General features: G+C 47.7%; 3 protein-coding genes across 3 annotated transcripts; 1 reads left to right on the top strand and 2 right to left on the bottom strand.

Annotated features, from left to right (window-relative positions):
- The first annotated feature begins 7,545 nt into the window (after positions 1-7,545).
- Positions 7,546-24,049, top strand: eno4 (enolase 4). The gene is made up of 13 exons (XM_034552385.1): positions 7,546-7,713; positions 8,445-8,573; positions 10,127-10,311; positions 11,638-11,780; positions 12,766-12,935; positions 13,024-13,152; positions 13,323-13,391; positions 13,777-13,941; positions 15,263-15,388; positions 18,658-18,832; positions 20,760-20,821; positions 23,565-23,682; positions 24,015-24,049. Exons 1-13 carry the CDS (start codon positions 7,546-7,548, stop codon positions 24,047-24,049), a joined length of 1,674 nt encoding a protein of 557 aa, XP_034408276.1.
- Positions 24,050-48,535: 24,486 nt separating this feature from the next.
- Positions 48,536-64,863, bottom strand: LOC117744347 (shootin-1-like). Its single transcript, XM_034552549.1, has 6 exons — positions 64,710-64,863; positions 64,416-64,536; positions 52,584-52,666; positions 51,042-51,139; positions 48,993-49,043; positions 48,536-48,697 (listed from the first exon to the last, which is right to left on the bottom strand). Exons 1-6 carry the CDS (start codon positions 64,861-64,863, stop codon positions 48,536-48,538), a joined length of 669 nt encoding a protein of 222 aa, XP_034408440.1.
- A 15,022-nt stretch (positions 64,864-79,885) lies between these two features.
- Positions 79,886-133,134, bottom strand: shtn1 (shootin 1). The gene is made up of 16 exons (XM_034552548.1): positions 133,065-133,134; positions 127,756-127,808; positions 126,974-127,034; positions 118,948-119,042; positions 110,675-110,858; positions 110,062-110,123; positions 108,162-108,243; positions 107,950-108,044; positions 107,708-107,854; positions 101,789-101,942; positions 101,495-101,615; positions 85,669-85,751; positions 84,123-84,220; positions 81,495-81,545; positions 81,072-81,199; positions 79,886-79,913 (listed from the first exon to the last, which is right to left on the bottom strand). Exons 1-16 carry the CDS (start codon positions 133,117-133,119, stop codon positions 79,886-79,888), a joined length of 1,497 nt encoding a protein of 498 aa, XP_034408439.1. The 5' UTR covers positions 133,120-133,134.
- Positions 133,135-144,179: the final 11,045 nt, after the last annotated feature.

The raw sequence follows: 144,179 nt of genomic DNA, 5'->3' as shown, positions 1-144,179 counted from the left end.
CCACCTGAAACCACCGCAAACCACTGGAAACGACCTGAAACCACCGCAAACCACATGAAACCACCTGAAACCACATGAAACCACCTGAAACCACCGCAAACCACTGGAAACGACCTGAAACCACCTGAAACCACATGAAACCACCTGAAACCACATGAAACCACCTGAAACCACATGAAACCACCGCAAACCACCTGAAACCACCTGCAACCACCTGAAACCACATGAAACCACCTGAAACCACCTGAAACCACCCGAAACCACCTGAAACCACATGAAACCACCGCAAACCACTGGAAACCACCTGAAACCACATGAAACCACATGAAACCACCTGAAACCACCTGAAACCACATGAAACCACATGAAACCACCTGAAACCACTGCAAACCACTGGAAACGACCTGAAACGACCTGAAACCACATGAAACCACCTGAAACCACCTGAAACCACCTGAAACCACATGAAACCACATGAAACCACATGAAACCACCGCAAACCACTGGAAACGACCTGAAACCACCTGAAACCACATGAAACCACCTGAAACCACCTGAAACCACCTGAAACCACCTGAAACCACATGAAACCACCTGAAACCACCTGAAACCACCTGAAACCACATGAAACCACCTGAAACCACATGAAACCACCTGAAACCACATGAAACCACCTGAAACCACCTGAAACCACATGAAACCACCTGAAACCACCTGAAACCACATGAAACCACCTGAAACCACCTGAAACCACATGAAACCACCTGAAACCACCTGAAACCACCTGAAACCACCTGAAACCACTGGAAACGACCTGAAACCACCTGAAACCACATGAAACCACCTGAAACCACCTGAAACCACCTGAAACCACCTGAAACCACCTGAAACCACCTGAAACCACCTGAAACCACATGAAACCACCTGAAACCACCTGAAACCACATGAAACCACCTGAAACCACATGAAACCACCTGAAACCACCTGAAACCACCTGAAACCACCTGAAACCACATGAAACCACATGAAACCACCTGAAACCACCTGAAACCACAAGAAACCACCGGAACCCCCCCTGACCGTAAACTGTTGCACAATAGTAGAAACTTGTGGGAGGAGCAGAGGCCCACTGGATGATTTTCTTGGTCCTTTCTTTACGCCACCTAGTGGTCATTAAATAGATGCATGTGCTGTCAGTGGAGTGACTTGATGGATACCAATTGTTTGATTGTGTAGTTGTAGTGAGTATGAGCATGTGTCTTGAATTCTTTTAATTTCACGTATAGAGAAAAGAACAAGGACCTTCTGATTATAACTCTGTAACGAGTTGAACTGACATCTTAATATTCTCATTTGAAGTTAAAGTTGGTGTTGATTCAGATGTTTGATATTCATCCAAAGTCCAAGGTCTAATAACCACGATGACGGTGCGATGTCATCAACACACCTGACAGACGTGGTGTGTACAAGGCAGCTTGAGGGAGTCATGGAAACATTGCACGTGGTTGCATTGAGGCTGAAGTGCATCCAGGGCTTCAGGGCTCCACCCACAGGGACTCATATTAAGGATAATAACCCTTTTAGGTGTTCATTAAAGATCATAATGAGAGCTCAAATCGTGGATGTGACACACGTGCAGCCTGAGGATGCTCAGCGTTCTCTCTGTGATGGAAATGAAGCTGCAGTTCTGCGTGCGCTCACTAGAGGGAAGCACACGAGTAGAAACTGGAGGCAGACTGCAGGCCGCAGGCTGCAGCTGCAGGCATCAGATCACGGCTGCACAAAGAGACCAAGACAGGTTGTTTAATAATCACACAGAAATACTAACAAATATTAATATACACACACGTGCAATCTGCATCTTCATGTTCAGTCCGGAGTTTTTTTTTAGCTTCTTTAAAGTTCTTGAGAATTGCATTTCTATGTTTCATGTTTTTTATATTGTGGGGACTTGATAATCGGAGATGTAATTAAACATAATAATATTAAATACCACAAAATAAGTGTTTTTTTTAAAAAGCAGATGAATTCTGTAACATTTAATATTAATAAAAAGCATTTAAACATTAAACGTAAGCCATTTTCTGCTGGAGGTCAGGTCTCAACAAATAAAACAAAAAGTTATGCGTGTGCATTCACATCTTAGCAGAATAATATAAATCACAGATTCTCTTTCTTCGGCTAATTGGGTTGCAATGAAATACAAATGCAATAGAATATGTGTGGTTTATGTTAACGCTCTTTGTTTGAGTTTCACCCAGAAACAACAGAATGTCTTTTATAAAAGCCACCAAACAATATTTCCAAATGAAATCATTACAGGCCGTTTTGATTATTTCATCAGACACAAACAGACGTCAGAAATATAAATTTAAACCAATACAGAAGTGTGTTTAGTGTTGCACGGCCTGCTCATATCGGGACACTCGTTGCTCTTGGCGCATCTCTAATAACATCTCTAATAACATCTTTAATAACATCTTTAATAACATCTTTAATAACATCTCTAATAACATCTCTAATAACATCTTTAATAACATCTTTAATAACATCTTTAATAACATCTCTAATAACATCTCTAATAACATCTCTAATAACATATTTAATAACATCTTTAATAACATCTCTAATAACATCTTTAAGAACAGGACTTCACAGATTGGGACCGTCTTGATGAAGTCATCCCCCGGAGGATGCTGGGAAAAGGCTCCCGACAGCTTCACTTCTCAGGCTGAAACAAAGAGCCGTCTCTGACTCAGAGAGCCGCGGCCCTCAGCTCGTTCAGCTCCAGCTGGCCTCCGCCACCATGCAGACGTCCAAAACGAGGAGAATATCATCACTCAGCATATGAATGCACGTCATCCTCATCTCGCTGAGCAGCGAGTTATAGATCGAGACTGGCGACTACATTTAGAGAATGTCCTCAGTGGGTTTATGACCTATGAGCATACTATGTTTAAAAGTGACATATTAGGTGATAATAATAATAAACAAGGGCTTTTGAGAGACACAAAATGAATGGCTTTAGAGGTTCATCCCAAAGCTAACGGCAAAGCTGATTTTCTTAGCTCACAGAAAGACATGATATGGTCCATAAGATCAAAGTACCCCAATAACTCACTCTTACTCTCCTTTTACTCACTAGTACATGGTGACGGATTCAGAGCTACATCTTTTGTTATAACTGATTGTGTCTAAACAACAACAAAGCCAGACCCCCCACACACACACACACACACACACACACACAGCAGTAACACCAGAGGTTTCTAACAACCCCTCAGCTCGGTGTCTCCTCCACAGTCTGAAGCCAGACTTTTAAAATCCAACCAACGCTCCCATTCAAACCACACCTGGTCAAGTTTGAAAACACGACTGGAGGATTTTAATTAGATGCAATTAGAGGTGGCGGCCAAGCGGAGAGAGCTGGATGCAGCCCCGGCTTTTTAGACTGGAGGAGAAAAAAGATGCGCTAATTAGGCCCGCGGGCTACTTTCATTCATGCGGCCCGTGGAAGCCCAGCGCGAGCTGCGCTACGTCACCGCTCAGGACATTCAGACTGGAACCCATTTGAATGGGATGTGCGTGTTGACGTAAACAGACCGCGTTTCATTCAGTGTGGACGAGTCGTCTGTGAGCCGTGAACGTGTGAATGGAGACGCAGCAACAGGTGACCGGCAGAGGAGGCCGTGGAGAGTCCTTCAAGAGAGGCGCATGAGGCCCGTGAGCCAGGTTGGTGTGACAGAATGTCTCTGTTCAATATGTCCATGTCAGTGTTTAAAAGGGTTGCTTTTATTTTATTATACACGTTGTGGCTTATAGGTTCTGTCTTTCTTGGACGCCTCAGGGCAAAACTTCCATTCTCTTCCTTCTTTTTTTTCCGGGGGGACCCAACGAAGCCCCCTTTGAGGACCTCCAGAACACCCTCAAGGACTCCTATTGGACCCCCATGGGCACCAGCGCTTTAAAAAAAGGCATTCAGAGTTCTTCGTCCTGTGACAAATTAGCTATCAACACTTTTCATACAGCCCAATTTCATATGCCATTTATGTCACTTAGACCAAGCTGGCCCATCACACATGAATCCTTTTCTTGGCAGCTGCTGCAGTTTAAAAAAAAGAAAGAAAGGAGGGGAAAAGCCTGTAGGCACCCTGCTGTTGTAGCCTACCATCCTCTGGAGGAAGAAAACAACAAAAAGAATGGAATGATGGCTCTATTATTGCCTCACATGTGAGAGGAGAGTGTCCAGGAGGAGGCCGCGGCTCATTGGCTGGAAGCTGCACCTTCTACGATTTGTCCCTCTCTGACAGGTCTGAGTGGATTTCATCTTCTTTTAAAATGTGGCTCAAAGTGTTGCTCCGGGCCCGCTGGTCCTGCTCCGGTAGGTAGGGCCTTAAAGGATTCGTGGGGATACGGTCTAATTGTTGCATTTTTTCTGTGTGAAACCTGTTTGTGAGTTTCTGAAGGTGGAGGTGCGCTGGATTTATCCACCAAACAGAGAGCAGGGGGACGTCTCCTGTGCATCCAGGCGGTGGTGACCTGACCTGACCTGACCTGTAATGGTAATGCACATGTAAACACAAGATGACAAGCTTTAAATCATAGAATGCATATAATCAAATAAAAAAAAAAAGCATTTACTGTCATTATTTATCATTGTGTGTTTTTTGTTGTTTTTGTTGTCCTAATTATTTATTTATTTTGACCAGCAAAATGAAGCTTGCTTATCAAGGTTATGTGTTATCATGTACCTCACTGGCCCCACATGGAAGCATTTTGCATAACGTTTTGAGAGCATCATTTGTATTTATCTGAACTCTACATTTTAAGGTGGTATTGTGTTGATACGGAAGCTATAGTTGCAGCCTGCGTACTTACATGTGTGATCATGTTGATATGAGTTTGATTTGAACTGCGTTTTTAAAGGAATGGATTTCAAACGTGACATCTGAGAACCAGGAGCGTAAAGACTCACCTCCTCCCGGCGTGGCGAGTGTCATGCGGGCTTCTCTGATCCACGAGGCTGCCGGTCGACGCTGTTGACCCGGACCCGGGATCCATGAGCACAGCCAGAACATGACTCATAAAAACACTCTTATATTATTAGGCTGTAATATTATACTGACGACATAATAAAAACGCTCAATGCTTTGCTTTGTGCGCATGACGCTTTTTAATTTACATATTTCACCCAGTATTTAAAAAAAAAATCATTTTCCATTTTCAATTAAATGTCAGATGACTGTTCTGAATGAGCTGCGCCGTGTCACTGAATATAGAAACATAACGTTTCATTATAATTGATGAATACAAATATTTAGTGACGCGTTGGGTGAGGCACATGCGCCTTAAGCGTTAGTTAATGTAGCTATTACAAATATAAAGGCTGGACATAATCATTTCAAATCTTCTGGAAATCATATCTTTTTTAATTTAAATGTTCATATATTTTTTTTAACAACTTATTTCAGTGAGCACACTTTTTAAAATTCATTTTCTATTAATTCTAGGTTGATTATTGGGATATTAAATGAACCGATCCGTTTGAAGGATGAACGCAGAGGATTGAGGAGCCACAAGCGGACACGAGGATGCGGCCGTCCGGCTCCTGGAAGAGGCGACCGGCCGTAAAGATGAAGGAGCCCTTGACTCTCTGCTCCTCGGTTATTCAGGGGAGCTCCGCGCGGCTCGGCGCGTCGCATGCGGCGGCACGAGCGCATCCACACGGACCGGTGCATGCGGCTGAAGGTTATGGATGGACAAGGTGTAAATATCATAAATAACCTTCAGGGAAACAAATTAAATCAAAAACAAAAGCCTGGACATATTTTCATTCACATCGGGAAAGAAACATGGTTGATTTCCAACAAACAGGATTTTCTGCAGCCACGAGTCGATGGTCATTTTTCCCGTTAAAAAGATAAACAACAATAATTAATGAGTGAATAAATAAATAAATGAATAAACGACTCGTAATGGCATTCCTTTTATTCGGATTGAATTGTGCGTGGGCCCATGGACTCGGCCTGGAACAATAACTGCCCTTTTTGTGAGCCATGCTCTCGTTCCTGGTGTTTGGGACTCCGAGGTGCACGAGCGCGTGAGAGAGAAGCGTCCATTATCTCCGCGTTGGGATCTGAAAGTCAAGAGTTCATTGTGGGTGTGGACCGGTCTCCCGTGGGGGACCAAGGTCACGGACAGTTCACCGGTTCAGCTCGATTGTGTTGAACTGTCCTGTAAACCTTCAGTCGGGCCCAAATCATAATAATAATAATTGTATTGGTGTTAATATTATTATGATTCAATTATTGTTATATTCATGGTATTAATATTGTTATTATTATTATTATTATTATTATTATTATCATCCTGGTGCCCTGACACACTCAGGGAACATAACTTTCTCGTGTCTTTGTGTGTTCTCTCATTTTTTTTCTGGCCTATTTTTTATTAACTAAATACTTATAAATGAAGTTTTGAATTCAGGCGGCCCCGTTTGGCGTTGTGGGCATCAGAGTGCTTGTTTGTGAGTCCACAGAATGAACTTGACACAACGTAATGAAACGCGTCTGGGTTAAGGCCTTCCAAATAGTGCGTGTGCGGGTGCACGGTGAGTGCGTGATCGTGCGTGTGTGGTGGCTTGTTTGTGGACGATCAATCGGCGTTGATCGCCATTTACTATGAACATTTCCCTGGAGGTGCTCCAGTCGACGGACAGTGTTAAATTGACCATTTCCATTATTGAGCAGAGAGGCCATAGATACCGTTGAGCTGCTGTACGTGAACGCACCACCACCAGAGCGTGAAGATGTCCAATGAAAAGAGTTCAGTTTAACAACCACTTAGGCAGTGGTCACTTATATGAAAGAATACTTCATTAAAACAGACAAATCAATAATAACTAATATAATATATAAAACTGTACCATGTGCTTTATACACATGGTGTTTACTGCTGCAGAGGGAGACCTCCATCACATGAATGACTGGTCAATAAATACTAATTAATACTCCAGACCTCAGAGATTCACAGTTTAAGTCTTACATTTACACTTACTTGCTTAATTCATTTATTTTCCATGTATGTTTTGAAAATGTATATTATTGTAATACATTCTTTGTTGTTGTTGTATTGCATATTTAAACAAAAAAAACAAAATAAAAAAGGACAGGTAAAAACACAATATATATATATATATATTTTGTTATATATATATATATATATATATATATATATATATATATATATATATATATATATATAAATATATACATGTATATGTGTATATGTGTATAAATATATACGTGGACATTATGTATACATCCCAGATATTCACTTTTTATGTATGAAAATGATAAATAAATAAATAAATAAAAAGGCGCAAGCAGCGCGGCGAAGGTGCCTCTGATTTCCCGTGCTCTGGCTGTCACCTGAATGGGCCTGTTTCCATGGTAACGTACACACACACACACACACACACACACACACACACACACACACACACACACACACACACACACACACAGAGGGACAGCGGGGGACACGATGTCTCACCGAGGGTTTCCGAGCCGAGTCCCCGAAGAGCAGCGGGACCTGGACCACATAAGGAGCGCCGCCGCAGAGTTCTACCGGGCGACCGGAGTCCCGCAGGTGATCGAGAGAGCCCTGAACGAGCTCTTCTTCCGCGAGCCCGAAGACGTCCACGGATACCTGGTATGCTAGTGCTAACGTCACTCACAGGGCTAACCGTTACCTAGTTACCTGACCGGGTAGTTAAGCTAGTTAGCTGCTCTCTACTGAGGCACCAGTGCTGCGTTCAGGTGCTTCAAGCGAGTCTTCATCTCTATAGAAATGCATTAACCACCTAAAAATACCTCCTGCGTATTGTTCTCTGTACTTATCAGCATGGCCCCCTCATGTCATGTGCATTGAAGCAGCTAGTTCACCCCACAATGAATGTCCACGATGGCTCAGGACAATGAAGTGTCCTTGAAACCGGTGAACCCAAACGCATCACGACCACTAGTAGTGGTCCTGCTCTTATCTATAGCCAGGATATGTCAACACACCACACCTGAGAGTTCTTCTTCCTCACTGAGCACATACAACACTCAACCTGGAGGCCCATATATATATATATATATATATATATATATATATATATATATATATATATATATATATATATATATATATATATAATGTAGGAACTGTAATAATGGCTTCTAATCGTCTCAACATTTCTTGTTAAATAATTGTACCTTCAACAGTTTTACATCCCCATGATGGATGTAAATTACTCTCCAAATTGCTATTGTTGGTGCTTGCTCATCAAGGGCACGAGTTCTGGAATCAGACACTTAAACGGCTGAAAGAATCACACAACCTTCATCACGTTCAGGAGAAATGTACCTAATTTATTTACCCGTCAACTGTCACTTTAGGCAAATTATTTTACAAACCTATGTGCACCGCCGAGGATCAGCAGGCTGAAAGGAAGGGAGGTTTACGATGCAAGAGGACAGCTATCCATCGAGGCAGAGGTCTTCTGCATCGTCTGCAACCAGGAAAAGGTAAAACCCGTGAGACAGACACAACCTTTCCTCATAAACAATCAGCGCTAGTCCGATATAATCAGACCAACTGATGTCTTTCTGCTCGATCTGTGGAAGACGCTGGCTATCCAGTTCAGTGGAGGCTTTAAGCGTAAAGATGGAACAAATCAAGGTTTAACAACGGAGATGCGATTCATTAGTGGCGTGCTGATGGTTTGAAATGACAGTAATGGGCCTCTTCAAACATGAGGAGGCAGCTGGAGGCAAGAAGCAAGCAAAGACGGTATCAATCAGAAAACAGGCCTTGACCTTTTGACCCCTGACCCTTGCCATTTCTGTTTTTACAGTATCACAAAAGCCAGAAAGATGAGATGTGACACTGAGGTCACACTGAGTTCACCGAGGGCACACAACTAGGCTAAGCTAGCCAGTAGGCGTGTACCAACAGTTATAATGAACAGCTTAGTGCTATTATATATACAAGGAGGTTATGATGAAGGAGGATATGATGGAGGATACAAGGAGGATATGATGATACTCATAAAAACAAGTCCATTGTATTTATACAGCCCAATATCATCAATCACAGAATTGCCTCAAGGGGCTTTACAACCTGTGCTGAATACAACACATTAACCCTCCTATAGCATATTAACATATAAATCAATAAGATTTGTAACTGCATTAAAGCCCGGAATAAAAAGATTTAAGAGAAGCTGTTCTAAAAAAGGAATGTGTTTTTCACTGAAGTTTATTTACATAAGGATAAGGCTTCGATCTGGGAACTACTAACAAAGGCCTCCCACCAGGCTGGAGCACATCCTGTACCTTAAAGGGGATCATCAAAACGGTCTCACTCAAACCGGCCACCAATGAGGATACGTTGTATTCAATTGGGGTTAAATGCATTATTGCTCCAAAGGTCTGAACCACTTGAAGCTTGGATGGGTTGTTTTTGACCGGAATATCGAGAGCTGCAAAAACGTGATGTCATAAAATCATGGATCACAGTTTTACTTTGTAAAATAAAAAAGATTAAAACACTTTGAAAAGAAGATGAAGGCAGCAGGAGTGGACTACAGAAATCCCATGAAGACGTGATTCAGCTTGTCATCGAAGAGGAGCTCCGTGAGAGTCGTGACGACACATAACCGGGAGGTCTTTACAACCTGGACACATCATCCCTGTCCCAGGACCTCACATCGGATCAGGAAAAACTGAACCAAGAAAGCCCTTTCACAGGGGAAAAAGGGAAGAAGCCTTCAGGAGGGGGGGTGTTGTGAGGATGTTGTGGGTGAGGAGGGGCGAGGCGGAGATAGCAGGTATTCACTCGTGTCCTCCCCCTCCAGCTGGCTGCAGGTCAGGAGTGCAGAGTGATTCAGCGTATATATCAAAGTCTGAGCCAGGTTTATTTTGGCAGTACAAACATGCACTTAGTTAAATAAAATGTTAGTGCGGTATTTGCATGCATGTTGGGAGGATGTTTGAGAATTCACGCAAACTGTAACAATTTTGTCGCGAATAGCTCGTTTGGATCCTCTTGAAGAAGCGTTCTCTTTCCTGGTGTTCAGAGCATGTCTTCAGCCGCCGTCTCCGGCCACGTTGGGCCGAAGGAGGCGTCACCGGACTGGAAAGAAAAGGGTCGAGAGAGGGCGGAGCATGTGATGACCGCGGCCCAGTGGATCAATGGACCTCTGAACAACATGCTGCAGGGCCACACCCCCTGTGACCAATCGGATGTCGACCATTTGCTCAGGTAATGTTCAAATGTATTGAATCTGCAATCATCCACAGATGATAATAATAATAATGTCCACTTTATCGATCCCTCAGTGGGTAAATTCTTCTCTGCGTTTGACCCAAACTTAGTTATTAAGGAGCAGTGAAGCGTTGTAAAATATTCTTTCCTTACATTTCATTGTGATGGAAAGCCTTAAACAATTCAGTTTAGGTGGCACGTGTTGGTGTATTTTATAATAAATGCCACTGGAGAAGCTTTTATTATTGTCACCAGAATAAATTCAGGGCAACACAACATTTTGGTAATTTTTAATTTTCATAAAAAACGACACATTTTATGATTTGTTTGTAGAGCTGCTTAATAATTCAGCGCTGCCATACATGAAACAGGCATGCAGCACTTCTAGGATGAAAGTTTGAGACTACATGTCCGACTCCCATTTAAAATACTTGTTTTATAAGCACTAGAAATGTTGGAATTCCAAAATTCACAAACCTTTTCACAACACTGATAGTTTTTCACGTTAATTTGGGAGTTAACCATCTTAATCATAAACCACAAGATAATGAAGAATACATGAACAAATGAGTGGTGCCATGTTTGCGCATTAGGATCCAATGGGGTCACTGACCCTCCTAGAATGGGGTCATGCCGAGGTTAATGCTTTGCACTTGTTTGCCTGGTGTCACAGCCTCCTTTTATGGAACCAGCTTCCACTTTCAGTCCTGGAGGCAGACACAGTCACCTCATTTAAGAATAGACTTAAGACTTTCCTCTTTAATAGTGCTTATAGTTAGGGCTGAATCAGGTTTGCCCTGGTCCAGCCCCTTGATATGCTGCTATAGGCTTATAGGCTGCTGGGGGATGTTTTAGGATACACTGAGCACCTATCTCCTCTTCTCTCCTTTACGTCTCTCCATTGCACCTTACTAACTCTGCTTCTTCCCCGGAGTCTTTGTGCCTTCTCGCCTCACAGGGTATATTGGACCTGGCTTTGTCTGGAGCCAGTCCTGGGTCCTGGGTTCAGGGCCCTGCCTCCTGCCTCCTTGCCCCTGCTTCCTGCATCCAGCCTCTGGCCTGGGCCTGGCCTCCTTCCCAATGGCCCGGCCTCCTTCTCTGTGCCTCCTTCCTCAAGGGCCTGGCCTCATTGGTCCGACCTCTTTCGCGATGCCTCCTGCCTAATGGGCCGTGTTTTTTCTAGTTCACATGTATTAGGTGCCACACATATCTTCGTTTGATTTAATTTCGCCCCACGAAGAAGCTTCATTACAGATCAGACATCTTTAGACTTTTGTTGTTTTTGTGATCCAAAATATCCCTTTTTGTTTTGTATTTGTGCAGCGACTTCTTCACGGCCCGCTTCCTGGAGGACAAAGACCTTCGGAACAAGGAGAAGGAGGAGAGTGGACCGCCCAGCGAGCCGGAGGTGCTGCCGTCTTCTCCGGTGTCGGCACCCACTAAAAACAAGAAGAGTGTCGATAAAGGTGCAACAGCACTGCTTAATGTTTGCTATCAATAATACAATTTCTATTACTTTACAATAACACCAGCAGCCAAATACTGAATCTAAACACGCCTGTGTGTTTGGCAAACAAATAATATTAACCGTTTTCCCATTATAATTTCTGCTTGATTAACTGTAATAACTGTTTTGTACTTTGCCATATTACAGTTTATTCTCCTCTGCGCCCTCAGTGTCATATTCATGATGTTAATGATTTTGCTTATGGATGATAATGCCTCTTTCGTGTCATTATGTCAGGGGCTAGATGCCACTAAAACCTGCACTCTGCTCTTTTAAGCCAAGACTCCAAAGATCGTAGTAAAGTTTGAGCATGAATTGTGCCATTATAGATAATGAACCTGTATTTTGTGATGAATAGATCCACAGTAAATGCGTTCTGATCCTGAGGGATAGAAGAAATAGATTCTGTTTGGACCAGTTCCACACGGCTCTGCTCGTGATTTAGTCTGGGTTTGATTTTTCAGCAACAATATGTTCTTGTGAGGTACACAAACATATTGACCAAACAAGACCAGTACTTATTGTCCACATTGTAAAATCAATCAAAACATCAATCCGTGCGTCAAAGCAGAAAAAAAGCGTTGAGTTGAGGTGTTGAGTGTCCGTCTCAATAAGTGCGCTTTTTGTGTAATTTCAGTGTGTTGGAAATTGAAAGATTGGCTGCCACGTTCCTTCACTTTGATACAACTGGACAGTGTAGTTCCTTATAGCTACTCAAAGTAACCCTGAGTCAGCCACGGTGACCTGTCCAGGGTGTAACCCACCAGCTCCAGCCCTCCCCATGAGTGGTCCTATCTAATGGGCGGATGGATATCTGTTCTTAACCCTTCTTTTGCTGCTGTGACACACTTGATTCATCTCGCTCCATCTAGCATCACCTGGAAGCCCAACATGTGCATTCTGACTCCTTTTGTCACATGAATGTTTGTGCTTCTACATCACAGGTAAAAAGAGCAACACCGCGGAGAAGTCCTTCCCTCCAGCAGAGCCACCAGAACCGGTGTTTCCTGGGAGCTCGGCCATTGGCTCAGTGTCTCTGGCTGTGGCCAAAACCGCTGCCAAGATACAGGGTACCCCTCTCTACAAATACATAGCAGCTCTGAAGAACAGAACGGTTAGAACACACACGCACAAACACATGCGATCGCACAAACACTACACCGGGAGCAACTTGTGATGTTGTAACGAAACGTCTCATTCAGGCTCCGGCTCAGTTCCACATCCCGGTGCCTTTGGTCACTTTGCTGAGCTGTGGGAAGACTTGTCCTGGGAAACTGAGTCTGCTGGAGGAAGTCATCCTGATCCCCAAAGCTGGACAACGAGTCAAACAAGTACTCAGACATCTTTGTGTAGTAGTTACATCTTCTAGACGTTTAAGCTGAAACTCTTTGTGCGAGTTCCTTTGTTTCCTACGTTGTTCCTACGATGTGCTGTTTTATTGCTCTTCCATATTCAGATTCCGCTCTTATTAACCGCGCTGCACGGTGAACTTGTTCAACAGATTATCACAACGACCCTTGAGTTGCAGAAGGAGATGATGAGAATAATGAACGCTTCAACAAAGGTCGGGGTAAGGGAATTTGCAATTTCTTCACTTTAAGAATAGAACCTGAGTCCACTGAGACTTTATGAGAGCACATAATGAAGAGACGGAGGCAGGATTCAAGGCCCTTTCTGTTCCCGAGCTCACCTAAAGGTTGTATACAAAGGTATGCAGGAGGTATGTGGAAATGCTTATTAAAGCTTTCAATCCTTCCACTGTTTACCTTTTCCTTCATGTGTGTTGTATACACCGAGTTATTTCCTGCATTGTTCAATGACCTGTTGGCCGAGCATTCATACCTGGAACAGTGAGAGTGTCTTCAATCAAAGCCTATGAATATGTACTCATGTATTGTCGTTCACATGCAGCTTCAGCATGTTGTTAACCAGGTGAACTCTGTCTTTGCTCCGAGGCGACGCAGGCAATGCTGTGTGACAGCGGGGCGCTGGCGGTGGCCTACGAGAGACCCGAGCAGCCTCTAGACCTGATCACTGAAGCCTGCACTAACTCTGGACTGGCACTGGGCACCGAGATCCACTTAGCACTAAACTGTGCCGCCCCTGAGCTAATGGACTGTGTGAGTAGCTTCTGGCCTTATGTGAGACGAGCTGCTAGGAGTCCAAGTGTAGGAATGAAATCTATTTGGTAGAACTTCCTACGACGCTTCTGTAATGCATCGGGATGAGGGTCCTGCACCAGGGTCACGTGGGTCCTGCACCAGGACATGTGGGTCCAGCACCAGGGTCACGTGGATCCAGCACCAGGACATGTGGGTCCTGCACCAGGGTCACGTGGGTCCTGCACCAGGACATGTGGGTCCAGCACCAGGGTCACGTGGGTCCAGCACCAGGACATGTGGGTCCTGCACCAGGGTCACGTGGGTCCAGCTCCAGGACACGTTGGTCTAGCTCCAGGACACGTGGGTCCTGCACCAGGACACGTGGGTCCAGCTCCAGGACACGTGGGTCCAGCTCCAGGACACGTGGGTCTAATTCCAGGACACGTGGGTCCAGCTCCAGGACACGTGGGTCCAGCTCCAGGACACGTGGGTCCAGCTCCAGGACACGTGGGTCCAGCACCAGGACACGTGGGTCCAGCTCCAGGACACGTGGGTCCTGCACCAGGACACGTGGGTCCTGCACCAGGACACGTGCGTCCAGCTCCAGGACACGTGGGTCCAGCTCCAGGACACGTGGGTCCAGCTCCAGGACACGTGCGTCCAGCTCCAGGACACGTGCGTCCAGCTCCAGGACACGTGCGTCCAGCTCCAGGACACGTGGGTCCAGCTCCAGGACACGTGGGTCCAGCTCCAGGACACGTGCGTCCAGCTCCAGGACACGTGGGTCCAGCACCAGGACACGTGGGTCCTGCACCAGGGACACGTGGGTCCAGCTCCAGGACACGTGGGTCCTGCACCAGGGACACGTGGGTCCAGCTCCAGGACACGTGGGTCCTGCACCAGGGACACGTGGGTCCAGCTCCAGGACACGTGGGTCCAGCACCACGACACGTGGGTCCAGCTCGGGCCAAGCTGAACACTAATGTGAATGAAACACATGAAACAAGCAGAAGACACAAAACCCCCAACTGAGCCTCTAACTAATGTTATAAAGGATTATATAATGATATAACTATGAGAATTATAATACAATATGATCCTTTCAAAAACAGGAACAGAAATTATAAAGTATTATGATACTTGACTTTGTTATAATATGTTATAACAAATAGAAATATTGCTATAAAATAGTATACATATGTATGTATATTTATGATGTATGCTTATACAATGCTATATTCGGATTATAATGCATTTGAATTAATATACTTGAAGTTATAAGTATACTTGTAATGCAGCCCAGAGAATGTCATTATGTTGCTTCTTTTCTTCCTCTCAGTCTAAAGGAAAGTATGAAGTTGCAACCGGAGTTTTGAAGTCTCCAGATGAATTAGTTGATATGTACCAAACCCTCATCAGCAAATATCCAGCAGTGGTGGCCTTGATCGACCCGTTCAGGAGAGAGGTGAGTCCAAACATGATCCTCCTGTTGTGTGTGGACCAGCTTTATGGATATTAACAATATTGTTTATATTCAATATGTTTATACATTGTTTATTGCACATGTTGTTTCTGCTTCTGACAGTGTTAAACAGAATAGTAGAAACATCCAAAATGGTTTTCTTTATTGAATAATACATAATACAATGTTAATATTTAAGCAATGTTTCCCTTCCATTTCTTTAACAATTAGTTCCATATAATACAAATAAATAAATACATAAAGAAAGGAGAAGGTCTTGTAAATATATATATATATATATATATATATATATATATATGGAGATTCAAGTCTTTGAGTCGTGCTTTGACATTTCTTATACAAAGACCCAGAAGAATTGTATCTTCTCCAGTTTAAGAATTGTCCTCATCGGGTGTAGAAGTCCAAGATGGCATCATATTAAATCATTGCAGAAGTTCACCATAACAAAACGTATAGAAATGTAGGATATGTTCAACTATCAAATTTCAATTTTCAAATGATATCCAGGGTATCTGATTATGCAGGTAAACTGATTGTCGCAATCATTTTGGAAGCAATCAGTCTGATTTCTGTAACATAGCTCACATATTGTGGTATCAGAATGCTGGAGGCACCGGCACTGTTAGAGGACGGAACACCTCGCACACAAGCACCTCCACTTCTGTGGGAAACAACAACAACAACAACAACAACATTTCTTGGTCTTCCTTTTGTGATTCACTGTGAAGAACCATTGATCATAAGGCTCTTTTTTATGCATAAACATTCACAGGGTGCATATACCATTTATGGTTGAATGTGGGCGTGTAGAGGGGGAATATGATGTGCATGTGGAAAAAATGGCAATTGGGCTTGAAATAAGTGTCTTACTTGAAAATACCAAACAAAGGTCAGCCTCTGAAAGCTTGAACAAAACAAACAAACATTGTAATCTTTAATATACTTGAGTCCCTTTCCATTCCATAAAAGGAAAGCACCGTCACAGAGGGATGACTGCGGTAGAATATTTGAATATAATCATGTACTTTCAGTACTATGGGGTTTTCTTGGCCCCATACAATATATGAAAAAATCAGAATGCATGAAACAGTTGTGAGTGTAACAATTTTAATTGCAAACTGAAACTGAAAAAAAGAAAAGAACAACTTTTTTCTATAAACGGACTGCAGGTCTGTTGTTATAGAAAATTGTCTGAGTGTACATCGATGTTGTTTGTGATATTTCCGCCCCAGCAAAACTCACCTCAATCCAGCGGTTAACCCTGGATCCGATCCCTTTTCACTTGACAGTCTGCAGTGGAACCGTGTCCTTCATTGGTGATTGTTATTGCATTCATAAAGTTAGGCAGTGCCCTCGGGCAAACGCCTCTTTGCTGTTTCATTGTTGCCACTCACAGCTTCGAATATGATGACAGTAATCACACTCTCTGTATTCTAGTCTTGGACCGGCAATAACAGACATGTTCAAGCAAAAGGGGGATTCACAATACCATATCCCAAAGATTGATAATCGCCCGATCTGGGACCGTATGTCTTGGACACTCGTGTGAAGACAGAAGCAACTGATGGACCTCGCACCGTGTGGTGATTTGGATCAAAAGGCAGGGGGAGATCATCCCGGTAGACCTCAAAGTGTAGTGGGGTTAGTCGTTGGATTGTCTGGCTGAAGCCACCGCGCGGTCTTTAACGGAGTTTGAAGACTCTGGGTTGAGAAGCTCCTCAGTGGCAAGGCGACAGCTGTGAACGAGATTTGCTATGAGATGCTGAACGAACAGGCCATTGTCGGGTCTTGCCTGATACACCTCTTCAATGTCACATGGAGGTCGGGGACAGTGGCTGTGGAATTGTAAATGGTAAATGGACTTGTGCTTGTAGAGCGCTTTTCTAGCTTTCCGACCACTCACCCATTCATCCACTGATGGCAGCGTACCATGCAAGGTGCCACCTGCCCATCAGGACTACCTAACATTCATACGCCGAAGTCACAGCATTTGGGAACAATTTGGGGTTGAGTGTATTGCCCAAGGACACCACGACATGGACGAGTGAAGACAGGGTTTAAACCGACACACATCTGATTGAAGGACAACCCACTCTACACTGAGCCACAGTCACCACTGTTGTAAACAGAGCTGATGGTTCCCATCTTTAAAGTGGGGCCAGATAGTGTGCTTCAAATATTTGGTGCATCACACATTGTCGGGGGGGGGTTGTATTGACTTCATCAGAGGTCTCGGTACGCACTGGGGAGGTTTGCAATCGAGTGTGAAGTGCCTGTGATGAGTCAGTGCCTCTAAGTCTGAGGCCATAGTTCTCTACCACACAAAGGTGGATTGCTCCCTTCAGGTTGGAAGTGAGTTTCTTCTCCAAGTGAAGGAGTTCAATACCGTTTGGTCTCAAGAGGGTGGCATGGAGGGTGATATTATCAGGCGGATTGGTGCAGTCAGCAGTAATGCAGGTGTTGTACAAGACAGGTGTGGTGACGATGGAGCTGAGTGGGAAGGTAACGCTCATCACGCTCATGGTTAAAGAAAGGGTAAGTAGCTCAGACAGCCACAGGGAGCTCAGAGTAGAGCTGCTGCTCCTGCAAAAGGAGCCAGCTGAGGTGGGCCAGGCCTTTGATTGGGGGGCCAGGCCTTTGATCGGGGGGCCAGGCCTTTGATTGGGGGGCCAGGCCTTTGATCGGGGGGCCAGGCCTTTGATTGGGGGGCCAGGCCTTTGATCGGGGGGCCAGGCCTTTGATTGGGGGGCCAGGCCTTTGATCGGGGGGCCAGGCCTTTGATTGGGGGGCCAGGCCTTTGATCGGGGGGCCAGGCCTTTGATCGGGGGGCCAGGCCTTTGATCGGGGACCTTCTCGACGACTTCCATTGGGGATCTTCCCGCCACGTTCAACTGGAAAGAGGCCCCAGAGTAGATTTGCTGGAGAGATTATCTACATAATAATCTGGCATGGGAATGCCTTGAGATCACCCAGAAGGAGCTGGTAAATGTTGCTGCAGAGAGGGACTACCTTGGACTACCTTGGACTACCTTAGACTGAGTCACCGTGACCCAGCTCAAGATGACTGGAATTTATATTCAAAAGCGCATCTGACCGCTTAGTGAGTTAGTGACAACAACAGATGTTCTACGAGACCATTTACATCAAACCTTTATGTGTACTCTTGTTTATGTGTGTGTATGCATATGTATGAGCATTGAACAGCATGCTCATCCTCAAATGTGTCTCCTTGTGTGTGTTCGTGCTGTCAGGACATCGACCAATGGGAGAAGCTGAGCAACGGGATCGGAGACTCGTGTTCTCTGCTCTCGGACCTCACCTTCAAGTCAAAGGCCCCGCCCCTTCCGGGAGTCAGAGGTCACATCTTGAAACACATTCACGAGACAACGGTCAGTGATTTGATCTGCATCACATCAGATCACCAAGGTAACAGAGGTGGTAAACACAAACAAACAATTCTGCACATCTGAAATCAGCTGTTAGTTGGAAAAATACAGTGTTGCTTCCACAGGAAGAATAGAAACAATGATTTATTTAGAAACTATAAGAAGAGTAGTCAGTTTGACTCGAGGTGTCAGGAAACAACAGATAGTAAATAATAGGTGTGAGTTGATGACAGCAGCTGTCTGATGATGTCTCAGGCCGAAACGCCCAGGGCTAATAGTTTATGGACAAGCAGAACAGTTACTAGAATAAATAAGATAGATTACAGAATATACAGTGACAGATGGAGCCTTGGCATGGAAGTCCTTTCGAACTCCTGTTCCATGACCAACCAGGCGGTCATGGATGTTCTGCCACTGCTTCCCAGTAATTTAACCCCCTCCACCTCCTACATTCACGATAAAACTCATGTGCATTCAGCCACAATTACAACTCACTAAGCATTCATATATGGATGTGTTGCACATGGTCTGGCAGGGTGAGTACAATGTATATATGCAGCTTAGCAGAGCACCGATCCAGTCAAACTTCATGCATCTTGCGGACCGAGCTAACAAAGCATGAATTCAAACTTTTACAAAATTGACATCCTGTTTATCGGTTTATTGCAATAATAATAATAATAATAATAATAATAATAGAGGTTATTTTGGTCAAGGTTGATGAAACGTGGTTATCCACATGGAGGGAAGCTCTCTGGAACGAGTGAATAAACACAAATGATGGTGTGTGTGTGTGTGTGTGTGTGTGCGTGTGCACACACCAACACACTCGACTGGATTCGTTCTGGGAGCAGAAACTCAAATGGTTGCAATAGATGTAAAACCTTGATGTGCGGCGCCCTGACTGACAGCGTTTGAAGCCTTAGAAACCTCCGTCACCACATTCAAATAGTAACAAAGTAGACTTGGATAACGTTATCTTGAACGTCTTCGTTTCCTAGTGAACAAATAAACACAGAAAGAAGTCCTCCGCTGTTCAGCATATTCCAAACACTTATATTTACACCTGAACATTGTTAAATAGGGTTAGTTGTTAGTCATTGTTTAATAGTTTCTATCCCACTACTCAAACCCCCCAGCAGGGCGTGGGCTGTGCTGTTGTTGTTCAGTGTTTGTCTTCTCCTCTACGCAGGTCAGAGACACTTAAGGACTAGAACATTTATAGCAAATGGTTGTACAGTTAGATTTAACAACAAAGAAACCCTCTGCTGCTGAATCTGATAAACATGCATGAACACATATGTATGTTTATTCATTAAATCAGAAATACCAAAAAGGAGGAGGTTGGGGTGGAGGAGTGAGTTGTAGCTGCAAACAGTGTTGAAGGTGGCAGCAGTGACACTTTGAGAGGTGCCATGTTACAATAGTTGAGCTCCACCATCAACTTACACTAAATGCATTCTGGGAAACCACCAGGGCCTGAAGGGCTGCCAATCAAATAAATAATAAATAATTCTCAAATAGCCTTCACTCCCTGCAATGTGCAATGAAGCATGCATCATCTACAGGTCGCTTACCACAGGCTTCCATCTGTTTGACACCATTGTGCTAAAGACCTGAGCTAACCCATCTCTTATCATCCTATTTCATTACTGCGTGTTGATTGCAAACGTCTTGCAACATGTCTATGGAACGGCCCTCCCGTCCCTTATTTCACCCAACAACTGGACTCGGCATCAAGGAATACATATTACCCTTCAAGCGTCGCTCTATGCAGACGACCTTCTCCTCTCCTACGGTCCTAGACTCTCCAGACCCCGTGGTCCAGCTGGCTCGGGTCAGCTGATGCATGCTGAAGCGAGACTTCATTGTCTTGAACTATATTCTTTTTCACCCATGAAATATTGCTTCTATTATAGATTGCCACCAATGCTCACGTTGTGTGCATGTCTCTGTTGATGTGCCAGGTTCAGTGTTGATGGGAACCACATGCAGTGAGCCCTGCAGTGAGGACTCGTGGGCCGATATAGTAAGTCTTCTTATGGCCTCTTTCATTTCCCCCAATCTGAAAGTTCCCAAATTGTTGTTTTTGGCCGCAGCGACAAGCAGCAAACGGACTAACAGCTGAGCATTTAGCAGGTAAATATAGCATAGAGACCAAAAGCAGATTGAAACGCATGACGGAAGAACTAGACGTCCCCCGCTCATCCTTCTGGGTGACTTTAACATCCAGGTAGAGAAGTCATCGGACCTGCTACTCTTACTGTCTTCCTTTGCTCTCTCTCTCAGTCCTTCCCCTCCTACTCACAAAGCTGGACACCACCTTGACTATATGTTCACCAGAAACTGCTCTACAGCTAACCTCACTGTAACTCCACTTTATGTCTCTGACCACTTCTTCATCTCTTACTCTCTCCCACTCTTTGGAACTGACAACCCTCCCACAACGGACTCTGCACCTGTCCGTCGCAACATCCGCTCCCTCTCTCCCTCTCCCTCTCACCCTCTCACCCTCTCTCCCTCTCTCCCTCTCTCCCTCTCACCCTCTCACCCTCTCTCCCTCTCACCCTCTCACCCTCTCTCCCTCTCTCCCTCTCTCCCTCTCACCCTCTCACCCTCTCTCCCTCTCTCCCTCTCTCCCTCTCACCCTCTCACCCTCTCTCCCTCTCACCCTCTCACCCTCCTCTCTGGCCTCATCTGTTCTGTCAGCCCTCCCTTCAACTGACTCCTTCTCACTCATGCATCCTAACTCTGCCACTGACACTCTTCTCTCTACGCTGTCTTCCTCTCTTGATTCTCTCTGTCCTCTTATGACACAAAAGGTCCTCAAGTCCTCTCCGGCTCCGTGGTTGTCTGACTCGCGCCAAGAGAGCCACTATGCGAACATCGGAAAGGAAATGGCGAAAATCCAAACACGCCGACGACCTGCTCGCCTATCAATCTCTTCTCTCCTCCTTCTCTGCCTCTATCTCTGCAGCCAAAAGTCTGTTCTACCAATCCACCTACCACAGCTACGCTGACGACACCCAATTGATCCTCTCGTTTCCCCAATCTGAAACACAGGCACGAATCTCTGCCTGTCTGACTGACATCTCTCAGTGGATGTCTGCACACCACCTGAAAATTAACCCTGACAAGACTGAACTTCTCCTCCTTCCAGGAAAAGTCTCTCCCACCCACGACCTAACTATTAACTTCAACAACTCAGTGCTGGCTCCGACTCCGACTGCCAGGAACCTCGGAGTGACGCTCGACAGTCAACTCTCCCTGACATTACCACAACAACACACTCCTGTAGGTACATGCTGTACAACATCAGGAGAATACGACCTCTTCTCACTCAGAAGGCGGCACAGGTTCTGGTCCAGGTTCTGGTCCAGGTTCTGGTCATCTCATGGCTAGACTACTGTAACTGCCTCCTTCAGGTCTACCTGCTAATGCCATTCAACCTCTACAGCTCATACAGAATACAGCTGCTCGGCTGGTCTTCAACCGACCGAAATTTACCCACAATCCTCCGTTCCTCCACGACCTTCACTGGTTACCAGTGGCCGCCCGCATCCGCTTCAAAACATTGGTACTTGCGTACCGTGCTGCGAACAGATCGGGTCCGGTCTACATCCAGGACATGGTCAAACCTCACATCCAGGACATGGTCTAACCTCACATCCAGGACATGGTCTAACCTCACACCCAGGACATGGTCTAACCTCACATCCAGGACATGGTCTAACCTCACATCCAGGACATGGTCTAACCTCACACCCAGGACATGGTCTAACCTCACATCCAGGACATGGTCTAACCTCACACCCAGGACATGGTCTAACCTCACACCAGGACATGGTCTAACCTCACACCCAGGACATGGTCTAACCTCACACCCAGGACATGGTCTAACCTCACACCCCAGCCCGTTAACTTCGCTCGGCTTCTGCCAATCGGCTTGTAGCTCCTTCACTTCGAGCTAAACACTCAACAAAGTCACGACTGTTTGCTGTGCTGGCTCCTCATTGGTGGAACGAGCTCCCCATTGACATCAGGACAGCAGAAAGTCTCTACATCTTCCGTCGCAAACTAAAAACACATCTTTTTCAACTATACCTTGAATAGGGAAGGTAGAGCCGTAGCAGCACTTTAGTAGAACTTAAATGTCTCTTACCGATAGCACTTTGTTGTTTAGCACTTTAGTAGCACTTAAATGGCACGTACGGATAGTACTCTGTAGTTTAACGTTATTGAATAAATTGTACTTGCTCGATTCTTGTTGTTCTGAGTTTGGACTCATGGTTTAATGGACTTATTGTAAGTCGCTTTGGATAAAAGCGTCAGCTAAATGACATGTAATGTAATGACAGGTGGATACAAACACTTCAAATGAATATTGCTCCATAAGCGCTAGATGTGTAAATAATGCTAACAAGTTCAGCACATTAACTTAAAGGTAACGATATGTTTCTGCTGCTGTATGTATGTATATATGTGTGTGTGCCTATTTACTTGTATTGCTTATTCAATTCAATTCAGTTTATTTTGTATAGCCCAATATCCCAAATTACAAATTTGCTTAGAGGGCTTTACAATCTGTACACATACGACATCCCTGACCTTTGACCTCACATCGGATCAGGAACAACTCCCAAATAACAGAAAAAACCCTTTCAGGAGGAAAAAAGTGAAGAAACCTTCAGGAGAGCAACAGAGGAGGATCCCTCTCCATTCATTTGTATTTTCATGCGTCCTGGTTTCTGTGTTGCCCCCCTCCTCCTCAGGCTGTCGGTCTGGGTCTGGACTACGTCAAACTGGGAGGTCTGAGCGGCGCTGAGAGGATGGCGAAGTACAACCGGATGATTTCTATAGAGGAAGAACTGGACCAACAGGGAATACTGGGTAGGTTCTTCTTTTTGATGGTCCAGGGAGACAGAGAACACATCTCTCTCTCTCTGTGTGTGTGTGTTGGATGTGAAAGGAAACTGTGTGTGAGGAATCATACAAATGTGTATTTGTGTGTGTGAGAGTGGAAGAATGCCCCCCCCCTCCTTTGAATTTGTTAATTGGCCACCGATTTACACACACAGGAACAAATACTTGCATCCATCATTTCCAAAGCAGGCATTGGAGGGTTAATGAGAGGTGACACGTGTCTGTGTAGCCACCTCCCATCACATGTGTGTTGGATGCTTGTGGAGCTCACTACCTTCATTCCTCTGTCTGGTCCCCAGCCTCCGAGGAGAAGCACCCCCCTCCACTGTTCTGAGGAACCTCAGGAGCCGCAGAGTGCGGCCTGACGCGCTATACGCAGCTTCTGTTTGTATAGTAATAATAATATGACGGTCGTCTCTCACTCGTAGAACCTGCTGAGTGGATTATGAACAAAGTGCATTCATCTAGTGTTGTCATTCTGGTTTATTTAAAAACGCTGGTAAAAAAAATCAATATGAAGCTAAGTGAGTGAGCATAACCTTCAATAAAAACTGTTTTCACAACCCACAGACGTCTCGCTGCTTCTTCAGGTACACACGAGTAGTAGGAGATGTCCCTCAGGTCACAATCCATCACATCCAAACATTAGAGCACTCATGAGCCTTCAGTGTTCAGCACAATGGAACCAGAGGAGCTCCAGTGGGGAAGGTTTGTCATGTGACCACTACAGCTATGCAAAGCTTTTTATTAACAATGTTTCTATCATATTGTTTTCATTTGTATCGCTAAGAAGACAAATATTCAGTTTCAAATGTATATTTGTTACTACTCGTATGAATAATTTGTCATGTTCATTCTGGTCACATGACATCTGTTGTCCATCCTGATAGAAGATGCTCTGCCTGTGGTTGATGGGATGGGTGGAGAGGGCAATACCAATACCAAGAGAGGGCAATACCAAGAGAGGGCAATACCAAGAGAGGGCAATACCAATATCAAGAGAGGGCAATACCAAGAGAGGGCAATACCAATACCAAGAGAGGGCAATACCAAGAGAGGGCAATACCAATATCAAGAGAGGGCAATACCAAGAGAGGGCAATACCAATACCAAGAGAGGGCAATACCAAGAGAGGGCAATACCAATATCAAGAGAGGGCAATACCAAGAGAGGGCAATACCAATACCAAGAGAGGGCAATACCAAGAGAGGGCAATACCAATATCAAGAGAGGGCAATACCAAGAGAGGGCAAAACCAATATCAAGAGAGGGCATTACCAATATCAAGAGAGGGCAATACCAAGAGAGGGCAATACCAATATCAAGAGAGGGCAATAACAAGAGAGGGCAATACCAAGAGAGGGCAATACCAAGAGAGGGCAATACCAAGAGAGGGCAAAACCAATACCAAGAGAGGGCAATACCAATATCAAGAGAGGGCAATACCAAGAGAGGGCAATACCAATATCAAGAGAGGGCAAAACCAATATCAAGAGAGGGCAATACCAATACCAAGAGAGGGCAATACCGAACATGTTCACCCTCTAGACCACTGTGACACAAGCAAACACATGCATAAAGTCCTCTAACCTCCTCTCACTGTTGGATGACTCTGGCTTCACATCATATATTTATTGAGGAAAATACTTTAATAGCAAACTGATTCATGAGGGGCGGAGTCTCAATGCATTGTGGTCCTTTGGCCGCTTTAACAGAACTGGATAAGGAAGACACACACACACATGCACACGCACGCACGCATACACACGCACGTACACGCACGCATACACACACGCACGCACACGGCACGCACGCATACACACACACGCACACACACACACACACACACACACACACACAAGAGGCCTGGAGGAGGAGGAGGAGGGGGAGGAGGAGGAGAGGGCAGAGGCCAGGAGGAGGAGGAGGAGAGGCCAGGAGGAGGAGGGGAGAGAGGTCTGGAGGAGGAGGGGAGAGAGGCCTGGAGAAGGAGGGGGGAGGTCTGGAGGAGGAGGGGAGAGAGGCCTGGAGGAGGAGGGGGAGGTCTGGAGGAGGAGGGGAGAGAGGCCTGGAGGAGGAGGGGAGGTCTGGAGGAGGAGGGGGAGAGGTCTGGAAGAGGAGAGGAGGTCTGGAGGAGGGGGGGGGGAGAGGCCTGGAGGAGGAGGAGGAGGAGAAGGAGGGGGAGAGGCCACGAGGAGGAGAGGGCCGAGGCCAGGAGGAGGAGGAGGAGGAGAGGCCAGGAGGAGGAGGGGAGAGAGGTCTGGAGGAGGAGAGGGAGAGGAGGAGGAGAGGCCAGGAGGAGGAGGGGAGAGAGGTCTGGAGGAGGAGGGGAGAGGTCTGGAGAAGGAGAGGGCAGAGGCCAGGAGGAGGAGGAGGAGGAGAGGCCAGGAGGACGAGGGGAGAGAGGTCTGGAGGAGGAGAGGGAGAGGAGAGGAGGAGGAGGGGAGGGCAGAGGCCAGGAGGAGGAGGAGGAGGAAGAGGAGGGGGAGATGCCTGGAGGAGGAGGAGAGGCCAGGAGGAGGAGGAGGGGAGAGGCCAGGAAGAGGAGGAGGAAGAGGAGGAAGAGGAGGGGAGAGGCCAGGAGGAGGAGGAGGAAGAGGAGGAGGAGGAGAGGCCAGGAGGAGGAGGAGGAGGAAGAGGAGGGGAGAGGCCAGGAGAAGGAGGAGGAAGAGGAGGAGGAGAGGCCAGGAGGAGGAGGAGGAAGAGGAGGGGGAGAGGCCAGGAGGAGGAGGAGGAGGAGGAGGAGAGGCCAGGAGGAGCATCCGGCCTGCAGAAAGAGAGGCTGCTTGTAGACAGGGTGGGGAATGGAGGAGCTTCCCCAGTGCTTTGTTTACAGCCACATGCAGCTGCATCAATGGGCCGGTCAAGTGTTCCTGCTCCTCTTTGAGTCCTGCTGGCTGGAAACCAGTGCAGACCTTGGTTTGGTGGGCCGTACGTTTCCCTGAAGCCATCGTGGTTCACACTATTCCACAACATTCTTTCTAGGTGATGCAATCTGCATCGTTTCATGAAATGTGGTGCAGATGAACAGAATCACAAATGTCGTCCGGCAGATTCGTCCTTTGTGGTTTTCTTGGTTTGCATGCAGCGTAACTGACAACCTCTAATCAGCGACACGTGCACGCCGAGGCCGGACGCACGGCCGCCTCAACGAGGCGCACCGGCAGGCAATTACAATGTTTGGGGAAATAAATGAAATGACTAACAAAATAGGTCAAATTAAGTGTTTCCCTGACACACTAAGGACCTCCCTAATTGCTGGTCCCTTAAGGGACAAGAATACAAAAACAACAAAAACGTATGTATTGTATCGGCCGATGACGGGCAGGGGGGGAGGGGAGGGGGGTTGGCAGGGGGGGTAGGAGATGGAGAGCCGAGGACGGGCAGCGGGAGAAGAAAGGGAAACAGCATGGTTGGTATAATTACATGTTTGGCCTCAATCGGCGGTGTGTACACCGTCCGTCAATCAACATCAGCGAGTTCCACGGCCGGAGCAGATGGCGAGGAAGGAATCGACCGAGGGAAGGAAGGCGGTGTCGCACGAGAAGAACCGTGTCGGATACCCAGGAGGTGGGAGGCCGTCAATACAACAACAACTTCATCTTCTCCGTTTACGCCCATTCAAGCAGGTCGACGGCGCTCCGTCCTCCAACACGTCCTCACGCTACTTGTGTCATGAGGAAACACAATATGCTCTCTGCGCCAGGGATTACTTCCTGTTTCCACCGTTGTGACTAATATGTGTCGTTGAATCAAATTAGAGGGCGACTTCCTGGAGTGAGGGATGAATGAACGTGAGGAAGACGGAGTCTTTGAAGCCCGCTGCTGATGAATCTGGTTAGAGAAGAGCCACAATGACGCTTCCTGTGAGGGGTGAGGGGGCCATTGGGAGCTGGAAATTGCACCTCGGCTTTAAGCTTTAAATAGCAGCTTTAATTAGTGACGGCCATCGCCCACAAGCCACGGCTCTCAGGTTTCAAATGGGACGTTCGGCAGGTGTGGAGGGCCAATCAGCACGGAGCGGTCCGCCATTGTGGTTGAACCCCAACCAGTTGATCCTCCGGCCGTACCTGACTAACACCACCTAACACCACCTGACTAACACCACCTGACTAACACCACCTGACTAACACCACCTGACTAACACCACCTGACTGACACCACCTTACTAACACCACCTAACTAACACCACCCGACTAACACCACCTGAATGACACAACCCGACTGACACCACCTCACTAACACCACCTTACTAACTCCACCCGACTAACACCACCTGAATGACACAACCCGACTGACACCACCTCACTAACACCACCTTACTAACACCACCCGACTAACACCACCTGAATGACACAACCCGACTGACACCACCTCACTAACACCACCTTACTAACTCCACCTGACTGACACCACCTGACTAACTCCACCTGACTGACACCACCTGACTGACACCACCTGACTGACACCACCTGACTAACTCCACCTGACTGACACCACCTGACTGACACCACCTCACTAACACCACCTTACTAACTCCACCTGACTGACACCACCTGACTAACTCCACCTGACTAACTCCACCTGACTGACACCACCTGACTAACTCCACCTGACTGACACCACCTGACTGACACCACCTGACTAACACCACCTGACTGACACCACCTGACTGACACCACCTTACTAACACCACCTGACTGACACCAACTGACTAACTCCACCTGACTGACACCACCTGACTGACACCACCTGACTAACACCACCTAACACCACCTGACTAACACCACCTGAATGACACAACCTGACTAACACCACCTAACTAACACCACCCGACTGACACCACCTAACACCACCTGACTGACACCACCTGACTAACACCACCTAACACCACCTGACTAACACCACCTTACTGACACCACCTGACTGACACCACCCGACTAACACCACATAACACCACCTGACTAACACCACCTAACACCACATGACTGACACCACCTGACTAACACCACCTGACTGACACCACCTACTAACACCACCTGACTAAAACCACCTAACACTACCTGACTGACACCACCTGACTGACACCACCTAACACCACCTGACTAACACCACCTGACTAACACCACCTGACTGAGACCACCTAACACCACCTGACTAACACCACCTGACTGAGACCACCTAACACTACCTGACTAACACCACCTGACTAACACCACCTGACTGAGACCACCTAACACCACCTGACTAACACCACCTGACTGACACCACCCGACTGACACCACTTGACTGACACCACCTGACTAGCACCACCTGACTAACACCACCTGACTAACACCACCTGACTAAAACCACCTGACTAACACCACCTGACTGACACCACCCGACTGACACCACCTGACTGACACCACCTGACTAACACCACCTAACACCACCTGACTGACACCACCCGACTGACACCACCTGACTGACACCACCTGACCTAACACCACCTTACTAACACCACCCGACTAACACCACATGAATAACACCACCTGACTGACACCACCTAACACCACCTGACTGACACCACCTGACTGACACCACCTCACCTAACACCACCTGACTGACACCACATAACACCAACTCACCTAACACCACCTGACTAACACCACCTGACTGACACCACCTGAATAACACCACCTGACTAACACCACTTGACAGACACCACCTGACTAACACCACCTGAATGACACAACCTGACTAACACCACCTAACTAACACCACCCGACTAACACCACCTAACACCACCTGACTAACACCACCTGCCTGACACCACCTTACTAACTCCACCTGACTAACACCACCTGACTAACACCACCTGACTGACACCACCTTACTAACTCCACCTGACTAACACCACCTGACTGACACCACTTGACTAACTCCACCTGACTAACACCACCTTACTGACACCACCTGACTGACACCACCCGACTAACACCACATAACACCACCTGACTAACACCACATGACTGACACCACCTGACTAACACCACCTGACTGACACCACCTACTAACACCACCTGACTAAAACCACTTAACACTACCTGACTGACACCACCTGACTGACACCACCTAACACCACCTGACTAACACCACCTGACTGAGACCACCTAACACCACCTGACTAAAACCACCTAACACCACCTGACTAACACCACCTGACTGAGACCACCTAACACCACCTGACTGACACCACCTGACTAACTCCACCTGACTAACACCACCTGAATGACACAACCTGACTAACACCACCTAACTAACACCACCCGACTAACACCACCTGACTAACACCACCTGACTGACACCACCTTACTAACACCACCTAACTAACACCACCCGACTAACACCACCTGAATTACACAACCTGACTAACACCACCTGAATGACACAACCCGACTGACACCACATCACTAACACCACCTTACTAACACCACCTTACTAACACCACCTGACTAACACCACCTGACTAACACCACCTGACTGACACCACCTGGCTAACACCACCTAACACCACCTGACTAACACCACCTGACTAACACCACCTGACTAACACCACCTGACTGACACCACCTGACTAACACCACCTAACACCACCTGACTAACACCACCTGACTGACACCACATGACTAACACCACCTGACTGACACCACATGACTGACACCACCTGACTAACTCCACCTGACTGACACCACATGACTAACACCACCTGACTGACACCACATGACTGACACCACCTGACTAACTCCACCTGACTAACACCACCTGACTAACACCATCTGACACCACCTGAATGACACCACCTGACTGACACCACCTGACTAACTCCACCTGACTAACACCACCTGACTGACACCACCTGACACCACCTGAATGACACCACCTGACTAACACCACCTGACTAACACCACCTGACACCACCTGAATGACACCACCTGACTAACACCACCTGACTGACAACACCTGACTAACACCACCTGACTGACACCACCTGACTAACTCCACCCTGAGACTCTGTAACTCGGTTACCAAACAGCGTTGCATTTCTGGATTCATTGAACTACGTCTAGTTATTTACTGATGTGACTTTGCTCATCATATCGTTATGACTTTTATTATTTTATACAGCCCGATATAAATAATACATTACGAATTTGCCTCAGAGGGCTTTACGTTACAAGTCCCGATCGAAGACAACAGAGATTCTTTACATGGTGTTGGATGCCAGGGCAAACAGATCATTGATCTCTGAGGTGTTCAGTAAAATAACTTCAGTTTAACATCAGGAAGTTGCATGTCATCCATGTTTTTATGTCTTTATAAAAGAATCTAGATTCTGATGACTGATGAGCCTCAGCAGACCAGAAGGCTTTGAAATATGTTTGTAAAGAATCATTCAATCATATTACATTTGTTATGTATTAGTGTTCATGTCTTTCTTGTTTTCTACATTTATAGTAGTTTCACTCATGGGGACGCATGGGCCATACTCACACACAGGATACTCACACACACACACACACACACACACACACACACACACACACACACACATACATTATTATTATTTTTTCCTTTCCTTTCTTTCTTATTCTTTTGTCGTCTGCATATTTCATTTGATGTTTGTTAATTTTGTAAAATGTTCACATTAAAATTGATCTGTTATATGTGTATTTTAAATGTTATTGATTGAATTTTGAAAAATAAATAAAATAAATCACAATGTCCATCCATCCATCCATTATCAGCTCTTATCCGGGGTCGGGTCGCGGTGGCAGCAGGTTCAGCAGGCCGACCCAGGCTTCCCTCTCACCAGCAACACTTTCCAGCTCATTCTGGGGGATCCCGAGGCGTTCCAAGGCCAGCCGGGAGATATAATCCCTCCAGCGTGTCCTCGGTCTTCCCCGGGGCCTCCTACCAGTTGGACGTGCCCAGAAAACCTCTAATGGGAGGCGTCCAGGAGGCATCCTGAATCACAATGTCTGTAATTCCTAATCATAATAATGGAGTTTCCATTCTATACCCAGAGAGCTGTAGATAAGAGTCAAGACTTTGGGTCCAAACTAACTGATTCCAACCATGTCTTCGAGAAAATATAAAAAAAACATTAATTAAGAGGGAAATGATTTGAAGTAATTGAAATATGTTGCCAAATAAATTTGAAGGGAAACCAGCTGCCTGGATTCACAACGTTGTTCATGTGGGGATCCACACACAGTCTAATGGTGGATCCACAGAGTCCAGGACTGGGGCTCGGGTCCAGAAGCCGGACAGACACGCACACATTCACACCTCCGGGCCATTTGGACTCAAGCTAGAGGACCCGGAGGTCAAGAACATGGGGACACACGGAGAACATGCTAACTAAGACTGTGTTGATGAATTTCAGAGAAAGAAATGTCCCAAAATATATTTCCCCAAAACTTCTAACTGCAGGCGGTGCCCTCCATCAGATGGGAGTCTAAGAAGGAGAGGGGGGGGGGGCTGGAATTGCTCACAAGGCACTACAAGGTTAACGCGGTTCTAGACGGAACAATCCAGAAACATGCTTTGCTCTGGCAGATGCTCAAGGCTGTTCCCACAATGCAACGGGCTTCACCTTCAGCGTGAGCAAAGGAGCTGAATGAACCTGAACAGGTGGTGTGGGCCGTCTTTCATTTCACTGAACCGGCCTCGACGTAAACCACGGACACGCTGCTGCTCTCAGCTCGTTACCACCGGACTTTATTTCTGCTGTCCACCGCGCAGCCTGGAATCATTACTATTAAACACATGGTGCACACAGGGAAATGAAATGCTACACGAGGGTTTGAGCAGCGTGATCTTCATGAATCCGGTCTACAGCTTTCGGGCGGATCCTCCTGTTGGCCCGGTGGCCCCCCTTCACACAGCAGGGGGGAGTGGGGGGGGGGGACCTGCAGGGAGAAACCAACACTCGTCTCAAACACTTCTCTATATATAAAACATGTACAACTAATAACTTTATTTCATCAATCTGCCATATCGTGGTCATACTGATTCATTGTTTGCCGTTTCATTTCTCTGAAAAGTCACATTGTATATTAATTTACTTCTTCGTTGTCAAATATTTGATTTATTTCATTCTATAGCATTTGATCTTATTCCTGTTTGTTGGCTGCTTCCTGGAGCTGGGCACTGTGTATGACTCATCCACATGATTAGATTTGAGGTGTGTTAGTACACATTATATTATATTATATTATATTATATTATCACGAGCGCAGTACAGCTGGGCTTCAATGTGAGCTCCATGTTCACAAAACCACTTTCGGCTATTCACAAAATACAATTTTTTATTGTTCAGAGCTTTTCATTTTCAGTACTGATGCTGTTCTTTGTGCCCCCCAACAGGACTCCCCCCACCCCCCCGTAAGACTGAACAGACCAGATGACGGGTCCAGGGTGAGGATAGAGCTCAGATGCATTGTGGGCCGCAGGCGAGGAACTCACCGGCGTGGCGTTGGGGCTCCAGCGCGTCCCGTCGCCTCAGCAGGATCCTCTGCAGCTGCTCGTCGCGGGTCGGCGACGGGGGGGGCGTCGCCTTCGGTTGGGGGGGGGGGGGTCCGACCGAACTTGTCCTTTGACAGAAAAAAAGCAAGTTCACGACCCACCGAGCTGCAGCTCGAGAGGAGAGGATGCATCATCAACACGAGCAAAAGAGTGCATTCCATTCTTCATATTCCAGTCAATACTGACGTCAGTATTGACTGCAGCTCTTTAAATGTTGAAGGAGCGCTTTTTTTCCTCCGCTCTCTTTTATGAAATAATAGATTGTGGTGTAAACACATCGGCGCCACTGGAAACACACAGTGGAAGTTGAACCAGTCAAAACGTGGCTTGTGAGGACATTGGATTGTTTTAAAGTTCCATTACCATGATGCCTTTGAGTTCCTGAATGGCAGAATTAGAGGGCAGCCTCTCCATCTGGTAAAAACAGGGAGGAAAAAAAGACGGGTTTGGTAAATAAACAGCCGCCTGACACATTATACTTATGTTTCCTCATTCGGCACTTAGAGGCTAAGCTGCACCTCTTACCACGGAGACGAGAGCCCGGAGGATGTATGCTTCCTACAAGAAGCCAGTGTGGTAAACACAATCATTTTGAGTCACCTCAATTTTCCCATCCTCATTATTTATAATTACCTCATAGAGCAGGTCCTAATGCTATCTAATTTGGCAGCATTGTTGTGCTGGAGGAACACGCGGACTGAAAGATGTCTTGGCCGTACGTCACGTTTGATCAAAAGAAGAAGCTCTCAGATAATCCCTCACGCTGATGGCTTTAAGAGCTTCTGAACAATATCTGGTTCGGTTTGCTGCTCTCGACACAGATAACGACGCGTCTTCTGGAGCAGATGCACACACAGTTCCTTTAATGGCTCTCCCGTTCCGTGTTTTCATGTCGTCAATATTTGAGCCCCTGTGAGAACGTCTCTGCATTGTAAAGATGGTTCTGCCTCCGATACGCTTGAAACACGAGTAGACGTCAGCGTGGCGTTGCTCGGGGATGCAGGCGTGTCGCTCAGGACCCAAACGGAGCGTGAACTTGATGAGCAGTTCTGGAAACAGCTGAGGCCGAGCAACAGGCTCCTAAAGCTGGTAAAAAAGGGGTCCGGTAGGGCGGGCTCCAGTTAGCGGGTGTCTGAAAGTTCTTTCCAGGGAGCTCGGGACGGAGGCTCGGGACGGGGGCTCGGGACGGAGGCTCGGGACGGGGGCTCTGGATGGAGGCTCGGGACGGAGGCTCGGGAACGGGGGCTCGGGACGGAGGCTCGGGACGGGGGCTCGGGACGGAGGCTCGGGACGGAGGCTCGGGAACGGGGGCTCGGGACGGAGGCTCGGGTAGGAGGCTCGGGACGGGGGCTCGGGACGGGGGCTCGGGACGGAGGCTCGGGACGGGGGCTCGGGACGGAGGCTCGGGAACGGGGGCTCGGGACGGAGGCTCAGGTAGGAGGCTCGGGACGGGGGCTCGGGACGGAGCCTCGGGACGGAGCCTCGGGACGGAGGCTCGGGAACGGGGGCTCGGGAACGGGGGCTCGGGACGGAGGCTCGGGTAGGAGGCTCGGGACGGAGGCTCGGGACGGAGGCTCGGGTAGGAGGCTCGGGTAGGAGGCTCGGGACGGGGGCTCGGGACGGGGGCTCGGGACGGAGGCTCGGGACGGGGGCTCGGGACGGAGGCTCGGGACGGGGGCTCGGGACGGAGCCTCGGGACGGGGGCTCGGGACGGAGGCTCGGGACGGGGGCTCGGGACGGTGGCTCGGGACGGAGGCTCTGGTCGGAGGCTCGGGACTGAGGCTCGGGACGGGGGCTCGGGTAGGAGGCTCGGGTAGGAGGCTCGGGTAGGAGGCTCGGGACGGGGGCTCGGGACGGAGGCTCAGGTAGGAGGCTCGGGACTGAGGCTCGGGACGGGGGCTCGGGACGGCGCCTCGGGACGGAGGCTCGGGACGGAGGCTCGGGTAGGAGGCTCGGGACGGGGGCTCGGGACGGGGGCTCGGGACGGAGGCTCGGGACGGAGGCTCGGGTAGGAGGCTCGGGACGGGGGCTCGGGACGGGGGCTCGGGACGGGGGCTCGGGACGGAGCCTCGGGACGGGGGCTCGGGACGGAGGCTCGGGTAGGAGGCTCGGGACGGAGGCTCGGGACGGGGGCTCGGGACGGAGCCTCGGGACGGGGGCTCGGGACGGAGGCTCGGGACGGGGGCTCGGGACGGTGGCTCGGGACGGAGGCTCAGGTAGGAGGCTCGGGACTGAGGCTCGGGACGGGGGCTCGGGTAGGAGGCTCGGGTAGGAGGCTCCGACCGATCGTCAACCTCAAGAGGCGGTTCATCCAAACGGGATGCTTTTCACCGTTATTCCATCATTAGTGTTATTATATTATATTGTATTGAATTACTGAACGTTCACTGAGCTTCAATGAACTCAAGACCATCGTCATGGTGACACACCGTCAACGAGGAGTACTGAAGGTACCTGTCTCCTGGTTCTACTCGGGGACTGGCCGACAGGTCGAAGTTGAACTCCTTTCTTGATCCGATGCATCATCTCGTCCACTGCCTGCTGCCTGACGTCTGACACACACACACACGCACACACACACACACACACACACACACACACGCACACACACACACACGCACACACACACACATTAGTCGTAGTCTTTTTACCAGTCGTATTTCACTAATACTAAGCAGGAGGCTCCGCGGGATCTGGTGCCAAGAACTAAAGTGAGTTTAAATGATTTTGAGTGTAATTCAGCGGCGTCATTAGCGCTGCACTTGAAATAAAGCTCATTTGGATCTAAAAGCTTGGAAATGACACGAGCCCCCGGGACCAGTCAATGAAGTTTCTGTACTCCAGCATTTCCCTTTTTAATTATGGCATAAACATTGACTGAACTAGATGAAAGTGAATCCTGTTTTAGGGTGGATTTAGCCGTAGTCGTGGAACAATTAATAATCATTGCTGAGGACGCGTATCGTGTAGTATTCAGAGAAATTACTCTGAAATGTATTTCTGCACAGAAACACTATTCAGAACGGATAAAAAGGTTTGATCCAGTTCACAAAAGATGGGAACAAAAATGTAATTCTGCAATAATGCAGCCCCTTTGGCAAAATATTATTTTTTATATTAATGTTCTCTAACAGAGAACATTCAACGACACACACAAGGGAACTATTGTCAGAAGGTATCTTTAAAAATGTCACACAAAACAGTATTTTGTGTTCAAGTAATGGTGAAATATTTCCCTCTGAAGTGCTCAGAAAGAGACTATTATTCAGATGTTGGAGCAGAAGATCCTTGGGTGGCACATATTCAGCCTTATGGCATTCCAACAAATACCAAGCGGGATGCATTCATTTAAGGAAATGAGTATAAATAAATATATATATATAAACAACTGGCGGCCTGTCCAGGGTGTCCCCTGCCTTCGCCCTATGTCAGCTGGGATAGGCTCCAGCGCCCCGCGACCCTAATGAGGATAAGCGGTATTGAAAATGGATGGATGGATGGATATATATAAACATATATATATTTATATTTATTCATACATGAACCTTTATCACATCACTTATATTTATAAATATATATATAAATGATGTGATAAAGGTTCACGTACAATGAGCTCTGCAGCATTGTGTTGGCCGTGGCTGGTAAGGATTTCTGATAAGTAGCATTGGGTAGCTGCCAGTCGTCCGCCCCGGTTCCTTACCAGTGCTTTAATTGTTCCTCAAATGAAAGGTACGGCTCACCTCCACCCGGCACCAGGAGGGATCAGTGATCCCACTCAGCTTTAATTGTTTCCATTGTTGCCAGAGGAGGTGTGAGGAAGCTGGAGGCTGCACTGCCACTGCTTTTAATTATCAATCTGGCAGGTCATGACCCCTAGGGTTTTACTGTCATAGCCTGTGATAATTCACCAGCCGTTTCCCCCCGGATGTAATTAACCGGCTCTATAATTCTTATTTTGATGCATATCAGAGGCACTGCAGGTGTAAAGCACAGGAAGGAGTCATATGCTTTTGTTCCTCATGAGTAAAGCACGCATGAATATGCGTACAGGTGATGTTGGTCGACTGTGTTGTGGAGTACAACCCAACAATTAATGAGCAAACGGAGTCCGGTGAAGTAAAGTTAGTTCTCAATATTTATTCAGTAATAAAAGCAGAGTTAATGCTCCCGTACAGTTAAACGTGCACGGTCCTAAATTGAACATCCAACAGGGTTGAGTGTCCAAGAAAAAGGCGCTTAAACAGAGTGCGCGGAAGCTTCATATAAGATTCCTCTTGTGAGGTCCTATTGGGTTAAAAGTCAAAAATGATGCAGACGGGGCATGGTTTATTCCAAGCCGTCCGGTAGGAGCACTGGGTATCTTCCACCCACACTGGCTCACATCCCGGCTCCTTCTTATCAGTGTTTGTGCATGTTGTCGGGGTGCAAGGGTGGGGGCATGGTCGGAGCTGGCATAATCCAGTTTACAGGATGGGGTGCCCTTGACTAACGGCTGGGATGCCACCGTGTATCTTCCTCTCCTTTGCCCTAGTTCAATGATAAGGGCAGTGTGTGTGCTGGGACCGGGCGCTCCCTTCTGAGTTCGGCCTTGGGCTCTTGTAACTCGGCGCAAACTTACCCGACCTTAACGCTAGGGTCAATGCTGTGTGTTGTTTAGGCTGAAGCAAGCTAATGTGCAGATTTACCTTAATGCTGTTATAAAATGCTCTATAAATCCCCCTTTCCACACCTGATAGGTGTGGAACATATTCTATGTATAGTTGGTTCCCCTTCTTATACCTGAGGGACGTCATACGTGCAGTCTTCGTCGGTGCTTTCTACGGTCAACAGGGGGTACTTTCCAGCCTCATAGGGAGGTGGAGGGGGCTTTTCTTTGGTCAAACCTAGTTCCTTAAAGGAGGGGCGTCTGTAAGCCTGTGGCTGGGCCGGAGCCCCTAACAGTCGTCTCGCTACCTTCTCCATTGTCCACATCGGCCACGTCCCTCCTTACTTCAGCAAGGGAGCGTGTTGGTGGAGATGCTGGGGAACAATGTGTCAAGTGATGCCAGGGCGCTCCTGATTTGCCTCTGACCTGGACCGAGTGTGAGGTAACCTCCTTCACTTCGTACGGTCCAGTCCACCTGGGGTCATCCCACTTTCTCTTGTGAACCTTGACCCTTACCCAGTCACCTATTTTCACGGTCTGGTCCTCTCCTTCCGTTGGCTCTTTCTCGAGAGTTTTCGCCACCTGGGTAGAGAGGGCTGAGACCAAAGATGTCAATTCGCGCATATAGTCAGACTTCTCTATCTGACTGACATCCAAGGATGGCATATGACCTCCATCCCTGGGTGGTCCTGGCATAACCCTTCCGGTTAAGAGTTTGTGCGGTGAGAGGTGTGTGCCTCCCCCTTTTGATGATCTTATGGCCATGAGTCCCAAGGGGAGTGCCTCTACCCACGTCATCCTGTTCCCTGAACATGCCTTAGCTATCTTAGCTTTCAATGTTTGATTAGCTCGCTCCACCAGTCCCTGAGACTGTGGATGGTACACGGTCCCATAGCTGTGAATGATGCCCAGACTTGTGTCCACCTCCTGTAGCAACTTGTTGCTGAAATGTGTTCCGTTGTCAGGACCTTATTCTAGCTGGTACCCCGTAGCGGGGTAGCAGCTCTGTTTGTAACCATTTTACCACTGTTTTGCTGTCTTCCCTTCGGGCAGGTATTGCTTCTACCCATCTTGAGAATCTGTCTACCATTACTAATAGATATCTCTTTCCCTGTACTACATTTTCTGCCCCCATATCAGTATAATCTATACTTATGTCTTGGAAACAGGCTGATGGTACAGGATAGGATCCCATTGGTGTTTTGTATGGTTTTCTAGAGTTGTGCGCGCCACACACTTTGCACTCTTCGCAGTACAATTCAACCATACTGTCTAGGTGGGAGTGTTGTTGTTGTTGGTGGGGAGAGCCGTGCTGTGGAGGGTGGTCGTTGGGACGGGGGACGGGGGACGGGGGGGCGGGGGGGCTTCTGCAGTCCCTTGAGTAGTGGCCTGGTTTGCCACAGTTGTAGCAGTAGAACGTCCCTCCAGGGGCTCCTCCTCCTCCTCTACCTCTTCCTCCTCCTCCACCCCCTCGTGGCTGCCATGGTTGTTGGTACTGCTGCTGTTGTGGGCCTTGGTTGCCTTGTAGCAGTTGGGTGGCTAGGGCAGTTAGCAACAGTGTGTCTGTGCTTGGGGCGGCAGGTGCTGCAGGCTCTGGGGCTGGTGCCGCTGAGGCAGTCATTTGTGTTGCTGTTCTGGCACCTTCTTTCTTTTCCATTTCTTTTTGTTGCTTGCAATCTCTTTCGTGCGTCGAGTACTATGGCATTGAGTTGGGCTCGACTCGGGGGTCTAAACTGTGGCAACAGACCTGCTTCCTCCCATCTAGTTATCAACTTTTACGCTATCTTTCCTTTTCCTGCCTTTTTCCCTTCTTGCTTCATCCTGCTTCTCAACTGCTCTCCGTATGACGCCATTTCGTCTTATCTCCTTGCCTCGTTCCTTTGTATCACTTCCTCAATCCCTCTTCTGCCTTTAACTGTGTGGTGGTGTGTGTGTGTGTGTGTGTGTGTGTGTGTGTGTGTGTGTGCGCTATGTGCACTGGGGTGGATGCGGAGGTGTGCGCGGGCACACGCTGAGAGAGGAGCTGTGCTTTCCCTACTCTATGCTCGGTGTTTTCTCAGTCCTGCGTAGAGAAATACTGCTAGTATAGAAACGTACAGTACCGCTGCCAGTACGCACCTGATTATTCCCTGATTTCTCTGTCTCCTAATTATCCAGGTGTTCTGCGCTAACAAGTGGGCTAGCGTAACGTGTCCAGTTTGCGTGTCACTATCGGTCTACTCTGGTTGCACTTGGAGGGAAACGCAAGTCTGTTCAACGTCGCTAACTACCCAGCTGTCTTCGCTATTCATTTCTTTTATCGTCCTTTCATCTCTGTCTGCCAGCAAACACTGCCGTACCATTCCGTAACTGAAATCAAAACTAGTAACCCGTAACGGTCTCCGTAGTGAATTGCTGCAGTTTTTCATTCTGCTAACAAACACTGCCATACCGTTCCGTAACTAAAATCAAATCTAGTAACCCGTATCGGTCTCCGTAGAGAATTGCTGCAGTTCTCGTGTACTATTTGCAATTGGTCAAATACGTACTATCATGCTTTGGTTAGTGGTCTAATCCGCGGCCTGTTTTCGTGCCTTGAGAGTACTGACTTCCTCGCATAACTCAATAGGCTGTGAACGATCGCAACCAGAACAACCCGTAAAAGCCTCGTAGGTAAGTGTGCAGTCTCAATTTACTTCCACAGTCCTTGAATTCTGATAGACCCATTCATTCCTGTGTACACACTATGACATGAAATTTTAACGGAACCACCAACTCTGCTGGTTATTTATTCGGTTTTTATTTTTAACATAAAACAATTTATTCTACGTATTCATACTTACACTCGGTACTTTCTGATCACACAATTTAGATTTTTCTATAATACAATATGCAGAGTTTAGTTAAATAGGTACTGCTTACCTTTTGTTTCAGTTGTGAGCTAGCTCTGTGATCAGATTCCCGAGGTCCGTATGAAGACAAAAAGCCGCTTGGTTCACTCGGTCCGATCACTCCGATGTCCTGCGGTCAGGGAGAAAATAGTTTAGGAACTCTCTCCCATGAATTACGATCTTTTTTCAAACCATCCTCTGCTACCAATTTTGTTGTGGAGTACAACCCAACAATTAATGAGCAAACGGAGTCTGGTGAAGTAAAGTTAGTTCTCAATATTTATTCAGTAATAAAAGCAGAGTTAATGCTCCCGTACAGTTAAACGTGCACGGTCCTAAATTGAACATCCAACAGAGTTGAGTGTCCAAGAAAAAGGCGCTTAAACAGAGTGCGCGGAAGCTTCATATAAGATTCCTCTTGTGAGGTCCTATTGGGTTAAACGTCAAAAATGATGCAGACGGGGCATGGTTTATTCCAAGCCGTCCGGTAGGAGCACTGGGTATCTTCCACCCACACTGGCTCACGTCCCGGCTCCTTCTTATCAGTGTTTGTGCATGTTGTCGGGGTGCAAGGGTGGGGGCATGGTCGGAGCTGGCATAATCCAGTTTACAGGATGGGGTGCCCTTGACTAACGGCTGGGACGCCACCGTGTATCTTCCTCTCCTTTGCCCTAGTTCAATGATAAGGGCAGTGTGTGTGCTGGGACCGGGCGCTCCCTTCTGAGTTCGGCCTTGGGCTCTCGTAACTCGGCGCGAACTGAAAATAATTTTTTCAGAGACCTATTGTGGAGGAACACCAAGGTGATAATAATGCTGCACATTAGGTGATAATAATGCTGCGCATTAGGTGATAATAATGCTGCACATGATAATAATGCTGCGCATCAGGTGATAATAATGCTGCGCATCAGGTGATAATAATGCTGCGCATGATAATAATGCTGCGCATGATAATAATGCTGCGCATCAGGTGATAATAATGCTGCGCATTAGGTGATATTAATGTTGCGCATTAGGTGATAATAACGTTGCGCATGATAATAATGCTGCGCATCAGGTGATAATAATGCTGCGCATCAGGTGATAATAATGCTGCGCATCAGGTGATAATAATACTGCGCATCAGGTGATATTAATGCTGCGCATTAGGTGATATTAATGCTGTGCATCAGGTGATAATAATGCTGCGCATCAGGTGATATTAATGCTGCGCATTAGGTGATAATAATACTGCGCATCAGATGATAATAATGCTGCGCATCAGATGATAATAATGCTGCGCATCAGATGATATTAATTCTGCGCATTAGGTGATAATAACGCTGCACATGATAATAACGCTGCGCATGATATTAATGCTGCGCATTAGGTGATAATAATGCTGCGCATGATAATAATGCTGCGCATCAGGTAATAATAATGGTGCGCATCAGGTGACAATGATGCTGCGCATGATAATAATAATGCTGCGCATCAGGTGACAATGATGCTGCGCATGATAATAATAATGCTGCGCATCAGGTGACAATGATGCTGCGCATGATAATAATGCTGCGCATCAGGTGATAATAATGCTGCGCATTAGGTGATAATAATGCTGCGAATCAGGTGATAATAATGCTGCGCATTAGGTGATAATAATGCTGCGCATTAGGTGATAATGCTGCGCATCAGGTGAAAGATTGTACAGCGACACACACGTTTCTACGTGTGACTTGGTGTAAGTGTGACTTGGTGTAAGTGTGACTTGGTGTAAGTGGGGACTTGGTGTAAGTGGGACTTGGTGTAAGTGGGACTTGGTGTAAGTGGGGACTTGGTGTAAGTGTGACTTGGTGTAAGTGTGACTTGGTGTAAGTGTGACTTGGTGTAAGTGGGGACTTGGTGTAAGTGTGACTTGGTGTAAGTGGGACTTGGTGTAAGTGTGACTTGGTGTAAGTGGGACTTGGTGTAAGTGTGACTTGGTGTAAGTGGGGACTTGGTGTAAGTGTGACTTGGTGTAAGTGGGACTTGGTGTAAGTGTGACTTGGTGTAAGTGGGGACTTGGTGTAAGTGTGACTTGGTGTAAGTGGGACTTGGTGTAAGTGTGACTTGGTGTAAGTGGGACTTGGTGTAAGTGTGACTTGGTGTAAGTGGGACTTGGTGTAAGTGGGGACTTGGTGTAAGTGTGACTTGGTGTAAGTGTGACTTGGTGTAAGTGTGACTTGGTGTAAGTGGGGACTTGGTGTAAGTGTGACTTGGTGTAAGTGTGACTTGGTGTAAGTGGGACTTGGTGTAAGTGTGACTTGGTGTAAGTGTGACTTGGTGTAAGTGTGACTTGGTGTAAGTGTGACTTGGTGTAAGTGTGACTTGGTGTAAGTGGGGACTTGGTGTAAGTGGGACTTGGTGTAAGTGTGACTTGGTGTAAGTGGGGACTTGGTGTAAGTGGGACTTGGTGTAAGTGGGGACTTGGTGTAAGTGGGACTTGGTGTAAGTGGGGACTTGGTGTAAGTGTGACTTGGTGTAAGTGTGACTTGGTGTAAGTGTGACTTGGTGTAAGTGGGGACTTGGTGTAAGTGTGACTTGGTGTAAGTGGGGACTTGGTGTAAGTGTGACTTGGTGTAAGTGTGACTTGGTGTAAGTGGGACTTGGTGTAAGTGGGGACTTGGTGTAAGTGTGACTTGGTGTAAGTGGGACTTGGTGTAAGTGGGACTTGGTGTAAGTGGGACTTGGTGTAAGTGGGACTTGGTGTAAGTGTGACTTGGTGTAAGTGGGACTTGGTGTAAGTGGGACTTGGTGTAAGTGGGACTTGGTGTAAGTGTGACTTGGTGTAAGTGGGACTTGGTGTAAGTGGGGACTTGGTGTAAGTGTGACTTGGTGTAAGTGTGACTTGGTGTAAGTGTGACTTGGTGTAAGTGGGGACTTGGTGTAAGTGGGGACTTGGTGTAAGTGTGACTTGGTGTAAGTGGGACTTGGTGTACGTGGGGACTTGGTGTAAGTGTGACTTGGTGTAAGTGTGACTTGGTGTAAGTGTGACTTGGTGTAAGTGGGGACTTGGTGTAAGTGTGACTTGGTGTAAGTGTGACTTGGTGTAAGTGTGACTTGGTGTAAGTGTGACTTGGTGTAAGTGTGACTTGGTGTAAGTGTGACTTGGTGTAAGTGGGGACTTGGTGTAAGTGGGACTTGGTGTAAGTGTGACTTGGTGTAAGTGGGGACTTGGTGTAAGTGGGACTTGGTGTAAGTGGGGACTTGGTGTAAGTGGGACTTGGTGTAAGTGGGGACTTGGTGTAAGTGTGACTTGGTGTAAGTGTGACTTGGTGTAAGTGGGGACTTGGTGTAAGTGGGGACTTGGTGTAAGTGTGACTTGGTGTAAGTGGGGACTTGGTGTAAGTGTGACTTGGTGTAAGTGTGACTTGGTGTAAGTGGGACTTGGTGTAAGTGGGGACTTGGTGTAAGTGTGACTTGGTGTAAGTGGGACTTGGTGTAAGTGGGACTTGGTGTAAGTGGGACTTGGTGTAAGTGGGACTTGGTGTAAGTGTGCCAGGCGTGTTTAGTCGAGTTGATTGCCTCGTCTTGCTTCTGTTAATCTTGCAGGCCGATATTATAAAGCGAGTCTTAGGACTCCAGCATGCGACCCTGAAGCACTGGAGGTAGATAGCGAAACAGGTATTTTACACACTGACTGTATATATGTAATGTAAAGTATTTCATTCAATCATATTTCTGTCTTTACAAGAGATGGACAGCTCTCATGTTATATACCTCCTTCTAAACTCAGCCGGCAATAATTATGCAGAGAGGGACGTACAAACTTATCAAAGATTTGAATGGAAAATCATTTCAAAGATAATTTGCTCAACAACACGGCATTGGCGATAAGACTGGGAGTGAAGATCGTTTCACTGAAGAGGGGATGATACACTCACACGATTGCATTGTGCAGCCACATGAACACACAATGCTCGGCACATATTACCTAAAAGATGACATGAATGCAACAAAAAACTTAAATGACGTACTCCAATACATATGCCTGACATGGCATCAGGCCGGCATCTTCATCGTAGCGTTGATGACATATCAACACAAACAAACAGTCAGCATCAGAACTCTGATTATTATTTTATTTCTTTTTTATTCTAAATGCTGAGGGGTGAATTATCAGAGTGGTTCATTATGTACAAAGAAAAGAAGGTAAAGTCACTTATGTGCAACCTTATTCTATTCACAGCACTTGGATTTACTGAAGTAAGGGAATAGTTGCTGAATGGGTATATTCTCGGATGTGGCTAATTGAGGACTATCAGTCGGCCTTTTCTGTATTCATTTATATTGAAAACATGTTTTACTCCCATTGCTGGGAACAGTGTTACTTAGTTTTAGTCTTTGTCTCTTACTGAACATTGCAGTTGGCTTAAAGTCTAATTTAGTCTTTTTGTTTTGTATTTGTTTTAGTCAAGATGAAGTCAGTGGAGCTTATTCATGCTGCAATGACGCGCTATGGAATCAACAAACATGTCAGACATCATTTAAGTTAGAATGCAGCTTGAGGTGTTCATATTCATATTGGATACATATGTGTTATTCAACTGCACCAATGGGCAATATTATAATTCAAATAGCAGTCAGACATTATGAAGTGTGATTTATATTTGATTGATTATGATCCATTAGTGAATAATTAGTTCTGGAAATCAGCAGACTGTTTATGGTGGTTCTTGAGGCTCATTGTATTTAAATTAATTTGAATCTGTTCAAAGTGGAGCTTTTCATTCTAAGATAATCCTGAATGGTTTAATGAATAATATTGCGTCATATTTGTTATGTAATTGTTGAATTGTCATATTTGAGTCCAATCTGAAGATGACACCAGAGGAAGAGGAAGAGCAGTGAGGAGTGTGAAGATGACACCAGAGGAAGAGGAGTGTGAAGATGACACCAGAGGACGAGGAAGAGGAGTGTGAAGATGACACCAGAGGAAGAGGAAGAGGAGTGTGAAGATGACACCAGAGGAAGAGGAAGAGGAGTGTGAAGATGACACCAGAGGAAGAGGAGTGAGGAGTGTGAAGATGACACCAGAGGAAGAGGAGTGAGGAGTGTGAAGATGACATCAGAGGAAGAGCAGTGAGGAGTGTGAAGATGACACCAGAGGAAGAGCAGTGAGGAGTGTGAAGATGACACCAGAGGAAGAGGAAGAGCAGTGAGGAGTGTGAAGATGACACCAGAGGACGAGGAAGAGGAGTGTGAAGTCCACCTGACTAACACCACCTGACTGACACCACCTGACTAACACCACCTGACTGACACCACCTGACTGACACCACCTGACTAACTCCACCCTGAGACTCTGTAACTCGGTTACCAAACAGCGTTGCATTTCTGGATTCATTGAACTACGTCTAGTTATTTACTGATGTGACTTTGCTCATCATATCGTTATGACTTTTATTATCTTATACAGCCCGATATAAATAATACATTACGAATTTGCCTCAGAGGGCTTTACGTTACAAGTCCCGATCGAAGACAACAGAGATTCTTTACATGGTGTTGGATGCCAGGGCAAACAGATCATTGATCTCTGAGGTGTTCAGTAAAATAACTTCAGTTTAACATCAGGAAGTTGCATGTCATCCATGTTTTTATGTCTTTATAAAAGAATCTAGATTCTGATGACTGATGAGCCTCAGCAGACCAGAAGGCTTTGAAATATGTTTGTAAAGAATCATTCAATCATATTACATTTGTTATGTATTAGTGTTCATGTCTTTCTTGTTTTCTACATTTATAGTAGTTTCACTCATGGGGACGCATGGGCCATACTCACACACAGGATACTCACACACACACACACACACACACACACACACACACACATACATTATTATTATTTTTTCCTTTCCTTTCTTTCTTATTCTTTTGTCGTCTGCATATTTCATTTGATGTTTGTTAATTTTGTAAAATGTTCACATTAAAATTGATCTGTTATATGTGTATTTTAAATGTTATTGATTGAATTTTGAAAAATAAATAAAATAAATCACAATGTCCATCCATCCATCCATTATCAGCTCTTATCCGGGGTCGGGTCGCGGTGGCAGCAGGTTCAGCAGGCCGACCCAGGCCTCCCTCTCACCCGCAGCACTTTCCAGCTCATTCTGGGGGATCCCGAGGCGTTCCAAGGCCAGCCGGGAGATATAATCCCTCCAGCGTGTCCTCGGTCTTCCCCGGGGCCTCCTACCAGTTGGACGTGCCCAGAAAACCTCTAATGGGAGGCGTCCAGGAGGCATCCTGAATCACAATGTCTGTAATTCCTAATCATAATAATGGAGTTTCCATTCTATACCCAGAGAGCTGTAGATAAGAGTCAAGACTTTGGGTCCAAACTAACTGATTCCAACCATGTCTTCGAGAAAATATAAAAAAAACATTAATTAAGAGGGAAATGATTTGAAGTAATTGAAATATGTTGCCAAATAAATTTGAAGGGAAACCAGCTGCCTGGATTCACAACGTTGTTCATGTGGGGATCCACACACAGTCTAATGGTGGATCCACAGAGTCCAGGACTGGGGCTCGGGTCCAGAAGCCGGACAGACACGCACACATTCACACCTCCGGGCCATTTGGACTCAAGCTAGAGGACCCGGAGGTCAAGAACATGGGGACACACGGAGAACATGCTAACTAAGACTGTGTTGATGAATTTCAGAGAAAGAAATGTCCCAAAATATATTTCCCCAAAACTTCTAACTGCAGGCGGTGCCCTCCATCAGATGGGAGTCTAAGAAGGAGAGGGGGGGGGGGCTGGAATTGCTCACAAGGCACTACAAGGTTAACGCGGTTCTAGACGGAACAATCCAGAAACATGCTTTGCTCTGGCAGATGCTCAAGGCTGTTCCCACAATGCAACGGGCTTCACCTTCAGCGTGAGCAAAGGAGCTGAATGAACCTGAACAGGTGGTGTGGGCCGTCTTTCATTTCACTGAACCGGCCTCGACGTAAACCACGGACACGCTGCTGCTCTCAGCTCGTTACCACCGGACTTTATTTCTGCTGTCCACCGCGCAGCCTGGAATCATTACTATTAAACACATGGTGCACACAGGGAAATGAAATGCTACACGAGGGTTTGAGCAGCGTGATCTTCATGAATCCGGTCTACAGCTTTCGGGCGGATCCTCCTGTTGGCCCGGTGGCCCCCCTTCACACAGCAGGGGGGAGTGGGGGGGGGGGACCTGCAGGGAGAAACCAACACTCGTCTCAAACACTTCTCTATATATAAAACATGTACAACTAATAACTTTATTTCATCAATCTGCCATATCGTGGTCATACTGATTCATTGTTTGCCGTTTCATTTCTCTGAAAAGTCACATTGTATATTAATTTACTTCTTCGTTGTCAAATATTTGATTTATTTCATTCTATAGCATTTGATCTTATTCCTGTTTGTTGGCTGCTTCCTGGAGCTGGGCACTGTGTATGACTCATCCACATGATTAGATTTGAGGTGTGTTAGTACACATTATATTATATTATATTATATTATATTATCACGAGCGCAGTACAGCTGGGCTTCAATGTGAGCTCCATGTTCACAAAACCACTTTCGGCTATTCACAAAATACAATTTTTTATTGTTCAGAGCTTTTCATTTTCAGTACTGATGCTGTTCTTTGTGCCCCCCAACAGGACTCCCCCCACCCCCCCGTAAGACTGAACAGACCAGATGACGGGTCCAGGGTGAGGATAGAGCTCAGATGCATTGTGGGCCGCAGGCGAGGAACTCACCGGCGTGGCGTTGGGGCTCCAGCGCGTCCCGTCGCCTCAGCAGGATCCTCTGCAGCTGCTCGTCGCGGGTCGGCGACGGGGGGGGCGTCGCCTTCGGTTGGGGGGGGGGGGTCCGACCGAACTTGTCCTTTGACAGAAAAAAAGCAAGTTCACGACCCACCGAGCTGCAGCTCGAGAGGAGAGGATGCATCATCAACACGAGCAAAAGAGTGCATTCCATTCTTCATATTCCAGTCAATACTGACGTCAGTATTGACTGCAGCTCTTTAAATGTTGAAGGAGCGCTTTTTTTCCTCCGCTCTCTTTTATGAAATAATAGATTGTGGTGTAAACACATCGGCGCCACTGGAAACACACAGTGGAAGTTGAACCAGTCAAAACGTGGCTTGTGAGGACATTGGATTGTTTTAAAGTTCCATTACCATGATGCCTTTGAGTTCCTGAATGGCAGAATTAGAGGGCAGCCTCTCCATCTGGTAAAAACAGGGAGGAAAAAAAGACGGGTTTGGTAAATAAACAGCCGCCTGACACATTATACTTATGTTTCCTCATTCGGCACTTAGAGGCTAAGCTGCACCTCTTACCACGGAGACGAGAGCCCGGAGGATGTATGCTTCCTACAAGAAGCCAGTGTGGTAAACACAATCATTTTGAGTCACCTCAATTTTCCCATCCTCATTATTTATAATTACCTCATAGAGCAGGTCCTAATGCTATCTAATTTGGCAGCATTGTTGTGCTGGAGGAACACGCGGACTGAAAGATGTCTTGGCCGTACGTCACGTTTGATCAAAAGAAGAAGCTCTCAGATAATCCCTCACGCTGATGGCTTTAAGAGCTTCTGAACAATATCTGGTTCGGTTTGCTGCTCTCGACACAGATAACGACGCGTCTTCTGGAGCAGATGCACACACAGTTCCTTTAATGGCTCTCCCGTTCCGTGTTTTCATGTCGTCAATATTTGAGCCCCTGTGAGAACGTCTCTGCATTGTAAAGATGGTTCTGCCTCCGATACGCTTGAAACACGAGTAGACGTCAGCGTGGCGTTGCTCGGGGATGCAGGCGTGTCGCTCAGGACCCAAACGGAGCGTGAACTTGATGAGCAGTTCTGGAAACAGCTGAGGCCGAGCAACAGGCTCCTAAAGCTGGTAAAAAAGGGGTCCGGTAGGGCGGGCTCCAGTTAGCGGGTGTCTGAAAGTTCTTTCCAGGGAGCTCGGGACGGAGGCTCGGGACGGGGGCTCGGGACGGAGGCTCGGGACGGGGGCTCTGGACGGAGGCTCGGGACGGGGGCTCGGGACGGAGGCTCGGGACGGGGGCTCGGGACGGAGGCTCAGGTAGGAGGCTCGGGACGGGGGCTCGGGACGGAGCCTCGGGACGGAGCCTCGGGACGGAGGCTCGGGAACGGGGGCTCGGGAACGGGGGCTCGGGACGGAGGCTCGGGTAGGAGGCTCGGGACGGAGGCTCGGGACGGAGGCTCGGGTAGGAGGCTCGGGACGGGGGCTCGGGACGGGGGCTCGGGACGGAGGCTCGGGACGGGGGCTCGGGACGGAGGCTCGGGACGGGGGCTCGGGACGGAGCCTCGGGACGGGGGCTCGGGACGGAGGCTCGGGACGGGGGCTCGGGACGGTGGCTCGGGACGGAGGCTCAGGTAGGAGGCTCGGGACTGAGGCTCGGGTCGGGGGCTCGGGTAGGAGGCTCGGGTAGGAGGCTCGGGTAGGAGGCTCGGGACGGGGGCTCGGGACGGAGGCTCAGGTAGGAGGCTCGGGACTGAGGCTCGGGACGGGGGCTCGGGACGGAGCCTCGGGACGGAGGCTCGGGACGGAGGCTCAGGTAGGAGGCTCGGGACGGGGGCTCGGGACGGGGGCTCGGGACGGAGGCTCGGGACGGAGGCTCGGGTAGGAGGCTCGGGACGGGGGCTCGGGACGGGGGCTCGGGACGGGGGCTCGGGACGGAGCCTCGGGACGGGGGCTCGGGACGGAGGCTCGGGTAGGAGGCTCGGGACGGGGGCTCGGGACGGAGCCTCGGGACGGGGGCTCGGGACGGAGGCTCGGGACGGGGGCTCGGGACGGAGCCTCGGGACGGGGGCTCGGGACGGAGGCTCGGGACGGGGGCTCGGGACGGTGGCTCGGGACGGAGGCTCAGGTAGGAGGCTCGGGACTGAGGCTCGGGACGGGGGCTCGGGTAGGAGGCTCGGGACGGGGGCTCGGGACGGTGGCTCGGGACGGAGGCTCAGGTAGGAGGCTCGGGACTGAGGCTCGGGACGGGGGCTCGGGTAGGAGGCTCGGGTAGGAGGCTCCGACCGATCGTCAACCTCAAGAGGCGGTTCATCCAAACGGGATGCTTTTCACCGTTATTCCATCATTAGTGTTATTATATTATATTGTATTGAATTACTGAACGTTCACTGAGCTTCAATGAACTCAAGACCATCGTCATGGTGACACACCGTCAACGAGGAGTACTGAAGGTACCTGTCTCCTGGTTCTACTCGGGGACTGGCCGACAGGTCGAAGTTGAACTCCTTTCTTGATCCGATGCATCATCTCGTCCACTGCCTGCTGCCTGACGTCTGACACACACACACACGCACACACACACACACACACACACACACACACGCACACACACACACACGCACACACACACACATTAGTCGTAGTCTTTTTACCAGTCGTATTTCACTAATACTAAGCAGGAGGCTCCGCGGGATCTGGTGCCAAGAACTAAAGTGAGTTTAAATGATTTTGAGTGTAATTCAGCGGCGTCATTAGCGCTGCACTTGAAATAAAGCTCATTTGGATCTAAAAGCTTGGAAATGACACGAGCCCCCGGGACCAGTCAATGAAGTTTCTGTACTCCAGCATTTCCCTTTTTAATTATGGCATAAACATTGACTGAACTAGATGAAAGTGAATCCTGTTTTAGGGTGGATTTAGCCGTAGTCGTGGAACAATTAATAATCATTGCTGAGGACGCGTATCGTGTAGTATTCAGAGAAATTACTCTGAAATGTATTTCTGCACAGAAACACTATTCAGAACGGATAAAAAGGTTTGATCCAGTTCACAAAAGATGGGAACAAAAATGTAATTCTGCAATAATGCAGCCCCTTTGGCAAAATATTATTTTTTATATTAATGTTCTCTAACAGAGAACATTCAACGACACACACAAGGGAACTATTGTCAGAAGGTATCTTTAAAAATGTCACACAAAACAGTATTTTGTGTTCAAGTAATGGTGAAATATTTCCCTCTGAAGTGCTCAGAAAGAGACTATTATTCAGATGTTGGAGCAGAAGATCCTTGGGTGGCACATATTCAGCCTTATGGCATTCCAACAAATACCAAGCGGGATGCATTCATTTAAGGAAATGAGGAGGCGGTGACGACACGGACCATCCACCTGCTACAGTCAAGGCTCCCTTTTGTTGGCACACATTGAAGGATTCCTCACGTCGACCTAATAGGCCGACGATGGAGGTTTGAGTTGAAATTCCGTCCTTCTAGACAAAAGTGACGTGGATTTGCAAAGGAAGAGGGTCGAAGAGGATCAAGTCTGAACGGTGTTCCTGTGTTCCTGCATTGATGAACAGCAGCCACTTCAAATACCAAATGAACATACGTCGCATGCAGGGGAGAAAAGATGGCCGGGAATATGTACATTGAAACGGCAAGTTATTTCTATCATCTGACATTTTCTCTCAAGACGCGATGCACCACTTTTAATTCATAGTGTATATGATTATTACACGATGTGCATAAAAGAATAAACACACTTTATTACAATGGTTATTAACAAACGTGTACGAAAACGCACATTTTAGTGAAAACAAATATTAAAACATGTTTTATTTTCAATCTCCCAAAATAAGAGGTGTTCCCTTTGAAAGGATTGTGCAAAAAATGTGATAAAAATAACCGTTATTTATTTTGCCTCGGGGAGCCACAACAGAGGGTCATTACACCTTTATTTGCATTATATTGAATTATGACGAGAGTGATGCTGTGTACCTGGGGTCTGGGCTGAGTCCTGGACCACCAGTGGGATGTCAGTGCTGACGTCTCGTCTTCTTCGGATCAACGACAGCAGAGAACTGCAGAGGGAGGAACACGTCAAGGTCAACGAGAGGTCGTTCCTGTGTTTGGATTTGGTCCGACGCGTTGTCACGCTTTAAAGGGAAGAATGAAGGCTTCGATCACGGACATTGGCTTCGTTAACGTTTGTTTTTGTTTGTTTTTGTTTGTTTGCATGCACACCACAATGTGGTGAAACTGTTTCTTACTTTTAGATTTTCTCTGGCATCATTTTCTCCACCATAACCTTCCACCATCAGACTACCTCCTCCACCATCAGACTACCATCAGACTACCTCCTCCACCATCAGACTGCCTCCTCCACCATCAGACTACCTCCTCCACCATCAGACTACCATCAGACTACCTCCTCCACCATCAGACTACCTCCTCCACAATCAGACCACCATCAGACTACCTCCTCCACCATCAGACTGCCTCCTCCACCATCAGACTACCATCAGACTACCTCCTCCAACATCAGACTACCTCCTCCACCATCAGACTGCCTCCTCCACCATCAGACTACCATCAGACTACCTCCTCCAACATCAGACTACCTCCTCCACCATCAGACTACCTCCTTCACCATCAGACTACCATCAGACTACCTCCTCCACCATCAGACTACCTCCTTCACCATCAGACTACCATCAGACTACCTCCTCCACCATCAGACTACCATCAGACTACCTCCTCCACCATCAGACTATCATCAGACTACCTCCTTCACCATCAGATTACCATCAGACTACCTCCTCCACCATCAGACCACCATCAGACTACCTCCTCCACCATCAGACTACCTCCTCCACCATCAGACCACCATCAGACTACCTCCACCATCAGACTACCTCCTCCACCATCAGACCACCATCAGACTACCTCCTCCACCATCAGTCTACCTCCTCCACCATCAGACTACATCCTCCACCATCAGACTACCATCAGACTACCTCCTCCACCATCAGACTACATCCTCCACCATCAGACTACCTCCTCCACCATCAGACTACCTCCTCCACCATCAGACTACCATCAGACTACCTCCTCCACCATCAGACTACCATCAGACTACATCCTCCACCATCAGACTACCATCAGACTACATCCTCCACCATCAGACTGCCTCCTCCACTATCAGACTACCTCCTCCACCATCAGACCACCATCAGACTACCTCCTCCACCATCAGACTACCATCAGACTACCTCCTCCACCATCAGACTGCCTCGTCCACCATCAGACTACCTCCTCCACCATCAGACTATTTCCTCCACCATCAGACTACATCCTCCACCATCAGACTGCCTCCTCCACCATCAGACTACCATCAGACTACATCCTCCACCATCAGACTGCCTCCTCCACTATCAGACTACCTCCTCCACCATCAGACTACCATCAGACTACCTCCTCCACCATCAGACTACCATCAGACTACATCCTCCACCATCAGACTACCATCAGACTACATCCTCCACCATCAGACTGCCTCCTCCACTATCAGACTACCTCCTCCACCATCAGACCACCATCAGACTACCTCCTCCACCAACAGACTGCCATCAGACTACCTCCTCCACCATCAGACTGCCTCGTCCACCATCAGACTACCTCCTCCACCATCAGACTGCCTCCTCCACCATCAGACTACCTCCTCCACCATCAGACTACATCCTCCACCATCAGACTGCCTCCTCCACCATCAGACTACCATCAGACTACATCCTCCACCATCAGACTGCCTCCTCCACTATCAGACTACATCCTCCACCATCAGACTACATCCTCCACCATCAGACTGCCTCCTCCACCATCAGACTACCATCAGACTACATCCTCCACCATCAGACTGCCTCCTCCACTATCAGACTACCTCCTCCACCATCAAACCACCATCAGACTACCTCCTCCACCATCAGACTACCATTAGACTACCTCCTCCACCATAAGACTGCCTCCTCCACCATCAGACTACCTCCTCCACCATCAGACTGCCTCCTCCACCATCAGACTACCTCCTCCACCATCAGACTACCTCCTCCACCATCAGACCACCATCAGACTACCTCCTCCCCCATCAGACTACCTCCTCCACCATCAGACCACCATCAGACTACCTCCTCCACCATCAGACCACCACCAGACTGCCTCCTCCACCATCAGACTACCTCCTCCACCATCAGACCACCATCAGACTACCTCCTTCACCATCAGACTACCATCAGACTACCTCCTCCACCATCAGACTACCTCCTCCACCATCAGACTACCATCAAACTACCTCCTTCACCATCAGATTACCATCAGACTACCTCCTCCACCATCAGACCACCATCAGACTACCTCCACCACCATCAGACTACCATCAGACTACCTCCTCCACCATCAGACCACCATCAGACTACCTCCACCATCAGACTACCTCCTCCACCATCAGACCACCATCAGACTACCTCCTCCACCATCAGACTACCTCCTCCACCATCAGACTACATCCTCCACCATCAGACTACCTCCTCCACCATCAGACTACATCCTCCACCATCAGACTACCTCCTCCACCATCAGACTACCATCAGACTACCTCCTCCACCATCAGACTACCATCAGACTACATCCTCCACCATCAGACTACCATCAGACTACGTCCTCCACAATCAGACTACCATCAGACTACCTCCTCCACCATCAGACCACCATCAGACTACCTCCTCCACCATCAGACTACCTCCTCCACCATCAGACTACATCCTCCACCATCAGACTGCCTCCTCCACCATCAGACTACCATCAGACTACATCCTCCACCATCAGACTGCCTCCTCCACTATCAGACTACCTCCTCCACCATCAAACCACCATCAGACTACCTCCTCCACCATCAGACTGCCTCCTCCACCATTAGACTACCTCCTCCACCATAAGACTGCCTCCTCCACCATCAGACTACCTCCTCCACCATCAGACTACCTCCTCCACCATCAGACTACCTCCTCCACCATCAGACTACCTCCTCCACCATCAGACCACCATCAGACTACCTCCTCCACCATCAGACTACCTCCTCCACCATCAGACCACCATCAGACTACCTCCTCCACCATCAGACCACCATCAGACTACCTCCTCCACCATCAGACTACCTCCTCCACCATCAGACCACCATCAGACTACCTCCTCCACCATCAGACTACCTCCGCCACCATCAGACCACCATCAGACTACCTCCTCCACCATCAGACTACCATCGGACTACCTCGTCCACCATCCGACTGCCTCCTCCACCATCAGACTACCTCCTCCACCATCAGACTACCTCCTCCACCATCAGACCACCATCAGACTACCTCCTCCACCATCAGACTACCTCCTCCACCATCAGACTACCTCCTCCACCACCAGACTGCCTCCTCCACCATCAGACCACCATCAGACTACCTCCTCCACCATCAGACTGCCTGCTCCACCATCAGACCACCATCAGACTACCTCCTCCACCATCAGACTACCTCCTCCACCATCAGACTACCTCCTCCACCATCAGACTACCTCCTCCACCATCAGACTACCTCCTCCACCATCAGACCACCATCAGACTACCTCCTCCACCATCAGACTACCATCAGACTACCTCCTCCACCATCAGACTACCTCCTCCACCATCAGACCACCATCAGACTACCTCCTCCACCATCAGACTACCATCAGACTACCTCCTCCACCATCAGACCACCATCAGACTACCTCCTTCACCATCAGACTACCATCAGACTACCTCCTACACCATCAGACTACATCCTCCACCATCAGACTACCATCAGACTACCTCCTCCACCATCAGACCACCATCAGACTACCTCCACCATCAGACTACCTCCTCCACCATCAGACCACCATCAGACTACCTCCTCCACCATCAGACTACCATCAGACTACCTCCTCCACCATCAGACTACATCCTCCACCATCAGACTACCTCCTCCACCATCAGACTACATCCTCCACCATCAGACTACCTCCTCCACCATCAGACTACACCCTCCACCACCAGACTACCTCCTCCACCATCAGACTACCTCCTCCACCATCAGACCACCATCAGACTACCTCCTCCACCATCAGACTACCACCAGACTACCTCCTCCACCATCAGACTGCCTCCTCCACCATCAGACTACCTCCTCCACCATCAGACTGCCTCCTCCACCATCAGACTATCATCAGACTACATCCTCCACCATCAGACTGCCTCCTCCACTATCAGACTACCTCCTCCACCATCAGACCACCATCAGACTACCTCCTCCACCATCAGACTGCCTCCTCCACCATCAGACTACCTCCTCCACCATCAGACTGCCTCCTCCACCATCAGACTATCATCAGACTACATCCTCCACCATCAGACTGCCTCCTCCACTATCAGACTACCTCCTCCACCATCAGACCACCATCAGACTACCTCCTCCACCATCAGACTACCATCAGACTACCTCCTCCACCATCAGACTGCCTCGTCCACCATCAGACTACCTCCTCCACCATCAGACTACCTCCTCCACCATCAGACTACATCCTCCACCATCAGACTGCCTCCTCCACCATCAGACTACCATTAGACTACCTCCTCCACCATCAGACTACCTCCTCCACCATCAGACCACCAGCAGACTACCTCCTCCCCCATCAGACCACCATCAGACTACCTCCTCCACCATCAGACTACATCCTCCACCATCAGACTGCCTCCTCCACCATCAGACTACCATTAGACTACCTCCTCCACCATCAGACTACCTCCTCCACCATCAGACCACCATCAGACTACCTCCTCCACCATCAGACTACCTCCTCCACCATCAGACCACCACCAGACTGCCTCCTCCACCATCAGACTACCTCCTCCACCATCAGACCACCATCAGACTACCTCCTCCACCATCAGACTACCATCAGACTACCTCCTCCACCATCAGACTGCCTCCTCCACCATCAGACTACCTCCTCCACCATCAGACTGCCTGCTCCATCATCAGACCACCATCAGACTACCTCCTCCACCATCAGACTACCTCCTCCACCATCAGACTACCTCCTCCACCACCAGACTGCCTCCTCCACCATCAGACCACCATCAGACTACCTCCTCCACCATCAGACTACCATCAGACTACCTCCTCCACCATCAGACTGCCTCCTCCACCATCAGACTACCTCCTCCACCATCAGACTGCCTGCTCCACCATCAGACCACCATCAGACTACCTCCTCCACCATCAGACTACCTCCTCCACCACCAGACTGCCTCCTCCACCATCAGACCACCATCGGACTACCTCCTCCACCATCAGACTGCCTCCTCCACCATCAGACTACCTCCTCCACCATCAGACTGCCTGCTCCACCATCAGACCACCATCAGACTACCTCCTCCACCATCAGACTACCTCCTCCACCACCAGACTGCCTCCTCCACCATCAGACCACCATCGGACTACCTCCTCCACCATCAGACTACCTCCTCCACCATCAGACCATCAGACTGCCTCCTCCACCATCAGACCACCATCAGACTACCTCCTCCACCATCAGACTACCATCAGACTACCTCCTCCACCATCAGACTACCTCCCCCACCATCAGACTACCTCCTCCACTATCAGACCACCATCAGACTACCTCCTCCACCATCAGACTACCTCCTCTACCATCAGACCACCATTAGACTACCTCCTCCACCATCAGACCACCATCAGACAACCTCCTCCACCATCAGACTGCCTCCTCACAAATCAGACCACCATCAGACTACCTCCTCCACCATCAGACTACCATCAGACTACCTCCTCCACCATTAGACTACCTCCTCCACCATCAGATTACCTCCTCCACCATCAGACTAGCATCAGACTACCTCCTCCACCATCAGACTACCATCAGACTACCTCCTCCACCATTAGACTACCTCCTCCACCATCAGACTACCTCCTCCACCATCAGACCACCATCAGACTACCTCCTCCACCATCAGACTACCATCAGACTACCTCCTCCACCATTAGACTACCTCCTCCACCATCAGACTGCCTCCTCCACCATCAGACCACCATCAGACTACCTCCTCCACCATCAGACTACCATCAGACTACCTCCTCCACCATCAGACTACCTCCTTCACCATCAGACTACCTCCTCCACCATCAGACCACCATCAGACTACCTCCTCCACCATCAGACTACCATCAGACTACCTCCTCCACCATCAGACCACCATCAGACTACCTCCTCCCCCATCAGACTACCTCCTCCACCATCAGACCACCATCAGACTACCTCCTCCACCATCAGACCACCATCAGACTACCTCCTCCACCATCAGACCACCACCAGACTGCCTCCTCCACCATCAGACTACCTCCTCCACCATCAGACCACCATCAGACTACCTCCTTCACCATCAGACTACCATCAGACTACCTCCTCCACCATCAGACTACCTCCTCCACCATCAGACTACCATCAAACTACCTCCTTCACCATCAGATTACCATCAGACTACCTCCTCCACCATCAGACCACCATCAGACTACCTCCACCACCATCAGACTACCATCAGACTACCTCCTCCACCATCAGACCACCATCAGACTACCTCCACCATCAGACTACCTCCTCCACCATCAGACCACCATCAGACTACCTCCTCCACCATCAGTCTACCTCCTCCACCATCAGACTACATCCTCCACCATCAGACTACCTCCTCCACCATCAGACTACATCCTCCACCATCAGACTACCTCCTCCACCATCAGACTACCATCAGACTACCTCCTCCACCATCAGACTACCATCAGACTACATCCTCCACCATCAGACTACCATCAGACTACGTCCTCCACCATCAGACTACCATCAGACTACCTCCTCCACCATCAGACCACCATCAGACTACCTCCTCCACCATCAGACTACCTCCTCCACCATCAGACTACATCCTCCACCATCAGACTGCCTCCTCCACCATCAGACTACCATCAGACTACATCCTCCACCATCAGACTGCCTCCTCCACTATCAGACTACCTCCTCCACCATCAAACCACCATCAGACTACCTCCTCCACCATCAGACTGCCTCCTCCACCATTAGACTACCTCCTCCACCATCAGACTGCCTCCTCCACCATCAGACTACCTCCTCCACCATCAGACTGCCTCCTCCACCATCAGACTACCTCCTCCACCATCAGACTACCTCCTCCACCATCAGACCACCATCAGACTACCTCCTCCCCCATCAGACTACCTCCTCCACCATCAGACCACCATCAGACTACCTCCTCCACCATCAGACCACCATCAGACTACCTCCTCCACCATCAGACTACCTCCTCCACCATCAGACCACCATCAGACTGCCTCCTCCACCATCAGACTACCTCCGCCACCATCAGACCACCATCAGACTACCTCCTCCACCATCAGACTACCATCAGACTACCTCGTCCACCATCAGACTGCCTCCTCCACCATCAGACTACCTCCTCCACCATCAAACTGCCTGCTCCACCATCAGACCACCATCAGACTACCTCCTCCACCATCAGACTACCTCCTCCACCATCAGACTACCTCCTCCACCACCAGACTGCCTCCTCCACCATCAGACCACCATCAGACTACCTCCTCCACCATCAGACTGCCTGCTCCACCATCAGACCACCATCAGACTACCTCCTCCACCATCAGACTACCTCCTCCACCATCAGACTACCTCCTCCACCATCAGACTACCTCCTCCACCATCAGACTACCTCCTCCACCATCAGACCACCATCAGACTACCTCCTCCACCATCAGACTACCATCAGACTACCTCCTCCACCATCAGACTACCTCCTCCACCATCAGACCACCATCAGACTACCTCCTCCACCATCAGACTACCATCAGACTACCTCCTCCACCATCAGACCACCATCAGACTACCTCCTCCACCATCAGACTACCATCAGACTACCTCCTACACCATCAGACTACATCCTCCACCATCAGACTACCATCAGACTACCTCCTCCACCATCAGACCACCATCAGACTACCTCCACCATCAGACTACCTCCTCCACCATCAGACCACCATCAGACTACCTCCTCCACCATCAGACTACCATCAGACTACCTCCTCCACCATCAGACTACATCCTCCACCATCAGACTACCTCCTCCACCATCAGACTACATCCTCCACCATCAGACTACCTCCTCCACCATCAGACTACACCCTCCACCACCAGACTACCTCCTCCACCATCAGACTACCTCCTCCACCATCAGACCACCATCAGACTACCTCCTCCACCATCAGACTACCACCAGACTACCTCCTCCACCATCAGACTGCCTCCTCCACCATCAGACTACCTCCTCCACCATCAGACTGCCTCCTCCACCATCAGACTATCATCAGACTACATCCTCCACCATCAGACTGCCTCCTCCACTATCAGACTACCTCCTCCACCATCAGACCACCATCAGACTACCTCCTCCACCATCAGACTGCCTCCTCCACCATCAGACTACCTCCTCCACCATCAGACTGCCTCCTCCACCATCAGACTATCATCAGACTACATCCTCCACCATCAGACTGCCTCCTCCACTATCAGACTACCTCCTCCACCATCAGACCACCATCAGACTACCTCCTCCACCATCAGACTACCATCAGACTACCTCCTCCACCATCAGACTGCCTCGTCCACCATCAGACTACCTCCTCCACCATCAGACTACCTCCTCCACCATCAGACTACATCCTCCACCATCAGACTGCCTCCTCCACCATCAGACTACCATTAGACTACCTCCTCCACCATCAGACTACCTCCTCCACCATCAGACCACCAGCAGACTACCTCCTCCCCCATCAGACCACCATCAGACTACCTCCTCCACCATCAGACTACCTCCTCCACCATCAGACTACCTCCTCCACCATCAGACTACCATTAGACTACCTCCTCCACCATCAGACTACCTCCTCCACCATCAGACCACCATCAGACTACCTCCTCCACCATCAGACTACCTCCTCCACCATCAGACCACCATCAGACTGCCTCCTCCACCATCAGACTACCTCCTCCACCATCAGACCACCATCAGACTACCTCCTCCACCATCAGACTACCATCAGACTACCTCCTCCACCATCAGACTGCCTCCTCCACCATCAGACTACCTCCTCCACCATCAGACTGCCTGCTCCACCATCAGACCACCATCAGACTACCTCCTCCACCATCAGACTACCTCCTCCACCATCAGACTACCTCCTCCACCACCAGACTGCCTCCTCCACCATCAGACCACCATCAGACTACCTCCTCCACCATCAGACTACCATCAGACTACCTCCTCCACCATCAGACTGCCTCCTCCACCATCAGACTACCTCCTCCACCATCAGACTGCCTGCTCCACCATCAGACCACCATCAGACTACCTCCTCCACCATCAGACTACCTCCTCCACCACCAGACTGCCTCCTCCACCATCAGACCACCATCGGACTACCTCCTCCACCATCAGACTGCCTCCTCCACCATCAGACTACCTCCTCCACCATCAGACTGCCTGCTCCACCATCAGACCACCATCAGACTACCTCCTCCACCATCAGACTACCTCCTCCACCACCAGACTGCCTCCTCCACCATCAGACCACCATCGGACTACCTCCTCCACCATCAGACTACCTCCTCCACCATCAGACCATCAGACTGCCTCCTCCACCATCAGACCACCATCAGACTACCTCCTCCACCATCAGACTACCATCAGACTACCTCCTCCACCATCAGACTACCTCCCCCACCATCAGACTACCTCCTCCACCATCAGACTACCTCCTCCACCATCAGACTACCTCCTCTACCATCAGACCACCATTAGACTACCTCCTCCACCATCAGACCACCATCAGACAACCTCCTCCACCATCAGACTGCCTCCTCACAAATCAGACCACCATCAGACTACCTCCTCCACCATCAGACTACCATCAGACTACCTCCTCCACCATTAGACTACCTCCTCCACCATCAGATTACCTCCTCCACCATCAGACTAGCATCAGACTACCTCCTCCACCATCAGACTACCATCAGACTACCTCCTCCACCATTAGACTACCTCCTCCACCATCAGACTACCTCCTCCACCATCAGACCACCATCAGACTACCTCCTCCACCATCAGACTACCATCAGACTACCTCCTCCACCATCAGACTACCTCCTCCACCATCAGACTGCCTCCTCCACCATCAGACCACCATCAGACTACCTCCTCCACCATCAGACTACCATCAGACTACCTCCTCCACCATCAGACTACCTCCTTCACCATCAGACTACCTCCTCCACCATCAGACCACCATCAGACTACCTCCTCCACCATCAGACTACCATCAGACTACCTCCTCCACCATCAGACTACCTCCTCCACTATCAGACCACCATCAGACTACCTCCTCCACCATCAGACTACCATCAGACTACCTCCTCCACTATCAGACCACCATCAGACTACCTCCATCATCAGACTACCATCAGACTACCTCCTCCACCATCAGACTACCTCCTCCACCATCAGACTACCATCAGACTACCTCCTCCACCATCAGACTACCTCCTCCACTATCAGACCACCATCAGACTACCTCCATCATCAGACTACCATCAGACTACCTCCTCCACCATCAGACTACCTCCTCCACTATCAGACCACCATTTAGACTACCTCCACCATCAGACTACCATCAGACTACCTCCTCCACTATCAGTCACCATCAGACTACCTCCTCCACCACCAGACTACCTCCTACACCATCAGACCACCATCAGACTACCTCCTCCACCATCAGACTACCATCAGACTACCTCCTCCACCATCAGACTACCTCCTCCACTATCAGACCACCATCAGACTACCTCCTCCACCATCAGACTACCATCAGACTACCTCCTCCACCATCAGACTACCTCCTCCACTATCAGACCACCATCAGACTACCTCCACCATCAGACTACCTCCTCCACCATCAGACTACCTCCTCCACTATCAGACCACCATTTAGACTACCTCCACCATCAGACTACCATCGGACTACCTCCTCCACCATCAGACCACCATCAGACACGCAAGCACGCACATACTCGCACACACACGCACGCACACCCACACACACACACACGCACGCTCACACGCACGACACGCACATGCACACGCACACACACGCACGCACGCACACCCACACCCACACGTACACGCTCGCTCACACGCACACACACGACACGCACACGCACGCTCACACGCACACGCACGACACGCACATGCACGCCACGCACACACACGCACGCACGCACAACCACACGTACTCGCACACGCTCGGTCACACGCACACACACGACACACACACATGCACGCACACACACACACGCACGCACACCCACACGTACACGCACACGCACGCACACCCACACGTACACGCACACGCACGCTCACACACACACGCACATACACATGCACACATGCACACGCGCACGCACACACACACACATGCACGCACACACACACACGCACACACACGCACACACACACACATTTAAAAAAAAGTTTCCCTGGAAACACTTTTGATCAAAGTAAAAAAGATTCCCCTGACTGAAGATGCCCGAGCGTATTGTGTGTCAGACCTGAGTGGGTTGGAGGCCACAGCCGGGGCTGGAGGAGGTGGAGGTGGTGGGGGTGGAGGAGCTGGAGCTGGAGCTGGGGGCGGGTTGGTAACGGCCTGCAGCTTTTGCTGGAGCTCCTCAACTGAAAAACATTCAGTGACAGTCGACACACAGCAACAGCACCAGGGGCAGAAGAGGAAGCTCTGAGGAGCATCTCGTGGTCGCTGTGGCATCGTATCCTACACCCAGTGCACACAGCTCTGTTCTGCACCGTGCTCCACAGCGCGCTCACAACAATTCATAATGTGTCTTTACCTGTGAACCGCAGATCCTTGACCTCCAGTTTAGCCTTGGAGCAATTGTCGCTGTGCTCCCTCTTCTCCTCCTCCATGAGCTCAAGTTTACGCCTCAAGGCCATCAGCTCCCTTTGAGCCTCGCAGCTCCGCAGCCTGTCCTCCATCTGCTTCATCTGACACGTAAGAACCACAACACACACTCATTGTTCCCCAGCACGAGCCTGTAGCTCGCTTATTGTTCAACCTGTTCATATATACAGTATATATATGTATAAATGATGTGATAAAGGTTCAAGTATATATATATACGTGAACCTTTAGCTCATCATATATATATATAAACATATATGAATAAATATATACATATACAAACATATATATATATTTATATTCCATCCATCCCATCCATTATCACCCGCTTATCCGGGGTCGGGTCGCGGTGGCAGCAGGTTCAGCAGGCCGACCCAAGCTTCCCTCTCACCCGCAACACTTTCCAGCTCATTCTGGGGGATCCCGAGGCGTTCCAAGGCCAGCCGGGAGATATAATCCCTCCAGCGTGTCCTCGGTCTTCCCCGGGGCCTCCTACCAGTTGGACGTGCCCGGAAAACCTCTAATGGGAGGCGTCCAGGAGGCATCCTGACTAGATGCCCGAACCACCTCAGCTGACTCCTTTCGACACGAAGGAGCAGCGACTCGACTCCGAGCTCCCTCATATGTCCGAGCTCCTTACCCTATCTCTAAGGCTGAGCCCGGCCACCCTACGGAGGAAGCTCATTTCGGCCGCTTGTATCCGAGATCTCGTTCTTTCGGTCACGACCCAGAGTTCGTGACCATAGGTGAGGGTTGGAACGTAGACCGACCAGTAAATGGAGAGCTTTGCCTTCCGGCTCAGCTCCCTCTTCACCAAGACGGACCGGTACAGAGCCTGTTTTACTGCTGCAGCCGCACCGATCCGCCTGTCGATCTCCCGCTCCACCTTACCCTCACTCGTGAACAAGACCCCGAGATACTTGAACTCCTTCGCTTGGGGTAGGCAGTTTCCCCCCACCTGGAGGGAGCAATCCGCCGGTTTCCGGCAGAGCACCATGGCCTCAGATTTGGAGGTGCTAACTCTCATCCCTGCCGCTTCGCACTCGGCTGCAAAACGCCCCAGTGAATGCTGGAGGTCACGGTCCGAGGAGGCAAACAGGACCACATCATCCGCGAACAGCAGAGAGGCGATCCCGAGACTCCCGAACCGGATCCTCTCCGCCCCCTGGCTGTGCCTAGATATCCTGTCCATGAAGGTCACGAACAGGACCGGTGATAAAGGGCAGCCCTGGCGGAGGCCAACACCCACCGGGAACGTGTCTGACTTACTACCGAGGAGACGAACACAGCTCCTACTGCAGGCGTACAGAGACCGGATGGCCCGTGCCAACGGGTCCGGCACCCCATACTCCCGCAGCACCCCCCACAAAAAACCCAGAGGGACCCGGTCGAAAGCCTTCTCCAGGTCTACAAAGCACATGTAAACTGGTTGGGAAAACTCCCAGGACCCCTCCAGTAATCTTGCGAGGGTAAAGAGCTGGTCCACTGTTCCACGACCGGGACGGAATCCGCACTGTTCGTCTTGAATCTGAGGTTCGACAAGTGGTCGGAGCCTCCTCTCCAGCACCCTGGCATAAGCTTTTCCCAGGAGGCTGAGCAGTGTGATACCACGATAGTTCGAGCACACTCTCCGGTCCCCATTCTTGAAGATGGGAACCACCACCCCTGTCGCCAGTCCATGGGCACTGTTCCCGACCCCCATGCGACACTGAAAAGGCGTGTCAACCAAGACAGCCCAACAATGTCCAGCGCTTTCAGCATCTCAGGGCGGATCTCATCCACCCCTGGCGCCTTGCCACCAAGGAGCTTTTTGACTACCTTAGCGACCTCTGCCAGGGATATGGGTGAATCCACCCCAAAGTCTTCCGGCGCTGCCCCCTCTCCGGGGGACATGTTGGCCGGGTTTAGGAGTTCCTCAAAGTGCTCTTTCCACCGCCCGACGATGTCCCCAGTCCGGGTCAGCAGTTCCCCCCCCCTGCTGAGAACAGCCTGGGGTAGACCCTGCTTTCCCTTCCTGAGCCGTCGGATGGTTTGCCAGAACTTCCTTGAGGCCAACCGAAAGTCCTTCTCCATGGCCTCCCCGAACTCCTCCCATGCCCGAGTTTTAGCCTCCGTGACCATCGCCGCTGCAGCCCTTCTGGCCCGCCGGTACCCGTCAGCTGCTTCAGGAGACCCCTGGGCCAGCCAGGCCCGAAAGGCCTCCTTCTTCAGTTTGACGGCTACCCTCACCCCCGGTGTCCACCACCGGGTTCTCGGGTTGCCGCCACGACAGGCACCGATGACCTTCCGGCCACAGCCCCGAGCAGCCGCGTCCACAATAGAGGCTTTGAACAAGGTCCACTCGGATTCCATGTCCCCAGCCTCCCTCGGGATTTGTGAGAAGTTCTTCCGGAGGTGGGAGTTGAAGACCTCCCGGACAGGATCCTCTGCCAGATGTTCCCAGTTCACCCTCACTACACGTTTGGGCTTGCCAGGTCTTTCTAGCCGAGTCCCCCGCCATCTGATCCAACTCACCACCAGGTGGTGATCAGTTGACAGCTCTGCTCCTCTCTTCACCCGAGTGTCCAAGACATACGGCCGCAGATCAGATGATACGATTACAAAGTCGATCATTGATCTCCGGCCTAAGGTGTTCTGGTACCAGGTACACTTATGAGCCACCTTATGTTCGAACATGGTGTTCGTTATGGACAAACTGTGGCTAGCAGAAGTCCAACAACAAAACACCATTCGGGTTCAGATCGGGCAAGCCGTTCCTCCCAATCACGCCCCGCCAGGTTTCTCTGTCATTGCCCACGTGAGCGTTGAAGTCTCCCAGGAGAACTATGGAGTCGGCAGGCGGCGCCCTTTCCAGGACCCCTCCCACCGACTCCAAGAAGGCCGGATACTCCGAAATGCTGTTCGGTGCATAAGCACAAACAACAGTCAGAGCCTTACTCCCCGCAACCCATAGGCGCAGGGAGGCGACCCTCTCGTTCCCCGGGGAAAACTCCAACAAAGCGGCGCTCAGCCGGGGGCTCGTGAGTGTCCCCACTCCCGCCCGGCGCCTCTCACCCTGGGCAACTCCAGAAAAGGACAAAGTCCAACCCTTCTCCAGGAGCTTGGTTCCAGAGCCCATGCTGTGCGTGGAGGTGAGCCCAACTATATCTAGCTGGTACCGCTCCGCCTCCTGCACCAGCTCCGGCTCTTTCCCCGCTAGTGAGGTGACGTTCCACGTCCCTTGAGCTAGTCAATGCCGCCAGCGATCGGCCCGCCCAGGTCTCCCGCCTGGCCCGCCGCCCGGTCTACATAGCACCCGACCCCGATAATTCTCCCTGCGGGTAGTGGGTCCACAGGGTGACTGCTGCTCCGTGATGTTTTTTTGGGCTGAGCCCGACCGGGCCCCATGAAAAAAAAAAGCCCGGCCACCAGACGCCGACGAGCTCCCCTCCTGGGTCTGGCTCCGGGAGGGTGCCCCGGTTTCCCTTGTCCGGGCAAGGTAGCTTCAGTCCGTGGGCTGCTTATCTTCAGGGTGATATATATTTATATTTATATATATAAATATGTATATACATGAACCTTTATTACATCACTTATATTTATAAATATATATAAATGATGTGATAAAGGTTAGAGTGTGTGTGTATATATATATATATATATATATATACATATATATATATATATATATATATATATATATATACACACATATATATATATATATATACATATATATATACGTACGTGAACCTTTAGCTCATCATTTATATATATATATATATATATATATATATATATATAAAAACATATATATATATACATAAATAAATATATATATATAAACATATATATATTTATATATATATATATACACTCTAACCTTAATCACATCATTTATATATATTTATAAATATAAGTGATGTGATAAAGGTTCATGTATAAATAAATATAAATATATATATGTTTATATATTTTTTTATATTATATATATATATTTTATTTTTATTATTATTTCATATATAATATATTTTATATTTATATATATATATATAATATAAATAAATATATATATATATAAACATATATATATTTATATTTATTTATACATTAACCTTTTTCACATCATTTATATGTATTTATAAATATAAGTGATGTGATAAAGGTTCATGTATAAATAAATATAAATATATATATGTTTATATATATATATTTATTTATATTATATATATATTTTATTATATATTTTATTTTTATTATTATTTCATATATAATATATTTTATATTTATATATATATATATATATAATATAAATAAATATATATATATAAACATATATATATTTATATTTATTTATACATGAACCTTTATCACATCATTTATATATATTTATAAATATAAGTGATGTGATAAAGGTTCATGTATAAATAAATATAAATATATGTTTATATATATATATTTATTTATATTATATATATATATAATATTTATTATATATTTTATTTTTATTATTATTTTATATATAATATATTTTATATTTATATTTATATTATATATATATATATATTTATTTATACATGAACCTTTATCACATCACTTATATTTATAAATATATATAAATGATGTGATAAAGGTTAGAGTGTATATATATATATATATATATATAAATATATATATATATATATAAACATATATATATTTATATTTATTTATACATGAACCTTTATCGCATCACTTATATTTATAAATATATATATAAATGATGTGATAAAGGTTCACGTACAATGAGCTCTGCAGCATTGTGTTGGCCGTGGCTGGTAAGGATTTCTGATAAGTAGCATTGGGTAGCTGCCAGTCGTCCGCCCCGGTTCCTTACCAGTGCTTTAATTGTTCCTCAAATGAAAGGTACGGCTCACCTCCACCCGGCACCAGGAGGGATCAGTGATCCCACTCAGCTTTAATTGTTTCCATTGTTGCCAGAGGAGGTGTGAGGAAGCTGGAGGCTGCACTGCCACTGCTTTTAATTATCAATCTGGCAGGTCATGACCCCTAGGGTTTTACTGTCATAGCCTGTGATAATTCACCAGCCGTTTCCCCCCGGATGTAATTAACCGGCTCTATAATTCTTATTTTGATGCATATCAGAGGCACTGCAGGTGTAAAGCACAGGAAGGAGTCATATGCTTTTGTTCCTCATGAGTAAAGCACGCATGAATATGCGTACAGGTGATGTTGGTCGACTGTGTTGTGGAGTACAACCCAACAATTAATGAGCAAACGGAGTCCGGTGAAGTAAAGTTAGTTCTCAATATTTATTCAGTAATAAAAGCAGAGTTAATGCTCCCGTACAGTTAAACGTGCACGGTCCTAAATTGAACATCCAACAGGGTTGAGTGTCCAAGAAAAAGGCGCTTAAACAGAGTGCGCGGAAGCTTCATATAAGATTCCTCTTGTGAGGTCCTATTGGGTTAAAAGTCAAAAATGATGCAGACGGGGCATGGTTTATTCCAAGCCGTCCGGTAGGAGCACTGGGTATCTTCCACCCACACTGGCTCACATCCCGGCTCCTTCTTATCAGTGTTTGTGCATGTTGTCGGGGTGCAAGGGTGGGGGCATGGTCGGAGCTGGCATAATCCAGTTTACAGGATGGGGTGCCCTTGACTAACGGCTGGGATGCCACCGTGTATCTTCCTCTCCTTTGCCCTAGTTCAATGATAAGGGCAGTGTGTGTGCTGGGACCGGGCGCTCCCTTCTGAGTTCGGCCTTGGGCTCTTGTAACTCGGCGCAAACTTACCCGACCTTAACGCTAGGGTCAATGCTGTGTGTTGTTTAGGCTGAAGCAAGCTAATGTGCAGATTTACCTTAATGCTGTTATAAAATGCTCTATAAATCCCCCTTTCCACACCTGATAGGTGTGGAACATATTCTATGTATAGTTGGTTCCCCTTCTTATACCTGAGGGACGTCATACGTGCAGTCTTCGTCGGTGCTTTCTACGGTCAACAGGGGGTACTTTCCAGCCTCATAGGGAGGTGGAGGGGGCTTTTCTTTGGTCAAACCTAGTTCCTTAAAGGAGGGGCGTCTGTAAGCCTGTGGCTGGGCCGGAGCCCCTAACAGTCGTCTCGCTACCTTCTCCATTGTCCACATCGGCCACGTCCCTCCTTACTTCAGCAAGGGAGCGTGTTGGTGGAGATGCTGGGGAACAATGTGTCAAGTGATGCCAGGGCGCTCCTGATTTGCCTCTGACCTGGACCGAGTGTGAGGTAACCTCCTTCACTTCGTACGGTCCAGTCCACCTGGGGTCATCCCACTTTCTCTTGTGAACCTTGACCCTTACCCAGTCACCTATTTTCACGGTCTGGTCCTCTCCTTCCGTTGGCTCTTTCTCGAGAGTTTTCGCCACCTGGGTAGAGAGGGCTGAGACCAAAGATGTCAATTCGCGCATATAGTCAGACTTCTCTATCTGACTGACATCCAAGGATGGCATATGACCTCCATCCCTGGGTGGTCCTGGCATAACCCTTCCGGTTAAGAGTTTGTGCGGTGAGAGGTGTGTGCCTCCCCCTTTTGATGATCTTATGGCCATGAGTCCCAAGGGGAGTGCCTCTACCCACGTCATCCTGTTCCCTGAACATGCCTTAGCTATCTTAGCTTTCAATGTTTGATTAGCTCGCTCCACCAGTCCCTGAGACTGTGGATGGTACACGGTCCCATAGCTGTGAATGATGCCCAGACTTGTGTCCACCTCCTGTAGCAACTTGTTGCTGAAATGTGTTCCGTTGTCAGGACCTTATTCTAGCTGGTACCCCGTAGCGGGGTAGCAGCTCTGTTTGTAACCATTTTACCACTGTTTTGCTGTCTTCCCTTCGGGCAGGTATTGCTTCTACCCATCTTGAGAATCTGTCTACCATTACTAATAGATATCTCTTTCCCTGTACTACATTTTCTGCCCCCATATCAGTATAATCTATACTTATGTCTTGGAAACAGGCTGATGGTACAGGATAGGATCCCATTGGTGTTTTGTATGGTTTTCTAGAGTTGTGCGCGCCACACACTTTGCACTCTTCGCAGTACAATTCAACCATACTGTCTAGGTGGGAGTGTTGTTGTTGTTGGTGGGGAGAGCCGTGCTGTGGAGGGTGGTCGTTGGGACGGGGGACGGGGGACGGGGGGGGCGGGGGGGCTTCTGCAGTCCCTTGAGTAGTGGCCTGGTTTGCCACAGTTGTAGCAGTAGAACGTCCCTCCAGGGGCTCCTCCTCCTCCTCTACCTCTTCCTCCTCCTCCACCCCCTCGTGGCTGCCATGGTTGTTGGTACTGCTGCTGTTGTGGGCCTTGGTTGCCTTGTAGCAGTTGGGTGGCTAGGGCAGTTAGCAACAGTGTGTCTGTGCTTGGGGCGGCAGGTGCTGCAGGCTCTGGGGCTGGTGCCGCTGAGGCAGTCATTTGTGTTGCTGTTCTGGCACCTTCTTTCTTTTCCATTTCTTTTTGTTGCTTGCAATCTCTTTCGTGCGTCGAGTACTATGGCATTGAGTTGGGCTCGACTCGGGGGTCTAAACTGTGGCAACAGACCTGCTTCCTCCCATCTAGTTATCAACTTTTACGCTATCTTTCCTTTTCCTGCCTTTTTCCCTTCTTGCTTCATCCTGCTTCTCAACTGCTCTCCGTATGACGCCATTTCGTCTTATCTCCTTGCCTCGTTCCTTTGTATCACTTCCTCAATCCCTCTTCTGCCTTTAACTGTGTGGTGGTGTGTGTGTGTGTGTGTGTGTGTGTGTGTGTGTGTGTGCGCTATGTGCACTGGGGTGGATGCGGAGGTGTGCGCGGGCACACGCTGAGAGAGGAGCTGTGCTTTCCCTACTCTATGCTCGGTGTTTTCTCAGTCCTGCGTAGAGAAATACTGCTAGTATAGAAACGTACAGTACCGCTGCCAGTACGCACCTGATTATTCCCTGATTTCTCTGTCTCCTAATTATCCAGGTGTTCTGCGCTAACAAGTGGGCTAGCGTAACGTGTCCAGTTTGCGTGTCACTATCGGTCTACTCTGGTTGCACTTGGAGGGAAACGCAAGTCTGTTCAACGTCGCTAACTACCCAGCTGTCTTCGCTATTCATTTCTTTTATCGTCCTTTCATCTCTGTCTGCCAGCAAACACTGCCGTACCATTCCGTAACTGAAATCAAAACTAGTAACCCGTAACGGTCTCCGTAGTGAATTGCTGCAGTTTTTCATTCTGCTAACAAACACTGCCATACCGTTCCGTAACTAAAATCAAATCTAGTAACCCGTATCGGTCTCCGTAGAGAATTGCTGCAGTTCTCGTGTACTATTTGCAATTGGTCAAATACGTACTATCATGCTTTGGTTAGTGGTCTAATCCGCGGCCTGTTTTCGTGCCTTGAGAGTACTGACTTCCTCGCATAACTCAATAGGCTGTGAACGATCGCAACCAGAACAACCCGTAAAAGCCTCGTAGGTAAGTGTGCAGTCTCAATTTACTTCCACAGTCCTTGAATTCTGATAGACCCATTCATTCCTGTGTACACACTATGACATGAAATTTTAACGGAACCACCAACTCTGCTGGTTATTTATTCGGTTTTTATTTTTAACATAAAACAATTTATTCTACGTATTCATACTTACACTCGGTACTTTCTGATCACACAATTTAGATTTTTCTATAATACAATATGCAGAGTTTAGTTAAATAGGTACTGCTTACCTTTTGTTTCAGTTGTGAGCTAGCTCTGTGATCAGATTCCCGAGGTCCGTATGAAGACAAAAAGCCGCTTGGTTCACTCGGTCCGATCACTCCGATGTCCTGCGGTCAGGGAGAAAATAGTTTAGGAACTCTCTCCCATGAATTACGATCTTTTTTCAAACCATCCTCTGCTACCAATTTTGTTGTGGAGTACAACCCAACAATTAATGAGCAAACGGAGTCTGGTGAAGTAAAGTTAGTTCTCAATATTTATTCAGTAATAAAAGCAGAGTTAATGCTCCCGTACAGTTAAACGTGCACGGTCCTAAATTGAACATCCAACAGAGTTGAGTGTCCAAGAAAAAGGCGCTTAAACAGAGTGCGCGGAAGCTTCATATAAGATTCCTCTTGTGAGGTCCTATTGGGTTAAACGTCAAAAATGATGCAGACGGGGCATGGTTTATTCCAAGCCGTCCGGTAGGAGCACTGGGTATCTTCCACCCACACTGGCTCACATCCCGGCTCCTTCTTATCAGTGTTTGTGCATGTTGTCGGGGTGCAAGGGTGGGGGCATGGTCGGAGCTGGCATAATCCAGTTTACAGGATGGGGTGCCCTTGACTAACGGCTGGGACGCCACCGTGTATCTTCCTCTCCTTTGCCCTAGTTCAATGATAAGGGCAGTGTGTGTGCTGGGACCGGGCGCTCCCTTCTGAGTTCGGCCTTGGGCTCTCGTAACTCGGCGCGAACTGAAAATAATTTTTTCAGAGACCTATTGTGGAGGAACACCAAGGTGATAATAATGCTGCACATTAGGTGATAATAATGCTGCGCATTAGGTGATAATAATGCTGCACATGATAATAATGCTGCGCATCAGGTGATAATAATGCTGCGCATCAGGTGATAATAATGCTGCGCATGATAATAATGCTGCGCATCAGGTGATAATAATGCTGCGCATTAGGTGATATTAATGTTGCGCATTAGGTGATAATAACGTTGCGCATGATAATAATGCTGCGCATCAGGTGATAATAATGCTGCGCATCAGGTGATAATAATGCTGCGCATCAGGTGATAATAATACTGCGCATCAGGTGATATTAATGCTGCGCATTAGGTGATATTCATGCTGTGCATCAGGTGATAATAATGCTGCGCATCAGGTGATATTAATGCTGCGCATTAGGTGATAATAATACTGCGCATCAGATGATAATAATGCTGCGCATCAGATGATAATAATGCTGCGCATCAGATGATATTAATTCTGCGCATTAGGTGATAATAACGCTGCACATGATAATAACGCTGCGCATGATATTAATGCTGCGCATTAGGTGATAATAATGCTGCGCATGATAATAATGCTGCGCATCAGGTAATAATAATGGTGCGCATCAGGTGACAATGATGCTGCGCATGATAATAATAATGCTGCGCATCAGGTGACAATGATGCTGCGCATGATAATAATGCTGCGCATCAGGTGATAATAATGCTGCGCATTAGGTGATAATAATGCTGCGAATCAGGTGATAATAATGCTGCGCATTAGGTGATAATAATGCTGCGCATTAGGTGATAATGCTGCGCATCAGGTGAAAGATTGTACAGCGACACACACGTTTCTACGTGTGACTTGGTGTAAGTGTGACTTGGTGTAAGTGTGACTTGGTGTAAGTGGGGACTTGGTGTAAGTGGGACTTGGTGTAAGTGTGACTTGGTGTAAGTGGGGACTTGGTGTAAGTGGGACTTGGTGTAAGTGTGACTTGGTGTAAGTGTGACTTGGTGTAAGTGGGGACTTGGTGTAAGTGTGACTTGGTGTAAGTGGGACTTGGTGTAAGTGTGACTTGGTGTAAGTGGGACTTGGTGTAAGTGTGACTTGGTGTAAGTGGGGACTTGGTGTAAGTGTGACTTGGTGTAAGTGGGACTTGGTGTAAGTGTGACTTGGTGTAAGTGGGGACTTGGTGTAAGTGTGACTTGGTGTAAGTGGGACTTGGTGTAAGTGTGACTTGGTGTAAGTGGGACTTGGTGTAAGTGTGACTTGGTGTAAGTGGGACTTGGTGTAAGTGGGGACTTGGTGTAAGTGTGACTTGGTGTAAGTGTGACTTGGTGTAAGTGTGACTTGGTGTAAGTGGGGACTTGGTGTAAGTGGGGACTTGGTGTAAGTGTGACTTGGTGTAAGTGGGACTTGGTGTAAGTGTGACTTGGTGTAAGTGTGACTTGGTGTAAGTGTGACTTGGTGTAAGTGTGACTTGGTGTAAGTGGGACTTGGTGTAAGTGTGACTTGGTGTAAGTGGGGACTTGGTGTAAGTGGGACTTGGTGTAAGTGGGGACTTGGTGTAAGTGGGACTTGGTGTAAGTGGGGACTTGGTGTAAGTGTGACTTGGTGTAAGTGTGACTTGGTGTAAGTGTGACTTGGTGTAAGTGGGGACTTGGTGTAAGTGTGACTTGGTGTAAGTGGGGACTTGGTGTAAGTGTGACTTGGTGTAAGTGGGACTTGGTGTAAGTGGGACTTGGTGTAAGTGGGGACTTGGTGTAAGTGTGACTTGGTGTAAGTGGGACTTGGTGTAAGTGGGACTTGGTGTAAGTGGGACTTGGTGTAAGTGGGACTTGGTGTAAGTGGGACTTGGTGTAAGTGTGACTTGGTGTAAGTGTGACTTGGTGTAAGTGGGACTTGGTGTAAGTGGGGACTTGGTGTAAGTGTGACTTGGTGTAAGTGTGACTTGGTGTAAGTGTGACTTGGTGTAAGTGGGGACTTGGTGTAAGTGGGGACTTGGTGTAAGTGTGACTTGGTGTAAGTGGGACTTGGTGTAAGTGGGGACTTGGTGTAAGTGTGACTTGGTGTAAGTGTGACTTGGTGTAAGTGTGACTTGGTGTAAGTGGGGACTTGGTGTAAGTGGGGACTTGGTGTAAGTGGGACTTGGTGTAAGTGTGACTTGGTGTAAGTGTGACTTGGTGTAAGTGTGACTTGGTGTAAGTGGGACTTGGTGTAAGTGTGACTTGGTGTAAGTGTGACTTGGTGTAAGTGGGACTTGGTGTAAGTGGGACTTGGTGTAAGTGGGACTTGGTGTAAGTGGGGACTTGGTGTAAGTGTGACTTGGTGTAAGTGTGACTTGGTGTAAGTGTGACTTGGTGTAAGTGGGGACTTGGTGTAAGTGGGGACTTGGTGTAAGTGTGACTTGGTGTAAGTGGGGACTTGGTGTAAGTGTGACTTGGTGTAAGTGTGACTTGGTGTAAGTGGGACTTGGTGTAAGTGGGGACTTGGTGTAAGTGTGACTTGGTGTAAGTGGGACTTGGTGTAAGTGGGACTTGGTGTAAGTGGGACTTGGTGTAAGTGGGACTTGGTGTAAGTGTGCCAGGCGTGTTTAGTCGAGTTGATTGCCTCGTCTTGCTTCTGTTAATCTTGCAGGCCGATATTATAAAGCGAGTCTTAGGACTCCAGCATGCGACCCTGAAGCACTGGAGGTAGATAGCGAAACAGGTATTTTACACACTGACTGTATATATGTAATGTAAAGTATTTCATTCAATCATATTTCTGTCTTTACAAGAGATGGACAGCTCTCATGTTATATACCTCCTTCTAAACTCAGCCGGCAATAATTATGCAGAGAGGGACGTACAAACTTATCAAAGATTTGAATGGAAAATCATTTCAAAGATAATTTGCTCAACAACACGGCATTGGCGATAAGACTGGGAGTGAAGATCGTTTCACTGAAGAGGGGATGATACACTCACACGATTGCATTGTGCAGCCACATGAACACACAATGCTCGGCACATATTACCTAAAAGATGACATGAATGCAACAAAAAACTTAAATGACGTACTCCAATACATATGCCTGACATGGCATCAGGCCGGCATCTTCATCGTAGCGTTGATGACATATCAACACAAACAAACAGTCAGCATCAGAACTCTGATTATTATTTTATTTCTTTTTTATTCTAAATGCTGAGGGGTGAATTATCAGAGTGGTTCATTATGTACAAAGAAAAGAAGGTAAAGTCACTTATGTGCAACCTTATTCTATTCACAGCACTTGGATTTACTGAAGTAAGGGAATAGTTGCTGAATGGGTATATTCTCGGATGTGGCTAATTGAGGACTATCAGTCGGCCTTTTCTGTATTCATTTATATTGAAAACATGTTTTACTCCCATTGCTGGGAACAGTGTTACTTAGTTTTAGTCTTTGTCTCTTACTGAACATTGCAGTTGGCTTAAAGTCTAATTTAGTCTTTTTGTTTTGTATTTGTTTTAGTCAAGATGAAGTCAGTGGAGCTTATTCATGCTGCAATGACGCGCTATGGAATCAACAAACATGTCAGACATCATTTAAGTTAGAATGCAGCTTGAGGTGTTCATATTCATATTTGATACATATGTGTTATTCAACTGCACCAATGGACAATATTATAATTCAAATAGCAGTCAGACATTATGAAGTGTGATTTATATTTGATTGATTATGATCCATTAGTGAATAATTAGTTCTGGAAATCAGCAGACTGTTTATGGTGGTTCTTGAGGCTCATTGTATTTAAATTGATTTGAATCTGTTCAAAGTGGAGCTTTTCATTCTAAGATAATCCTGAATGGTTTAATGAATAATATTGCGTCATATTTGTTATGTAATTGTTGAATTGTCATATTTGAGTCCAATCTGAAGATGACACCAGAGGAAGAGGAAGAGCAGTGAGGAGTGTGAAGATGACACCAGAGGAAGAGGAGTGTGAAGATGACACCAGAGGACGAGGAAGAGGAGTGTGAAGATGACACCAGAGGAAGAGGAAGAGGAGTGTGAAGATGACACCAGAGGAAGAGGAGTGAGGAGTGTGAAGATGACACCAGAGGAAGAGGAGTGAGGAGTGTGAAGATGACACCAGAGGAAGAGGAAGAGAGGTGTGAAGATGACACCAGAGGAAGAGGAGTGAGGAGTGTGAAGATGACATCAGAGGAAGAGCAGTGAGGAGTGTGAAGATGACACCAGAGGAAGAGCAGTGAGGAGTGTGAAGATGACACCAGAGGAAGAGGAAGAGCAGTGAGGAGTGTGAAGATGACACCAGAGGACGAGGAAGAGGAGTGTGAAGTCCACCTGACTAACACCACCTGACTGACACCACCTGACTAACTCCACCCTGAGACTCTGTAACTCGGTTACCAAACAGCGTTGCATTTCTGGATTCATTGAACTACGTCTAGTTATTTACTGATGTGACTTTGCTCATCATATCGTTATGACTTTTATTATCTTATACAGCCCGATATAAATAATACATTACGAATTTGCCTCAGAGGGCTTTACGTTACAAGTCCCGATCGAAGACAACAGAGATTCTTTACATGGTGTTGGATGCCAGGGCAAACAGATCATTGATCTCTGAGGTGTTCAGTAAAATAACTTCAGTTTAACATCAGGAAGTTGCATGTCATCCATGTTTTTATGTCTTTATAAAAGAATCTAGATTCTGATGACTGATGAGCCTCAGCAGACCAGAAGGCTTTGAAATATGTTTGTAAAGAATCATTCAATCATATTACATTTGTTATGTATTAGTGTTCATGTCTTTCTTGTTTTCTACATTTATAGTAGTTTCACTCATGGGGACGCATGGGCCATACTCACACACAGGATACTCACACACACACACACACACACACACACACACACACACACACACATTATTATTATTTTTTCCTTTCCTTTCTTTCTTATTCTTTTGTCGTCTGCATATTTCATTTGATGTTTGTTAATTTTGTAAAATGTTCACATTAAAATTGATCTGTTATATGTGTATTTTAAATGTTATTGATTGAATTTTGAAAAATAAATAAAATAAATCACAATGTCCATCCATCCATCCATTATCAGCTCTTATCCGGGGTCGGGTCGCGGTGGCAGCAGGTTCAGCAGGCCGACCCAGGCTTCCCTCTCACCAGCAACACTTTCCAGCTCATTCTGGGGGATCCCGAGGCGTTCCAAAGCCAGCCGGGAGATATAATCCCTCCAGCGTGTCCTCGGTCTTCCCCGGGGCCTCCTACCAGTTGGACGTGCCCAGAAAACCTCTAATGGGAGGCGTCCAGGAGGCATCCTGAATCACAATGTCTGTAATTCCTAATCATAATAATGGAGTTTCCATTCTATACCCAGAGAGCTGTAGATAAGAGTCAAGACTTTGGGTCCAAACTAACTGATTCCAACCATGTCTTCGAGAAAATATAAAAAAAACATTAATTAAGAGGGAAATGATTTGAAGTAATTGAAATATGTTGCCAAATAAATTTGAAGGGAAACCAGCTGCCTGGATTCACAACGTTGTTCATGTGGGGATCCACACACAGTCTAATGGTGGATCCACAGAGTCCAGGACTGGGGCTCGGGTCCAGAAGCCGGACAGACACGCACACATTCACACCTCCGGGCCATTTGGACTCAAGCTAGAGGACCCGGAGGTCAAGAACATGGGGACACACGGAGAACATGCTAACTAAGACTGTGTTGATGAATTTCAGAGAAAGAAATGTCCCAAAATATATTTCCCCAAAACTTCTAACTGCAGGCGGTGCCCTCCATCAGATGGGAGTCTAAGAAGGAGAGGGGGGGGGGGGCTGGAATTGCTCACAAGGCACTACAAGGTTAACGCGGTTCTAGACAGAACAATCCAGAAACATGCTTTGCTCTGGCAGATGCTCAAGGCTGTTCCCACAATGCAACGGGCTTCACCTTCAGCGTGAGCAAAGGAGCTGAATGAACCTGAACAGGTGGTGTGGGCCGTCTTTCATTTCACTGAACCGGCCTCGACGTAAACCACGGACACGCTGCTGCTCTCAGCTCGTTACCACCGGACTTTATTTCTGCTGTCCACCGCGCAGCCTGGAATCATTACTATTAAACACATGGTGCACACAGGGAAATGAAATGCTACACGAGGGTTTGAGCAGCGTGATCTTCATGAATCCGGTCTACAGCTTTCGGGCGGATCCTCCTGTCGGCCCGGTGGCCCCCCTTCACACAGCAGGGGGGAGTGGGGGGGGGGGACCTGCAGGGAGAAACCAACACTCGTCTCAAACACTTCTCTATATATAAAACATGTACAACTAATAACTTTATTTCATCAATCTGCCATATCGTGGTCATACTGATTCATTGTTTGCCGTTTCATTTCTCTGAAAAGTCACATTGTATATTAATTTACTTCTTCGTTGTCAAATATTTGATTTATTTCATTCTATAGCATTTGATCTTATTCCTGTTTGTTGGCTGCTTCCTGGAGCTGGGCACTGTGTATGACTCATCCACATGATTAGATTTGAGGTGTGTTAGTACACATTATATTATATTATATTATATTATATTATCACGAGCGCAGTACAGCTGGGCTTCAATGTGAGCTCCATGTTCACAAAACCACTTTCGGCTATTCACAAAATACAATTTTTTATTGTTCAGAGCTTTTCATTTTCAGTACTGATGCTGTTCTTTGTGCCCCCCAACAGGACTCCCCCCACCCCCCCGTAAGACTGAACAGACCAGATGACGGGTCCAGGGTGAGGATGGAGCTCAGATGCATTGTGGGCCGCAGGCGAGGAACTCACCGGCGTGGCGTTGGGGCTCCAGCGCGTCCCGTCGCCTCAGCAGGATCCTCTGCAGCTGCTCGTCGCGGGTCGGCGACGGGGGGGGCGTCGCCTTCGGTTGGGGGGGGGGGGGTCCGACCGAACTTGTCCTTTGACAGAAAAAAAGCAAGTTCACGACCCACCGAGCTGCAGCTCGAGAGGAGAGGATGCATCATCAACACGAGCAAAAGAGTGCATTCCATTCTTCATATTCCAGTCAATACTGACGTCAGTATTGACTGCAGCTCTTTAAATGTTGAAGGAGCGCTTTTTTTCCTCCGCTCTCTTTTATGAAATAATAGATTGTGGTGTAAACACATCGGCGCCACTGGAAACACACAGTGGAAGTTGAACCAGTCAAAACGTGGCTTGTGAGGACATTGGATTGTTTTAAAGTTCCATTACCATGATGCCTTTGAGTTCCTGAATGGCAGAATTAGAGGGCAGCCTCTCCATCTGGTAAAAACAGGGAGGAAAAAAAGACGGGTTTGGTAAATAAACAGCCGCCTGACACATTATACTTATGTTTCCTCATTCGGCACTTAGAGGCTAAGCTGCACCTCTTACCACGGAGACGAGAGCCCGGAGGATGTATGCTTCCTACAAGAAGCCAGTGTGGTAAACACAATCATTTTGAGTCACCTCAATTTTCCCATCCTCATTATTTATAATTACCTCATAGAGCAGGTCCTAATGCTATCTAATTTGGCAGCATTGTTGTGCTGGAGGAACACGCGGACTGAAAGATGTCTTGGCCGTACGTCACGTTTGATCAAAAGAAGAAGCTCTCAGATAATCCCTCACGCTGATGGCTTTAAGAGCTTCTGAACAATATGTGGTTCGGTTTGCTGCTCTCGACACAGATAACGACGCGTCTTCTGGAGCAGATGCACACACAGTTCCTTTAATGGCTCTCCCGTTCCGTGTTTTCATGTCGTCAATATTTGAGCCCCTGTGAGAACGTCTCTGCATTGTAAAGATGGTTCTGCCTCCGATACGCTTGAAACACGAGTAGACGTCAGCGTGGCGTTGCTCGGGGATGCAGGCGTGTCGCTCAGGACCCAAACGGAGCGTGAACTTGATGAGCAGTTCTGGAAACAGCTGAGGCCGAGCAACAGGCTCCTAAAGCTGGTAAAAAAGGGGTCCGGTAGGGCGGGCTCCAGTTAGCGGGTGTCTGAAAGTTCTTTCCAGGGAGCTCGGGACGGAGGCTCGGGACGGGGGCTCGGGACGGAGGCTCGGGACGGGGGCTCTGGACGGAGGCTCGGGACGGGGGCTCGGGACGGAGGCTCGGGACGGGGGCTCGGGACGGAGGCTCGGGACGGAGGCTCGGGAACGGGGGCTCGGGACGGAGGCTCGGGTAGGAGGCTCGGGACGGGGGCTCGGGACGGGGGCTCGGGACGGAGGCTCGGGACGGGGGCTCGGGACGGAGGCTCGGGAACGGGGGCTCGGGACGGAGGCTCAGGTAGGAGGCTCGGGACGGGGGCTCGGGACGGGGGCTCGGGACGGAGGCTCGGGACGGAGCCTCGGGACGGAGCCTCGGGACGGAGGCTCGGGAACGGGGGCTCGGGAACGGGGGCTCGGGACGGAGGCTCGGGTAGGAGGCTCGGGACGGAGGCTCGGGACGGAGGCTCGGGTAGGAGGCTCGGGACGGGGGCTCGGGACGGGGGCTCGGGACGGAGGCTCGGGACGGGGGCTCGGGACGGAGGCTCGGGACGGGGGCTCGGGACGGAGGCTCGGGACGGGGGCTCGGGACGGAGGCTCGGGACGGGGGCTCTGGACGGAGGCTCGGGACGGGGGCTCGGGACGGAGGCTCGGGACGGGGGCTCGGGAACGGGGGCTCGGGACGGAGGCTCGGGTAGGAGGCTCGGGACGGGGGCTCGGGACGGGGGCTCGGGACGGAGGCTCGGGACGGGGGCTCGGGACGGAGGCTCGGGACCGGGGGCTCGGGACGGAGGCTCAGGTAGGAGGCTCGGGACGGGGGCTCGGGACGGAGCCTCGGGACGGAGCCTCGGGACGGAGGCTCGGGAACGGGGGCTCGGGAACGGGGGCTCGGGACGGAGGCTCGGGTAGGAGGCTCGGGACGGAGGCTCGGGACGGAGGCTCGGGTAGGAGGCTCGGGACGGGGGCTCGGGACGGAGGCTCGGGACGGAGGCTCGGGACGGGGGCTCGGGACGGAGGCTCGGGACGGGGGCTCGGGACGGAGGCTCGGGACGGGGGCTCGGGACGGAGGCTCGGGACGGGGGCTCGGGACGGTGGCTCGGGACGGAGGCTCAGGTAGGAGGCTCGGGACTGAGGCTCGGGACGGGGGCTCGGGTAGGAGGCTCGGGACTGAGGCTCGGGACGGGGGCTCGGGACGGAGGCTCAGGTAGGAGGCTCGGGACGGGGGCTCGGGACGGAGGCTCAGGTAGGAGGCTCGGGACTGAGGCTCGGGACGGGGGCTCGGGACGGAGCCTCGGGACGGAGGCTCGGGACGGAGGCTCAGGTAGGAGGCTCGGGACGGGGGCTCGGGACGGGGGGCTCGGGACGGAGGCTCGGGACGGAGGCTCGGGTAGGAGGCTCGGGACGGGGGCTCGGGACGGTGGCTCGGGACGGGGGCTCGGGACGGAGCCTCGGGACGGGGGCTCGGGACGGAGGCTCGGGTAGGAGGCTCGGGACGGGGGCTCGGGACGGAGCCTCGGGACGGGGGCTCGGGACGGAGGCTCGGGACGGGGGCTCGGGACGGAGCCTCGGGACGGGGGCTCGGGACGGAGGCTCGGGACGGGGGCTCGGGACGGTGGCTCGGGACGGAGGCTCAGGTAGGAGGCTCGGGACTGAGGCTCGGGACGGGGGCTCGGGTAGGAGGCTCGGGTAGGAGGCTCCGACCGATCGTCAACCTCAAGAGGCGGTTCATCCAAACGGGATGCTTTTCACCGTTATTCCATCATTAGTGTTATTATATTATATTGTATTGAATTACTGAACGTTCACTGAGCTTCAATGAACTCAAGACCATCGTCATGGTGACACACCGTCAACGAGGAGTACTGAAGGTACCTGTCTCCTGGTTCTACTCGGGGACTGGCCGACAGGTCGAAGTTGAACTCCTTTCTTGATCCGATGCATCATCTCGTCCACTGCCTGCTGCCTGACGTCTGACACACACACACACGCACACACACACACACACACACACACACACACACACGCACACACACACACACGCACACACACACACATTAGTCGTAGTCTTTTTACCAGTCGTATTTCACTAATACTAAGCAGGAGGCTCCGCGGGATCTGGTGCCAAGAACTAAAGTGAGTTTAAATGATTTTGAGTGTAATTCAGCGGCGTCATTAGCGCTGCACTTGAAATAAAGCTCATTTGGATCTAAAAGCTTGGAAATGACACGAGCCCCCGGGACCAGTCAATGAAGTTTCTGTACTCCAGCATTTCCCTTTTTAATTATGGCATAAACATTGACTGAACTAGATGAAAGTGAATCCTGTTTTAGGGTGGATTTAGCCGTAGTCGTGGAACAATTAATAATCATTGCTGAGGACGCGTATCGTGTAGTATTCAGAGAAATTACTCTGAAATGTATTTCTGCACAGAAACACTATTCAGAACGGATAAAAAGGTTTGATCCAGTTCACAAAAGATGGGAACAAAAATGTAATTCTGCAATAATGCAGCCCCTTTGGCAAAATATTATTTTTTATATTAATGTTCTCTAACAGAGAACATTCAACGACACACACAAGGGAACTATTGTCAGAAGGTATCTTTAAAAATGTCACACAAAACAGTATTTTGTGTTCAAGTAATGGTGAAATATTTCCCTCTGAAGTGCTCAGAAAGAGACTATTATTCAGATGTTGGAGCAGAAGATCCTTGGGTGGCACATATTCAGCCTTATGGCATTCCAACAAATACCAAGCGGGATGCATTCATTTAAGGAAATGAGGAGGCGGTGACGACACGGACCATCCACCTGCTACAGTCAAGGCTCCCTTTTGTTGGCACACATTGAAGGATTTCTCACGTCGACCTAATAGGCCGACGATGGAGGTTTGAGTTGAAATTCCGTCCTTCTAGACAAAAGTGACGTGGATTTGCAAAGGAAGAGGGTCGAAGAGGATCAAGTCTGAACGGTGTTCCTGTGTTCCTGCATTGATGAACAGCAGCCACTTCAAATACCAAATGAACATACGTCGCATGCAGGGGAGAAAAGATGGCCGGGAATATGTACATTGAAACGGCAAGTTATTTCTATCATCTGACATTTTCTCTCAAGACGCGATGCACCACTTTTAATTCATAGTGTATATGATTATTACACGATGTGCATAAAAGAATAAACACACTTTATTACAATGGTTATTAACAAACGTGTACGAAAACGCACATTTTAGTGAAAACAAATATTAAAACATGTTTTATTTTCAATCTCCCAAAATAAGAGGTGTTCCCTTTGAAAGGATTGTGCAAAAAATGTGATAAAAATAACCGTTATTTATTTTGCCTCGGGGAGCCACAACAGAGGGTCATTACACCTTTATTTGCATTATATTGAATTATGACGAGCGTGATGCTGTGTACCTGGGGTCTGGGCTGAGTCCTGGACCACCAGTGGGATGTCAGTGCTGACGTCTCGTCTTCTTCGGATCAACGACAGCAGAGAACTGCAGAGGGAGGAACACGTCAAGGTCAACGAGAGGTCGTTCCTGTGTTTGGATTTGGTCCGACGCGTTGTCACGCTTTAAAGGGAAGAATGAAGGCTTCGATCACGGACATTGGCTTCGTTAACGTTTGTTTTTGTTTGTTTTTGTTTGTTTGCATGCACACCACAATGTGGTGAAACTGTTTCTTACTTTTAGATTTTCTCTGGCATCATTTTCTCCACCATAACCTTCCACCATCAGACTACCTCCTCCACCATCAGACTACCATCAGACTACCTCCTCCACCATCAGACTGCCTCCTCCACCATCAGACTACCATCAGACTACCTCCTCCACCATCAGACTGCCTCCTCCACCATCAGACTACCATCAGACTACCTCCTCCACCATCAGACTACCTCCTCCACAATCAGACCACCATCAGACTACCTCCTCCACCATCAGACTGCCTCCTCCACCATCAGACTACCATCAGACTACCTCCTCCAACATCAGACTACCTCCTCCACCATCAGACTGCCTCCTCCACCATCAGACTACCATCAGACTACCTCCTCCAACATCAGACTACCTCCTCCACCATCAGACTACCTCCTTCACCATCAGACTACCATCAGACTACCTCCTCCACCATCAGACTACCTCCTTCACCATCAGACTACCATCAGACTACCTCCTCCACCATCAGACTACCATCAGACTACCTCCTCCACCATCAGACTATCATCAGACTACCTCCTTCACCATCAGATTACCATCAGACTACCTCCTCCACCATCAGACCACCATCAGACTACCTCCTCCACCATCAGACCACCATCAGACTACCTCCACCATCAGACTACCTCCTCCACCATCAGACCACCATCAGACTACCTCCTCCACCATCAGTCTACCTCCTCCACCATCAGACTACATCCTCCACCATCAGACTACCATCAGACTACCTCCTCCACCATCAGACTACATCCTCCACCATCGGACTACCTCCTCCACCATCAGACTACCTCCTCCACCATCAGACTACCATCAGACTACCTCCTCCACCATCAGACTACCATCAGACTACATCCTCCACCATCAGACTACCATCAGACTACATCCTCCACCATCAGACTGCCTCCTCCACTATCAGACTACCTCCTCCACCATCAGACCACCATCAGACTACCTCCTCCACCATCAGACTACCATCAGACTACCTCCTCCACCATCAGACTGCCTCGTCCACCATCAGACTACCTCCTCCACCATCAGACTATTTCCTCCACCATCAGACTACATCCTCCACCATCAGACTGCCTCCTCCACCATCAGACTACCATCAGACTACATCCTCCACCATCAGACTGCCTCCTCCACTATCAGACTACCTCCTCCACCATCAGACTACCATCAGACTACCTCCTCCACCATCAGACTACCATCAGACTACATCCTCCACCATCAGACTACCATCAGACTACATCCTCCACCATCAGACTGCCTCCTCCACTATCAGACTACCTCCTCCACCATCAGACCACCATCAGACTACCTCCTCCACCAACAGACTACCATCAGACTACCTCCTCCACCATCAGACTGCCTCGTCCACCATCAGAATACCTCCTCCACCATCAGACTGCCTCCTCCACCATCAGACTACCTCCTCCACCATCAGACTACATCCTCCACCATCAGACTGCCTCCTCCACCATCAGACTACCATCAGACTACATCCTCCACCATCAGACTGCCTCCTCCACTATCAGACTACATCCTCCACCATCAGACTACATCCTCCACCATCAGACTGCCTCCTCCACCATCAGACTACCATCAGACTACATCCTCCACCATCAGACTGCCTCCTCCACTATCAGACTACCTCCTCCACCATCAAACCACCATCAGACTACCTCCTCCACCATCAGACTACCATTAGACTACCTCCTCCACCATAAGACTGCCTCCTCCACCATCAGACTACCTCCTCCACCATCAGACTGCCTCCTCCACCATCAGACTACCTCCTCCACCATCAGACTACCTCCTCCACCATCAGACCACCATCAGACTACCTCCTCCCCCATCAGACTACCTCCTCCACCATCAGACCACCATCAGACTACCTCCTCCACCATCAGACCACCATCAGACTACCTCCTCCACCATCAGACCACCACCAGACTGCCTCCTCCACCATCAGACTACCTCCTCCACCATCAGACCACCATCAGACTACCTCCTTCACCATCAGACTACCATCAGACTACCTCCTCCACCATCAGACTACCTCCTCCACCATCAGACTACCATCAAACTACCTCCTTCACCATCAGATTACCATCAGACTACCTCCTCCACCATCAGACCACCATCAGACTACCTCCACCACCATCAGACTACCATCAGACTACCTCCTCCACCATCAGACCACCATCAGACTACCTCCACCATCAGACTACCTCCTCCACCATCAGACCACCATCAGACTACCTCCTCCACCATCAGTCTACCTCCTCCACCATCAGACTACATCCTCCACCATCAGACTACCTCCTCCACCATCAGACTACATCCTCCACCATCAGACTACCTCCTCCACCATCAGACTACCATCAGACTACCTCCTCCACCATCAGACTACCATCAGACTACATCCTCCACCATCAGACTGCCTCCTCCACCATCAAACCACCATCAGACTACCTCCTCCACCATCAGACTACCTCCTCCACCATCAGACTACATCCTCCACCATCAGACTGCCTCCTCCACCATCAGACTACCATCAGACTACATCCTCCACCATCAGACTGCCTCCTCCACTATCAGACTACCTCCTCCACCATCAAACCACCATCAGACTACCTCCTCCACCATCAGACTGCCTCCTCCACCATTAGACTACCTCCTCCACCATAAGACTGCCTCCTCCACCATCAGACTACCTCCTCCACCATCAGACTGCCTCCTCCACCATCAGACTACCTCCTCCACCATCAGACTACCTCCTCCACCATCAGACCACCATCAGACTACCTCCTCCACCATCAGACTACCTCCTCCACCATCAGACCACCATCAGACTACCTCCTCCACCATCAGACCACCATCAGACTACCTCCTCCACCATCAGACTACCTCCTCCACCATCAGACCACCACCAGACTGCCTCCTCCACCATCAGACTACCTCCTCCACCATCAGACCACCATCAGACTACCTCCTCCACCATCAGACTACCATCGGACTACCTCGTCCACCATCAGACTGCCTCCTCCACCATCAGACTACCTCCTCCACCATCAAACTGCCTGCTCCACCATCAGACCACCATCAGACTACCTCCTCCACCATCAGACTACCTCCTCCACCATCAGACTACCTCCTCCACCACCAGACTGCCTCCTCCACCATCAGACCACCATCAGACTACCTCCTCCACCATCAGACTGCCTGCTCCACCATCAGACCACCATCAGACTACCTCCTCCACCATCAGACTACCTCCTCCACCATCAGACTACATCCTCCACCATCAGACTACCTCCTCCACCATCAGACTACCTCCTCCACCATCAGACCACCATCAGACTACCTCCTCCACCATCAGACTACCATCAGACTACCTCCTCCACCATCAGACTACCTCCTCCACCATCAGACCACCATCAGACTACCTCCTCCACCATCAGACTACCATCAGACTACCTCCTCCACCATCAGACCACCATCAGACTACCTCCTTCACCATCAGACTACCATCAGACTACATCCTCCACCATCAGACTACACCCTCCACCACCATCAGACTACCATCAGACTACCTCCTCCACCATCAGACCACCATCAGACTACCTCCACCATCAGACTACCTCCTCCACCATCAGACCACCATCAGACTACCTCCTCCACCATCAGACTACCATCAGACTACCTCCTCCACCATCAGACTACATCCTCCACCATCAGACTACCTCCTCCACCATCAGACTACATCCTCCACCATCAGACTACCTCCTCCACCATCAGACTACACCCTCCACCACCAGACTACCTCCTCCACCATCAGACTACCTCCTCCACCATCAGACCACCATCAGACTACCTCCTCCACCATCAGACTACCACCAGACTACCTCCTCCACCATCAGACTGCCTCCTCCACCATCAGACTACCTCCTCCACCATCAGACTACCTCCTCCACCATCAGACTATCATCAGACTACATCCTCCACCATCAGACTGCCTCCTCCACTATCAGACTACCTCCTCCACCATCAGACCACCATCAGACTACCTCCTCCACCATCAGACTACCATCAGACTACCTCCTCCACCATCAGACTGCCTCCTCCACCATCAGACTACCTCCTCCACCATCAGACTACCTCCTCCACCATCAGACTACATCCTCCACCATCAGACTGCCTCCTCCACCATCAGACTACCATTAGACTACCTCCTCCACCATCAGACTACCTCCTCCACCATCAGACCACCAGCAGACTACCTCCTCCCCCATCAGACCACCATCAGACTACCTCCTCCACCATCAGACTACATCCTCCACCATCAGACTGCCTCCTCCACCATCAGACTACCATTAGACTACCTCCTCCACCATCAGACTACCTCCTCCACCATCAGACCACCATCAGACTACCTCCTCCACCATCAGACTACCTCCTCCACCATCAGACCACCACCAGACTGCCTCCTCCACCATCAGACTACCTCCTCCACCATCAGACCACCATCAGACTACCTCCTCCACCATCAGACTACCATCAGACTACCTCCTCCACCATCAGACTACCTCCTCCACCATCAGACTACCTCCTCCACCATCAGACTGCCTGCTCCACCATCAGACCACCATCAGACTACCTCCTCCACCATCAGACTACCTCCTCCACCATCAGACTACCTCCTCCACCACCAGACTGCCTCCTCCACCATCAGACCACCATCAGACTACCTCCTCCACCATCAGACTACCATCAGACTACCTCCTCCACCATCAGACTGCCTCCTCCACCATCAGACTACCTCCTCCACCATCAGACTGCCTGCTCCACCATCAGACCACCATCAGACTACCTCCTCCACCATCAGACTACCTCCTCCACCACCAGACTGCCTCCTCCACCATCAGACTACCTCCTCCACCATCAGACTACCTCCTCCACCATCAGACCATCAGACTGCCTCCTCCACCATCAGACCACCATCAGACTACCTCCTCCACCATCAGACTACCATCAGACTACCTCCTCCACCATCAGACTACCTCCCCCACCTTTAGACTACCTCCTCCACTATCAGACCACCATCAGACTACCTCCTCCACCATCAGACTACCTCCTCTACCATCAGACCACCATTAGACTACCTCCTCCACCATCAGACCACCATCAGACAACCTCCTCCACCATCAGACTACATCCTCCACCATCAGACTACCTCCTCCACCATCAGACTACATCCTCCACCATCAGACTACCTCCTCCACCATCAGACTACCATCAGACTACCTCCTCCACCATCAGACTACCATCAGACTACATCCTCCACCATCAGACTACCATCAGACTACGTCCTCCACAATCAGACTACCATCAGACTACCTCCTCCACCATCAGACCACCATCAGACTACCTCCTCCACCATCAGACTACCTCCTCCACCATCAGACCACCATCAGACTGCCTCCTCCACCATCAGACTACCATCAGACTACATCCTCCACCATCAGACTGCCTCCTCCACTATCAGACTACCTCCTCCACCATCAAACCACCATCAGACTACCTCCTCCACCATCAGACTGCCTCCTCCACCATTAGACTACCTCCTCCACCATAAGACTGCCTCCTCCACCATCAGACTACCTCCTCCACCATCAGACTGCCTCCTCCACCATCAGACTACCTCCTCCACCATCAGACTACCTCCTCCACCATCAGACCACCATCAGACTACCTCCTCCCCATCAGACTACCTCCTCCACCATCAGACCACCATCAGACTACCTCCTCCACCATCAGACCACCATCAGACTACCTCCTCCACCATCAGACTACCTCCTCCACCATCAGACCACCACCAGACTGCCTCCTCCACCATCAGACTACCTCCGCCACCATCAGACCACCATCAGACTACCTCCTCCACCATCAGACTACCATCGGACTACCTCGTCCACCATCAGACTGCCTCCTCCACCATCAGACTACCTCCTCCACCATCAAACTGCCTGCTCCACCATCAGACCACCATCAGACTACCTCCTCCACCATCAGACTACCTCCTCCACCATCAGACTACCTCCTCCACCACCAGACTGCCTCCTCCACCATCAGACCACCATCAGACTACCTCCTCCACCATCAGACTGCCTGCTCCACCATCAGACCACCATCAGACTACCTCCTCCACCATCAGACTACCTCCTCCACCATCAGACTACATCCTCCACCATCAGACTGCCTCCTCCACCATCAGACTACCTCCTCCACCATCAGACCACCATCAGACTACCTCCTCCACCATCAGACTACCATCAGACTACCTCCTCCACCATCAGACTACCTCCTCCACCATCAGACCACCATCAGACTACCTCCTCCACCATCAGACTACCATCAGACTACCATCAGACTACCTCCTCCACCATCAGACCACCATCAGACTACCTCCTTCACCATCAGACTACCATCAGACTACCTCCTACACCATCAGACTACATCCTCCACCATCAGACTACCTCCTCCACCATCAGACCACCATCAGACTACCTCCACCATCAGACTACCTCCTCCACCATCAGACCACCATCAGACTACCTCCTCCACCATCAGACTACCATCAGACTACCTCCTACACCATCAGACTACATCCTCCACCATCAGACTACCTCCTCCACCATCAGACTACATCCTCCACCATCAGACTACCTCCTCCACCATCAGACTACACCCTCCACCACCAGACTACCTCCTCCACCATCAGACTACCTCCTCCACCATCAGACTACCACCAGACTACCTCCTCCACCATCAGACTGCCTCCTCCACCATCAGACTACCTCCTCCACCATCAGACTGCCTCCTCCACCATCAGACTATCATCAGACTACATCCTCCACCATCAGACTGCCTCCTCCACTATCAGACTACCTCCTCCACCATCAGACCACCATCAGACTACCTCCTCCACCATCAGACTACCATCAGACTACCTCCTCCACCATCAGACTGCCTCGTCCACCATCAGACTACCTCCTCCACCATCAGACTACCTCCTCCACCATCAGACTACATCCTCCACCATCAGACTGCCTCCTCCACCATCAGACTACCATTAGACTACCTCCTCCACCATCAGACTACCTCCTCCACCATCAGACCACCAGCAGACTACCTCCTCCCCCATCAGACCACCATCAGACTACCTCCTCCACCATCAGACTACATCCTCCACCATCAGACTACCTCCTCCACCATCAGACTACCATTAGACTACCTCCTCCACCATCAGACTACCTCCTCCACCATCAGACCACCATCAGACTACCTCCTCCACCATCAGACTACCTCCTCCACCATCAGACCACCACCAGACTGCCTCCTCCACCATCAGACTACCTCCTCCACCATCAGACCACCATCAGACTACCTCCTCCACCATCAGACTACCATCAGACTACCTCCTCCACCATCAGACTGCCTCCTCCACCATCAGACTACCTCCTCCACCATCAGACTGCCTGCTCCACCATCAGACCACCATCAGACTACCTCCTCCACCATCAGACTACCTCCTCCACCATCAGACTACCTCCTCCACCACCAGACTGCCTCCTCCACCATCAGACCACCATCAGACTACCTCCTCCACCATCAGACTACCATCAGACTACCTCCTCCACCATCAGACTGCCTCCTCCACCATCAGACTACCTCCTCCACCATCAGACTGCCTGCTCCACCATCAGACCACCATCAGACTACCTCCTCCACCATCAGACTACCTCCTCCACCACCAGACTGCCTCCTCCACCATCAGACCACCATCGGACTACCTCCTCCACCATCAGACTACCTCCTCCACCATCAGACCATCAGACTGCCTCCTCCACCATCAGACCACCATCAGACTACCTCCTCCACCATCAGACTACCATCAGACTACCTCCTCCACCATCAGACTACCTCCCCCACCATCAGACTACCTCCTCCACTATCAGACCACCATCAGACTACCTCCTCCACCATCAGACTACCTCCTCTACCATCAGACCACCATTAGACTACCTCCTCCACCATCAGACCACCATCAGACAACCTCCTCCACCATCAGACTGCCTCCTCACAAATCAGACCACCATCAGACTACCTCCTCCACCATCAGACTACCTCCTCCACCATCAGACTACATCCTCCACCATCAGACTGCCTCCTCCACCATCAGACTACCATCAGACTACATCCTCCACCATCAGACTACCTCCTCCACCATCAAACCACCATCAGACTACCTCCTCCACCATCAGACTGCCTCCTCCACCATTAGACTACCTCCTCCACCATAAGACTGCCTCCTCCACCATCAGACTACCTCCTCCACCATCAGACTGCCTCCTCCACCATCAGACTACCTCCTCCACCATCAGACTACCTCCTCCACCATCAGACCACCATCAGACTACCTCCTCCCCCATCAGACTACCTCCTCCACCATCAGACCACCATCAGACTACCTCCTCCACCATCAGACCACCATCAGACTACCTCCTCCACCATCAGACTACCTCCTCCACCATCAGACCACCACCAGACTGCCTCCTCCACCATCAGACTACCTCCGCCACCATCAGACCACCATCAGACTACCTCCTCCACCATCAGACTACCATCGGACTACCTCGTCCACCATCAGACTGCCTCCTCCACCATCAGACTACCTCCTCCACCATCAAACTGCCTGCTCCACCATCAGACCACCATCAGACTACCTCCTCCACCATCAGACTACCTCCTCCACCATCAGACTACCTCCTCCACCACCAGACTGCCTCCTCCACCATCAGACCACCATCAGACTACCTCCTCCACCATCAGACTGCCTGCTCCACCATCAGACCACCATCAGACTACCTCCTCCACCATCAGACTACCTCCTCCACCATCAGACTACATCCTCCACCATCAGACTGCCTCCTCCACCATCAGACTACCTCCTCCACCATCAGACCACCATCAGACTACCTCCTCCACCATCAGACTACCATCAGACTACCTCCTCCACCATCAGACTACCTCCTCCACCATCAGACCACCATCAGACTACCTCCTCCACCATCAGACTACCATCAGACTACCTCCTCCACCATCAGACCACCATCAGACTACCTCCTTCACCATCAGACTACCATCAGACTACCTCCTACACCATCAGACTACATCCTCCACCATCAGACTACCATCAGACTACCTCCTCCACCATCAGACCACCATCAGACTACCTCCACCATCAGACTACCTCCTCCACCATCAGACCACCATCAGACTACCTCCTCCACCATCAGACTACCATCAGACTACCTCCTACACCATCAGACTACATCCTCCACCATCAGACTACCTCCTCCACCATCAGACTACATCCTCCACCATCAGACTACCTCCTCCACCATCAGACTACCTCCTCCACCATCAGACTACCTCCTCCACCATCAGACCACCATCAGACTACCTCCTCCACCATCAGACTACCACCAGACTACCTCCTCCACCATCAGACTGCCTCCTCCACCATCAGACTACCTCCTCCACCATCAGACTGCCTCCTCCACCATCAGACTATCATCAGACTACATCCTCCACCATCAGACTGCCTCCTCCACTATCAGACTACCTCCTCCACCATCAGACCACCATCAGACTACCTCCTCCACCATCAGACTACCATCAGACTACCTCCTCCACCATCAGACTGCCTCGTCCACCATCAGACTACCTCCTCCACCATCAGACTACCTCCTCCACCATCAGACTACATCCTCCACCATCAGACTGCCTCCTCCACCATCAGACTACCATTAGACTACCTCCTCCACCATCAGACTACCTCCTCCACCATCAGACCACCAGCAGACTACCTCCTCCCCCATCAGACCACCATCAGACTACCTCCTCCACCATCAGACTACATCCTCCACCATCAGACTGCCTCCTCCACCATCAGACTACCATTAGACTACCTCCTCCACCATCAGACTACCTCCTCCACCATCAGACCACCATCAGACTACCTCCTCCACCATCAGACCACCACCAGACTGCCTCCTCCACCATCAGACTACCTCCTCCACCATCAGACCACCATCAGACTACCTCCTCCACCATCAGACTACCATCAGACTACCTCCTCCACCATCAGACTGCCTCCTCCACCATCAGACTACCTCCTCCGCCATCAGACTGCCTGCTCCACCATCAGACCACCATCAGACTACCTCCTCCACCATCAGACTACCTCCTCCACCATCAGACTACCTCCTCCACCACCAGACTGCCTCCTCCACCATCAGACCACCATCAGACTACCTCCTCCACCATCAGACTACCATCAGACTACCTCCTCCACCATCAGACTGCCTCCTCCACCATCAGACTACCTCCTCCACCATCAGACTGCCTGCTCCACCATCAGACCACCATCAGACTACCTCCTCCACCATCAGACTACCTCCTCCACCACCAGACTGCCTCCTCCACCATCAGACCACCATCGGACTACCTCCTCCACCATCAGACTACCTCCTCCACCATCAGACCATCAGACTGCCTCCTCCACCATCAGACCACCATCAGACTACCTCCTCCACCATCAGACTACCATCAGACTACCTCCTCCACCATCAGACTACCTCCCCCACCATCAGACTACCTCCTCCACTATCAGACCACCATCAGACTACCTCCTCCACCATCAGACTACCTCCTCCACCATTAGACTACCTCCTCCACCATCAGACCACCATCAGACAACCTCCTCCACCATCAGACTACATCCTCCACCATCAGACTACCTCCTCCACCATCAGACTACATCCTCCACCATCAGACTACCTCCTCCACCATCAGACTACCATCAGACTACCTCCTCCACCATCAGACTACCATCAGACTACATCCTCCACCATCAGACTACCATCAGACTACGTCCTCCACAATCAGACTACCATCAGACTACCTCCTCCACCATCAGACCACCATCAGACTACCTCCTCCACCATCAGACCACCATCAGACTACATCCTCCACCATCAGACTGCCTCCTCCACCATCAGACTACCATCAGACTACATCCTCCACCATCAGACTGCCTCCTCCACTATCAGACTACCTCCTCCACCATCAAACCACCATCAGACTACCTCCTCCACCATCAGACTGCCTCCTCCACCATCAGACTACCTCCTCCACCATCAGACTGCCTCCTCCACCATCAGACTACCTCCTCCACCATCAGACTGCCTCCTCCACCATCAGACTACCTCCTCCACCATCAGACTACCTCCTCCACCATCAGACCACCATCAGACTACCTCCTCCCCCATCAGACTACCTCCTCCACCATCAGACCACCATCAGACTACCTCCTCCACCATCAGACCACCATCAGACTACCTCCTCCACCATCAGACTACCTCCTCCACCATCAGACCACCACCAGACTGCCTCCTCCACCATCAGACTACCTCCGCCACCATCAGACCACCATCAGACTACCTCCTCCACCATCAGACTACCATCGGACTACCTCGTCCACCATCAGACTGCCTCCTCCACCATCAGACTACCTCCTCCACCATCAGACTACCTCCTCCACCATCAGACCACCATCAGACTACCTCCTCCACCATCAGACTACCTCCTCCACCATCAGACTACCTCCTCCACCACCAGACTGCCTCCTCCACCATCAGACCACCATCAGACTACCTCCTCCACCATCAGACTGCCTGCTCCACCATCAGACCACCATCAGACTACCTCCTCCACCATCAGACTACCTCCTCCACCATCAGACTACATCCTCCACCATCAGACTGCCTCCTCCACCATCAGACTACCTCCTCCACCATCAGACCACCATCAGACTACCTCCTCCACCATCAGACTACCATCAGACTACCTCCTCCACCATCAGACTACCTCCTCCACCATCAGACCACCATCAGACTACCTCCTCCACCATCAGACTACCATCAGACTACCTCCTCCACCATCAGACCACCATCAGACTACCTCCTCCACCATCAGACTACCATCAGACTACCTCCTCCACCATCAGACTACATCCTCCACCATCAGACTACCATCAGACTACCTCCTCCACCATCAGACCACCATCAGACTACCTCCACCATCAGACTACCTCCTCCACCATCAGACCACCATCAGACTACCTCCTCCACCATCAGACTACCATCAGACTACCTCCTACACCATCAGACTACCTCCTCCACCATCAGACTACCTCCTCCACCATCAGACTACATCCTCCACCATCAGACTACCTCCTCCACCATCAGACTACACCCTCCACCACCAGACTACCTCCTCCACCATCAGACTACCTCCTCCACCATCAGACCACCATCAGACTACCTCCTCCACCATCAGACTACCACCAGACTACCTCCTCCACCATCAGACTGCCTCCTCCACCATCAGACTACCTCCTCCACCATCAGACTGCCTCCTCCACCATCAGACTACCATCAGACTACATCCTCCACCATCAGACTGCCTCCTCCACTATCAGACTACCTCCTCCACCATCAGACCACCATCAGACTACCTCCTCCACCATCAGACTACCATCAGACTACCTCCTCCACCATCAGACTGCCTCGTCCACCATCAGACTACCTCCTCCACCATCAGACTACCTCCTCCACCATCAGACTACATCCTCCACCATCAGACTGCCTCCTCCACCATCAGACTACCATCAGACTACCTCCTCCACCATCAGACTACCTCCTCCACCATCAGACCACCATCAGACTACCTCCTCCACCATCAGACCACCATCAGACTACCTCCTCCACCATCAGACTACATCCTCCACCATCAGACTGCCTCCTCCACCATCAGACTACCATTAGACTACCTCCTCCACCATCAGACTACCTCCTCCACCATCAGACCACCATCAGACTACCTCCTCCACCATCAGACTACCTCCTCCACCATCAGACCACCACCAGACTGCCTCCTCCACCATCAGACTACCTCCTCCACCATCAGACCACCATCAGACTACCTCCTCCACCATCAGACTACCATCAGACTACCTCCTCCACCATCAGACTGCCTCCTCCACCATCAGACTACCTCCTCCACCATCAGACTGCCTGCTCCACCATCAGACCACCATCAGACTACCTCCTCCACCATCAGACTACCTCCTCCACCATCAGACTACCTCCTCCACCATCAGACTGCCTCCTCCACCATCAGACCACCATCAGACTACCTCCTCCACCATCAGACTACCATCAGACTACCTCCTCCACCATCAGACTGCCTCCTCCACCATCAGACTACCTCCTCCACCATCAGACTGCCTGCTCCACCATCAGACCACCATCAGACTACCTCCTCCACCATCAGACTACCTCCTCCACCATCAGACCACCATCGGACTACCTCCTCCACCATCAGACTACCTCCTCCACCATCAGACCATCAGACTGCCTCCTCCACCATCAGACCACCATCAGACTACCTCCTCCACCATCAGACCACCATCAGACTACCTCCTCCACCATCAGACTACCTCCCCCACCATCAGACTACCTCCTCCACTATCAGACCACCATCAGACTACCTCCTCCACCATCAGACTACCTCCTCTACCATCAGACCACCATTAGACTACCTCCTCCACCATCAGACCACCATCAGACAACCTCCTCCACCATCAGACTGCCTCCTCACAAATCAGACCACCATCAGACTACCTCCTCCACCATCAGACTACCATCAGACTACCTCCTCCACCATTAGACTACCTCCTCCACCATCAGATTACCTCCTCCACCATCAGACTAGCATCAGACTACCTCCTCCACCATCAGACTACCATCAGACTACCTCCTCCACCATTAGACTACCTCCTCCACCATCAGACTACCTCCTCCACCATCAGACCACCATCAGACTACCTCCTCCACCATCAGACTACCATCAGACTACCTCCTCCACCATTAGACTACCTCCTCCACCATCAGACTGCCTCCTCCACCATCAGACCACCATCAGACTACCTCCTCCACCATCAGACTACCATCAGACTACCTCCTCCACCATCAGACTACCTCCTCCACCATCAGACTACCTCCTCCACCATCAGACCACCATCAGACTACCTCCTCCACCATCAGACTACCATCAGACTACCTCCTCCACCATCAGACTACCTCCTCCACTATCAGACCACCATCAGACTACCTCCTCCACCATCAGACTACCATCAGACTACCTCCTCCACCATCAGACCACCATCAGACTACCTCCATCATCAGACTACCATCAGACTACCTCCTCCACCATCAGACTACCTCCTCCACCATCAGACTACCATCAGACTACCTCCTCCACCATCAGACTACCTCCTCCACTATCAGACCACCATCAGACTACCTCCATCATCAGACTACCATCAGACTACCTCCTCCACCATCAGACTACCTCCTCCACTATCAGACCACCATTTAGACTACCTCCACCATCAGACTACCATCAGACTACCTCCTCCACTATCAGTCACCATCAGACTACCTCCTCCACCACCAGACTACCTCCTCCACCATCAGACCACCATCAGACTACCTCCTCCACCATCAGACTACCATCAGACTACCTCCTCCACCATCAGACTACCTCCTCCACTATCAGACCACCATCAGACTACCTCCTCCACCATCAGACTACCATCAGACTACCTCCTCCACCATCAGACTACCTCCTCCACTATCAGACCACCATCAGACTACCTCCACCATCAGACTACCTCCTCCACCATCAGACTACCTCCTCCACTATCAGACCACCATTTAGACTACCTCCACCATCAGACTACCATCGGACTACCTCCTCCACCATCAGACCACCATCAGACACGCAAGCACGCACATACTCGCACACACACGCACGCACACCCACACACACACGCACGCTCACACGCACGACACGCACATGCACACGCACACACACGCACGCACGCACACCCACACCCACACGTACACGCTCGCTCACACGCACACACACGACACGCACACGCACGCTCACACGCACACGCACGACACGCACATGCACGCCACGCACACACACGCACGCACGCACAACCACACGTACTCGCACACGCTCGGTCCACGCACACACACGACACACACACATGCACGCACACACACACACGCACGCACACCCACACGTACACGCACACGCACGCACACCCACACGTACACGCACACGCACGCTCACACACACACGCACATACACATGCACACATGCACACGCGCACGCACACACACACATGCACGCACACACACACACGCACACACACGCACACACACACACATTTAAAAAAAAAGTTTCCCTGGAAACACTTTTGATCAAAGTAAAAAAGATTCCCCTGACTGAAGATGCCCGAGCGTATTGTGTGTCAGGACCTGAGTGGGTTGGAGGCCACAGCCGGGGCTGGAGGAGGTGGAGGTGGTGGGGGTGGAGGAGCTGGAGCTGGAGCTGGGGGCGGGTTGGTAACGGCCTGCAGCTTTTGCTGGAGCTCCTCAACTGAAAAACATTCAGTGACAGTCGACACACAGCAACAGCACCAGGGGCAGAAGAGGAAGCTCTGAGGAGCATCTCGTGGTCGCTGTGGCATCGTATCCTACACCCAGTGCACACAGCTCTGTTCTGCACCGTGCTCCACAGCGCGCTCACAACAATTCATAATGTGTCTTTACCTGTGAACCGCAGATCCTTGACCTCCAGTTTAGCCTTGGAGCAATTGTCGCTGTGCTCCCTCTTCTCCTCCTCCATGAGCTCAAGTTTACGCCTCAAGGCCATCAGCTCCCTTTGAGCCTCGCAGCTCCGCAGCCTGTCCTCCATCTGCTTCATCTGACACGTAAGAACCACAACACACACTCATTGTTCCCCAGCACGAGCCTGTAGCTCGCTTATTGTTCAACCTGTTCATATATACAGTATATATATGTATAAATGATGTGATAAAGGTTCAAGTATATATATATACGTGAACCTTTAGCTCATCATATATATATATAAACATATATGAATAAATATATACATATACAAACATATATATATATTTATATTCCATCCATCCCATCCATTATCACCCGCTTATCCGGGGTCGGGTCGCGGTGGCAGCAGGTTCAGCAGGCCGACCCAAGCTTCCCTCTCACCCGCAACACTTTCCAGCTCATTCTGGGGGATCCCGAGGCGTTCCAAGGCCAGCCGGGAGATATAATCCCTCCAGCGTGTCCTCGGTCTTCCCCGGGGCCTCCTACCAGTTGGACGTGCCCGGAAAACCTCTAATGGGAGGCGTCCAGGAGGCATCCTGACTAGATGCCCGAACCACCTCAGCTGACTCCTTTCGACACGAAGGAGCAGCGACTCGACTCCGAGCTCCCTCATATGTCCGAGCTCCTTACCCTATCTCTAAGGCTGAGCCCGGCCACCCTACGGAGGAAGCTCATTTCGGCCGCTTGTATCCGAGATCTCGTTCTTTCGGTCACGACCCAGAGTTCGTGACCATAGGTGAGGGTTGGAACGTAGACCGACCAGTAAATGGAGAGCTTTGCCTTCCGGCTCAGCTCCCTCTTCACCAAGACGGACCGGTACAGAGCCTGTTTTACTGCTGCAGCCGCACCGATCCGCCTGTCGATCTCCCGCTCCACCTTACCCTCACTCGTGAACAAGACCCCGAGATACTTGAATTCCTTCGCTTGGGGTAGGCAGTTTCCCCCCACCTGGAGGGAGCAATCCGCCGGTTTTCCGGCAGAGCACCATGGCCTCAGATTTGGAGGTGCTAACTCTCATCCCTGCCGCTTCGCACTCGGCTGCAAAACGCCCCAGTGAATGCTGGAGGTCACGGTCCGAGGAGGCAAACAGGACCACATCATCCGCGAACAGCAGAGAGGCGATCCCGAGACTCCCGAACCGGATCCTCTCCGCCCCCTGGCTGCGCCTAGATATCCTGTCCATGAAGGTCACGAACAGGACCGGTGATAAGGGCAGCCCTGGCGGAGGCCAACACCCACCGGGAACGTGTCTGACTTACTACCGAGGAGACGAACACAGCTCCTACTGCAGGCGTACAGAGACCGGATGGCCCGTGCCAACGGGTCCGGCACCCCATACTCCCGCAGCACCCCCCACAAAAAACCCAGAGGGACCCGGTCGAAAGCCTTCTCCAGGTCTACAAAGCACATGTAAACTGGTTGGGAAAACTCCCAGGACCCCTCCAGTAATCTTGCGAGGGTAAAGAGCTGGTCCACTGTTCCACGACCGGGACGGAATCCGCACCGTTCGTCTTGAATCTGAGGTTCGACAAGTGGTCGGAGCCTCCTCTCCAGCACCCTGGCATAAGCTTTTCCCAGGAGGCTGAGCAGTGTGATACCACGATAGTTCGAGCACACTCTCCGGTCCCCATTCTTGAAGATGGGAACCACCACCCCTGTCGCCAGTCCATGGGCACTGTTCCCGACCCCCATGCGACACTGAAAAGGCGTGTCAACCAAGACAGCCCAACAATGTCCAGCGCTTTCAGCATCTCAGGGCGGATCTCATCCACCCCTGGCGCCTTGCCACCAAGGAGCTTTTTGACTACCTTAGCGACCTCTGCCAGGGATATGGGTGAATCCACCCCAAAGTCTTCCGGCGCTGCCCCCTCTCCGGGGGACATGTTGGCCGGGTTTAGGAGTTCCTCAAAGTGCTCTTTCCACCGCCCGACGATGTCCCCAGTCCGGGTCAGCAGTTCCCCCCCCCTGCTGAGAACAGCCTGGGGTAGACCCTGCTTTCCCTTCCTGAGCCGTCGGATGGTTTGCCAGAACTTCCTTGAGGCCAACCGAAAGTCCTTCTCCATGGCCTCCCCGAACTCCTCCCATGCCCGAGTTTTAGCCTCCGTGACCATCGCCGCTGCAGCCCTTCTGGCCCGCCGGTACCCGTCAGCTGCTTCAGGAGACCCCTGGGCCAGCCAGGCCCGAAAGGCCTCCTTCTTCAGTTTGACGGCTACCCTCACCCCCGGTGTCCACCACCGGGTTCTCGGGTTGCCGCCACGACAGGCACCGATGACCTTCCGGCCACAGCCCCGAGCAGCCGCGTCCACAATAGAGGCTTTGAACAAGGTCCACTCGGATTCCATGTCCCCAGCCTCCCTCGGGATTTGTGAGAAGTTCTTCCGGAGGTGGGAGTTGAAGACCTCCCGGACAGGATCCTCTGCCAGATGTTCCCAGTTCACCCTCACTACACGTTTGGGCTTGCCAGGTCTTTCTAGCCGAGTCCCCCGCCATCTGATCCAACTCACCACCAGGTGGTGATCAGTTGACAGCTCTGCTCCTCTCTTCACCCGAGTGTCCAAGACATACGGCCGCAGATCAGATGATACGATTACAAAGTCGATCATTGATCTCCGGCCTAAGGTGTTCTGGTACCAGGTACACTTATGAGCCACCTTATGTTCGAACATGGTGTTCGTTATGGACAAACTGTGGCTAGCAGAAGTCCAACAACAAAACACCATTCGGGTTCAGATCGGGCAAGCCGTTCCTCCCAATCACGCCCCGCCAGGTTTCTCTGTCATTGCCCACGTGAGCGTTGAAGTCTCCCAGGAGAACTATGGAGTCGGCAGGCGGCGCCCTTTCCAGGACCCCTCCCACCGACTCCAAGAAGGCCGGATACTCCGAAATGCTGTTCGGTGCATAAGCACAAACAACAGTCAGAGCCTTACTCCCCGCAACCCATAGGCGCAGGGAGGCGACCCTCTCGTTCCCCGGGGAAAACTCCAACAAAGCGGCGCTCAGCCGGGGGCTCGTGAGTGTCCCCACTCCCGCCCGGCGCCTCTCACCCTGGGCAACTCCAGAAAAGGACAAAGTCCAACCCTTCTCCAGGAGCTTGGTTCCAGAGCCCATGCTGTGCGTGGAGGTGAGCCCAACTATATCTAGCTGGTACCGCTCCGCCTCCTGCACCAGCTCCGGCTCTTTCCCCGCTAGTGAGGTGACGTTCCACGTCCCTTGAGCTAGTCAATGCCGCCAGCGATCGGCCCGCCCAGGTCTCCCGCCTGGCCCGCCGCCCGGTCTACATAGCACCCGACCCCGATAATTCTCCCTGCGGGTAGTGGGTCCACAGGGTGACTGCTGCTCCGTGATGTTTTTTTGGGCTGAGCCCGACCGGGCCCCATGAAAAAAAAAAGCCCGGCCACCAGACGCCGACGAGCTCCCCTCCTGGGTCTGGCTCCGGGAGGGTGCCCCGGTTTCCCTTGTCCGGGCAAGGTAGCTTCAGTCCGTGGGCTGCTTATCTTCAGGGTGATATATATTTATATTTATATATATAAATATGTATATACATGAACCTTTATTACATCACTTATATTTATAAATATATATAAATGATGTGATAAAGGTTAGAGTGTGTGTGTATATATATATATATATATATATACATATATATATATATATATATATATATATATATATATATACACACATATATATATATGTATATATATATATATATACGTACGTGAACCTTTAGCTCATCATTTATATATATATATATATATATATATATATAAAAACATATATATATATACATAAATAAATATATATATATAAACATATATATATTTATATATATATATATACACTCTAACCTTAATCACATCATTTATATATATTTATAAATATAAGTGATGTGATAAAGGTTCATGTATAAATAAATATAAATATATATATGTTTATATATTTTTTTTATATTATATATATATATTTTATTTTTATTATTATTTCATATATAATATATTTTATATTTATATATATATATATAATATAAATAAATATATATATATATAAACATATATATATTTATATTTATTTATACATTAACCTTTTTCACATCATTTATATATATTTATAAATATAAGTGATGTGATAAAGGTTCATGTATAAATAAATATAAATATATATATGTTTATATATATATATTTATTTATATTATATATATATATTTTATTATATATTTTATTTTTATTATTATTTCATATATAATATATTTTATATTTATATATATATATATATAATATAAATAAATATATATATATAAACATATATATATTTATATTTATTTATACATGAACCTTTATCACATCATTTATATATATTTATAAATATAAGTGATGTGATAAAGGTTCATGTATAAATAAATATAAATATATGTTTATATATATATATTTATTTATATTATATATATATATAATATTTATTATATATTTTATTTTTATTATTATTTTATATATAATATATTTTATATTTATATTTATATTATATATATATATATATTTATTTATACATGAACCTTTATCACATCACTTATATTTATAAATATATATAAATGATGTGATAAAGGTTAGAGTGTATATATATATATATATATATATATATATAAATATATATATATATATATATAAACATATATATATTTATATTTATTTATACATGAACCTTTATCGCATCACTTATATTTATAAATATATATATAAATGATGTGATAAAGGTTCACGTACAATGAGCTCTGCAGCATTGTGTTGGCCGTGGCTGGTAAGGATTTCTGATAAGTAGCATTGGGTAGCTGCCAGTCGTCCGCCCCGGTTCCTTACCAGTGCTTTAATTGTTCCTCAAATGAAAGGTACGGCTCACCTCCACCCGGCACCAGGAGGGATCAGTGATCCCACTCAGCTTTAATTGTTTCCATTGTTGCCAGAGGAGGTGTGAGGAAGCTGGAGGCTGCACTGCCACTGCTTTTAATTATCAATCTGGCAGGTCATGACCCCTAGGGTTTTACTGTCATGGCCTGTGATAATTCACCAGCCGTTTCCCCCCGGATGTAATTAACCGGCTCTATAATTCTTATTTTGATGCATATCAGAGGCACTGCAGGTGTAAAGCACAGGAAGGAGTCATATGCTTTTGTTCCTCATGAGTAAAGCACGCATGAATATGCGTACAGGTGATGTTGGTCGACTGTGATCTGAAGTTTGTCATGTGACACACCGATATTACAAACATATTATGGTAACACGCACCCATTCCCTACATTCTGCTGGTGGGTAGCGTTCATCACAGTATCACAGATTGTTTCATGAAAATGAAAATTATTTTTTCAGAGACCTATTGTGGAGGAACACCAAGACGTTTGGGCTTTTGCCACTGCCTCAAATTAGTGTGTGTGTATGTGTGTGTGTGTTGTGTGTGTGTGTGTGTGTGTGTGTGTGTGTGTGTGTGTGTTTTAAAGAGAACTACACATTGAGATTGTAATTCAATCCAAAAATGAGAAGAGCGTGTGAGTTCTTTCAGGCGGAGCCGGCTCGAAGTGAGGCTCAACTTCCACCTGCCTCCATTCAAATGTCTACTTATGTTAAAAAAAAAATAATAATGGAGTTTTGGACCTCAACGAGCAATTGTGCTCCTCATGTGATCCGGCTTGGTCGGGTCAGTCATGTTCCCATAAATATTGTCCTCTCCAGATAACAATATATTAGTTCTGATTTGACGCGACATTATTAAGATGCATTCTGTACAGATGTTGCATTCACCACCTCCTCTCTCTCCCATGTCCAGCATGTCCAGACTCCACTCTACACAGACCTGGTTCTGGTGCTCCAGCCTCTGAGTCTCCAGGTCCTGGGTCAGCCTGGAGACCTGGCCGAGAGCTTCCTGTAGAGCTTGGCTGGGCGAGGAGCTCTCCATCAGGATCTGACTCTCTCTCTTCAGCTTGGTTTGCTCAACCACCATCTAAGGATGGAAGATGGATATTCGGGATAGGACACGTGGAGCGCTTCATACGCAGAACCAGAAACTCGGAGGGCTTCTGTAGAAATGAAGCTCACCGCTCTGGCGAAGCCTTCGGCCTCCGTCCTCAAGTCCCTCTCCAGCTTCAAGGTGTCCTGTAGGACCTCGAACTCCTCCACGGCGAACTGAGACACTGGAGGCCAAAGACGTCCACGTCGGGTTAGTCAGTGCAAAATGTCGTCTACACAATATGTATTAGTATATTCTATACCCCCCCCCCCCCCCCCCACACACACACACACACACTAACCTCTGTTATATTTGGCCAGGAGCTTCTTTTGCCGCACGGTCTCAGCGATTAAAGCCGTGTTATCGAGTTTCTCTTTCAGCAGCTGGTAGAAGAGAAGAACACACAGAATGTTATGAAGTATGTTTCATAGGAATCATCGGCATTGTTGAAATGAAGACGACAACAACAAACTACACGGGTATGCCATGAAATGTGGCTAGCACATGTGTAAAGTGTGCATGACTTGAATGAGGGAAGGTAGAGGAGGAGGAGGAGGGGGAGGGGGAGGAAGGAGGAGGAGGGGGGAGGAGGGAGGAGGAGGGAGGAAGGAGGAGGGGGAGGAGGGAGGAGGTGGAGGAGTAGCAGGGAGGAAGGAGGAGGAGGAGGGAGGAAGGAGGAAGGAGGAGGTGGAGGAGGAGGAGGAGGATGGAGGAGGAGGAGGTGGAGGAGGAGGGAGGAGGGAGGAGGTGGAGGAGGTGGGAGAGGAGGAGGGAGGAAGGAGGAGGAGGAGGAGGAGGAAGAGGGAGGAGGGAGGAAGGAGAAGGAGGAGGAGGAGGGGGAGGAGGAGGGGGAGGAGGGAGGAGGTGGAGGAGGAGGGAGAGGAGGAGGGAGGAAGGAGGAGGGGGAGGAGGAGGAGGGGGGAGGAGGAGGGAGGAAGGAGGAGGAGGAGGGGGAGGAGGGGGGGAGGAGGGAGGAGGTGGAGGAGGAGGGAGAGGAGGAGGAGTAGCAGGGAGGAAGGAGGAGGAGGAGGGAGGAGGGAGGAGGGAGGAAGGAGGAGGTGGAGGAGGAGGAGGAGGATGGAGGAGGAGGAGGTGGAGGAGGAGGGAGGAGGGAGGAGGTGGAGGAGGTGGGAGAGGAGGAGGGAGGAAGGAGGAGGAGGAGGAGGAAGAGGGAGGAGGGAGGAAGGAGAAGGAGGAGGAGGAGGGGGAGGAGGGAGGAGGTGGAGGAGGAGGGAGAGGAGGAGGGAGGAAGGAGGAGGGGGAGGAGGAGGAGGGGGGAGGAGGAGGGAGGAAGGAGGAGGAGGAGGGGGAGGAGGGGGGGAGGAGGGAGGAGGTGGAGGAGGAGGGAGAGGAGGAGGGAGGAAGGAGGAGGGGGAGGAGGAGGAGGAGGAGGGGGGGAGGAGGAGGGAGGAAGGAGGAGGAGGAGGGGGAGGAGGTGGAGGAGGAGGGGGAGGAGGAGGGAGGAGGGGGAGGAGGGAGGAGGAGGGAGGAAGGAGGGAGGAAGGAGGAGGAAGGAGGAGGAGGGGGAGGAGGAGGAGGAGGAGGGGGGGGAGGAGGAGGGAGGAAGGAGGAGGAGGAGGGGGAGGAGGTGGAGGAGGAGGAGGAGGAGGAGATGAGAGAACGAGTATTTGGGTCTAGATTCTGTCTCCATCTGTTTGGTAACCTACAGACACTGAAACCAACACAGAGCTGGGAGCCATCGGCTGGGCGGTGCAAGAGGACACCAGACCAGAAGACCAGACCAGAAGACCAGACCAGAAGACCAGGTCATGAGTCCAGGTCATGAGTCCAGGTCATGAGTCCAGGTCATGAGTCCACATTGCAGGAGGGGAGTGGGGACTTCACGGATCAGATGGTAACCGTTGACATTCAGCCTACATTGTGGCCTTCTATGCTTAGTGTAAATGTAAGTGGACCTAATAACACACCAGTGCTCCATGACTACCTTCACTGTGGCTCAGTAAAAGGTACTGAGATGTTGGCTCTGCTGTTGTTGACGAGTCACCGCCAGGTTACAATCATGCCCGAGTTTCAGAAATGTTGCATTTCACAGCAATAATAGTCGGTATGAACCTTGCTGCCGAATGAGTAAAAAGAGGTGGATGGTGGCACCAAGTGGGCTGCAGGTGCAGGAAGAGGAGTCGACACTATCTGGTTGACGTACAGTATGTGTTAGACCAAAGGAACCATGTGGAACCTACTTCTTCCCTGGTTCCCCCTAGTTGTTCTCTCAAGGCCTCGAGGTCCCGGACTGTTTGTAGCTCTGAAACGAGACAACCAAAGTCGTGTTAACCTTTTTACATGTTCCTCACCTTCAGACTGTATTGTTATTGCTTCATGTGTTAAACTGCATCAAATTAATTTCTTTGCACAGGAAAATTTGAGAAACACGTTTTGTCCTGAAATCTTTGATGAGGTCACATTCATGCATCAGAAGAACATCAGACAACATGTGGGTTATTAAATGTAAAGACGTTTCAGTGTGTAGTGTTGGTTGTGTATAGGAGGGTCAAGAGTCTGTTTTTAATGTTTCTTTTGCACTTTGTTACGATGCTTTTGATGTTTTATGTGAAGCTCTTTGGTCGGCCTGGTTGTTGAAATGTGACGTTTAAATGAACTTTACTGGCCCAGAGTTTCTGAGTATGAGTATTTAAGGGACTTATGAATGTGTACATGGCAGGATACATCCCATAGCTGTTTGTATAGCGCTGCTGTGACATGTGAAGCACCGTGCCTGACATCCATTAGTTACATGTGTGTGGCGACTGGTACTGATGTGACATCCCATTGAGAGGAGTGGGAGAGAACCTGCACCTGAGCTGGTGGGCTGGCACAGCGGGGAGAGGCACACATTACTGGCTGCATGTCGCTCTTCACTCTCTTCCTCCTCCTCCTCTTCATCATCCTCATCGAGGCCGACCTCAGCGATGACCTCTGGGCCGAGGTGGGGCAGCAGCATCATGCTCTTCCTCTTCAGAGAGCGGTTCTGACGGTTCAACTGCAAAGAGAAACAAGAGGACTTCCTCGTGGGATTGTCATCAAGAATCTCACGCACGCCTCCGGTCGAGGGCGCTTTGTGGCGCTCTACTTGACGGGACATTTCATGCTCATTGTCAGGTTCCACTAAAACATGTTCAACTCCGTCTGGAACGCTGTCTCTTTTAGTCCCAATCTGCTTTGATGTGTTTGGAGGAAATGCCGCTGGGATCAGGCTATTGCCTGGCTCGTGGTATTGCTGCCCACAGCGTTGCCTGCTGGGTTGTCTTATTTCAGTTTGTGGGTTGGTAGGCACTCACAAACATATGTGCACAAAAGATGTCCCCTTTAAAGAAGCCATTTCATATTTCTAAAAATAAAATAATTAGATTTTTTCATATGCTATTAGGCGCTATCCACATTACCTGCAAAATAAAACGTTAAATCTTTTGTGCTATAGAGTACCAGCATATTCTCATACAATTCTCAAAAGCACAATATGTCATTTTGGGGCAATGATGCTGTTCATTTTAAAGGTTAATCACACAAAAATAATTGAACACCCATCGTCAATGGCTGCATGAAGCACTTTAGAAAGCATTAACTCGTGGAAACAGTGATGAATGTAATCTCCAGACATGTTGACCTGATCACTGGCCCATAAACGGCTCAAGATCAGAACCAAACTAGAAGGTGTGAGAAACGTCCTCCTTGTTCTCCTCCTCCAGAAGGTTGTGCTGGTCCAATAATGTCCATATCCATCCATTAGGATTATGCCTTATTGAATACAAAAAATAAATAATGATAGTAAGTAGTGTTTTATAACGTCTATTGTGTGACCCTTGATTGACACTTGAGACGCCCTGAAAGATCCCCAAAACATTTGGGAAAAAATATTTACTAAGAAATGTCTGAAAAGCTTCTCGTGTCCTGCAAAGAAATGCATTCATGCTATACAGGCCTGATGGACCTGCTGCGCATCAGGTGATATTAATGCTGCGCATTAGGTGATAATAATGCTGAGCTTCAGGTGATAATAATGCTGCGCATCAGGTGATAATAATACTGCACATTAGGTGATAATAATACTGAGCATCAGGTGATAATAATGCTGAGCATTAGGTGATATTAATGCTGCACATCAGGTGATAATAATACTGCACATCAGGTGATAATAATGCTGAGCATCAGGTGATATTAATGCTGAGCATCAGGTGATATTAATGCTGCACATCAGGTGATAATAATACTGCACATCAGGTGATAATAATGCTGAGCATCAGGTGATATTAATGCTGAGCATCAGGTGATAATAATGCTGCACATCAGGTGATAATAATACTGCACATCAGGTGATAATAATGCTGAGCATCAGGTGATATTAATGCTGAGCATCAGGTGATAATAATGCTGAGCATCAGGTGATATTAATGCTGAGCATCAGGTGATAATAATGCTGCACATCAGGTGATAATAATGCTGCACATCAGGTGATAATAATGCTGCTCATCAGGTGATATTAATGCTGCGCATTAGGTGATAATAATGCTGAGCATTAGGTGATAATAATGCTGAGCATTAGGTGATAATAATGCTGAGCATTAGGTGATAATAATGCTGCACATCAGGTGATAATAATGCTGCTCATCAGGTGATATTAATGCTGCGCATTAGGTGATAATAATGCTGAGCATCAGGTGATATTAATGCTGCGCATTAGGTGATAATAATGCTGAGCATCAGGTGATATTAATGCTGAGCATCAGGTGATATTAATGCTTCTCATCAGGTGGTATTAATTCTGCGCATCAGGTGATATTAATGCTGCGCATTAGGTGATAATAACGCTCCACATGATATTAATGCTGAGCATCAGGTGATAATAATGCTGTGCATCAGGTGATAATAATGCTGCGCATCAGGTGATAATAATGCTGCGCATCAGGTGATATTAATGCTGCGCATTAGGTGATAATAATGCTGTGCATTAGGTGATAATGCTGCGCATCAGGTGAAAGATTGTACAGCGACACACACGTTTCTACGTGTGACTTGGTGTAAGTGTGACTTGGTGTAAGTGTGACTTGGTGTAAGTGTGACTTGGTGTAAGTGGGACTTGGTGTAAGTGTGACTTGGTGTAAGTGTGACTTGGTGTAAGTGTGACTTGGTGTAAGTGTGACTTGGTGTAAGTGGGACTTGGTGTAAGTGGGGACTTGGTGTAAGTGTGACTTGGTGTAAGTGGGACTTGGTGTAAGTGTGACTTGGTGTAAGTGGGGACTTGGTGTAAGTGGGACTTGGTGTAAGTGGGGACTTGGTGTAAGTGGGACTTGGTGTAAGTGGGGACTTGGTGTAAGTGTGACTTGGTGTAAGTGTGACTTGGTGTAAGTGTGACTTGGTGTAAGTGTGGACTTGGTGTAAGTGGGGACTTGGTGTAAGTGTGACTTGGTGTAAGTGGGGACTTGGTGTAAGTGTGACTTGGTGTAAGTGTGACTTGGTGTAAGTGGGACTTGGTGTAAGTGGGGACTTGGTGTAAGTGTGACTTGGTGTAAGTGGGACTTGGTGTAAGTGGGACTTGGTGTAAGTGGGACTTGGTGTAAGTGGGACTTGGTGTAAGTGGGACTTGGTGTAAGTGGGACTTGGTGTAAGTGTGCCAGGCGTGTTTAGTCGAGTTGATTGCCTCGTCTTGCTTCTGTTAATCTTGCAGGCCGATATTATAAAGCGAGTCTTAGGACTCCAGCATGCGACCCTGAAGCACTGGAGGTAGATAGCGAAACAGGTATTTTACACACTGACTGTATATATGTAATGTAAAGTATTTCATTCAATCATATTTCTGTCTTTACAAGAGATGGACAGCTCTCATGTTATATACCTCCTTCTAAACTCAGCCGGCAATAATTATGCAGAGAGGGACGTACAAACTTATCAAAGATTTGAATGGAAAATCATTTCAAAGATAATTTGCTCAACAACACGGCATTGGCGATAAGACTGGGAGTGAAGATCGTTTCACTGAAGAGGGGATGATACACTCACACGATTGCATTGTGCAGCCACATGAACACACAATGCTCGGCACATATTCCCTAAAAGATGACATGAATGCAACAAAAACCTCTCACAGCGCCTTCGTTTCTCAAACCTGCGGCAAGAGACAAGCGCACTTCGTATTAAGCCGGTTGGAAAACAGGCGCAGAGATGAGGAAGCAGATGAGAAGTTGTTGATTTCCTCTTTTCTTCGGCCCTGCAATCAGTCATAATGGCAGGACGCACGCGAAAGCAATGATAAGGTCTGAAAGAGCACGAGCAGTGAATATCTCTCCTTTTAGATGTAATCACAGTTCTTTGATGTGACATGTGTTTGCATTTCTATGCATCAAGTTTTTCTGTGTTTTTCTTCTAACACGTATTCTCTAGCTATGAAATTATTTGCAAATTGATCAGTCCGACATGACGGGTACACACTACAACTGCCACGGAGGATCCCTTTTCTGAAGGTTCAATTATGAGGATGACAATAAGGAGACCTTTGCTAAGTAAATCATGAATGAAGCCTCCGGAGAGGAGATGAATGCAAATGATGCACGTTTCTGGATGTCGTCTGACGGAAGAAGAAAAAGACCTGGGGAGACACCAAAGAGAAGGCCAGCCATAAAAGAAATTTTATTAATGGCATTCTGCCGGGAGCAGATTGCAGCAATTCCATTTTTGCTTGACGATGCCCTTCACACCGCATCGCTTCTTTTCTGAAATGCAATCAACAATAAATAGCATGGATTCACATTTTTTTGATAATAATCCACAATTTGTGAGCGATTTACATATTAAATGACGTACTCCAATACATATGCCTGACATGGCATCAGGCCGGCATCTTCATCGTAGCGTTGATGACATATCAACAAAAACAAACAGTCAGCATCAGAACTCTGATTATTATTTTATTTCTTTTTTATTCTAAATGCTGAGGGGTGAATTATCAGAGTGGTTCATTATGTACAAAGAAATGAATACAGCGTTACATTCCTCCGTCCTCCTCTGGGAACCACTCCTTATGTACTGATTAAAATGTAAATGAGTAATAAACTGATGTTAATGCCCTGAGAGTGCAGGAATTGTGACTTTATAATGCTATTGAAAGGTCAACACTGTTCAAGAAGGTAAAGTCACTTATGTGCAACCTTATTCTATTCACAGCACTTGGATTTACTGAAGTAAGGGAATAGTTGCTGAATGGGTATATTCTCGGATGTGGCTAATTGAGGACTATCAGTCGGCCTTTTCTGTATTCATTTATATTGAAAACATGTTTTACTCCCATTGCTGGGAACAGTGTTACTTAGTTTTAGTCTTTGTCTCTTACTGAACATTGCAGTTGGCTTAAAGTCTAATTTAGTCTTTTTGTTTTGTATTTGTTTTAGTCAAGATGAAGTCAGTGGAGCTTATTCATGCTGCAATGACGCGCTATGGAATCAACAAACATGTCAGACATCATTTAAGTTAGAATGCAGCTTGAGGTGTTCATATTCATATTGGATACATATGTGTTATTCAACTGCACCAATGGGCAATATTATAATTCAAATAGCAGTCAGACATTATGAAGTGTGATTTATATTTGATTGATTATGATCCATTAGTGAATAATTAGTTCTGGAAATCAGCAGACTGTTTATGGTGGTTCTTGAGGCTCATTGTATTTAAATTGATTTGAATCTGTTCAAAGTGGAGCTTTTCATTCTAAGATAATCCTGAATGGTTTAATGAATAATATTGCGTCATATTTGTTATGTAATTGTTGAATTGTCATATTTGAGTCCAATCTGAAGATGACACCAGAGGAAGAGGAAGAGCAGTGAGGAGTGTGAAGATGACACCAGAGGACGAGGAAGAGGAGTGTGAAGATGACACCAGAGGATGAGGAAGAGGAGTGTGAAGATGACACCAGAGGAAGAGGAGTGTGAAGATGACACCAGAGGAAGAGGAAGAGAGGTGTGAAGATGACACCAGAGGAAGAGGAGTGTGAAGATGACACCAGAGGAAGAGGAGTGAGGAGTGTGAAGATGACACCAGAGGACGAGGAAGAGGAGTGTGAAGATGACACCAGAGGATGAGGAAGAGGAGTGTGAAGATGACACCAGAGGATGAGGAAGAGGAGTGTGAAGATGACACCAGAGGATGAGGAAGAGGAGTGTGAAGATGACACCAGAGGACGAGGAAGAGGAGTGTGAAGATGACACCAGAGGATGAGGAAGAGGAGTGTGAAGATGACACCAGAGGATGAGGAAGAGGAGTGTGAAGATGACACCAGAGGAAGAGGAAGAGGAGTGTGAAGATGACACCAGAGGAAGAGGAGTGAGGAGTGTGAAGATGACACCAGAGGAAGAGGAAGAGCAGTGAGGAGTGTGAAGATGACACCAGAGGACGAGGAAGAGGAGTGTGAAGATGACACCAGAGGAAGAGGAGTGAGGAGTGTGAAGATGACACCAGAGGACGAGGAAGAGGAGTGTGAAGATGACACCAGAGGATGAGGAAGAGGAGTGTGAAGATGACACCAGAGGAAGAGGAGTGTGAAGATGACACCAGAGGAAGAGGAAGAGAGGTGTGAAGATGACACCAGAGGACGAGGAAGAGGTGTGAAGATGACACCAGAGGAAGAGCAGTGAGGAGTGTGAAGATGACACCAGAGGAAGAGCAGTGAGGAGTGTGAAGATGACACCAGAGGACGAGGAAGAGGAGTGTGAAGATGACACCAGAGGAAGAGGAAGAGGAGTGTGAAGATGACACCAGAGGAAGAGGAGTGAGGAGTGTGAAGATGACACCAGAGGACGAGGAAGAGAGGTGTGAAGATGACACCAGAGGAAGAGGAGTGTGAAGATGACACCAGAGGAAGAGGAAGAGGAGTGTGAAGATGACACCAGAGGAAGAGGAGTGAGGAGTGTAAAGATGACACAAGAGGAAGAGGAATGTGAAGATGACACCAGAGGAAGAGGAAGAGCAATGAGGAGTGTGAAGATGACACAAGAGGAAGAGAGGTGTGAAGATGACATCAGAGGAAGAGGAGTGTGAAGATGACACCAGAGGAAGAGGAAGAGCAGTGTGAAGATGACACCAGAGGAAGAGGAAGAGGAGTGTGAAGATGACACCAGAGGAAGAGGAAGAGAGGTGTGAAGATGACACCAGAGGAAGAGGAAGAGGAGTGTGAAGATGACACCAGAGGACGAGGAAGAGGAGTGTGAAGATGACACCAGAGGAAGAGGAAGAGAGGTGTGAAGATGACACCAGAGGATGAGGAAGAGGAGTGTGAAGATGACATCAGAAGAGGAAGAGCAGTGTGAAGATGACACCAGAGGACGAGGAAGAGGAGTGTGAAGATGACACCAGAGGAAGAGGAAGAGAGGTGTGAAGATGACACCAGAGGAAGAGGAAGAGAGGTGTGAAGATGACACCAGAGGAAGAGGAGTGTGAAGATGACACCAGAGGAAGAGGAAGAGAGGTGTGAAGATGACACCAGAGGATGAGGAAGAGGAGTGTGAAGATGACACCAGAGGAAGAGCAGTGAGGAGTGTGAAGATGACACCAGAGGAAGAGGAAGAGAGGTGTGAAGATGACACCAGAGGATGAGGAAGAGGAGTGTGAAGATGACACCAGAGGAAGAGCAGTGAGGAGTGTGAAGATGACACCAGAGGACGAGGAAGAGGAGTGTGAAGATGACACCAGAGGATGAGGAAGAGGAATGTGAAGATGACACCAGAGGAAGAGGAAGAGGAGTGTGAAGATGACACCAGAGGACGAGGAAGAGGAGTGTGAAGATGACACCAGAGGAAGAGGAGTGAGGAGTGTGAAGATGACACCAGAGGAAGAGGAAGAGCAGTGAGGAGTGTGAAGATGACACCAGAGGACGAGGAAGAGGAGTGTGAAGATGACACCAGAGGAAGAGGAAGAGCAGTGAGGAGTGTGAAGATGACACCAGAGGAAGAGGAAGAGCAGTGAGGAGTGTGAAGATGACACCAGAGGAAGAGCAGTGAGGAGTGTGAAGATGACACCAGAGGAAGAGGAAGAGCAGTGAGGAGTGTGAAGATGACAACAGAAGAAGAGGAAGAGCAGTGAGGAGTGTGAAGATGACACCAGAGGAAGAGCAGTGAGGAGTGTGAAGATGACACCAGAGGAAGAGGAGTGTGAAGATGACACCAGAGGAAGAGGAAGAGCAGTGAGGAGTGTGAAGATGACACCAGAGGAAGAGGAGTGTGAAGATGACACCAGAGGAAGAGGAAGAGCAGTGAGGAGTGTGAAGATGACACCAGAGGAAGAGGAAGAGGAGTGTGAAGATGACACCAGAGGAAGAGGAAGGAGTGTGAAGATGACACCAGAGGAAGAGGAGTGAGGAGTGTGAAGATGACACCAGAGGAAGAGGAGTGAGGAGTGTGAAGATGACACCAGAGGAAGAGGAGTGAGGAGTGTGAAGATGACACCAGAGGAATGATAATAGCCGCCCTGACATTTGTTATCTTTGAGTTTAAAGGTCAAGTTGGCACCGGGATGTCTTGAGAGCCTAAAGAGACAATCTTTCAAAGCCACAAATATCTGCAGCGAGCTCAGAAAGTAGCAAAGACCAAAAACAGGCATCTTACCCAGAAACCCTTTGGTCATTAGTGCCACCTGTAAGACGACTGTGAGTAACAACTCAGGGGAAAGAAGACCAGGACCTTCACCATAATTCTCCCTCAGCCTCTTATTGGCCACAGTGTGGTCCAACCAGTTGGACCGCGAGGGCTTCTGATGATTACAGTGATAGGCGCGACACCAGTGGGCTGCAAGGCTTAATGGGAAGAATCCAATGCAGACTCAGACCCCGACACATGGGGACGAGAGCGGAGCTGGAGGACCACAGAGTGCTTCTGATGCAACAAGAACACTGACCACAGGGTCTTAAGTAGCTCATTTGATGCTGCAGCATCAACAGATTCTGCACTTCCTCTCTTGTTTTAATGTAATGAGACAAGGAGCTTGTTGTATTGGACTTCATTGAAACTTGAACCCAGGCTTACTTTGGAAAAGTATCACAGGAAGTACACAGATGGCACGTTGTGCTCCAGAGCGGTGTTGTGTACCTTGGATGCCAGGGCTTCAGCGCTTAATCGACACGTCCTCTCGATGTCCAGGCTCTGCTGAATATCGTTGACCTCTTCAATGACCATCTGAGAAACTGAGACAAAATAAAGACGCCACGTCATAACCATACTTCATGAACAGGCCCGTGGACAAAGTGATGCAGTGGACGGGTCAGTCCCGTGGTCCTGTCCTCCTGTGAGACACGTTGGAGACCAGAAAAAGACCTAAAACTGATGGTCATATATATGCTCAGAATATTTTGGGCCAAACACATTTATGAAGGTAGATAATGTGTCTTTATTACACAAACATCTCGTTGTAATTTCTCGCTTGTAAGTAAATTAATTGTTAGTTTTGCTTATGAAACTAGAATTTGTTGCTGCAAATCAAAAATCTTTGCTCTAAAAAAAAAAAAACCCTACGCTCTCAAAAGGAAACGCTCCGAATCAAACTACGTCCAAACTCAATGCTTTCCTTCAGCTCAGGAAACACGACCACTTTTAAAAATGGAAAGTTGCTCGTAGAGCCTTTCAGAACGGTTCCCTCTGTGGCCCTCGATTGAGCCCCAAGACATTGGTTTCACCCTCAAACTGACAAAGCAACACGCTAACAGATCAATCAATCCAAGTCCAATCAATGCACATTCATCTTCTTTGCAAAAAAAAAAAAAAAAAAAAAAACCTCACAAGTCAACTGCCTCTTTCTGATGTGACAAAGTGATACGAGAAGTCTCCTGAATGGCTGCATTCACGTCAATAACCAACTTTAAAGTTGACGCACGGCCATTCAACAGGGTAAGAACGCCATCAGCGAAAACAAAGAGTGTGATGAGGATGCTCTGAGCACGCCGGTGACTTCTCACCTCATCGTTCATTGAGATAAGAGCGCCGTACTTCTGCTTGCCATTGTGGCTGCCGTCTGAGGGGCGACCTACGGCCGTCAATGTGATTGGAATTCAAAAGGACGGGAACAAAATGCATCTTTTATTCAGATCATTCCGACGACCTTTTTTTTAATTGCCATTAGCCATTCCACGGGGGCTTATATACGGCATATCTGATTCTATGCAACAAGAAGACAATAAATACACGTTTATAATGCACTTTTGACTATTTTTATAAAAGTGTTCAATATACAGAAGCCTGAACATCCATCCATCCATCCATCCATTATCAGCCGCTTATCCGGGGTCGGGTCGCGGTGGCAGCAGGTTCAGCAGGCCGACCCAGGCTTCCCTCTCACCCGCAACACTTTCCAGCTCATTCTGGGGGATCCCGAGGCGTTCCAAAGCCAGCCAGGAGATATAATCCCTCCAGCGTGTCCTCGGTCTTCCCCGGGGCCTCCTACCAGTTGGACGTGCCCGGAAAACCTCTAATGGGAGGCGTCCAGGAGGCATCCTGACTAGATGCCCAAACCACCTCAGCTGACTCCTTTCGACACGAAGGAGCAGCGACTCGACTCTAAGCTCCCCCCTGATGTCCGAGCTCCTTACCCTTCCTCTAAGGCTGAGCCCGGCCACCCTACGGAGGAAGCTCATTTCGGCCGCTTGTATCCGAGATCTCGTTCTTTCGGTCACGACCCAGAGTATGTGACCATAGGTGAGGGTTGGAACGTAGACCGACCAGTAAATGGAGAGCTTTGCCTTCCGGCTCAGCTCCCTCTTCACCAAGACGGACCGGTACAGCGCCTGTTTTACTGCTGCAGCCGCACCGATCCGCCTGTCGATCTCCCGCTCCACCTTACCCTCACTCGTGAACAAGACCCCGAGATACTTGAACTCCCTCGCTTGGGGTAGGCAGTTTGCCCCCACCTGGAGGGAGCAATCCGCCGGTTTCCGACAGAGCACCATGGCCTCAGATTTGGAGGTGCTAACTCTCATCCCTGCCGCTTCGCACTCGGCTGCAAAACGCCCCAGTGAATGCTGGAGGTCACTGTCCGAGGAGGCAAACAGGACCACATCATCCGCGAACAGCAGAGAAGCGATCCCGAGACTCCCGAACCGGATCCTCTCCGCCCCCTGGCTGCGCCTAGATATCCTGTCCATGAAGGTCACGAACAGGACCGGTGATAAAGGGCAGCCCTGGCGGAGGCCAACACCCACCGGGAACGTGTCTGACTTACTACCGAGGAGACGAACACAGCTCCTACTGCAGGCATACAGAGACCGGATGGCCCGTGCAAACGGGTCCGGCACCCCATACTCCCGCAGCACCCCCCACAAAAACCCCCAAGGGACCCGGTCGAAAGCCTTTCTTCAGGTCTACAAAGCACATGTAAACTGGTTGGGCAAACTCCCAGGACCCCTCCAGTAATCTTGCGAGGGTAAAGAGCTGGTCCACTGTTCCACGACCGGGACGGAATCCGCACTGTTCGTCTTGAATCCGAGGTTCGACAAGCGGTCGGAGCCTCCTCTCCAGCACCCTGGCATAAGCTTTTCCCGGGAGGCTGAGCAGTGTGATACCACGATAGTTCGAGCACACTCTCCGGTCCCCCTTCTTGAAGATGGGAACCACCACCCCGGTCTACAAGTCCATGGGCACTGTTCCCGACCCCCATGCGACACTGAAAAGGCGTGTCAACCAAGACAGCCCAACAATGTCCAGCGCTTTCAGCATCTCAGGGCGGATCTCATCCACCCCTGGCGCCTTACCACCAAGGAGCTTTTTGACTACCTTAGCGACCTCTGCCAGGGATATGGGTGAAACCACCCCAAAGTCTTCCGGCACTGCCCCCTCTCCGGGGGACATGTTGGCCGGGTTTAGGAGTTCCTCAAAGTGCTCTTTCCACCGCCCGACGATGTCCCCACTCCGGGTCAGCAGTTCCCCCCCCTGCTGAGAACAGCCTGGGGTAGACCCTGCTTTCCCTTCCTGAGCCGTCGGATGGTTTGCCAGAACTTCCTTGAGGCCAACCGAAAGTCCTTCTCCATGGCCTCCCTGAACTCCTCCCATGCCCGAGTTTTAGCCTCCGCGACCATCGCAGCTGCAGCCCTTCTGGCACGCCGGTACTCGTCAGCTGCTTCAGGAGACGCCTGGGCCAGCCAGGCCCGAAAGGCTTCCCTCACCCCCGGTGTCCACCACCGGGTTCTCGGGTTGCTGCCATGACAGGCACCGATGACCTTCCGGCCACAGCCCCGAGCAGCCGTGTCCACAATAGAGGCTTTGAACAAGGTCCACTCGGATTCCATGTCCCCAGCCTCCCTCGGAATTTGTGAGAAGTTCTTCCGGAGGTGGGAGTTGAAGACCTCCCGGACAGGATCCTCTGCCAGACGTTCCCAGTTCACCCTCACTACACGTTTGGGCTTGCCAGGTCTCTCTAGCCGAGTCCCCCGCCATCTGATCCAACTCACCACCAGGTGGTGATCAGTTGACAGCTCTGCTCCTCTCTTCACCCGAGTGTCCAAGACATACGGCCGCAGATCAGATGATACGATTACAAAGTCGATCATTGATCTCCGGCATAAGGTGTTCTGGTACCAGGTACACTTATGAGCCACCTTATGTTCGAACATGGTGTTTGTTATGGACAAACTGTGGCTAGCACAGAAGTCCAACAACAAAACACCATTCGGGTTCAGATCGGGCAAGCCGTTCCTCCCAATCACGCCCCGCCAGGTTTCTCTGTCATTGCCCACGTGAGCGTTGAAGTCTCCCAGGAGAACTATGGAGTCGGCAGGCGGCGCCCTTTCCAGGACCCCTCCCACCGACTCCAAGAAGGCCGGATACTCCGAAATGCTGTTCGGTGCATAAGCACAAACAACAGTCAGAGCCTTACTCCCCGCAACCCGTAGGCGCAGGGAGGCGACCCTCTCGTTAACCACAGATGTGAATTATATATCTCAAGAAATCAATCCATTGGAGAGCGTTCAATAGAAGGTCCAAACCCCACAAGTCAAAGGACGACATGGTTGTTTGCATACGATTGATGCCAGATTAAAAAATACTGTAACTTTCATACTTAAAAATAATGTTTTGCTGAAAATGTCGGCTGTTCTTTCTTATAGTCAGAGAATCCTACTGAGCATGTGTGGAGTCAATCTAGCTCATCTCTGATTGGAGGAATTTATGACGTTACGATGTCTTCCTTATTATAATCTGTATTATGGCTGACAAGTCAAACCCCAAAAATATATATCACTGCTGCAGAGCCATGAAGGCACATGTGGCACAAAATAAGTAATTTTCCCATTAACATGAGAGCATGTATGATCTGGATGTTTGTGCTGTACACCTATCCACGCGTCTAATGTCGATGAAACAAAACTGTGCATTTCCGCTTTCCAACTCTATGTTAATGTTTTGGAGAATCTTTTTGAAGGGTCTTTTTGCTCCGTTTTAGTCTCCACCAAGTCCTGAGATGACTATCCAGCTCATTGGCTGTAAATGTTCCACTGTGTCCATCAGCTGCTTCCTTCTAATAGCCACCAGGGGGCGACTCCTCTTGATTTGTTACTTCCTCAGTTTAAACATTGTAAACATGAGTTTATGGTCCCAATCTCTAGTTTCAATCTTTGGAGCCAATGCAGAAGAAGAAAAACGCAGTTCTTCAAATGTCCACTTGAGGCCAACAGAGGTCTCAATAGATAATATCCCATTCATAACTATGTACAGGAATCATTTTTTAATCGCTTACCCGTTTAAATGACATAAAGGTGTAAAGTCATGCATGGTCACAGGGTTTTTTGTGTAATTTGGGTGTCGCCTTAAGTCGCTGGGAGTGAGGCCAAGGTGGTGCCAGCAGCAGCCTCCCATTGTTCTTCACAATGGCAATGTGTGTTCTCAGGTCATGAAAGTTCATTATGACAGTTTGGTTGCCAGCTTTTCGGGTTGTAATCAGCTCCACCATCTTGTGTCACTTCTGGTTGCAAAAAAACAAGATGGCGACGGCCAACATGCAAAACAGGAGGCTTCAAAAGAACCCGGTGGCTCCGTCCACCTCGTATAGACTGCGTATCAGTGAACTGCAGACTGTGGACTCATTATGATTGACAACTTTCTCATGACACAGTCATTTGGTCCATTGATGATATGAAACATATTGATTAGTGCAGCTTAAACTAAACCTCGGTAGTTTAGTTTAAATAGAACAGCGAGTGGAACAGAAATCTGGTAAAATGTAAAATCCCCAAAACCGTAATGCTGTTGAAGCTGCAATCACACCTCGGTACCAAAAGAACGCTTCTGAAGAATGGCCCGCCACTTAGCTGATTAAAACATTGTGGCTGAGCAAGGAAGAAATTAAGCATCAGTGCCATTGTTGTGGGCAATTCCTCCCCCAGTAACACCTAATTAAGAACTTGATGAACACCGGCGCCGGACGATACCCACGTTCCTGCAGCGCACTCCACTTCAGTCATTCAATAGCACTTAGCTGCCAGATTTCATCCTCGGCCTCATCTCCCGTCTCCATAATGCCGTGACCACACTCGGCAACCTGCGAGAGGACGCCTTGAACTAAATGACATGCTAATTATAATTACTGGTAGCCATGGTAAATAAACAGCGGTGGAAGTGTTGACAGTGTGTGAGCGCGAGTCGACGGGGTGCTCCGACACGTCAGAATTGGCAGTCTTAATTGTAAGTTTCGACCTCCCCATCATCACCGCTCCATCTTTTTCTACCCTCATTTTTTTGCTCCCGTCTTTCTCTCCATCCTCCTCTCAGGAACGACAGTGATTACCGTGTGCCGACATAATGGTATCAGCGCCGCCAACGGAGCAGTGAATTAAATTGTATCTGCAGCCGCTGTGAAGCCTTGATGAGGGGGGCAGATGCCTTTGTGGTGTTATCATTATAACACAATGGTCATGTTGTCATCAACCTTGCCATCGGCAATTGAAAAGGCATGATTGTGTGTTGGGGGGCTTTTTCTCCCGTCCTCCCACTACCCCCCCCCACCACCACCACCAACCCTGCTGCCCCACCCCCAGCCGTTTCGTTGTGAATAGGAGCAATTTTCTAAGAGCTATGAAATCACGTAATAGGTCCTAATATGCAGCTGCTTGGCACAGTGAGGCAGCCTCTATTAATGCGGAAATCAAACACAATATGTGTTTTGGCTGGAGAATCGCTGAATACACAAGTACGGGCCAGATTTATTCAGATGAAAATCATCCACACAATTCCACCGTGACAAACTATTTGCTCTTTTGACATGTTTTAAATCCGGTCCTCAATAAAGTGGTCACAGCAAAGCATTCAACCTGGAGGGAGAACCGTTTTGGAAAATGTAATGGCGGGCCAAAACATTTAAAATGTGCCGTGTCTGGAACAGGTTTGTGACGTTGCACTTCCAACGCTGTGATGTGCCTCCTGGTTCACATATTTCTACAGCTGTAATGGACGATTGCCGGCAATGGTTGGGGCCACAACGTAAAGGTGGTGATGGCGTTAAGATGAGAACAATATTACTGTATTATGTGTCTATTCTTACTCAGTATACCACAAACTAACTTACAAAAGGCCCTCATAACACACACATGTATGCAACTGACCTGTATACTTCTTGCTATGTACTTCTACTTTGGAGGAAAAATATTGTTTTGATTTGTTGCCGATTCAGATTGGATTAAAACAATTTATATATGACAATTAAAATATGATGCATTATTATTCGTTGAACTTTTTAGCATCATATCAGATCCACCTTGAGCAAACGTTATATACATTCCAGTATGTTGGGCTTTGCGTAGCCACAAATGTGCTCTTAAACCGAGCGTACAAACATTTTATGCACAAATCTGGTTTTTCTGACTATTCCCACAAATCGTGAAGGCCTGTTGTCTTACTGTAAATATACACCATTCTACTAAATGTATCTCACTTTAAAAACGTTTAATCGCCTTTAATTAAATGATATTAAAACCGTTAGTTTACAAATGCCTTCGACAATTGTATGAAATAAGTATGAAATGGTCACCTTTGGACCATCACACCAGCTGTAAACAACGCAGCCACCACTGCAATCTAATTCTACAAATAGATAAAATACTAATGATACAAGTGAAGCTGCATCTTTATCTGCAACTGGGCAGAAACACAGAATTAACCGAGTAAATAGACATGCAACAAAAAGCTGAGCAGTCATGTGATGCCAAGGTTATGAAACTTTGACTGCCCTAAAACATGAATTAATGAATCACATAATTATGAACTTTTAAACTACGTCAGGATGAAATTCCATGCTGGGTGTCGTCAATTTGACCCTCGTGTCTTGGACATATCCAACTTATGGATGTTTGTCCAGTAATGTCTCATCTTGGGCTCACAGATCAGATTGTTCTTGTCCTGCTGTTTCCTTTCACATAATATCAAATATATATCAAAAACATTTCTTTTATTATTGACCCACGTCGAAATCCCCGTCACTTTTGTGGAAAGTTATTGTCTTAAGGGACAATGCTTCTCCATCTTACAACATCGCTGCTTTAACTATGATAAACCTCTTCTTAAAGAGCGAAATGGGGGCGTAGCAGTTTTAACTTGAATGATTCTGATTCACTCACACAAAGCACAGCATGGATTTAAGTAGCCAAGGCTTTTTTTCTGTCAGTGTGATACGTTTGTATCAAGATCTCCAGTCTTACTCACACAGACCCGAGTGGTGGCTGACTCATACCGGTGAAACACACTCTGGTTCCAGTCCTTTCCAGTTGGCTATCTGCCCATGCGGACTCCAGGACTCCAGGGGGTTGTAAAGTGAAGGTCTGCCAACGCGGACGACATGCTGGACTCGGTCTGCAGAGCTCTGGAGCTCCGCCCCCAACGTGTGATGGTTTATTCATATTGCCCCGTGTCTAAATTACAACCATTTTTAAAGAGTGCTCCCTCGGTTCCTCAACGACGTACCCGCCAAGTGTGGAGTAGATCACATGTTCTCAAGCGATGGATGGACCGACTGAGAGACGGAGACTCCTCGCTTTCCAGTTCGATACGTTTGGGAGTTAAAGCTTATAGTTTATAGAAGGAAACAAAGTCTGCCTTAATCTCACTTTCCGTACATGTATTGGCCCAAGAGTGAGACACTCACCTTGCTGGAACTCATTGAGCTTCTTGATGGCCTCATCTCTCTCCTCTTCCAGCTTCTTGCACTAAAACAGAAAGACAGAGAAACGTCAACCCAAGTCCACGCTGTTCCGATCAGCCTTCAGCAATTCAGGATTCAAAAAGCTTTCATACCAAGCCCTCACCGGGGTCCCCCAATAAGGGTTTCTGAGGGCTATTATTAAACATCATGGTGTGATGGTTCAGGCATCCATCCAAATGTATTTCTAAAGCTATTCAATAGCCAATGGACTGTGCAATTAAATTATAGCAAAAACCATAAAAACAACACAGTAAGAACACAAAAGACAAGTTTAAAAGACAATAATATAGAAAAGCATCTCTTTAGTGGTTTAAAACCAGAGAAATGTGTTTTGAGAAGCGATTCATAAACAGGCAGTAAGGGCCAGCCTAACATGCAGAGAAAACCCATTCTCCAGTTTGGGGGGGACAACTGCAAAGGCCCGTCTCAACCTGTGCCCCAAACCTGGTCTAGAGACCACCAGGAGCAAGAATAGAGACCACCAGGGGCAAGTTGACCTGAGATACTGAACAAAGATGTTTTCTTAAAGGCTTTTTACAGACCGGGGGAGTGACGAATACAAATCTAAAGGAATAAAAGAAAATGCTAAACACTTGGCTGCCAATATTATTAATGCAGCTACTTATACTTCTAGGCCAACTCCTCATTGTGCTGTAACTGTGTACTGATCCTATAGAACTGCTGCTGCTAACTCAACTATCTGTCTGACTGATAATACCACTTACCTCCATGGCTGCTGTCTCGTGCTTCCTCTGCAGGCCCTCATACTCCTGGAGGGCTGTGGAGTGTAAAGGACACCAGTAAGCCATGTTCAGTAAATCACAATAAAAGCAAATGTCAGTGAGGAACAGAGAACTCACTTCACCCTGTTTAATAATACCAAGTGGGAACTTCTGCAGCATGTGATACCTCCTCATTCAGTCACCTGACTATGACACCAGAGATGTAACACTCTGGCTGTTTGAATATGTGCCTTTGGAGTAGCTCCAGTAGTAAGGTGAACTGCCTTCTATCATCAATTTGTGTTAATAGATCATCTGGATGGTAGCTGCCAAGATTAGAACATGACACACGGGTGTGTTATTGAAAACACGCCAACTGTTAAAAGCTTGATGAGAACACATGAATGCATTTAGGTGGAGGGAAGAGGTTCTGGTGGTTTTCCTCTCGTGAGGTAAACAGAATGTGCACTAACCTTTAATATTAGAGTCAATGCTCTAAGACACACTGTTGAATGTAACGCAGATATAAAAGACAGGGACAACATTATTGGAGTTTAAGCTTCTGCAACCCATCTGTGGGTCGTGACCCACTGTTTGGGATGGACTTACAACAAAAACACACAAGGAATCCAACACAAACACTCTGAATGCAACACAAACACTCTGAATCCAACACAAACACAGTGAATCCAACACAAACACTCTGAATGCAACACAAACACTCTGAATCCAACACAAACACTCTGAATCCAACACAAACACTCTGAATGCAACACAAACACTCTGAATCCAACACAAACACTCTGAATCCAACACAAACACAGTGAATCCAACACAAACACTCTGAATGCAACACAAACACTCTGAATCCAACACAAACACTCTGAATCCAACACAAACACAGTGAATCCAACACAAACACTCTGAATCCAACACAAACACTCTGAATCCAACACAAACACAGTGAATCCAAGACAAACACTCTGAATCCAACACAAACACAGTGAATCCAAGACAAACACAGTGAATCCAAGACAAACACAGTGAATCCAACACAAACACTCTGAATCCAACACAAACACAGTGAATCCAAGACAAACACAGTGAATCCAAGACAAACACAGTGAATCCAACACAAACACTCTGAATCCAACACAAACACAGTGAATCCAACACAAACACTCTGAATCCAACACACACACAGTGAATCCAACACAAACACTCTGAATCCAACACAAACACTCTGAATCCAACACAAACACTCTGAATCCAACATAAACACAGTGAATCCAACACAAACACAGTGAATCCAACACAAACACTCTGAATCCAACATAAACACAGTGAATCCAACACAAACACTCTGAATCCAACACAAACACTCTGAATCCAACACAAACAGTGAATCCAACACAAACACTCTGAATCCAACACAAACACTCTGAATCCAACACAAACAGTGAATCCAACACAAACACAGTGAATCCAACACAAACACTCTGAATCCAACACAAACACTCTGAATCCAACACAAACACAGTGAATCCAACACAAACACTCTGAATCCAACACACACACAGTGAATCCAACACAAACACTCTGAATCCAACATAAACACAGTGAATCCAACACAAACACTCTGAATCCAACACAAACACTCTGAATCCAACACAAACACAGTGAATCCAACACAAACACTCTGAATCCAACATAAACACAGTGAATCCAACACAAACACTCTGAATCCAACACAAACACTCTGAATCCAACACAAACAGTGAATCCAACACAAACACTCTGAATCCAACACAAACACTCTGAATCCAACACAAACAGTGAATCCAACACAAACACAGTGAATCCAACACAAACACTCTGAATCCAACACAAACACTCTGAATCCAACACAAACACAGTGAATCCAACACAAACACTCTGAATCCAACACACACACTCTGAATCCAACATAAACACTCTGAATCCAACATAAACACAGTGAATCCAAGACAAACACTCTGAATCCAACACAAACACAGTGAATCCAACACAAACACTCTGAATCCAACATAAACACAGTGAATCCAACACAAACACTCTGAATCCAACACAAACAGAAGACATTGTACAGTGCAGTTATCAGAACAGATGTTATTTTTCTCATGGAACAAATGTAATCAGTAACCAAATTTAGCTCCTCGAGACATTCAGGAGTCACGGAACAGGAAGCTGACTAAGGATGACATTTTAAGCTCTGAATCGAGGACTTTGTAGAGGAAACGGAAGACGGGAACAAATAAAAAGCCTCTTTATTTTTGACCTCAATCAACAAGTGTTTAATAAGGCTGATGGCAGAGTTATAATAATAACAGAGTTAATAATACATTTTATTTGTATAGCATTTTAAAAGGGTACTTAAGGCACTTTACGTGGTGAGAAGAGAAACAATAAAAGCAATTACAATATTTACAAGAGCGATGACATAAGATTAAGAAACAAAACAAAATATAAATAACTAGCATCATTCAAGATGAAAGAAGGTGTTTTTTGTGTTCTTGACGTGGCATTTAAAGGAGAGGGTTGGATCAAAGATGACACCAAGGTTACAGATGTGTGTGGAAGCAGGAACAGAGGTGCCATCGATGCAGAGGGAGAAGTTGTGGTGGGATTTGTGTAGTGAAGTGGTGCCGATGAGGATTTCAGATTTGTCGCTGTTGAGTTTGAGGAAGTTGGCTTGCATCCAGTTGCTGATGGTGGAGTAGGTAGTGGGTGTGATGGATTTGGTGGAGATGTAAAGCTGTGTGTCGTCGGCGTAGCAGTGAGCTTGGAGACCGTGGTGGCGTATGATGTTGCCAAGGGGGGGCAATTAAAGGTTGAAGAGGCGGGGGCCGTGTACTGAACACCTTGAGGGACTGGGGTTGTGTCAGACTTGGATTTATTGATGATAATGAACTGTTGGCGGTCAGAGAGGTATGACTTGACCAGGAGAGGGCTGTGACAGTAATGTGGAGGGAGGACTCAAGACGGGAGAGGAGGATGGAGTGGTTGATGGTGTCAAAGGCTGCACTGAGGTCCAGTAGGATGAGGATGTTGAGGGAGTGGTCATCAGAGGAGAGGAGGAGGTCATTGGTGACTTGGATTAGGGCGGTTTCTGTGCTGTGGTGAGATCTGAACCCGGATTGAAATGGTTCATACAGTTGGTTGGAGTCCAGGTGGGTTTTGAGTTGGTTGGCAGCAGTGTGTGCCAGTATTTTAGACAGAAAATGGAGATTGGAGATGGGTGTTTAGTTGTTGGGGATGTCAGGGTTAAGACCAGGTCAGGGACTGTGACATGCGGCGGCTGGACAGGGAGCGGTGGCATCATGCACACGGTTGCTGGTTGTGTCAGTTTGTGCTGGACCGAAGATGATGGTGTCCATGAGCTTCTCAACATCCTGGATCTTGTAGAGTGTGGATATTCCTTCCTTCCAGCTCTTTGATTTCATCGGCCATGCAGGGTGAGCTGACACAGTGGGATGGGGAGGTTGAGGGCAGCCATTGTAGATGTGGCGGACACAGGGGATCCAAACCAGAGCCCTCAGCGTTGTTCAGGTTGTTGGTCCTGTTTTCCGTTTACTGATTGTAGACACCCAGCAGCATGAGCTAGCTCCAAAGCTACAAACTAAACAAGCTGGTAGTAGCCTCGGCAGGCTACTACAGGAATTTAAGGCAGTCAGTGGTGGTGATGGAGTCTCTATTCATTTGAGTATTTTGGGGGTTTGGCAAGCAACAAAAGTCAATAATGACTTCCTGGGTTTTGGCTGTTAAGCATGAGCTCCTTGCTTGCTCACCTCAGAGCGGTACTGGGTTTTATCCTTATTGGAGATTAGGCCCGAATTGTCATCCACGTATTTTATTGTTTTCACAGAGCTGTCGTTGGATTTAAAGTAAATATAAATAACAATACGATTAAGCAGAGAAAGAGAGCACAGCACAGGGGAGCTCCTGCGCTGAGGTTAGGAAGGCCGCATGGCCAGGTTGATGTTCATATCCAGAAGTGTGGTGGAGAGTTGGAATAGGTTTTGGAATTAAAGGCAGCACTGAAGTGTGTAGGTGTTTGGTGATTCCAGGTGGTGTAGGGTGGGTGGAGTGCTTTGTTGACTGCACCCTAAACAGTCCACTGAGCTTGGTAGGCAATCAGTGGGGAGATGCAGGACGATAGAATGATGAGCTCACATTATTTCCTAGCCACAGATGTTAATTCAACAGGTGACATTGGGGTGGAAGAGTGAGTGTGGCTGGTGGAATGTTTTTTTTTTTAAACCTTGCATGAAACTATTTTCAATTATCTGGGAGGTTAGGGTCATTATCCGGAAGGGAGCATATATATTTTTTAATCCGTCATGGTCTTAAGATTTTTCCATATAACTAGTATTACTGGTTACGAGTTGTAAATAGCTGGACTTAGCTCTTCTTATTGCAGCACACAATTCATATTTGGCTGCAATGTATTGATCAATGTCACAATTTTGTCTCAAAATCAGCTGGTCTGCAGCTGCAATTTACTGGATAACGATGCATTGTATTTAATACTCATACATAAATCTAGTGAAGTAAAAAGTTAAAATATTTCCCTCTGAAATGCAGAGTAGAAAGTAGCATCATAATTGTAATTACGGTAAGTACAGAAGTACTTGAGTCAATGTCCTATGAAGACCATGCTGTACCATTACACGGGTGTGACCAACAGAAGGTTCATGTCAGTGATAACAAGCAGCTCTCTGAGGTGACAGTCACAGTGTCACACCACCACTGTATGATGGATGCAAAGGAATTTAGCTTCCATTGAGGGGAACAGGTGCCACAGGCTTGAAGACACACAGGAGGGAAGAGTCAATCCACAGGTAAAGGTGTGGCCTACAGGTGTGCCCAGTACTGTTAAACCAGGTCCGGGTTAGAGAGAGTCCACCTACTCTACGTGGACTTTGACCGGAAAACAAAGTGCAGAAAGAACATCAAATGTAGCCACGTGACTCAACATAAAGCCCAAAAGTAGCCACGTGACTCAACATAAAGCCCAAAAGTAGCCACGTGACTCAACATAAAGCCCAAAAGTAGCCACGTGACTCAACATAAAGCCCACTAACGTGACCCTGTTCCTATAACCCGAGCTTCAGTGACATAGCACTGCTTCATCTATCCACCGAAGCAGCATTCAGACCGGTATTCAAGCCGGTGCTCCACGAGCGCCTCGCTGCTCGTCACCTGTCGTCGGTGTGCAGACGCGTCTCTCGGAGGTCGGTGGCGCGCGCACACCCCGTATGAAGCAAACGTACCTCGGTTTGACAACTTGGTGATCACGTTGATCTTTTCCAGCTCCTCGGCAGCCATGGTGAGACCGACTTCATCCAGAGTCCGACCGGAAGTGCTCCCACGCGACACACCTGAGACGAGAGTCCCTCGGGGCACTCTTCAAGGTACAGTACATAGACTGTATACAAGGAACATTACATAGGCTGTATACAAGGTACAGTACATAGACTGTATACAAGGAACATTACATAGACTGTATACAAGGTACAGTACATAGACTGTATACAAGGAACATTACATAGACTGTATACAAGGTACAGTACATAGGCTGTATACAAGGAACATTACATAGACTGTATACAAGGTACAGTACATAGACTATATACAAGGAACATTACATAGACTGTATACAAGGTACAGTACATAGACTATATACAAGGAACATTACATAGACTGTATACAAGGAACACAGTACATAGACTGTATACAAGGAACACAGTACATAGACTGTATACAAGGAACATTACATATACTGTATACAAGGAACACAGTACATAGACTGTATACAAGGAACACAGTACATAGGCTGTATACAAGGTACAGTACATAGACTATGTACAAGGTACAGTACATAGACTGTATACAAGGAACATTACATAGACTGTATACAAGGAACACAGTACATAGACTGTATACAAGGAACACAGTACATAGACTCTATACAAGGAACATTACATATACTGTATACAAGGAACACAGTACATAGACTGTATACAAGGAACACAGTACATAGGCTGTATACAAGGTACAGTACATAGACTGTATACAAGGAACATTACATAGACTGTATACAAGGAACACAGTACATAGACTGTATACAAGGAACACAGTACATAGGCTGTATACAAGGTACAGTACATAGACTGTATACAAGGTACAGTACATAGACTGTATACAAGGAACATTACATAGACTGTATACAAGGAACACAGTACATAGACTGTATACAAGGAACACAGTACATATACTGTATACAAGGAATACAGTACATAGACTGTATACAAGGAACATTACATAGACTGTATACAAGGAACACAGTACATAGACTGTATAAAAGGAACACAGTACATAGACTGTATACAAGGTACACAGCACATAGACTACATAGACTGTATACAAGGTACAGTACATAGACTATATACAAGGAACATTACATAGACTGTATACAAGGAACACAGTACATAGACTGTATACAAGGAACACAGTACATAGACTGTATACAAGGAACATTACATATACTGTATACAAGGAACACAGTACATAGACTGTATACAAGGAACATTACATATACTGTATACAAGGAACACAGTACATAGACTGTATACAAGGAACACAGTACATAGGCTGTATACAAGGTACAGTACATAGACTATGTACAAGGTACAGTACATAGACTGTATACAAGGAACATTACATAGACTGTATACAAGGTACAGTACATAGACTGTATACAAGGAACATTACATAGACTGTATACAAGGAACACAGTACATAGACTGTATACAAGGAACACAGTACATAGGCTGTATACAAGGTACAGTACATAGACTGTATACAAGGTACAGTACATAGACTGTATACAAGGAACATTACATAGACTGTATACAAGGAACACAGTACATAGACTGTATACAAGGAACACAGTACATATACTGTATACAAGGAATACAGTACATAGACTGTATACAAGGAACATTACATAGACTGTATACAAGGAACACAGTACATAGACTGTATAAAAGGAACACAGTACATAGACTGTATACAAGGTACACAGCACATAGACTACATAGACTGTATACAAGGTACAGTACATAGACTATATACAAGGAACATTACATAGACTGTATACAAGGAACACAGTACATAGACTGTATACAAGGAACACAGTACATAGACTGTATACAAGGAACATTACATATACTGTATACAAGGAACACAGTACATAGACTGTATACAAGGAACATTACATATACTGTATACAAGGAACACAGTACATAGACTGTATACAAGGAACACAGTACATAGGCTGTATACAAGGTACAGTACATAGACTATGTACAAGGTACAGTACATAGACTGTATACAAGGAACATTACATAGACTGTATACAAGGAACACAGTACATAGACTGTATACAAGGAACACAGTACATATACTGTATACAAGGAACACAGTACATAGACTGTATACAAGGAACACAGTACATAGGCTGTATACAAGGTACAGTACATAGACTGTATACAAGGAACATTACATAGACTGTATACAAGGAACACAGTACATAGACTGTATACAAGGAACACAGTACATAGGCTGTATACAAGGTACAGTACATAGACTGTATACAAGGTACAGTACATAGACTGTATACAAGGAACATTACATAGACTGTATACAAGGAACACAGTACATAGACTGTATACAAGGAACACAGTACATATACTGTATACAAGGAATACAGTACATAGACTGTATACAAGGAACATTACATAGACTGTATACAAGGAACACAGTACATAGACTGTATACAAGGAACACAGTACATAGACTGTATACAAGGTACACAGCACATAGACTACATAGACTGTATACAAGGTACACAGTACATAGACTGTATACAAGGTACAGTACATAGACTGTATACAAGGAACACAGTACATAGACTGTATACAAGGAACACAGTACATAGACTGTATACAAGGTACAGTACATAGACTGTATACAAGGTACAGTACATAGACTGTAAACAAGGAACACAGTACATATACTGTATACAAGGAACACAGTACATAGACTGTATACAAGGAACATTACATAGACTGTATACAAGGAACACAGTACATAGACTGTATACAAGGTACACAGTACATAGACTACATAGACTGTATACAAGGTACACAGTACATAGACTGTATACAAGGAAGACAGTACATATACTGTATACAAGGTACAGTACATAGACTGTATACAAGGAACACAGTACATAGACTGTATACAAGGTACAGTACATAGACTGTATACAAGGTACAGTACATAGACTGTAAACAAGGAACACAGTACATAGACTGTATACAAGGTACACAGTACATAGACTACATAGACTGTATACAAGGTACACAGTACATAGACTGTATACAAGGAAGACAGTACATAGACTGTATACAAGGTACAGTACATAGACTGTATACAAGGTACAGTACATAGACTGTATACAAGGAGCACAGTACATAGACTGTATACAAGGTACAGTACATAGACTGTATACAAGGTACAGTACATAGACTGTAAACAAGGAACACAGTACATAGACTGAATACAAGGAACACAGTACATATACTGTATATAAGGAACAGTACATAGACTGTATACAAGGAACATTACATAGACTGTATACAAGGTACAGTACATAGACTATATACAAGGTACAGTACATAGACTGTATACAAGGAACATTACATAGACTGTATGCAAGGAACACAGTACATAGACTGTATACAAGGAACACAGTACATAGACTGTATACAAGGAACATTACATAGACTGAATGCTAGGAACACAGTACATAGACTGTATACAAGGAACACAGTACATAGACTGTATACAAGGAACATTACATAGACTGAATGCTAGGAACACAGTACATAGACTGTATACAAGGAACATTACATAGACTGAATGCTAGGAACACAGTACATAGACTGTATACAAGGAACACAGTACATAGACTGTATACAAGGAACGTTACATAGACTGTATGCAATGAACACAGTACATAGACTGTATACAAGGTACAGTACATAGACTGTATACAAGGAACACAGTACATAGACTGTATACAAGGAACATTACATAGACTGAATGCTAGGAACACAGTACATAGACTGTATACAAGGAACACAGTACATAGACTGTATACAAGGAACACAGTACATAGGCTGTATACAAGGTACAGTACATAGACTGTATACAAGGAACATTACATAGACTGTATACAAGGAACACAGTACATAGACTGTATACAAGGAACACAGTACATAGGCTGTATACAAGGTACAGTACATAGACTGTATACAAGGTACAGTACATAGACTGTATACAAGGAACATTACATAGACTGTATACAAGGAACACAGTACATAGACTGTATACAAGGAACACAGTACATAGACTGTATACAAGGAACATTACATATACTGTATACAAGGAACACAGTACATAGACTGTATACAAGGAACACAGTACATAGGCTGTATACAAGGTACAGTACATAGACTGTATACAAGGAACATTACATAGACTGTATACAAGGAACACAGTACATAGACTGTATACAAGGAACACAGTACATAGGCTGTATACAAGGTACAGTACATAGACTGTATACAAGGTACAGTACATAGACTGTATACAAGGAACATTACATAGACTGTATACAAGGAACACAGTACATAGACTGTATACAAGGAACACAGTACATATACTGTATACAAGGAATACAGTACATAGACTGTATACAAGGAACATTACATAGACTGTATACAAGGAACACAGTACATAGACTGTATACAAGGAACACAGTACATAGACTGTATACAAGGTACACAGCACATAGACTACATAGACTGTATACAAGGTACACAGTACATAGACTGTATACAAGGTACAGTACATAGACTGTATACAAGGAACACAGTACATAGACTGTATACAAGGAACACAGTACATAGACTGTATACAAGGTACAGTACATAGACTGTATACAAGGTACAGTACATAGACTGTAAACAAGGAACACAGTACATATACTGTATACAAGGAACACAGTACATAGACTGTATACAAGGAACATTACATAGACTGTATACAAGGAACACAGTACATAGACTGTATACAAGGTACACAGTACATAGACTACATAGACTGTATACAAGGTACACAGTACATAGACTGTATACAAGGAAGACAGTACATATACTGTATACAAGGTACAGTACATAGACTGTATACAAGGAACACAGTACATAGACTGTATACAAGGTACAGTACATAGACTGTATACAAGGTACAGTACATAGACTGTAAACAAGGAACACAGTACATAGACTGTATACAAGGTACACAGTACATAGACTACATAGACTGTATACAAGGTACACAGTACATAGACTGTATACAAGGAAGACAGTACATAGACTGTATACAAGGTACAGTACATAGACTGTATACAAGGAGCACAGTACATAGACTGTATACAAGGTACAGTACATAGACTGTATACAAGGTACAGTACATAGACTGTAAACAAGGAACACAGTACATAGACTGAATACAAGGAACACAGTACATATACTGTATATAAGGAACAGTACATAGACTGTATACAAGGAACATTACATAGACTGTATACAAGGTACAGTACATAGACTATATACAAGGTACAGTACATAGACTGTATACAAGGAACATTACATAGACTGTATGCAAGGAACACAGTACATAGACTGTATACAAGGAACACAGTACATAGACTGTATACAAGGTACATTACATAGGCTGTATACAAGGTACAGTACATAGACTGTATACAAGGAACACAGTACATAGACTGTATACAAGGTACAGTACATAGACTGTATACAAGGAACATTACATAGACTGTATGCAAGGAACACAGTACATAGACTGTATACAAGGAACACAGTACATAGACTGTATACAAGGAACATTACATAGACTGAATGCTAGGAACACAGTACATAGACTGTATACAAGGAACACAGTACATAGACTGTATACAAGGAACATTACATAGACTGAATGCTAGGAACACAGTACATAGACTGTATACAAGGAACATTACATAGACTGAATGCTAGGAACACAGTACATAGACTGTATACAAGGAACACAGTACATAGACTGTATACAAGGAACGTTACATAGACTGTATGCAATGAACACAGTACATAGACTGTATACAAGGTACAGTACATAGACTGTATACAAGGAACACAGTACATAGACTGTATACAAGGAACATTACATAGACTGAATGCTAGGAACACAGTACATAGACTGTATACAAGGAACACAGTACATAGACTGTATACAAGGAACACAGTACATAGGCTGTATACAAGGTACAGTACATAGACTGTATACAAGGAACATTACATAGACTGTATACAAGGAACACAGTACATAGACTGTATACAAGGAACACAGTACATAGGCTGTATACAAGGTACAGTACATAGACTGTATACAAGGTACAGTACATAGACTGTATACAAGGAACATTACATAGACTGTATACAAGGAACACAGTACATAGACTGTATACAAGGAACACAGTACGTAGACTGTATACAAGGAACACAGTACATAGACTGTATACAAGGAACATTACATAGACTGTATACAAGGAACACAGTACATAGACTGTATACAAGGTACACAGCACATAGACTACATAGACTGTATACAAGGTACAGTACATAGACTGTATACAAGGAACATTACATAGACTGTATACAAGGAACACAGTACATAGACTGTATACAAGGAACACAGTACATATACTGTATACAAGGAATACAGTACATAGACTGTATACAAGGAACATTACATAGACTGTATACAAGGAACACAGTACATAGACTGTATACAAGGAACACAGTACATAGACTGTATACAAGGTACACAGCACATAGACTACATGGACTGTATACAAGGTACAGTACATAGACTGTATACAAGGAACATTACATAGACTGTATACAAGGAACACAGTACATAGACTGTATACAAGGAACACAGTACATATACTGTATACAAGGAATACAGTACATAGACTGTATACAAGGAACATTACATAGACTGTATACAAGGAACACAGTACATAGACTGTATACAAGGAACACAGTACATAGACTGTATACAAGGTACACAGCACATAGACTACATAGACTGTATACAAGGTACACAGTACATAGACTGTATACAAGGTACAGTACATAGACTGTATACAAGGAACACAGTACATAGACTGTATACAAGGAACACAGTACATAGACTGTATACAAGGTACAGTACATAGACTGTATACAAGGTACAGTACATAGACTGTAAACAAGGAACACAGTACATAGACTGTATACAAGGAACACAGTACATAGACTGTATACAAGGAACATTACATAGACTGTATACAAGGAACACAGTACATAGACTGTATACAAGGTACACAGTACATAGACTACATAGACTGTATACAAGGTACACAGTACATAGACTGTATACAAGGAAGACAGTACATATACTGTATACAAGGTACAGTACATAGACTGTATACAAGGAACACAGTACATAGACTGTATACAAGGTACAGTACATAGACTGTAAACAAGGAACACAGTACATAGACTGTATACAAGGTACAGTACATAGACTGTATACAAGGTACAGTACATAGACTGTATACAAGGAACACAGTACATAGACTGTATACAAGGTACAGTACATAGACTGTATACAAGGTACAGTACATAGACTGTAAACAAGGAACACAGTACATAGACTGTATACAAGGTACACAGTACATAGACTACATAGACTGTATACAAGGTACACAGTACATAGACTGTATACAAGGAAGACAGTACATAGACTGTATACAAGGTACAGTACATAGACTGTATACAAGGAGCACAGTACATAGACTGTATACAAGGTACAGTACATAGACTGTATACAAGGTACAGTACATAGACTGTAAACAAGGAACACAGTACATAGACTGAATACAAGGAACACAGTACATATACTGTATATAAGGAACAGTACATAGACTGTATACAAGGAACATTACATAGACTGTATACAAGGTACAGTACATAGACTATATACAAGGTACAGTACATAGACTGTATACAAGGAACATTACATAGACTGTATGCAAGGAACACAGTACATAGACTGTATACAAGGAACACAGTACATAGACTGTATACAAGGAACATTACATAGACTGAATGCTAGGAACACAGTACATAGACTGTATACAAGGAACACAGTACATAGACTGTATACAAGGAACATTACATAGACTGAATGCTAGGAACACAGTACATAGACTGTATACAAGGAACATTACATAGACTGAATGCTAGGAACACAGTACATAGACTGTATACAAGGAACACAGTACATAGACTGTATACAAGGAACGTTACATAGACTGTATGCAATGAACACAGTACATAGACTGTATACAAGGTACAGTACATAGACTGTATACAAGGAACACAGTACATAGACTGTATACAAGGAACATTACATAGACTGAATGCTAGGAACACAGTACATAGACTGTATACAAGGAACACAGTACATAGACTGTATACAAGGAACACAGTACATAGGCTGTATACAAGGTACAGTACATAGACTGTATACAAGGAACATTACATAGACTGTATACAAGGAACACAGTACATAGACTGTATACAAGGAACACAGTACATAGGCTGTATACAAGGTACAGTACATAGACTGTATACAAGGTACAGTACATAGACTGTATACAAGGAACATTACATAGACTGTATACAAGGAACACAGTACATAGACTGTATACAAGGAACACAGTACATAGACTGTATACAAGGAACATTACATATACTGTATACAAGGAACACAGTACATAGACTGTATACAAGGAACACAGTACATAGGCTGTATACAAGGTACAGTACATAGACTGTATACAAGGAACATTACATAGACTGTATACAAGGAACACAGTACATAGACTGTATACAAGGAACACAGTACATAGGCTGTATACAAGGTACAGTACATAGACTGTATACAAGGTACAGTACATAGACTGTATACAAGGAACATTACATAGACTGTATACAAGGAACACAGTACATAGACTGTATACAAGGAACACAGTACATATACTGTATACAAGGAATACAGTACATAGACTGTATACAAGGAACATTACATAGACTGTATACAAGGAACACAGTACATAGACTGTATACAAGGAACACAGTACATAGACTGTATACAAGGTACACAGCACATAGACTACATAGACTGTATACAAGGTACACAGTACATAGACTGTATACAAGGTACAGTACATAGACTGTATACAAGGAACACAGTACATAGACTGTATACAAGGAACACAGTACATAGACTGTATACAAGGTACAGTACATAGACTGTATACAAGGTACAGTACATAGACTGTAAACAAGGAACACAGTACATATACTGTATACAAGGAACACAGTACATAGACTGTATACAAGGAACATTACATAGACTGTATACAAGGAACACAGTACATAGACTGTATACAAGGTACACAGTACATAGACTACATAGACTGTATACAAGGTACACAGTACATAGACTGTATACAAGGAAGACAGTACATATACTGTATACAAGGTACAGTACATAGACTGTATACAAGGAACACAGTACATAGACTGTATACAAGGTACAGTACATAGACTGTATACAAGGTACAGTACATAGACTGTAAACAAGGAACACAGTACATAGACTGTATACAAGGTACACAGTACATAGACTACATAGACTGTATACAAGGTACACAGTACATAGACTGTATACAAGGAAGACAGTACATAGACTGTATACAAGGTACAGTACATAGACTGTATACAAGGAGCACAGTACATAGACTGTATACAAGGTACAGTACATAGACTGTATACAAGGTACAGTACATAGACTGTAAACAAGGAACACAGTACATAGACTGAATACAAGGAACACAGTACATATACTGTATATAAGGAACAGTACATAGACTGTATACAAGGAACATTACATAGACTGTATACAAGGTACAGTACATAGACTATATACAAGGTACAGTACATAGACTGTATACAAGGAACATTACATAGACTGTATGCAAGGAACACAGTACATAGACTGTATACAAGGAACACAGTACATAGACTGTATACAAGGTACATTACATAGGCTGTATACAAGGTACAGTACATAGACTGTATACAAGGAACACAGTACATAGACTGTATACAAGGTACAGTACATAGACTGTATACAAGGAACATTACATAGACTGTATGCAAGGAACACAGTACATAGACTGTATACAAGGAACACAGTACATAGACTGTATACAAGGAACATTACATAGACTGAATGCTAGGAACACAGTACATAGACTGTATACAAGGAACACAGTACATAGACTGTATACAAGGAACATTACATAGACTGAATGCTAGGAACACAGTACATAGACTGTATACAAGGAACATTACATAGACTGAATGCTAGGAACACAGTACATAGACTGTATACAAGGAACACAGTACATAGACTGTATACAAGGAACGTTACATAGACTGTATGCAATGAACACAGTACATAGACTGTATACAAGGTACAGTACATAGACTGTATACAAGGAACACAGTACATAGACTGTATACAAGGAACATTACATAGACTGAATGCTAGGAACACAGTACATAGACTGTATACAAGGAACACAGTACATAGACTGTATACAAGGAACACAGTACATAGGCTGTATACAAGGTACAGTACATAGACTGTATACAAGGAACATTACATAGACTGTATACAAGGAACACAGTACATAGACTGTATACAAGGAACACAGTACATAGGCTGTATACAAGGTACAGTACATAGACTGTATACAAGGTACAGTACATAGACTGTATACAAGGAACATTACATAGACTGTATACAAGGAACACAGTACATAGACTGTATACAAGGAACACAGTACGTAGACTGTATACAAGGAACACAGTACATAGACTGTATACAAGGAACATTACATAGACTGTATACAAGGAACACAGTACATAGACTGTATACAAGGTACACAGCACATAGACTACATAGACTGTATACAAGGTACAGTACATAGACTGTATACAAGGAACATTACATAGACTGTATACAAGGAACACAGTACATAGACTGTATACAAGGAACACAGTACATATACTGTA

This window comes from Cyclopterus lumpus, chromosome 15, assembly GCF_009769545.1.
Source record: "Cyclopterus lumpus isolate fCycLum1 chromosome 15, fCycLum1.pri, whole genome shotgun sequence".
In the NCBI taxonomy this organism is placed as follows: Eukaryota; Metazoa; Chordata; class Actinopteri; order Perciformes; family Cyclopteridae; genus Cyclopterus; species Cyclopterus lumpus.
The sequence above is the reverse complement of the archived record's forward strand: the minus strand, read 5'-3'. Positions and strand labels throughout refer to the sequence as shown.

What these genes read in the sequence shown, in the direction of transcription:
- LOC117744347 (XM_034552549.1), bottom strand. Translation starts at nt 64,863, where the DNA reads ATGAAGCAGATGGAGGACAGGCTGCGGAGCTGCGAGGCTCAAAGGGAG. An exon ending in CAAGGATCTGCGGTTCACAG is followed by an intron (nt 64,537 to 64,709) that starts GTAAAGACACAT and finishes AATGTTTTTCAG; the next exon opens with TTGAGGAGCTCCAGCAAAAG. An exon ending in GGACTCAGCCCAGACCCCAG is followed by an intron (nt 51,140 to 52,583) that starts GTACACAGCATC and finishes TGTGTGTGTCAG; the next exon opens with ACGTCAGGCAGCAGGCAGTG.
- shtn1 (XM_034552548.1), bottom strand. Translation starts at nt 133,119, where the DNA reads ATGGCTGCCGAGGAGCTGGAAAAGATCAACGTGATCACCAAGTTGTCA. An exon ending in GTGCCAGCCCACCAGCTCAG is followed by an intron (nt 110,124 to 110,674) that starts GTGCAGGTTCTC and finishes GTCTCGTTTCAG; the next exon opens with AGCTACAAACAGTCCGGGAC. An exon ending in GGAGCCCCAACGCCACGCCG is followed by an intron (nt 79,914 to 81,071) that starts GTGAGTTCCTCG and finishes CGGGTCCTCTAG; the next exon opens with CTTGAGTCCAAATGGCCCGG.
- eno4 (XM_034552385.1), top strand. Translation starts at nt 7,546, where the DNA reads ATGTCTCACCGAGGGTTTCCGAGCCGAGTCCCCGAAGAGCAGCGGGAC. An exon ending in AAGACGTCCACGGATACCTG is followed by an intron (nt 7,714 to 8,444) that starts GTATGCTAGTGC and finishes CTGTCACTTTAG; the next exon opens with GCAAATTATTTTACAAACCT. An exon ending in ACGCTTCAACAAAGGTCGGG is followed by an intron (nt 13,392 to 13,776) that starts GTAAGGGAATTT and finishes CTTTGCTCCGAG; the next exon opens with GCGACGCAGGCAATGCTGTG.